The 143022-nt window shown below is 50.8% G+C and overlaps 1 protein-coding gene across 1 annotated transcript; it reads left to right on the top strand.

Annotated features, from left to right (window-relative positions):
* Positions 1 to 73775: 73775 nt before the first annotated feature.
* On the top strand, positions 73776 to 126871 carry LOC134433343 (olfactory receptor 14J1-like). Its single transcript, XM_063182200.1, has 3 exons — positions 73776 to 73832; positions 126096 to 126557; positions 126863 to 126871. Exons 1-3 carry the CDS (start codon positions 73776 to 73778, stop codon positions 126869 to 126871), a joined length of 528 nt encoding a protein of 175 aa, XP_063038270.1.
* The last annotated feature ends 16151 nt before the right edge of the window (positions 126872 to 143022 follow it).

The raw sequence follows: 143022 nt of genomic DNA, 5'->3' as shown, positions 1-143022 counted from the left end.
CAAAGGCACTGATCTGTCACAGGCACTCACGGGGGCTCCACGGTGACATCCCAGGAGTCCCCAGGCTGCCAAAGAGCCGAGATGTCCCAGACACTCACAGGGGTTCCTGTCATGGGCCAAGTGGGAGATTCAGGCAAAAGCTTTGTTTCTTCCTTGGAGAAACTCCTGCTGAGTCATGGGGTGGAGAAATGGCACACAGTAGCCACCATAGAACCCATAAAAACCTCCAGAACCCCATGACTTCTAAAATTCCATCTCAGAGAGGAGACTGGAATTGGCTGGATCCAATCCCAGCCCCAGACATTGACAAAGGTGCAAAAGATTGGACAGGGGGAATTGAACTTGTCCCACAGGTTTAATGATAGTATACCAGACAGATTTCTAGAAATTCTGATCATGCTTAGACAGAAAGATCTTGATCAGAGTTATTTCCTCCACAGCATCGGAGCTCTAACAATTAGAATATTCTTCCCTGGGAAGAAATTTTGAAGTCAACAGGGCCTTGCTGGAGTTGTGGGAGCCCATTTCAGGCAGAGCCTCCTGCTCCAGCAGGAACTGCCTTTCCTGTGCCATCAGCAGGGCAGGTCCCGCTGCAGGAAAAGCCCCAGGCCAGCCCCAGCACAGGGAAGGGCTTGGGCACAAGGGCAGAGCGCCGTGCTGGGAGCTGTGCCAGGGAGAGCCTGAGGCACCAAAGGCACCTTGGCAGCAGCAGCTGCTTGCAGGCCATGGCCAGAAGCCTCCCTTGGCAGCCCAGCCTGGTGGCCACCACTGCAGAGCTGCTGCCTCAGGGCTCATTCCTGGCTGGGCTCTGAAAAGCCACTTCTGCTCCAGGAGCCTAACTGGGAAGCCATTGGCCCCAGCACCTTGGGGACAAGATATTAATGCCAAAACTCTTCATGGCAGCAGAGCCAAGGCAGGGGCAGAGGAAAGGGGAGAGCCAGGCCCAGGGGACAGGGCTGCCATGGTGATGGCTGTGAGGTCACTGCCCCAGCAGCAGCCTGGCTGCCCTCAGCAGACATTCTGGCCAGAAGCCTTGTGAGGGCACCCAGCACATCAGAGAACCCACAATGCAGGAATTCTGTCACTGGAGATGAGAGGGTTTCAATGGGCAATGCTGCACAAAGCTCCTGCTCTTGGACAATTCCAGGGATGGGGAAGCCACTTCTCTGGAAAAACGGTTGCCATTTTGTGCCACTCTCATAATTATAAAATATTCCCTCTTTCTAACAAATGAAAATCTACCCTCATTCAATTTAGAGATATTGAGCCTGTCACTGCAAGATTTGGGAGAAAATGCCTTTGACCACATTTTTCCATTTTCACAGCCCTTGGAGAGGAACCAAAAATCTCCCAAGATGGGATTTGGAGGCCTCATCACATAATCAGCAGAGATGGGCTGATGGCTCTGGGGTTGTTCCAGATTGCAAGGCAAGATGTACTCTATTGCCATCTCTATGGCAGTTTTCTTGTCAAGTGGGCAGTTTTCCTTCTGTCTCTGACTGGACATCTGCTTATAATGGGCTATTGAATGTCACTGCATGACTGATAAGAACTACAGCATCCCATTGTGAGATGTGAGCCCAGAGGGAGGAGCCAAGCATTGCTACACAGATATAATCTGGAGATTCTGGAATACCAGAACAGCTTTCTCCACTGGATTCCCCAGAGGAACAGCAGCTGTCTCTTCTTCCACTGGATTTTCAGAGGAAGAATACATCCTTTTCTACAGGACCGCCTGCTCCAACAGAACCACACCTGACACTGCAGGAGGGCTGCAGCCACATTTCCAATTGGACTGCCGCCAACACCCTGACCCTCAGGGTGTCAGGTTGAGTTGTGACTCTGTCAATGTTTTTCCAGTGTACTGCATTGTTTATTTGTTTAATTTTCTTCCCTAATAAAGAACTGTTACTTCCTGCTCCCATATCTGTGCCTGAGAGCCCCCTTTATTTCAAAATTATAACAATGTGGAGGGAAGAGGGCTTACATTTTCCATTTCAGGGGAGGCTCCTGCCTTCATTAGCTGACACCTGTCTTTTCAAACATTAACAAGGGGAAAGTTTCAAAGCCTCAGTTATACAGCAAACAAAGTTTGGAGGAACAAATAAAATAGGAATTGGGGATGTTCTATTAGTTCCAGAAGCAGGATGAAATTTATTAGGACAGGATTTACAGGTGCATTTTGACATTCTCTGGAGTGCTCCTAGAGAAAGGGAAAATGGTAGTTTAGCTTCTCCAATTAAGGGAAGAAAACAAGGAGAAAATTCAAGAGATGATTTGGGCAAAACCAAAAAACTGAGGTAAATTGAACATGAAACCTATAGTAATAAAAATAGTTAATGTGAACCATCCAGTTCAGCTATGACAATATCCACTCTCCCTGGAGAGGAGATGGGGACTGCAGCCACTGATCCAGGACCTACCTGAGGATAGGATCTTTGAACCATGTATATCCCCCCATAATACACCCATATTACCAGTAAAGAAGTCAGATGGGACTTACAGGCTTGTCTAAGATTGGAGAGAAGTGAACAAAAGAACAGTGAATCGGTACCCAGTAGTGCCTAATCCCTATACACTCCTAAGTAACATCCCAGTGGTTTAGCGTGATAGACCTAAAAGATGCTTTTTGGGCATACCCACTGGCAGAGAAAAGTGGGTTATATTTGCTTTTGAATGGGAGGACCCTGATTCTGGGAGAAAGCAACAGCTTCAGTGGACTGGGTTACTCCAAGGGTTTTCTCAATCCCCAAACTGTTGTTATCTTCCTGCATTTCATATTTCTAAAGTTCCATATTGTCACAAACATATTTCTAAAGTCTTGTACCTTCTTGGTGATATTTCTTGGGGGCAGTTCTTCACATCACAGACTCCACCTCCTTCTTGTTGCTGCTTCTTAGTCAGGGCTCCTTCCAGGCTCTCCCTGACTGGCCAAGCCCAGCCCCTTTTATCCCAGTTTTCTTCACTAGCTACAGCTGCAGCCCAATTAAGGACATCACAGCTGCAGCCCATCAAGAACAACCGGGGCTTATCGGGGCAAGGCCTATATACAGATATTCAAATAAAATACAGATATTTTACTAGGCCTCCTACTATACCAAACCTCTTTGGTCAAGCCCTAGGAGAAGTAACACAACTCTTCTCCATTAAACCTGAGATAAAGCTCATCCAATATGTAAATTATTTGCTTCTCTCAGGATGGGAAGAAAAAGAAGCTTGGGAATCCACCATAGTGTTGTTAAATTTTCTGGGGCACCAAGGACTTCAGGTATCAAAAGGGAAACTTGAATTTATAGAAAGGGAAGTGAAATATCCAGGACATATGATTTGTCAAGGGAGCTGGGGGCTGAACCCTGAGAGAATTACAGGAATAGTCTCACTCCCACGGCCAAAAACTAAGAAAGAACTCAGAAGGTTTTAGGTCTGTTGGGATATTGTAGGCTATGGATTGGAGGATACACGCAGGCCATCCGGTTCTTGTGTGAAAAGTTAATTGGAGAGATTAGGTGGGAAAAAGACAATGAACAAACGTTTGAAGCTGTGAAGCAAAAATTAGTCAGTGCACCAGCCCTGAGTCTTCCTGCCTTAGACAAACCCTTCTATCTGTCTGTGGATATAGAAAAAGAGGTAACACATGAAGTGTTAGCCTAGGACTGAGGAGGATCCAGGAAACCAGAGGCCTATTTATCAAAATTACTAGAGCCTGTCAGCCAGGGGTGGCCAACCTGCATTCAGGTGCGGCAGTGACTTCCCTACTCATAGCAGAAAGCAAAAAATTAACCATTTAATTGAAAATTGAAGATATATGTCCCAGACTCAGTAACGAGTATCCTGAGAATTGGCTCACTGATTCCCAAATGCTAAAGTATGAAGCCATCTTAATAGATAATGTTTTAGAGCTAATCGTCAGTAACCAACTCAACCCTGCCCCGTTTTTGTATGGAGAACCAGATGAGGCACTAATACATAATTGCCTAGAGGTTATAAACTGTCAAACTAGAGTAAGAGAGGATGTAACAGATCAACCACTCCAAAGTGAAAAACAATTGTACATCGATGGATCTTCACAGGTAATAAAGGAGCACAGGGTATTGGGGTACGCTATAGTGCATGAAGGGTTGATAGCCATAGAAAAGATAAAGTTACTTTCCAACTGGTCAGCCCAGGCATTGAGTTGTATGCCCTAAAACAAGCTCTGGATATATTAGCACAGAAAAGGGGAACAATATATACAGACTGAAAATACACTTTTGGAATAGTGCATATATTTGGAAAAAATTGGGAAGAGAGGGGGCTATTAAACTCAAAGGGAAAGGGATTGATTCACAAAAAGTTTCTTTTAGAAGAGTTAGAAACCTTACAATTACCAGAGTAAGTAGCAGTGGTGTATGTTAAAGGACATAAAAAAGGGGCAACTCAGAAGGAGTGAGGGAACAATTAGGCTGATCTAGAGGCTAAAAATGCAATTGAATCAGAGACAAAAACACTAATAATAGTATTAACACCCATGAGAGAAATGCAAAAAGTCCCTGTATTCAGTGGGACAGAAGAGGAAGAACTCCTTAAAAGAGGAGCCAAGAAAGATAAAGAGAAGTGGAGATTAGCAGATGGAAGGCAAATGTTGAATAAACTCCTGGCCAGGAAAATGCTAGAAGGCATACATGGAACAACACTTTCGGGTACATAAGCGCTAAGTGATCAATTTCTAAGGGATTTGGGATGCAAAGGAATTTTCAGAATAGCTAAGCAAGTAACTGGAGGGTGTGTGATATGCCAACAAGTGAATAAGAAAATCATGAGGAAAACACCCAGAAGAGGGTGACAACTAGCCTTAGAGCCCTTCCAAAACATCCAAGTAGACTTTACTGAGCTTCCCCGGGTACAATGGTGGAAATTTTTGCCACTGATAGTAGATCACGTGACTCATTGGGTAGAGGTGGTACCCACTGTGAAAGCCAATGCCAATGTTGTGAGTAAAACACTTCTAGAATCAATCATTCCCTGATATGGGATGGCAAACAGGATTGATTCAGACTGGGAAACTCATTTCATATTAAAGATATTGCAGAAAGTTGTTCAGAGCCTGGGAGTAAAATGGGAATTACACACTCCATGGCATCCACAGAGTTCTGGTCAGGTTGAGAGAATGAATCAAACTCTTAAAAGAGTTCTATTTAAGCTAATGACTGAAACCCAAGTGTCATGGATAAAATGTCTCCCTTTGGCCTTATTAAGAATTATTAAGAATTATTAAGAATTATTAAGAATTAGAACCCAACCCCAGTCAGATCTGGGGGTATCACCCTATGAAATGATGTTTGGGTTTCCCTTCCGGACCTCACCCCAGAAGGTTGCCACCTATGAGGAAGGGGAAACCAATGCCAAGAAATTTGTTATGTCCATAGCACAAACCTTAGAAGGGCTAAGACATAAAGGGGCAATTACTTAATCTACCAGCCTGGATTGCAGAATCCATAATATTAATTCTGGGGACTGGGTGATGATCAAGCCACAGGGAGATCAGCCTCTAACTCCCCAGTGGGAAGGTCCCTTTCAGGAACTGCTCACCACCGAATCGGCCGTGTAAACTGCAGAGCAGGGATAGATTCATGGCAACAGAGTCAAAGGCCCAGTAGAAGAGCCCAAAGAGTGGACTGTAACATCCAGGCCAGGTGAAACAAGATTGACTCTCAAGCAGAGACTGAAAGACAACCAGAAAAACATCAAGACACCCAAAAAGTGGAGTCAAGCGTCCACCAACCAGCTTGAGAACTCTTCCTGTTTTAATGGATGAGAAATACCAGCATTTGTTGAGGAGAAGTACACAAGGGACTGTAAAAGGTAATGGGACAGCTTCTTTAAGAAAATAAGACAAAAGAAGGGAAGCAAGACTGGGTTGGCCCCTTTGTTTGCTACCAAGAAGGCTCCATACCCCTGCTGTGGGTAACAACCCCGTAGGCATGGTAAGGTAGGGACAAAAGGCCATACCAGACCTCTATAATTCCTCAGTTGTCTTTTAATTCAACAGGGACTGGAGGGCAGGACTGAGTTGGCCTCTGTACTGACCCCTAAAATACACTGACTATGGATAGCAGCCACATAGGCACAGTAGGTGGGAGTCAAAGCCATACTGGACCTCTGGGATGCCATTTTGTGCATTCCAAATAAATGTGTCTAAGGAAAACCTGAGATTTTTTTCTCCTGTTCCCACTGTCCTTGGCCACATCAACAGATGCTGGTGTGACTCATTCAAGAGAGACAGAAATTTTTTTACTTAAATTTTTCGTGCAAAATGACTTCTACAAAAAGAAAAGGAGGTTTGTTATAAATGAGTAATTCTATGGTTGACTCTCACAGTTAAGGGGTGAATATTAAATATATGTTAAGAGAAGTTTTGTAGATGTATAGTTATCTTTCCCCTCCCCCTTGCATTGTTATCACAGGATGGCCTCAGTACTTGGGGCATTTGGGAGGGTTGGCTTGTTACTATGGTAGCACCTGACCTCCAATCAAGGTGTAAGACAGTGATCTCCACCACTAGACAGAGAAAAAGGAGTCGATTGACAAGACTTTGGGAGGGGCTAGAGGTGTAAAAGACAGAGTATCCATTTTGTAGATGAGCACATGGTGACTGAATTCTTTGCTTCCGGCACTGTATTCTTTTCTTTATTCAGTCTTCTGTTGTATTTGAAAAGATATGAAATCAAGAACCTTCTGTTGTATTTTGATGAGGACTTAATAAACCATTGAAAATATTGAAAGTGAAAATCATGTCTCACATGGGGTTGGGGAATCTGAGGCATGGCTGTCCACAATGGACTCGTGTTCCAATGTATAACTCTTCTGACATGGCCAGACCTCCTTCGGAGCAGCACTACATCAATATCAGGAATGGAATGCTGCAATCACCTCTTCTCAAAAGAGAAAAGTAATAAAATACAGTCTTTAAAATAGGATTACAAATTTCTTAGAAGCTCATTGAAACATTTCTCTGTAACTATAAAGGGAAATCTTCCTGATGAACTGCTCCAGACCAGAGGGAAATCAAGGCAGAGCCATGGTTTGGCAGGACTTGCCTGATCCTAATGAGTTCTGAGGTGCATTTGAAGCTGAGCCCTTGAACCTTAGGGCATGAGAGGAGATTGCACAAACCTTTCCAGGAGTCAAAGTCAGAGGAAAGACCCAAAGTGTCTCAAAGCATGAATGGGTCCCACTGAGGTCCCTCTCCAACACAGGATCCTCATGGACTCCTTGCAGGACAGAATTGGAGACCAGGATGGCACAAAAACCTCTCAGAGATGGAGAGTGGAGAAAGAAAAATCCAAAGTACCTTAAAACCTTCAGTACCTCAAAGCATTAATGAGCCCCACTGAATGTCAGTACAAAGCTCTCAAGGGACTCATTAAAATAGATAACTGGGGCCATGATTGCACAAACCTCTCACAGAGTCTGTATCCAAAGGGCAACACCAAGTACCTTAAAATAACTGAAGTAACTTGAAGCATTAATGAGCCCCACTGAGTGTTGTTACTGACAGAGCCTCTCCAGGAACTTAAGTAGATAATTGGAGGCCATGAGTGCACAAACCTCTCAGAGACTCCAAGGCAAAAGCCAAACCCAAAGTCCTTTGAAAAACCTGCAGTACCTGCAGGGAGCATTAAGGCACCCCCAGGGCCATTCCTGGCCAAGGCTCCCCCGGGACTCCTTCCAGCAGATCCTTGAAGCCACTGGGATGTGGGCTAGGGGGGGATGCTGAGGGCAGGACAAGGGGCTGACAGTGCCCAGCCTGGCTGGAGCTGTGCCAGAAGGCTCCAGGGCCTCAGGACAAGGTGTCTCCTCCCAGCCCTTGGTGGCACGGACCCTGCTGTGCCCCAGGGCACCAAGACTTGTCTTCTCTTTGTCCCCACCTGTCATCCAGTTCTCTGCTCTGCCTGGGGTCTGGGGACACTTTCTCAGTCATGTCCCTCTCTGGGACCCATTAAAAGTCTAAGAAACTTTGGAGTTGGATTCTGACTTGGAATTCGGCAGAGGTTTCTTCAGCTCCCTCTCAGGGACTGATGTTCAGGGCGTGAGCACAAAGCCCCGGAGGCTCATTAAAGTCCTGGTGCTGTGTCTGTGCTGCTGAGTTGGGCTGGGCTCCTGGCACAGACGCAGCTCCTGGTAACCAAGAAGAGCTTCAAAAGCACATTTCTCTTGATGAGCAGCTCTTCTGACAGCCCAGCAGGGCTGGGACACTGCCTGCAGCCACCCCAAGCACACCACAGAGGCACAGAGAGCTTCAATCAGTCAGGGCTGGGAAGGGGCTGAGAAGTGCCTGGGGCAGAATCACTGCCAGCCCTTGGCACAGGAACCTCTGGCTGCAGGACAATGCAGCTGCAGCTCCTGGAATGATCTCCTCAAGCTGGAACATCCCAATGCCTACAGACCCTGTGAGTACTTTCTCTGATTGTCTCTTGTGCAGAGCAGCCAGGGGTGCCCAGGGCTGTCCTGCAGAGCAGGGTCCTGCAGCCCAGGGCGCTGTGCTGGGGCAGGGACTCTGCTGCCTGCCAGGGACAGCTCTCAGCCAGCCCTGGCAGCTGCTGCCAGCACTGGGGGACAAGATCTGGGTGAGAGGAGACAGCTGGTAAGGCTTGGAAGTGTTCTCCTTGTGTGGTGAGGATGCTGCATTGTTCAGGGCTGCTCTTAGCATGGCATTTAACTGCAGCACATTTCCAAGTATATTATCCAGGGAGCATAGCAACGCAGGGGCTGCATAAAAGCGAAAATCCTGCTTTTTTAATATACTGCTCTGGGTCGCCTGGATGGAGCCTATAGATTTTCATCTCTCAGTTCAGAATGGAATAATAAAAACATTTTGTCTCAGATCTGAATAAAGCAGGCAGTGACAAATATCTGCACAGGGCCCCTTTGAGGCAGCATCAGTGTCGCTTTTCCAGCCTCCTCAGGGTTGCTCTGACATTCCTATCAGAGCCTGCAGAGCCAGAGCATCCCCTGGGCAGTGCCAGAGCTGGGAGGGGTCTTCAGGGCAGAGCTGAGCCCCCAGGGCTGGGCTGGGCTCTGGCAGCACTGGCAGGGCCCAGCCCTGGGCACAGGGAAGCAGCTGCTGGCAGGGACAGCTCCAGGCAGCAGAGCCCTGGGCAGGCAGTGGGGGGAAAGTGCCCCCAAGATGTGCTGGGGTATTTAAAGTCCTCTCCAAACCCAACTATTCCTTGATTACTTTTCTTACAGATCCCCATGCCAAGACAGCTCAAATGTCCAACAGCAGCTCCATCAGCCACTTCCTCCTGCTAGCATTGGCAAACACGCGGCAGCTGCAGCTCCTGCACTTCTGCCTCTTGCTGGGCATCTCCCTGGCTGCCCTCCTGGGCAACGGCCTCATCATCAGCGCCGTAACCTGCGGCCACCACCTGCACACACCCATGTTCTTCTTCCTGCTCAACCTGGCCCTCAGTGACCTGGGCTCCATCTGCACCACTGTCCCCAAAGCCATGCACAATTCCCTTTGGGACACCAGGAACATCTCCTACAAAGGATGTGCTACACAGCACTTTTTCTTTCTCTTCTTTATTGTGGCAGAGTTTTATCTCCTGACCATCATGTGCTACAACCGCTACGTGTCCATCTGCAAACCCCTGCACTACGGGACCTCCTGGGCACCAGAGCTTGTGCCCACATGGCAGCAGCTGCCTGGGCCAGTGCCTTTCTCTATTCGCTGCTGCACACAGCCAATACATTTTCCCTGCCCCTGTGCCATGGCAATGTCCTGGGCCAGTTCTTCTGTGAAATCCCACAGATCCTCAAGCTCTCCTGCTCAAATTCCTCACTCAGGGAACTGGGGCTCATTGCTATTAGTGCATCTTTGGGATTTGCTTGTTTTGTGTTCATTGTTTTCTCCTATGTGCAGATCTTCAGGGTCGTGCTGAGGATCCCCTCTGAGCAGGGATGGCACAAAGCCTTTTCCACCTGCCTCCCTCACCTGGCTGTGGTCTCCCTGTTCCTCAGCACTGGTACATTTGCCTACCTGAAGCCCCCGTCCATCTCCTCCCCATCCCTGGATCTGGCTGTGTCAGTTCTGTACTCAGTGGTGCCTCCAGCCCTGAACCCCCTCATCTACAGCCTGAGGAACCAGGAGCTCAAGGCTGCTGTGAGGAGACTGATGACTGGATGCTTTCAGGAACATTAAACTGCTGGTCAATTTCTGCAAATCACTTGTAATAAAACTAGTTTTTGATACTTCTTGTTGGTTTCATTTTGGAGATTTTATTCCTTTGTTTTAGTTTTTCCATTCTGTCCACAAAGAAACATCATTGCTTGTGCCATTTCTCATTTTGTTTCTCTCCACCTTCCCTGTGGCCACAGACTGTGTCAATGGGGGACTGCACTCTTGGTGTATTTAAAGGAAGTAAAGGATCTCCCAGCAGAGTTTTCTGCAGAGATGCCCTTTTGTTGCCTTCTCTGGAGCTGCAGCAGCAATGTCTGTGTGCAGAGCTGGGGGCAGATCAGTGCTGGCACATCAGCCCCGCTCCTGCTGGCCACACCATTCCTGAGCCAGGCCAGGAGCCACTGGCCTTCTTGGCCACCTGGTCACACTGATGGCTCATGTCCAGCCTGCTGTCCATCAGTCCCTGCAGGTCCCTTTCTGCCTGGCTGCTGTTCAGCCTCTCCATCCCCAGCCTATAGCACTGGGGCCAAATTGCAGGGCCTGGTACTTGGATTTTTTAAACCTGAAATTGCTGGATTCAGCCCCTCAATCCAGCCTGTCCAGGTCTCTCTGCAAAGCCCTTCTATGCTCCCACAGATCAACACTCACATCCAGCTTGGTGTCATCTGCAAAGATGTCCTAGGTTCCAGGGGGCTTCTCAGTGTCACAATGGCCTCTTGGTTACACAAGGCCCTGCACTGTCACACTGTTCTCCTTGGGTCCATGAGACCATGCAGAGCAACAATGGTCTCCTTGGTTCCGTGGGGCCCCAAAATGTGACAATGGACTCCTTGGTTCCATGGGGCTTCACATGTTCTTGTTTGTGCTGCAGTTTCACAGTGGCCCCTTGGTTCCATGAGGCCCAGAGTGTCACAATGGCCCCATGGGTACATGAGGTCCCACACTGTCACCATGGTCTCTGGAGTTCCACAGTTCCCCTCAGTGTCACAATGGACTCCTTGTTTCTATGAGGCCACACAGTGTCACAACGTTCTTCCAGATCCCCTGAGGCCCCCTTGTGTCACAGTGGCCACTTGGTGAGACACAGGATCCTGCACTGTCACAATGAGGCCCCGCAGTGTCAGAATGGCCCCTTGGTTCCACTGGGCCCTGGAGTCTCCCAATGGTCTCCTTGGCGTTCTAGTGTCAAAATGGTGAACCCCCTTGGTTACATAGGGCCCTGCAGTGTCACAATGGCCTCTGTGGTTCCACAAGGACCCAGAGTGTCATGGTGCACTGCCTGGTTCCATCTGGCCCCAGTGGACCCCTGGTTCTGTGGGGCTGCATGGTGTCACCATGGTCCTCTTAGTTCCATGAGGCCTTGCAGTGTCACAATGGCCCCAGAGTGTCCCAATTATGACAGAATGACAGAATCAAATAGGCTGGAAAAGACCTTTGGGATCATCAAGTCCAACAAATGCCCTAATACTGCCTTGTTACACCGACCATGGCGCTAAGTGCCACTGAAGAGGGACAGGGACTCTGCCACCTCCCCCTGGCCAGCCATTCCAATTCTCACTCACCATTTCTGTGAAGAACTCCTTCCTATTTTCCAGCCTGAACCTCCCCTGGTGCCGCTTAAGGCTGTGTCTTCTTGTCCTGCCCTCCAGCAGATCCACACTCACACCCAGCTTGGTGCCATCTGTAATTTGTGAATGGTGAACTCGATCCCCTCACCCAGATCACCAGTGAAGATATTAAACAGGACTGGGCCCAACACAGATCCCTGGGGGACACCACCATTGCCTGGACACCAGCTGGGTGCAGCACCATCCCCACCACTCTCTGAGCCCAGCCTCCAGCCAGCTCTTAAATCTCCCAGCGAGGAGAGAACCTGCCCAAGCAATGGGCTGCAGCTTTTCCAGGGACTGCTGTCAGAGACAGTGTCAAAGGCTTTGCTGAATTCCAGGCACACAACATCCACAGTCTTTCCTGCATCCACAGGTGGGTCACCTGGTCATAAAAGGAGATCAGATCACTCAGGCAGGACCTGCCACTCCTAAATCCACGCTAGCTGGCTCTGACCCCTTGGCCATCCTGTGGGTGCCCTGTGATGGCACTCAGGGTGATCTGTTCCATAACCTCACTGGGCACCCAGGTCAGGCTGACAGGCCTGGAGGTCCCCAGATCCTCCTTCCAGCCCTTTTTGGGGATGGGCTCACACTGGCACCTCCAGTCCTCTGGGAGCTCCCTGCTGAGCCAGCACTGATGGTAAATGATGGAGCGCAGCCTGGGGAGCTCAGCCACAGCTCCCTCATTTCCCTAGGATGGATCCTGTCTGATCCCATACACTTGTGAGCATCTGAGTGGCTCAGCAGGTCACCCACTGCTTCCTCCTGGATTCCAGGGGCTGTTCTGCCTGTGCCCATCTACCAGCTCAGGAGAACACTTGTCCTGAGGGCAACCTGTCTTAATATTGAAAATTGAGACAAACAAGGTGTTAAGTAGCTCTGCCTTTTCCTTATCTTTTGTTACTATATTCTCCACTGCATCCAATAAGAGTAGAGGTTCACCTTATCCCATGTTTTGCTATTAGTTTATTTATAGAAACATTTCCTTTTATTTTTCACAGAAGTGGTCAGGTTAAGTTCTAATTGAGCTTTCACATCTCAGCTTTTCATTCTGCATGACCTAACAACACCCTGAAACACTTCGTAAGTTGCCTGAGCTTCTATCCAATGCTGATGCTTCCCGCTTAACATTACTTTCTTGAAATGTGTCCATCCTTCCTGGGCCCCATTTGTTTTTAAGGGCTGTTTCCCTTAAAACAATCAGTACCTGATTTGGTATTCCCCAAATCTGCTTCCTAAACAGGCCAAAGTCTGCCCTTCCTAATTCCAGTGTAGAAGATTTGTTACTGCCCCTCCTTCTTTCATAGAATATTGAAAACTTGATTATTTCATGGTCACTCTGCCCCAGGCAACCTCTGAGCCCCACATCTGCCACCAGCCCTTCTCTGTTTGTGAACAGCAGCAGACAGAGCTTTCCTTGGCAGTGGGAGTGCTACCAAAAATTCAGTAAAACAGAAAACTCCTTAGCACCAGTGTAGCATTAAGAAGCAGCATTCTTTATTCAGCTGGATGCACAGGGGATAGCTCCTCCCAAGGCTGTGCATGCTGAGTACAGGAGAGTTTCTCTTTATTTTCTGTATTTTGCATACATATTCATTGATTGTCCTGGACTAAAAACACATGTGACAATCCTTTCCCAAATATCATTAACATACTTCCCCTCCCCTTCACCCATGTCCTGGGGGCTCCCTGGTGGTCCCTGGTGGTTGTGGACCCCAATGTTCCCGTGGGCCTGGCTGAGCTGGCAGGACACTGAGGCTGCTGAACTTCCAGTTCCCCTTCTCACACAATGAGCGTTGTGTAGTTTCCATAGGCCTGGGGTTGTGGAGAACAAGCTCCAGGTGTCAGCTCAGATGGTGGAGACAATTGATCATCTGGTACCATGTGGTCACAGAGTGGGTTGTGACATAACAGAGTGGATTATGTGAGGTCATTTAGAGCTATGACATCATACACTGCCTCTGTGACATCACAGAGCCAGCTGTGACATCACAGGGCAGAGGTCTGACATCACAGTGCAGACTATGGCATCACAGACTCTGGTGTGACATCAGAGACCAGCTGTGTGACATTGGAGAATGGTCTGTGACATCCCAGAGCAGGCTGTGACATCCCAGAGGGGCTGTGTGACATCCCAGCAGGGCTGTGTCAGGTCACTGGGTTGGTCACTCAGCCCCAGCTCCCCCTCACAGTTTCTCCCAACAACTCCAATGCTGTCCATGCCCAGCAGGGTCCCTGTCCCCCGGGATCCCCCCGGCCCACCTGGAGCCACAGCCTCCACCAAAGGATGTTCCACAGGATCCACCCCAGAGCCTGACAGGGGACAAGGGGCGAGGGCTGTGTGACCAGGACATCAAGGACAGGGATTATCCAGGTCACTCTGGCCTGGGTCAGGTTGGCCAGGGCAGGAAAGATGTCTGGCAGCTGGAGCAGGGTCTGGGAAGGGCCTCCAAGGTGGGGCTGGAGCCCTTGGGCTGTGAGCAGAGGCTGAAGGAGCTGCGCTGGTCCAGCCTGGAGCAGGGAAGGCTGAGGGGCTCCTCACGCCAGCCTGGCAGTGCCAGCCAGGAGGGGATGGAGAACACAGAGCCAGGCTCTTCACAGGGGGCTGGGGGGAAAATAAAAAGCCAATGGGTGGAAGGGGAAAGAGGGGAGATCAGCCAGGGCATGAGCAGATGAAATGAGTCAGGCTGGTTTCAGTATTTCCTCAACACCAAGAGCAGCCTGACCTCCCTTCTCCATCCACCACTGATAGATTTGCAAATCAGGAAATGTCTGTGCTGTTCTGTCCTCAGTCCAGGACAAGAGTCCTGATACAAGAACTCAATTGTGTTTATATCTATCACAGAACCACATTAGTCAAAAATTAATTTTAGTATGCAAATCAGTTGTGAACGGTGGACTCATCAGACATGCTGGGACATTGCACATAGCTCAGGGGAGAGTTTGTAATTGTGTGATTGTTATTTTAATGGTGTAATTTTTATTAAGTTATATCCTGTTCAACTGTGGTCTGTTGGCTAGGTCCAGTGTGGGCTGGAGGGAGCTCAGATTTGCACAAGGCTGCTCTGAGTGCCAGCCTTGGATAGGGAAAATGATGGGGTGGGGGTAGGGACAGAGTCTGATTGATTCTCAGCCATGAAAGGTCCTGATTTTCATACCCAGTCAAACTGCATGAGGAGGTACTTGGATTCAGTGTCAACTGGAAATTGCACATATCAATTTATGAACAGGGAAAAAAAATTAAACAGGACCTAAAAAATGTTTCCTCACTGTCTTTTTAAATAGAACATATTCAGTTGAATGCACTTCTGAAATCTCTCTTATTAACCACACAAGATTTGCAAACTGAAATCAAATATCCCCAGAGATTTGGCTTGTTAAAGTGTTCTGAATGTTAATGAGCCCTGGGAGACTGAATTCCTGCACTGAAGAGCTGAAGGCTGAACAAGCCTCTGGAGCAGGAAAATTCAGCAGCAGCCTCCAAGTTGCTGAGGATCTCAGCAGCCCCCACTGAGGCCATCCCTGCCCAGAGACCATGGGGGAATGGGCAGACAAGGAGAGCGTCCCTGGGGCTGGGGCAGCACAACTCAGAGGCAGCAGCGGCTCCAGCTGGGAAATGGAGTGTGGAATGTGGCTGGGAAAGCCCTGCCTGGGCTGGGCCAAGCAGGACACACAAGCCCTGACTTCCATCCAGTAGAAAACTCTGTCAAGGAGATATTTAAAAGGAATTACAATTGTTTCTGTATTCTGAATTGGACTTCCTGGAGAAATACCAACAAGAGATACTCAGGAGCTCAAAACAACAAAACAGTCTTTACTGGGAACTTTAGAAAATCAGAGAATCTTTGGCAAAAGATTTAATATGACATTCAATCAAAAAGAAACACTTCTCATTACATTGACTTGGCCCATTCAACTTCACAAACTCTAAGCCTATTCAATTTTTTGTTAATCGAAATTTGCAAGAAGAGGAAATTAGAAGAAGACACAGAAAGAGAGAAAGAAACAAAAAAATATTAGAGATGCACACACACAGCTGCCAGTCCCTGGATTCCAGCACTGTTTAGATGGAAATTCCAAGAGGAGGTAGGGTCAAGATGTGTGCTTGCCTTGTGGTCAGCCTTCAATACCCTTTGGTCTTCCTGGGCCCTTCCCCCAGGTGGGACTGTGGGTCATTTGGTCCCTCAGGAGCTGGGCTGGGGCTGCAGAGGTGGCTGTGGAGCATTGCCTGTGCTGTGCCAGGGACTGGCAGCCACTGCTGGGCTGGGATAGAGGCTCTGGGGGGATTGGGGTTCCAGGGCAGGGCAGGGCTGGGGTTCCAGGGCAGGGGAGGGCTGGACCTGCCCCTTCCTCCCCTATTGGAATAAGATCCCAATATTACCAGGTAGATAGTGCCTGGGCTCCTCTGACCCCTGCTCCTGGACCAAAGGTGGCAACTGTGGTGTTTCACCTCAGAGACACTTTGGGCTGGCTGAATGGTGCAGCTGAGCGCCAAAACAAGTCCAGGCTTGTGGAAACTCAGTTTGCCTCAGGTGGGAAGGCTTCAGGCTAAGGTGCGGAGGAAAAGGAGACAGATTCTGCCGGAGGGTTAATATCAAGAGTTTATTCCATGGTCAGAGACGTCTGAATCTTAGGTAACATCTCCAACAGAATCCCGACCTCATGGCCTGAGTGACTTTTTAAGCTCCGGGGGGAGGGGGAGGGAAGGGACAGGTGAGCCACCAACCAGGTGGGAGGGGCAGGGTCTCAGGCAACGATGACACCCAGACAGACCAATGACCTCTGGGCACAGGGGCATCTTTTGAACCTCACCAACCAGACATGGCCTTGCTGGAATGTTAAGACTGATTGACAGCCCCGCAGGGGGCGAGGGGGAAGGGGAAGAGAGATATTGCCATACCTGGGAAGGGGCTGGGAAGTTTAAAACAGGAAATCGCAACACACTGCAACACTCCCCACACAGGAAATGTCTTGAGCCAAGAAACTCCTCCACTCTGTCACAATAGGGAATACTGGAGGTGAAATCCCAATTCTGGCCATGGGCACCGAGATAAGAAGGACAGTTCTTTTCCTTAGGAATGAAAGCCCCAGTTTTCAGTAAATTTCTGGTTTGATTGTTTGGATTCTGTTTGGTTTTGTTGTTGCTTTGTTTCCTTGTTGTGCCTGAAGTGTCCAGTCAGGAGCAGAGTGACTCTTGCCAAGGAACTCTGTGCTGCTGTCCCTTAATATTCAGTCTGGTTTTTGCTGCTCCCTTGCTGGGGATATTTTCAGCGCTCTCAAGGCCTCGTTGGTAACAGGGTGAAGGAGCCCTGGCCCAGGCTCTGGCCCTGGGGGACACAGGGACGCTGCCGGGGGGTCCCTGTCCCTCTATTCCACCCCCAGGGCCCCGGCCCCCTGGCCCTGTGTCAGGCCCTGGGGTCGATCTTGTGGAACATCCTCTGGGGGAGGCTGCGGGGCTGGGGGCAGGGGGAGCCGGGGGCACAGGGGACCCCGCTGTGCACGAGCAGGGTTGGACTGCTCTGGGGGGAGCTGTGAGGGGGGCCAGAGCAGAGTGACCTCCCCAGTGACCTCACACAGTCCCTGGGATGTCACACAGCCCCTGGGATGTCACACTACCCCCGTGATGTCACACTGCCCCTGTGATGTCACACAGCCACATGTGATGTCACACTGCCCCCGTGATGTCACACTGCCCCTGTGATGTCACACAGCCCCTGTGATGTCACACTGCCCCTGTGATATCCCAGAGCCAACTCTGAGACGCCACGCTATGATGTGATACAGCTGCTCTGTGATGTCACAGAAGTCTCTGTGATGTAAGAAAGTCACTTGATGATTTCACAATCTCTACTGTGATATCACAGCCTGCTCTATGATGTTACACAGCCACCCAGTGTTGTCACAGCCCACTCCCTGATGTCATAGAGCCACCTTCTATGATGGCAGGATCTGCTCTATGGCCTCACACTCTACTCTATTATGTCACAGCCAGCTCTGTGATGTAACAACCCCCCTCAGTGATGTCACAAAACCCTCTCTGTGATGTCATACTGACACTCTGTAAGGTCACAGCACATACTTTGACCTCACTGCCAGCTCTATGACATCATGCAGCCATGCCATGATCTCACAGCCTGTTCTGTGATGTCACAAAGTCCCCTCTATGACGCTGTAGCTGCTCAGTGACCTCACACAACAAACTCTGTGATGTCATAGCCCAATCTGTGACCTCACACAGCCCACTCTGGCCTGTCACACAGCCCCTTGCTGACATCCCAGCTGCTCTGAGCCTCTGTGACACAGCCACAGAAGCGCTGCTGTGACACAGCCCCCTCGGGGCCAACCCACAGCCCCTGCCAGTGCTGAGCCCCTGTGAGCTCTGTCTGTGCCCTGCTGGTGTCCCTGAGGGGCCCTGGCAGTGCCCCAGCCCTGCTGGGCTGTGCACAGGAGCTGCTCCTGGCCAGAGCTGTCTCTCTGCAGCGCTGCCCTTGCCAGGAGCTGCCTCTGTGCCAGGAGCCTGGCCCAGTTCAGCAGCACAGACACAGCACAGGGACTTTAATTAGCCTCTGGGGCTTTGGTGCTCTTTGCATCAGACTCAGTCCCTCAAAGTGTGCTCCAAAAACCTTCTCAGGGACTCAAAAAGAGGGTGAAACACTGAAGTTTCTCATACTTTAAATAGATCCATCTGAGAGACAGGACTGAGAAAATGTCCCCAGGTTCCAGGTAGAGAAGAACACTGGTGGCAGTGATGACTGCAGGGGACAAGCAAGGGAAAGGTGTCTCTGCTGCTGAGCAAACCTTCGCCTCTGTCCCTGCAGGCTGTCGGTATCCCCGGCTGCCCCACCTGGCTGGGCCCTTCCTTTGCTGACAGCTCTGCCTCCTGCCTGCCTCTGCCTGCCCATGCAGAGCCTGGGGCTGCTCCAGGCTCCTGCTGGGGACGTGCTGCACCACAGCCCTGCTCTGACAGGGAAATTCCTTTCTGCTGGTGGTCAGTCTGGACCTCCCAAGCTGCACTTGGTGCTATTAGGTCTTCTTCAGTCTTATTCCTACTATGAAGAAAAGCTCCAGCCTCTCTGAAACCACCCATCCATACCTCCCAGGCTATTCCCTTTCAGTCCTCAGTCTCTACACCACTGACCACAGAGGCCGCAGACTCTCCCTGCTGGTTTTGTGATGAGGCCTCCAAACCCCATTCTGGGAGATTTTTGAGTCCTCTCCAAGGTCTGTGAAAAGGTAAAAATAGCATTCGAAGTTATTTTCTCCTAAATCCTACCGTGACAGGAAATGGGTCAGTATCTTTAAACTGAATGGGGACAAAATAACATTTGTTAGAAGGAGGAAATATTTTACAATTAATAAAGTGGCAGGAAACTGCAGCTGTTTTTCCAGAGAAGTGGATTCCCCATCCCTGGAATTGTCCAAGAGCAGGAGCTTTGTGCAACCTCTCCCATTGAAACCCGCTCATCCCCAGTGACAGAATTCCTGCATTGTGGGTTCTCTGATGTGCTGGCTGCCCGCAAAACGCTTCTGGCCAGAATGTCTGCTGAGGGCAGCCAGGCTGCTGCAGGGGCAGTGACCTCACAGCCATCACCATGGCAGCCCTGTCCCCTGGGCCTGGCTCTCCCCTTTTCTCTGCCCTTGCCTTGGTTCTGCTGCCATGAAGAGTTTTGTCATTAATATCTTGTCCCCAAGGTGCTGGGGCCAATGGCTTCCCAGTCAGGCTCCTGGGGCAGAAGTGGCTTTTCAGAGCCCAGCCAGGAATGAGCCCTGAGGCAGCAGCTCTGCAGTGGTGGACACCAGGTCGGGCTGCCAAGGGAGGCTTCTGGCCATGGCCTGCAAGCAGCTGCTGCTGCCAAGGTGCCTTTGGTGCCTCAGGCTCTCCCTGGCACAGCTCCCAGCACGGCACTCTGCCCTTGTGCCCGAGCCCTTCCCTGTGCTGGGGCTGGCCTGGGGCTTTTCCTGCAGCGGGACCTGCCCTGCTGATGGCACAGGAAAGGCAGTTCCTGCTGGAGCAGGAGGCTCTGCCTGCAATTGGCTCCAACAACTCCAACAAGGTCCTGTTTGCAAAGCCCCCAGTAAGCAATGAAGGAGGGGAGTCACACTGCTTTGGGGGTGAATAATGCTGAAACCAGCCTGACTCCTCCATCTCAAAGTTCAACATCCTCAGAGGGAGCTGAAGCTGTGGCAGAGCTGGAAAAATCCCCAGAGAAAGGAACAACCAAGTGACACCACTGAGAGCTTCTGCAGAGCTGCTGAGCTGGTCCAGGCTTGGCACATCTGACTGACAGGGCAGCACCTCAGACGAGAAAAGCCCCATCCCAAATTTTAATGGCAGCATCTCCTGACATTTCCCTTCTTGAGGGGTGTGGGGATTCCTCCCAGTGGTGGGGACACCCTGAAGGTCACTGCTCCAGGCTGAGCCAAAGGGAATTGCCCATGGTCATTGGTCTGGGGGAGTGACATAAATCTCTGCTTAATTACAGATTTTCCTTAATACAGTTGCTTTGAAATAATTTCCTAGTGCTCTGTATAATATATTTTACGTCTCTTGCATCCTGGCATGAATATTTCTGATTAAGGAAATTTTGTCTAATCATTACCATAATAGAGAAAATATATATATTTATATAAATATATCTGCCCATGACAGGAACCCTGTGAGTGTCTGGGACATCCCGGCTCTTTGGCAGCCTGGGGACTCCTGGGATGTCACCGTGGAGCCCCCATGAGTGCCTGTGACAGATCGGTGCCTTTGCAGCCCAAGGTCCCTTGGGATGTCACCATGGAATGGCTGAGACTGCCTCTGACCACAGGGCTCTTTACCATCCCCAGAAAGCCCTGGGAAGTCTCCATGGAGCCCCTGTCTGTGCCTGTGACATTCCAGCTCTGGAACAGCCTGGAGACTCTTGGAAGGTCCCAAAGGAACCCCTCTGAGGGCCTGTGACAAATCTGATCCTAAGCAGGAAACGATCACCAGCCCCCTGTTGCTATGGGCAGTTTTCGTGGCAACCATCACCAGCCCCCTGTTACTATGGTCAGTTTCCATGGCAACCATCACCAGACCCCTGTTGCTATGGTCAGTTTCCATGGCAACCATCACCAGACCCCTGTTGGTATGGGATGTTTCCGTGGCAACCATCACCAGCCCCCTGTTGCTATGGTCAGTTTCCATGGCAACCATTCCCAGCCCTCTGTTTCTATGGTCAGTTTCCATGGCAATCATCCCCAGACCCCTGTTGCTATGGTCAGTTTCCATGGCAACCATCACCAGACCCCTGTTGCTATGGGATGTTTCCATGGCAACAATCACCAGACCCCTGTTGCTATGGGATGTTTCTGTGGCAACCATCACCAGCCCCCTGTTGCTATGTGCAGTTTCCATGGCAACCATCACCAGCCCTCTGTTGCTATGTTCAGTTTCCATGGCAACCATCACCAGACCCCTGTTGCTATGCGCAGTCCCTTGGCAGCTCCATGGAGACCCCATGCCAGGGGGGGTTGCCATGGGCACCAGCTCAGGCCACAGCCACAGCCCATTGCCATGGCAACCACTGGCAGCCCCATCCCCAGGCTCATGGGATCCCAGAACCACAGAATTGGCTGAGCTGGGAGGGACCCATCAGGATCCTCCAGTCCAACTGCTGGCCCTGCACAGGACACCCCAACAATGCCAGCCTGGGCCTGGCAGCGCTGTCCAAATGCTGCTGCAGCTCAGAGAGCCCTGGAGCTGGGACCCTTCCCTGGGGAGCCTGGGCAGGGCCCCAGCAGCCTCTGGGCAAAAACCTTTTCCTGACATCCAACTGGAGCCTGCCCCCAATTCAGCTGCAGCCGTTCCCTCCACTCCTGTCCCTGGGCACCAGAGGGAAGAGGTTCCCACAGCCCCAGCCAGGGACCCGCTCCCAAGGCTGTTGCCATGGCCACCAGGGCTGGCACCAGCTGGGATGCTCGGTTTCCAGGGGCTGGGGTCCAGAATGGGATTCCCCAATTTCCTGCCCCTGCTAAAACCGCGCTGCCCTCACTGCCCTCCCGCCTCCCATGGAAAGCACAAAAGGCAAAGATCCCGGGCTGGGATAAGAACAATTTATTAGGAACAGGAACAAGTTAAGGGACAAACAGAACTGAAACAATATTGATTACAGAGGGGATAAATGAAACAGTTTCCTGGGAAAACTAAAACACAACTCACTGGGTCTTCATGGCCACAATTTCCCCTGTTTGGAAAGGACACCCTTCTTCTCAGGGAGAGAGAGTGTCCCTGTTCTGCACCTGGAAATTCTCTGAGGTGGGAGTGAATGTAATAACACAGCCATGGCAAGACCCTCATGTTTTTCAATGCCACATCATGACACTGGTAGGGGCAGGGAAAAGGACTGGTGTCTTCCCAGCATGGATCATGGGGAACATGGATCACCAGGGCTCTTCCCAATGTGGGTTCTCCCATGGGGGATGAAGCTGGAGTGGTGGATGAAGCTGTTCCTGCATTTGTGGCATTTGCAGGGATCCCTTACTGGTGGCTCCGTTGGTGACTGGTCAAGTGAGAGCTGGTGGTGAAGCTCTTCCCACACTGGGGACACTCGTAGGGCCTCTCCCCTGTGTGGATGCGCTGGTGGATGATGAGGGTGAAGTTGTGCTTGAAGCCCTTCCCGCACTCAGGGCAGTGGAAGGGCCTCTCATCTGTGTGAATCCGCTGGTGCTGGAGGAGATTGGAGCTGGTCTTAAACCTCTTCCCACATGTGGCGCACTGGTATGGCCTCTCCCCAGTGTGGATGCACCGGTGCTTGATGAGGTCGGAGTTGTGCTTGATGCCCTTCCCGCACTCAGGGCAGTGGAAGGGCCTCTCATCTGTGTGAATCCGCTGGTGCTGGAGGAGACCGGAGCTGCTCGGAAACCTCTTCTGACACTGGGGACACTCGTAGGGCTTCTCCCCAGTGTGGATGCATTGGTGGGTCACAAGGTTGGATCTGTAGCTGAAGCCCTTCCCACACTCCCCACACTTGTAGGGCCATTCCCTGGTGTGGATCCTCTGGTGCCTGATCAGGTGGGAGCTCCACCTAAAGCTCTTCCCACACTCCAAGCACTTGTGGGGCTTCTCCCCATCATGAAGCTGCTCATGGACCACCAGCTCTGAGCTCTGGCTGAAGCTCTGCCCACCTTCCTGGGTCAGGGTGGCTCTTTCTTCTTCAGAGCACCCTGGGCTGGGTTTGGAGCCCCTCCTCATGGGGGATGTCTGAGGTTTCTCTTCCCTGTTGGATTCCTGTGCGTTAAAATCACTCAAAACGGCCTCTTTCACGAGGTTCTGCCATGCAGATTTTTCCTCCCTGGTCTCCATCCTCAGTTCCTTCCCTGGGGAAGGAAGGACAAGGACAGGATGGGATTTGCCTCCATGCCAGAGGGAAGGGGAAGGAGATTCCCCCAGTGCATCCCCGGCAGGATGGCTTTGGCAGCAGGGTTGTTCTGCAGCCAGGGGCTGTGCTGGGCTGGGAGATGGAGCAGGAGAGAGGGGGAAATAGGAACTGACTTCCTCCTCACCTATCTGGGTGTCCTGGGGATCCTTCCTCTTCCGCACAGCCTCCTTCTCCATCCAATCAAGGTTTGGGAATGGGAAATCCTGTTCTGGGAAGAAAACAAAGGGTGCGCACATTGTCTTTTGTACTGGTTTGAAGGCAAACCTGGGGAGGGTCTAAACCAGAATTACAATTTAAAAGAAAATGAAGATCAAGGCAATGATACAGAAACACTGCCTTAAACTGACAGAGTCAGGATATAACCTGACACCCTGTTGTTCAGGGTGGTGGCAGCAGTCCCAGTAAATGGTGGTTGCAGTCCTGTTGGAGAGATGAACACTATTCTGTCAAAGCAGTGATCCTGTAGAAGGGTCTGGTCTTCCTCTGGAGGTCCAATGGTGGTTATGGAGCTCTTGTCCTCTGGCAATCCAGTAGGCACACTGCTCCTGGTGTAGCAAAGTGTCAGCTTATATCCAGGTAGGAATGCTTGGATCCTCCCCCTGGGCGGAGCATCCCACAATGGGATGATGGAATTTTATCAGTTCTGCAGTGACACTCAATGGCCCATTCACAGGAGATATCTCCCCTGGAGGGCGTTATCAGGGCTGAGTCATGGAAGAGATAAAGAACACTGCCCCACCTGTTTATAACAGTTGATGAAGATGGTGATTGAAAACATGCATTTGGTTACATCTTGCATGGCAACCTGAAACAGTGGGGTAATCCCTGCTCAGGGGGTGAACACCACCCCCCTTACCCAAACTGGCTCAGCTGCAAAACCCCCACCCTGGGAATGCCACGCATACAGGGGACAATGTCACACTTGCCCTGCCCCAGGGGAGGGCTCTTTTTCCTGTCATTCCCTTCCTGTCCCCCCTTTTCTATCCCATTTACTTCTCAATAAAATTCATTTTTGGTTTGGTCTCATTATCACCTTAGTTGGGGCAGAGGAATCTCTCTAACACTTTTCTTAACCAGACTCACCAGACTGTGAAATTATTTTGGCACAGTGAGTTTAGGCACTGTTCTCTGACCCCAAGTTCCTTTGACAACAGCATGGTTCCCTCCTCTGAGGAGGTTGTGGTTCTCTCTTGAGGAACTCTTTGAAACTGGGCTGCAGCTTCCTCTGAGTGACTTATGGGAGAACCGATGAGGTATATCGCCTTTGTGGGCCCAGAGTGTAAAGAAAATATTTTGTTGTCCTTCTATTACAGCGACCTGATGAAGGTCTTCAGGGTGAGAGAAGTGGACGAGAATCTTGGTTCATGATCAGAAGGCTGGATTTATTGATATATGATATATAATACATTATAACTATACTAAAAGGAATAAAGAGAAAAGTTGCAGAGGCTTGCTAAGCTAAGAATAGAAAGAAAAGAATGAATAACAAAGTTCTGTGTCCAGCAGAAAGCAAGGACCAACTCTCCCGTGAGTGGTCAGCAAATCCAAACACTCACAGAAGACCAATCACAGATGCTCCTGTTACACTCCACATCAGCAGATAATTATTGTTTGCATTTTTCTTCTGGGGCCCCAGCTTCCCAGAAAGGACAAATCCTAAAAGAGAGGATTTTATGAAAAAAATGTCTGCGACATCCTTCCTTGAAATGTTTTTTTAAATCACAGGAGGAAAGGGAGCAAATGATACTAGCGATACTGACAAGGTTCATTCACCCCATGGTGAGGAACACAAGGCTGCTAAAAGTCCTACAAGAAGCTCAGCACAAGTAGCTAAATTCCCAAATAACTCCTGAATTCCCAGGCTTGAGTGCTTTGCGAAATGTGAGAATCATTTTTCTCTTCATCCCTGTCGCCTTTGTGACAGCTACAAAGAGTTTACTTTCCTTTTAATGATATCTGTATTGGGCTGAATTTACACTTTTATCAGAACGTGCTAGCAGCTGAGCTGGAGCTGTGCAGGAACCAGTGGAACTTGGAATTGCCACAAAATTGCTTGTACTGTCAGTTTATTAATGTTTGGGATTTGTTTACATTTTCATCACATCTGACTTGTGGGAAAATCAAATATTCATCAAAGTGATTTATGCAGAGTCAAGTTTGATTTCTGCCAAATTATTTTGTCCAGTGCTCAGGGGATGCTTGAGGGGTCTCTGTGCCCCTCGCCCTGGGGGATGCTTGGCAGGGGTTTGGGGGGTTGTCCCTGTCCCTGTCACCCCAGGCCATTCCCCAGGGGGTCTCCATCATTCTCACCCTGAGGGATGCCTGGAGGGTCTCCCTCCCTCTCACCCCTGTGCCAGGGGGTACTCAGGGCAGTCTCTGTCCCTCTCAGCCCAGGGGATGCTCGGGGGTGTCTGTCCCCTCACCCTGGGGGATGCTCGGAGGGGTCTCCATCCCTCTGGCCTCAGGCAATGCCTGTGCAGGGCTGGGGACCAGGGGCTCTGTGTCCCTCTCACCACTGAGGGTGCTCGGGCCTGGGGGGGCTCTCCGACCTTCTCAAACCTGGGGAGGCCGGTGGGGTCTCTGTCCCTCTCAGCCTTGCTGTGACCCCACCCAAACATCATCGGGGTCAGAGGGACAGAGACACCCCTAAACCCCCAGAAGGGCTGAACCTGGGATTTGGTTTGGGGCTGAGGATTTAGGAAGGGGCTGGAATTGGGGCTGGGATTGGAGTTGGGGCTGAGATTTGGATTAGAGCTGGGATTGGGGTTAAGGCTAGACATGGGATTGGCTTTAGGGCTGGGGTTGGGATTGGGTCTTGGGATAGACGAGTCTGGCACTGGGATGAGATTAAATACAGAACTGTGAGTGTGTTCAAACATGGAGTGAGATTGAGACCAGGATCAGGGTCAGGTTTGGGACTGAGCTCACCCAGGGCAGGACAGGGGGGATGTCACTGCAGGATGTCCCTGGCGTTGTCCCAGCCCTCCTCAGGCACCTCCAAATATGGGGAGCAGCTGAGTGCCCCAAGATCCAGGTGCTCCTGTTGGAAAAGAAATGAAATTTAGCAAAATATTTAATTATAGTGAGTTGTGTGTGAACAGGTTTGTTAAAAAGTAGTTTTGTAGCCGTTGAAAGTGTGTGTTGGGTTTTGTGTGTTACTTAGCAGGTAGTCTTAGATATTTAATAAATAATTAAACTAGTGCAAGAAAGTAAGAATGCTAACCTGTCTGGAGGCAGCATACAATGCTCTTAGAATAAGATAAGCAGAGGATTAATGATCTTGTTTGTGAACCAAGGAATGTATCACAAGGGGTCTGTGACCAGGCAAGGGGAACGGAGGACTGTTTCTTGGAGGCTAGGCAAGGGGAATGGGGAAACTGTTTCTTGGAGACTTTGTTGTGAATCTCATGTATAAGAGGGAAGCACCCATACGTGAAGTTGGGGGCTCGGACTTTGGGACATGAGTCCCCCAGTTCCCCGGGCCCTTAATAAAGCACCCACAAAACTTATCCGAGTTTTGTGTCATTTATCAATCGGGCAACAGTTTTCTGGCGACCGCAGCAGGACTCCGAGGGCTGCTGGGGCGGTTTGCGTCCCGATCCACTCCAAGCCGGCACCGAGCACTTCTTGGGGAGTCATCGGTCGTGCCCGACCCCCCGCGCCTGTCAGACAAACTGCATTAAGGTAAGCCCGAAGGTGCTTTATATTGGAAAAAAGGTGATAATTGGATTTGGATTTGGTGGTTGGTAAAAACAAAGCCTAGGCTCCGGCCATAAGACGTCTAAGGACGCAGGACCGGAACTCGCCTCCTGTTTGTTTTAGGGAAGGACGGCGAGAAGGTATATTGGTTTAAGGTATATTGGTTTATTGGGATTAATAGTGGAATATGATGTCTTTTAAAACTTTTAAAATCTTAGTGCAAGCCAATGGTAAAATACCTGGAAATACGCCATTAGGTTGTATATTGAAACGGTGGAAAAGTGAAGGGTATTATCAAGAATTAGATAAAAGTAAAATGATAGATTATTGTAAACATTGGTGGCCTGAATATGAGATTGGGGAAGCGGGATGGCCGGTGAATGGTACACTGGAATTGGGGATAATGGAATCTTTGATGCAATTTTTAAGGAGGAATGAGAAATGGGATGAAATACCATATTTGGATTTGTTTTTCGTTTTATATCAGAAAGAGGAATGGCAAAAGGAATGTGGTATTTTGGTTTTAGAAGTGAATGATGAAAGGGAGTGTGTGGGATGTAAAGAAAGAAAGGAGCGTAATTTGTATCCTTCAATCGAGGAAGATTTGTCTTATTGTATAGCACCTCCAAGGGTTCCGGTTGCTCCTAATGTGCCCCCTGCTCCCCCTGCGGATATAGCTATAAAAAACGGGATCTAGTGAGAGTGATAGTGATGGTGGTGATGGTGAAAAGAATGAGAGTGTTAAAAGAACTCCGTTAGCAGGGCGGACTCGCAAGGGAAGGAAGGGGCAGAAGGAGCTACATTTAATTGCGCCATTGAGGGAAGCTGTGGGACCACAGGGAGAAAGGATACTTATAAAGGTGCCTTTCTCCCCCGGGGATTTGGTAATATGGAAGCAATCAGCGGGGAGTTATCGGGAGGATCCTGAAAGGGTGGCAAGGGTGGTTAAAATGGTAATAAAGACTAAGAATCCAGACTGGAATGATTTACAGGTATTATTAGATACTATAATGGATTCCACGGAAAAGGAAATGGTTATTAGAGCCACTAGAGAAAAGGCTCGTGAGGAAATTCGGTTGAGACAACTAAATGAGACAGTTGATGAATTGGTACCAAGTGAGGAACCTAAGTGGGACCCAAACTCTACGGGAGGAATAAGGGCTGTAAAACGATATCAGGAATTGTTGGTGGAAGGAATTAGGACAGGAATACCTAAGACTATGAACTGGTCTAAGTTGTATTCGGTCAAGCAGGACAAGAATGAGTCTCCGTCTGCCTTTTTAGAACGATTAAAAGACATTGCTCGGAAGTTTACTAATTTAGATGTAGAGGATCAATCAGGAAAACTTCAATTGGCATTGTTGTTTATGGGGCAATCACAAGAGGATATTAGGAAAAAGTTACAAAAGCTGGAAGGAGAGGATACTAGGAGTTTGGATAAAATGCTGGAGGTAGCGTGGAAGGTATACAACAACAGGGAAAAAGAAACTGCAAAAAGACAACAAGCTAGTATTCTGGCTGTAATGCAACAGGCAGGGGCAGGAGGAAGACCCATTAGGGGTCGAGGTCGGGGAGGAGCTAATCACGGACAGAGGGGGTTGCCAAGAGGTCGGGGAGGATTTGGGTTTGCACCTAACATGGGGAGGTTGGATCCAAACCAGTGTGCGTTTTGCCGACAATTGGGACACTGGAAAAATGAATGCCCGGTTAGAGGAGGTATGGGCATGGGAAACATGGGATTAAGGACAGCCCCAATGGGAAATGCCCCTGTGGGAGGATTCACAGGAGGACCAGCAGAAGTCGCTCAAGCACTAGTTTTGGGAAAGTATCAGAATCAAAGCTGACTAGAAAAGGATTTAAGGGTAGTTTTAGAAATAGATGGAAAGGATCAAGAATTTATGGTAGACACTGGAGCTACTTATTCTGTACTCAATAGACGATTGGGACCTTTGAGTGACACAACGGTACAGGTGGTGGGGGCAACAGGGAAGCTAGAGGAACAACCATTTTTACAACCTTTAAATCTTAGGTTTGGGGGGAAGGAATTAGATCACCAATTTTTGTATATGCCAAACTGCCCCACACCCCTTCTTGGCAGAGATCTGTTGTCCCGACTTAATGTGAAAATAATATTTGAAGGGGGAAGGGTGAAATTGGAAATACCTGAGAAACAAATAGCAGGCATTTTTGTAATCAAGGAAGTGGATGCCTCTCCTATTCCAGAAGAAATTGAGCAGGCTGTAGTACCCTGGGTATGGGAGTCAGGAGTCCCCGGAAAATCTAAAGCTGCGCAGCCAGTAAAGGTGGAACTAAAGGAAGGGGCCCGACCAGTGAGGATAAAGCAATACCCCTTGAAGCTTGAGGCAAGGAGGGGAGTAGCCCCGTTAATTAAACAATTTTTGGCTCAAGGAATATTACAGGAATGTGAATCGGAGTATAATACTCCAATTTTTCCAGTAAAGAAACCTAATGGTAAGTACCGTTTGGTACAGGACTTAAGGGCTATTAATGAAATAGTGAAAGACATACATCCAGTTGTTGCTAATCCTTATACCTTGTTAACATCTGTATCGGAGGAGTTTAAATGGTTCTCAGTGATTGACCTTAAAGATGCCTTCTTCTGCATCCCACTGGCAGTAGAGAGTAGGAAATATTTTGCCTTCGAGTGGGAGAGTCCTGATTTTGGGAGAAAGAAGCAGCTTATGTGGACGAGACTCCCACAGGGATTTAAATGCTCCCCTACTATTTTTGGAAACCAACTGGCCAAGGAGCTGGAGGAATAGAAGATAACCCAGGTAACAATATCCCCATCCTTGTATGTAGTCCTGCAGTACGTGGACGACATTTTTCTGGCTACTAAGGAAAGGGAAATGTGCGTGGAATTAACAATTAAATTAGTCAACATGCTTGGCCAAGCAGGCTATCAGGTTTCTAAGGAAAAAGCTCAATTGGTCAAAAATAGCGTTATTTACCTCGGTTGTGAGATCACACAAGGGCAGAGACGTTTGGGAGTAAACCGAATAGAGGCAATATGTGCTATTCCTTTGCCTCGTAACCATCAGGAATTGAGATCTTTTCTAGGAATGGTGGGATGGTGTCGACTGTGGATCATGAATTTCGATCTCCTAGCCAAGCCACTATATGAGGCCTTGAAGCAGCATCGGTTGGAGTGGACGACACAGCAAAAGAAGGCCTTCCAGGAATTGAAGCAGGCACTAAAGGAGGCCCCAGCCCTAGGACTCCCTGACGTGACCACGGAATTCCAGTTGTACGTGAATGAGAGGCAAAAACTGGCCTTGGGGGTCCTCACGCAGAAGGTGGGATCCTGGAAGAGGGCAGTGGGATACTTCTCTAAACAACTGGATTCGGTAAGTTCCGGGTGGCCCTCGTGTTTACAAGCCGTGGCAGCAACAATAATTCTTATTCAAGAGGCCCGGAAATTGACTTTGGGGGCAAAAATGAAAGTGTTTGTTCCCCATATGGTCATGGCCGTTTTGGAGCAAAAGGGGGGTCACTGGCTATCATCCAGTCGAATGTTGCAATACCAGGCCATCCTGAGAGAACAGGATGATATTGAAATAAGGACTACTAATCATGTTAATCCAGCAGAGTTTTTACGCAGTGACCAGGAAGCTGGGGGACTGGTGCATGATTGCGTAGAGGTAATTGAACAATATATGCCAGCAGACCCGACCTAAAGGATGAACCATTGGAAGAACCTGAATGGGAACTATACACTGATGGATCCAGTTTTGTCGAGAATGGGACTCGCTATGCCGGGTATGCAGTGGTAACATTGGATCGGGTAATAGAGGCAAAGGCTTTGTTACCTGGAACTTCGGCCCAGAAGGCAGAGGTGATTGGACTCACCAGAGCCCTGTATTTGAGCAAGGACAAAAGGGTTAATATCTGGACAGATTCTAAATATGCCTTTGGTGTGGTTCATGTACATGGGGCATTATGGAAGGAAAGGGGGCTTTTGAATTCACAGGGAACCAACATCAAGCACCGGGAAGAAGTGCTACAGCTACTGGATGCGGTACACAGTCCCAAAGCAGTTGCAGTAATGCATGTTAGAGGACATCAGACTGCAGAAGGAGACGTTTACAGAGGAAATCGATTTGCTGATGTTACAGCTCGGCAAGTGGCACGGGAAGTATGGACTCAAATGGCATTGGTACCGGTAAGAACAAATCCGGCTACCCGATACCTGAATCAGGAGCCCAAATATTCAATAGAAGATGGAAAACTAATAAACATGCTAGGGGCACAGAAGAATCAACTTGGGTGGTACGTTACACCAATGGGACAAATAGTGGTACCTACCCGCATAATGGAATTTATTTTGGAATCGGAACATAATAAATGTCATTGGGGGGCAGAAGTATTGGTAAAATTTTTGAAGAATGAGATAATCTCTTGTCGCAGACATTTCTCCACAGAAATCCTTTCTTTTGGATTTCTGCGTCTTTGGGAGGCCAGAGACCCCCGAAGAGAAGGTAAACAATTATTATCAGCTGCTGTGGAATGCAACAGGGACACCTTGATTGGTTCATTTCCTATGTTTATAATTAAGGGCCAATCACCAGTACAAGCTAGGGGACTGAGTCCCTGGACACAGCTTTGTTTGGGATTCTTTTCTATCTATTCTTAGCTTAGCTAGCAGCTCTGCAAACCTCTCTCTATGTTCTATTTAGTATAGTCATAATGTATTATATATCATATCTTAATAAATAAGCCTTCTGATCAAGATACAAGATTCACCGTCCCTCTATCACCAGCCGCGCCCACACAGGTCGCTGTAATAATCTCTAATCAGATGTTAACAATGGCAAAAAGAGTTAATGCAATGTGCCCAGTATGTTTGAAAAATAATCCAGTAGTTAGGAGACAAATACAAATGAGAAAGTTGCAAGTCGAGCCACAACCAGGAGATTACTGGCAAGTTGATTTTTCTGAATTGCCTAGGGCACAGGGATACAGATACTTGTTAGTGTACGTATGTACATTCTCAGGGTGGCCGGAAGCTTTTCCATGTAGAACTAATCAGGCTAAGGAGGTGGTAAAAGCCTTGTTAAAAGAAATAATACCAAGATTTGGAGTACCTTTAGGATTGTCATCAGATAGGGGTCCACATTTTATAGCCGGGGTAGTGCAGGAATTAGCACGAATGTTAGATATAACCTGGAATTTGCATACTCCCTGGAGACCTCAGTCTAGTGGGCAGGTGGAAAGGATGAATCAAACCCTGAAAGGACAAATCAAAAAGATTTGCCAGGAAGCTAAACTGCACTGGCCTCAAGCTTTGCCTTTGGCCCCACTCAGGATTTGAATTAAACCAAGGGAAAAGGTAGGCGTAAGTCCATATGAGATATTATATGGCAAACCATATCATGCAACTGTATTAAAAGGGGAGGTACATGTGAGTGGGGACCAGGCGATTGCAGAGTATGTTATGTCACTTAATAAGATCTTGAATTCTTTAAGAAATACGTTACAGTGGAATAGACCGCTCACGCTGGAGAATTCTGTCCACGACATCCAGCCTGGGGACAAGGTGTACGTCAAGAAGTGGATCACGGATCCGCTACGGGAATCATGGAGCGGATCCCACCAGGTGATGATGACGACCTACATGGCGGTGAAGGTCCAGGGGATGGATGCTTGGATCCATTACACCAGGGTAAAGAAGGCACCGTTCCAGTGGGAAACCCAGATAGTGTCTCCAACCCGGATGATCTTCCACGCAAAGCCGCCTTCTTAATTATATTACTGCTAGTGATCATGAGACTATTACCCGTTCAAGGGTCTACTCTTATACAGGTTGAAGAAACAAAGGTTACAGTCATGGAAGGGATGGATGTTCAATTAACTTGTGTTATCTTTGACAGCCAGAAAGTTGAGGCCGGTGAAGTTATTGCAATATGGCAACGGGGGGCTGAAAGAAGCCGAGGCAAGATAGGAGTCGGTTGGGATCAGGATAAACAACAAGGAAACACGGTACTGAATCTTACCAAGGTAACCACAAACGATACGGGAGAATATACATGTTTGGTCAAAATATGGGATAGTTTTGATTACAAAAGAGTGAGTATGAGGGTTTTGCCATGGACAGGGGATCGTGCTGAAAACACAAAGGTTAATCCAGTATCAATGGCAGTGGACATGTGGGATGGGCCACCTCTCAGAATAAATTGTTCCTTCCTAGTAAGATCAAGATATCAAAGGAACCTTTGGGTCAAATGGTGGAAGCAAAATAGGGAACTGACCTGGGACAGAATAGAGGACGGGACCAATTGGTGGGGAAAGGAAGGCAAAGGTTGTGGGTGGTCGAGTGTCACTAATCCTAGAATAGGAAATGCATGGTGGAGGCATGACAGAATGATGTTATCCTTACAGAGACACAGTAGGAGTAGACGGGAGGTTAATGATACAATAGAACGAAATACTGAGCAGGAAAATTTAGTGGTAGGATTAATCAGAGATTTTGGGATCATGCAGAATGTGACTAAAATAACAGCTTGCCTGCCATTGCCACAGGCTGCAGGTGAACCAATTCCCTGGGGAATAATACCAGTAACCAAAATGCCTGAAACATTCAAGAATGTTTCATGGTCCTGCCAGTCAGTTCCCAAACCAGTAGATGTATGGAGGGATTTGTGTATGACCATTCGGGCTATGACTAGAGAGGAATGTGAAAAGAAATCCAATCATTATGGTTGGATTCAAAATACCAGGAGGTGTTTAATTGCAACACCAATAGATGAGCCATGCAATACAGTACGAATAAGAACGAAATCCCAACAAAATGAGATGAGTTGTCAGAATGTCACACAGAATTTTGACACCTGGAATAGTTGGAAGACATTATGGGGACCTAGTGTTTTGGAACACTATAATTACCTTGGGGAAGTACAATGGTGCATCCAATGGTCAGGAGTAAAGAATCAGTCACATTATAGGGCCCTTATCATGTCTACATCTTCCCGAGAGTCCAGACCGCAAAAAGAAGATTAGAATTGTACTGAGGTTTTTACATGTGATACACCGGAAGACCGAATCGGATTGGTACCGGTGAAAATGGCATTAAATTGGGGATGCGAGTGTAGGGGGTATGATCACACGGTTAGCAGAGAGTCCATGGATGGGCCTATAGATTGCAGATATACTACTGTGCATAGCCCTGGAAATCTAGTCTGGGTGTTGGGACACGGACAGTGGACCACACATTTACCTCTAGATGGATCAGTAACACAAATCACCCTAGGGGTTCCCACATTGTGTCCATACTGGAAACAGAATAGATTGATCCAAAGGAAAGGACTCAGAAAGAGGGAAGAATCCCTAGAGGAGCAGTGGCATGAACCTGGCTCAGGAGTGCAATTTGGATGGATATTGGAGTCATTATTCCCTCCGGTAGCGACATATCGAAACAGGGAAATGCTCAACAATTTGTTAGGACAGACAGAAAGGTTGGCAGCAGCTACTAAGAAGGGATTTAAAGATCTAAATTTGCAATTGCAAGCTACATCAAGAATGACCCTACAAAACAGAATGGCATTGGATTTGCTACTGTTAAAGGAACATGGAGTTTGTGGTTACCTGAGTAGGAGAATAGATCATTGCTGTGTACACATTCCAAATGTTAGACTTGAAGTTGAGAAAGATATTTCTCAACTGGCAGAAGTGGAAACAAAAACCAAGGAAATTGAAAGGGAAGCACAGCATAATTGGATAGGAGCAGTATTTGATTCTTTGGGGCTTCACCTGTCTGGCTGGATTACGTCTGCTATACAGTATGTACTAATGTTTTTAGTATTTTTAGTGACTATATGGATTGTATATAGATGCCTCTTAGGTGTGATCGAAAAGGAAAAGAGGCGATCTCTCTGGTTGCTGAAGGCGATGACCCGCGGGCGGCAGAATGAGGAACACTCCCCACCTCGTTATGAAGAGGTTACTGTCAATACTGTTGATTGAGCATCCTTGCAGCAGGACTGAAGGATGCTCAAAAGGGGGGAAATGTTGGAAAAGAAATGAAATTTAGCAAAATATTTAATTATAGTGAGTCGTGTGAGAACTGGTTTGTTAAACAGTAGTTTTGTAGCCGTTGAAAGTGTGTGTTGGGTTTTGTGTGTTACCTAGCAGGTAGTCTTAGGGATTTAATAAATAATTAAACTAGTGCAGGAAAGTAAGAATGCTAACCTGTCTGGAGGCAGCATACAATGCTCTTAGAATAAGATAAGCAGAGGATTAATGATCTTGTTTGTGAACCAAGGAATGTATCACAAGGGGTCTGTGACTAGGCAAGGGGAACGGGAAACTGTTTCTTGGAGACTTTGTTGTGAATCACATGTATAAGAGGGAAGCACCCATACGTGAATTTGGGGGCTCGGACTTTAGGGACGTGAGTCCCCCAGTTCCCCGGGCCCTTAATAAAGCACCCAAAAAACTTATCCAAGTTTTGTGTCATTTATCAATCGGGCAACAATGTCAGTCCCTCCACTGCTGGAAATGCTGCAGCCCAGGCTCAGCCTGGTGGGCCACAGGTGGGAGCTGCCGGTGGTGTTCTGGGTATTCAGTCCAGAGCAGGTTTAAACAGCTCCAAAGAAAAAGAAAAACCACACTCCAGGGAACTTCTCTGCCTCAGAGAGTTAAAACTAACTAAAAACAAAGGAGAGCTCTGTCCTGCTGTCTGTCCAACTGCAGACAACTGATACCTTAGGTTTTAAGTTTTTCTGTTCTGTTTTGGTGTGCAGCTTTTAGCTTTATATTAAGTGTTATTGGGATCTTTTGACAAGGTGGTGAAGACAAAACAATCCTCTTCTAGCTGGAGATTCAAGGACAATCTCTTCAAATTTCAGGCCCAAAGCATAAACCACATGAAAAGAGGAGGGCGGGCAAGCAAGCAAGGAGGATTAAACTTCATAATTTGAAGCTATAAATTGGGCAGTGAACTCCTATATGCAAATAGACTAAAACTCATAATAATGTGAGATCTCATGACCAAGCCCTCTTTTGCTCTCATCTTGGAGCCATCCAGGCAGAGCCACAGCTGTGGCTCCGGTACTGCCAGGGTGTGGCCTTTGAAGGCATTTCAGTAAAAATCCACTTTATTCCTCTCAGCTCCATCTGGCCTCTGTTCCAGCTCCTTAAGGCATCACAACAGTCCAGGAGCCGGAATGTGGAGGAGTGAGTGCAGTGTATGAAAACAAACTGCTGCTTCTCCCTCCTCCCCTGCGCACTCAGAACCAACCTTAAAGGTGCAGAACTCATTTCTGGGCTAAACATACCGATGGGGTACGAGCATCATGAAGTCACCCCAGGACACGCCCCTGTCAGGGTCAGGGGGTCCCGTCCCCGCCTCATCTCCGGGCTGCCGGGGGTCCCCCAGCTCCGGTATCGCCCCTTCCCCTCTCCCCGCCCCGGGGGTCCCCCGTTCCACAGCCCCGGCTCTCACGGGGATCCCCAAAACCAATGTCCCGCCCCGTCGGTACCGGGCCATCCCCACGTGGACCCCCCGGACCCTCCCGAGGGGCGATCGCGGCTCCTCTCCCCCCGAAAAAGCTCCTCTTGGGGAGCCCGGGGATATCCGGGACTCGAGTCCGGGATCTGCCGGCTCCGAACACTCTCCAAAAAATCCTCCTGGAGACCCCTGGCTGGAGCCGGGGCGAGCTCGGCCTCCGCCCCCCCCTGCGGCTCGGGGCTGGGGGCGATGCTCCCGGGGCAGGGGGTGCTGCAGGCTCGGCGTGCGGGCGCTGCGAGCGCCGCGATTCTCCCGCTCCCGCTCCTCCTCTCCCTCCTCTTCCTCCCGCATTTCCTCCGCTGCCAGCCCGGACCCCCCTTTCCCACCGCTCTGCCCCGCGGCCCCGCAGCACCGGCTGCTGGCTGGGGGAGCCCCCGATCGGCCCCAGGGCTGGGCAGGGGCTCGGGGACCCCCCCGGGCGGATCCGTCCCCCCGGCCCGAGCCCCAAATTCCGCTCCGGGGCCGCCGGGCTCTGCGGGCCCGCCTGGCAACCGGTGAGTCATCGGCGAGAAAAGCTCTGGTTGGCTGGAAATTGTTCAGCGCGTCCTCTGATTGGCTGGAATTCTGAAAAGCGCTGCGCCCTGCGGCTGTCCCCGGGAGCTGCAGAGTCCGGGCTGGAACCTTTTATATTTTTTTCTCTCTGAGAACATTTCTGATTTCTTTCTCTCCCTCACTCCTTTCCATTTCTTGTTCAGTACAATCCAAGTTCGAGCAGATCCACAGGTTGCGTTCCCATGGTCTCATTTGCACCTTCACTCAGGTGTGAGAAGGTCGGAGAGCCCCTCAGGCCCGAGCACCCTCAGCAGTGAGAGGGACACAGAGCCCCTGGTCCCCAGCCCTGCACAGGCATTGCCTGAGGCCAGAGGGATGGAGACCCCCCGAGCATCCCCCAGGGTGAGGGGACAGAGACCCCCGAGCATCTCCTGGGCTGAGAGGGACAGAGACTGCCCTGAGCACCCCCTGGCACAGGGTGAGAGGGAGGGAGACCCCCCAGGCATTCCCTGGGGTGAGAATGATGGATACTCCCTGGGGAATGGCCTGAGGTGACAGGGACAGGAAAAACCCCCTCCAGCTCCTCCCAAGCATTCCCAGGGAATGAGGCACAGAGACCCCTTGAGCATCCGCTGAGCGCTCTGTTATAAATAAGAAGCTTGACTAGGCCAATATTCAAGCAGCAATCAATTTATTAATTAATATGGTAAAGCATGAGCAATACAGCACTGGGTACAGAGGTTGTTTTCCCTCCAACTGCACACCCATAGTTGAGGCTTACAGGTATTTATAGGGGTACTCATCAGATTTCTCAGCAGTTTCTATTCCAATTTTTACTCATCAGCAGTTTCTCTTCCCAATTTTTACGTCACAATTCTATACCTATTGTGATTTAGGTTTTCTCAGGATGTATCCCGAAAGCAGTATCCCAGAAGGTGGGGGTCCAGCTTCTGAAAGAAGGAAGAAGTCTCCCAGATGGTGAGGTCCAGATTCAAGATGTGGGTCCACCTTTTAAATGCAAGGACTATAAATCTCATAACAGTGATGTCCAGCTTCCATTGGTCGAAACTATAAATCCTTGAATTGATGTTCATCTTCCTTTCTCAAGCTGCTTTTCACTGTTTTGTTAAGGTGTGAGATAAGCATGTTTCCTTTTATGTATTCTAAAGCTTAGTTTCAAAGATCCTTACTACAAGCAATATTCCAAAATTATACTTCAAAAGGTTCTTATTGCAAAACTCTTTAAGGCTTAGCTACAAGCAGAAAGTTCCTGTCAAAAAGCAGCATCCTTAAAGCTTGTCCTGGTTTAGGGCAAATTTGTTAAAGAATCCGCAAAGGAGGGCCCCTCCAGAAAGCAAAACCCACACGGCCCCTCCCCCACAACCGGTTTGGGAAAAAATTCCTCGGAGAGAAGTGGAAAAAACCTGTTTATTTGACAGGCACAGCACTCCCCAGCACACAAAATGAACAATACCAGATGACACCGCTCTGAGAAAGATGGCAAAATCAGAAAGTCTGTTTCGGGGGTGGTTGCTCTGTTCTCAGTCCCTCCGGCGCTGGGGCAGCTGCTGCATCCAAACGGTGCAAACTCTCGGTGTTCCCCGGTCGCAGTCTGGAGCAGATTCGAGATGGTCACAGAAACAGGAGAGGAGAAACAGTCCAGGAAGGAATTTGGACTGTTTAGCTAAACTAGCTAATAAGCAGAAGCAAAAGCAAGAGCAGAGAGACAGCAAGCAAAGCAGAAAAGCAGCCCTATGTACTGCCCATCTCTGTGTCCCTGATAAGAGAAACCCAAACAAAACTTTCACTCCTCAGAGACAGTCTTAAAGGCACAGAACAGATGAATGGGGATACAAGCATCATAACATCACCCCAGGACATTTCACCCTTTATCCCCGTATCATCAACATACTACCACACATTATGCATTATTCATACAAAATTTCCATATGTTCCCCCAAAATTTACAAGCAATACCCATCATGCCTTCATCACATCCCCACACTGGACCACTGAATCCAGGCCCTATATTACATAGGTGCAGGATTCCCCCTTTTCACTTTAGTCACTTAAAGCTCCATCTATCACTTGCTCAGGCCTTCGACACTTAGACATTTCCTTCTCCATCTTCCACTTGCCCAGACCTTCAACTCTTACACATTTCCTTCTGTCTCATGTCTGTATGGTTTAATGTACAGACAATGGCAGTAGCATCCAATGAACAATGATATTGCACATCATTCTTACCCCACAATAGATCTCCCTGAGGTACACATCGTGTCGTTCCATCTCTTTGCATTATCCACCATGTGCAACCTGGTCCCTGAGCAAAGACAACCCCACAAATGGGTTTGTCTGTACTCGAGGCAGAATTGATCCACACAGTCTTCCCTAACAAACCTCTGATATGTACCACTGGGACTTTGTCTCCTTCTATTACATTCAGGGACTCAGACTGGGCAGGACCTGCTCGGTGGGTGGAACCTCAGGTGTTAACTAACCAGGTGGCCTTTCCTAAATGCTGCTCCGAATTTTTGAAAAATCCCCCACCGAAAGCTTTCAACTGAGTTTTTAGTAGTCCATTGTACCTCTCCACTTTTCCTGCAGCTGGTGCATGGTAGGGGAGATGGTACACCCACTCAATGCCATATTCCCTAGCCCAGGTGTTGATAAGGCTGTTCTTGAAATGAGTCCCGTTGTCTGACTCGATCCTCTCAGGGGTGCCATGTCTCCACAGAACTTGCTTTTCAAGGCCCAGGATGGTGTTCCAGGCTGTAGCATGAGACACAGGGTAGGTTTCCAACCATCCAGTGGTGGCTTCCACCATGGTCAGCACGTAGTGCTTGCCCTGGCGTGTCTGGGCAGTGTGATGTAGTCAATCTGCCAGGCCTCCCCATACTTGTACTTGGACCACCGCCCACCATACCAGAGGGGCTTCACTTGCTTGGCCTGCTTGATGGCAGCACACATCTCACAGTCATGGATAACCTGAGAAATACTGTCCATGGTTAGATCCACCCCTCGGTCTCGTGCCCACTGATAGGTGGCATCCCTGCCCTGATGGCCTGAGGCATCATGGGCCCATCGAGCTAGGAATAACTCTCCCTTGTGTTCCCAATCTAGGTCTATTTTGGACACCCCTATCTTTGCAGCTTGGTCTACCTGCTCGTTGTTTTGGTGTTCCTCATTAGCTCTACTCTTGGGTACATGGGCATCTACATGGTGGACTTTCACAGGTAGCCTCCCTACCCTGGTAGCAATGTCTTTCCACTCATCAGCAGCCCAAATTGGTTTTCCTCTATGCTGCCAGTTAGCCTTTTTCCACCTTTCCAGCCATCCCCACAGAGCATTGGCTACCATCCATGAATCAGTGTAGAGGTAGAGCTTTGGCCACTTCTCTCTCTCAACAATGTCCGGGGCCAGTTGAACAGCTTTGAGTTCAGCAAGTTGGCTTGATCCACCTTCTCCTTCAGTGGCCTCTGCGACCTGTCATGTGGGGCTCCATACGGCTGCTTTCCACTTTCAGTTCATTCCCACAATGCGGCACGAACCATCAGTAAAGAGAGAGTATCGGGTATCTTCTGCTGGCAGTTGGTTGTATGGTGGAGCTTCTTCAGCCCGTGTCACTTCTTGTTCCCCGTCATCAGAGAGACCAAAGTTTTCACCTTCCGGCCAGTTTGTAGATATTTCCAGAATCCCAGGGCGATTCAGTTTTCCAAAACGGGCGCGCTGTGTGATAACAGCAATGCATTTGCTTAATGTAGCACTGGTGGCATGGTGCGTAGAGGGAACCTTTGCTTTGAACATCCACCCCAATACTGGTAGTCGGGGTGCCAGGAGGAGTTGTGCTTCAGTGCCTATTACCTCCGAGGCAGCCTGGACTCCTTCATAGGCAGCCAAGATTTCTTTCTCTGTTGGAGTATAGTTGGCTTCAGACCCTCTGTAGCTACGACTCCAAAATCCTAGTGGTCGGCCTCTAGTCTCCCCAGGCACCTTCTGCCAAAGGCTCCAGGACAAGCCATGGATCCTGGCTGCAGAATAGAGCACGTTCTTCACCTCTGGTCCTGTCCTGACTGGGCCAAGGGCTACTGCATGAGCAATCTCCTGCTTGATCTGGACAAAGGCTTGTTGCTGCTCATGGCCCCAGTGGAAAGTGTTCTTCTTACAGGTGACCAGGTAAAGAGGGCTCATGATCTGACTGTATTCGGGAATATGCATCCTCCAAAAACCTATGGTGCCTAGGAAAGCTTGTGTCTCCTTCTTATTGGTGGGTGGAGACATTGCTGTGATCTTGTTGATGACATCAGTGGGAACTCTGACGCCGTCCATCTTGCCACTTCACTCCCAGAAACTGGATCTCTTGAGTAGGTCCCTTGACTTTGTTCTTCTTGATGGTGAAGGCAGCTTTTAGGAGATTCTGGATAATTTTCTCCCCTTTCTCGAACATCTCTGCTGCTGTCTTCCCCCACACAATGATGTCATCAATATATTGCAGATGTTCTGGAGCCTCACCCTTTTCCAGTGCAGCCTGGATCAGTCCATGGCAGATGGTGTGGCTATGCTTCCACCCCTGGGGCAGTCGGTTCCAGGTGTACTGCACGCCTCTCTAGGTGAAAGCAAACTGAGGCCTGCATTCTGCTGCCAGAGGAATGGAGAAAAATGCATTGGCAATGTCTATAGTGGCGTACCACCTTGCTGCCTTGGACTCCAGCTCGTACCGGAGTTCCAGCATGTCCGGCACAGCAGCGCTCAGGGGTGGAGTCACTTCATTGAATGCTCGATAGTCCACAGTCAATCTCCATTCTCCTTCAGATTTTCGCACAGGCCAAATAGAACTGTTGAAGGGTGAGTGGGTCATGCTGACCACCCCTTGGCTCTCCAGCTCACGGATCATTTTGTGCATGGGGGTCACAGCATCTCGATTCGTTCGGTACTGTCGGCGGTGCACTGTTGAGGTGGCAATTGGCACTCGTTGCTCTTCCACCTTCAGGAGACCTACTGCAGATGGGCTTTCTGACAGTCCAGGAAAGCTGTTCAACTGCTTGACACCCTCTGTCTCTACAGCAGCAATTCCAAATGCCCATCTGCGTCCCTTTGGGTCTTTGAAATACCCACTTCGAAGGTAGTCTATGCCCAAAATGCATGGGGCCTCTGGGCCAGTCACAATAGTGTGTTTCTTCCACTCATTTCCAGTCAGCCTCACCTCAGCTTCCACCAAAGTGAAATCCTGGGATCCCTCTGTCACACCAGCAATAGAAACAGACTCTGTCCCCACATGTCTCGATGGGATTAATGTGCATTGTGCACCAGTGTCAACCAAAGCTTTGTATTCTTGTGGTTCAGATGTGCCAGGCCAAGGAATACACACCGTCCAAAAAACACGGTTTTCCCTGGCCTCTACCTGGCTAGAGGCAGGGCCCCTCTAAGCCTGGTTATCCTTCTTTCCCTGGGCATAGGTCTTGGAGGTTCCTTCAAGGGGATCAAAAATATTGTCCTTATCATCATATGTGACAGTTCGGTTACTGGCCACTGGAGCTGCTTCCCTTTTGGAACTTCCTCTCTGAATCTTCAGTTGTCTCACCCATCGTGCCAGAGCAGCGGTAGGTTTTCTTTGCCATTTCCCCATGTCTTCTCCACAATCACGCAGGTAGAACCACAGCTCAGCTCATGGGATGTACCTTCTCTCGCCATCTGGGGAACATCTGCATTGGGTACCAGAACCCCTGATCTGTACTGCCGAGATTTGGAGAAAGCTCTCTTTAATCTCCTCCCTCAGTTTCTTGTGACCCTCCTCCATCTTGTCCTCTAATTTTTGAAGACATGTTTCCACCGCTGCGATTCTGGCATGTGTTGGGCCATTCACAGTGTCTGCATATGCTCGGAGCTTCTTTGCCGTATCCAGCACAGTCTCCTCACCATCATCCTGCTTCATCATTGCTAAAGCAGAAGCGTATTCTCGTGGCCCAAGTCGTACAAGTTTTCTCCACATCGCAGATGTGCATGGTACCAAGTCTGGATTTACAGTGTTTCCAACATCTGAGAAGACAATCTCAGCCACTGCCATTTTCCTCAAGCGTTGAATCCCTTGTTCTATGGTTTTCCACTGGGTTTGCTGCATATAGAGATCGTCTGCGCACAGGTATCTTTCTGCTACACTTCTTAGGACCCGTTCCCAGAGGCTGTGAGGGTTAGCCCCGCTCATCATTCCTTGGTCTATGACAGGATCCTGTGACAGGGATCCCAAATGCCTGGCTTCAGTGCCATCCAGAATTGTAGCCTCGCCTGCAGCATCCCAGAGACAGACCAGCCAACTAATTATGGATTCATCAGGTCGTCGGGTGTAATCCTTCCTTAGGCCACGAAGGTCCTTCAGGGAATAAGACTCACTATTTGCGTCTGATCTTGCACCTGCTGCTTTGACTCCTGATTTTATGTCAGGAGGCATTGAGGTTCCTTCTCCTGTATCACCATCATCATCATCATCATCCACTGGTCGATCAGTTTTTTCCGTGCGTTTCCCACTTCTAGTACTGGTAGCAACAGCCACTGGTTTAGATGCTGGCTTAGGCTCACTGTCTGGTCTGGCTGCTGGCTTCAAGCCTGGGCTGTTGGCTACAGCTTGAGTGACTGGGATAGCTGATTTATCTCCCTGCCCCCCTGCCTCTGTCTGCTGCCCTACACCATCTAATAAAGTGTGATAAACATAGGCCAGGGCCCAGCCTATTGCAATTAGCCTTTTCTCCTTAGAATCGTCATGACACTTCTCTTTCCGATATTTCCCCACCTCTGCTGCATTCTGAATTTGTTCCCGTGGAAAATCCCAGTCTACAGGATCAGAAAATTTCTTCAGGGTTTGGCCTATATTTTCCCATTCTCCACTCCACTCAGGATTTTTCACGCCTGCATCTGCTTCTGGGTCAGGGGTCTCACCAGCTCCTCTGGATATCTCAGCCCTCATTCTAGAGAAGCTGCAGACCATATAGAAGAAGCTTATCGGATTAAATACCAGAAAGATGGTCACTTTAACATTCAGGGGAAACTGAACATTCTCAAAAAGTGACATAACCGATCCAAAGGAGAAGAGGGAAAGGGAAGGCTGGAAAGTCTCATTCTTGGCTCCTCCTCTAAAAGACTGAGTGTAGTTACTAATAAATTCCCAAAACATACTACTGGAATTGGGATGCAGGGTAGGATGAAGAAACCATAAACCATACATGTCATAAACAGAGGCCAGTATCTTTGTGAACGCTTTATAAATCATTATCACCAAGACCAGCACAACAGCTATTCCAATCTGTACCCCTGTACCATAAAAATTCCTTGTTAAGGACAATAATCCTAGTGACCAGAAAGGTATTGAAACCTCAAAAAGGTCTAGAGCCCAGAGCCACACTAAGGCTTTCACAACCAGAGACATCAGGGGTCCAAGCAGCATGGCTACTAACTGCTTTAACAACAACAAACACACAATTAATAGAGCTTTTTTCCACCTTTTCCAGCCGCACGTTGGGTGCCAATTCAGGTATTTCTCTGGTGGGAAAAGCAGATCCAATCGGCCCCTCCCCCCAACTGGTCTGGGAGGGAAAAAATACCTCCTCGGAGAAAGGTGGAAAAAAACTGTTTATTAAACAGTAAACCCAAAACAATATCAAACAATGAGAGCCCTTGCCACTCTAAAAGAGATGACAAACTGAGAAAACCCCAGGTTGAAGCTCAGCTCACTCAGTCTCTGATCAGTCCCTCCAGTGCTGGAATTGTCGCAGGCCAGGCCCGGCCCAGTGGGCCACTGGTGCAGCTGCCAGGGCTCTCCTGGGTGTTCAGTCCCGAGCAGTTTCAAGAGGTCCAAAGAAAAAGGAAAAAAAAAAAGCCCAGGGAACTTCTCTGCCTCAGCTAGCTAGAACTAACTAAAAAAGCAAAAGAAGAGCTCTGTCCTGCTGTCTGTCCATCCGCAGACAACACAATCAGGAGCAGGAATGTGGAGGAGGAGTGCAGTGTCTGAAAACAAACTGTGCGCTTCTTCTCTCCTCCCCTTCACTCTCTGGAACACTCTTAAAGGTACAAAACTTATTATTCAACATAAACAGAATGAGACGATTGGGTATAGAAGCATCATATACTCAACCCAGGACACATGGCCACTCCCCCTGCAGGTTTAACTTACGCCAGACTTCCATACAATAGTGAATCATTTTTATTTTTTCTAAGCCTTTTGTGGCCTCCTGAGTGTCCCATTGATCTAGCATCTGTCCAAGAGGACTATCAGGGGGAATATTCTTATCTTTTTTCTCATCTTCCCCTCCAAATCTTCTTTTACTCAAACACTTTCCCATACTGACTCTAATTTGGTTCTTAACTGAAATCTTAAGGTGCCCCAATCCAAACGAAAACTACAGATGGGCAAAACAACACTTAATATTCTTTTACTGCTCAAGCAGTCATTCACTTTCACACTGGTAAGTATGGGGAATTTACTCACATACTCGGGAAAAGGAGGGAAACCTCACCCACACGCATGGGCTTGACCTTTCACTTCCCAGGGGTTAGGTCCCAACAGGGCTCCCTCTGGCCCCAACCTTGTACCCCTAGGCTAGGTCTGGGGTTAGGTCCCAATGCGGCTCCCTCTGGCCCCTCCCTTGCACCCCTCCTAACCAGGGGTTAAACTTTCCAGTTTCCAACACATCTGTATTTTTCAAACTGGTTTTAGCGTTCTGGAAAATATTTTCCCCTTATACAATAAAAAATAAAATTGCGTTTCAGTGGTAATCTTTATTCTAGGAAGAAGTAAGACCCCTTCAGCCAGCCAGCCTGCTGCAGAGGCTCTTTTCCCGCAGCAGCTTTGTACCTAGTCACAACCAACATACATAAAACCCTTTCCCAGATATTTCCTGGGATTTTTGACAAGCTCACGTCTTAGTCTTCTCAGACAAACTATGAGCACAGTGGGAATCTCTTCAAGTTACCGTCTTTGTTTGCTTCTGGTGGAACTCCCTCAGTTCTAGAGCAGGGCCTTCTCTCAGCTTCCTGCTGCCCCCGGGCTCTGCTCCCGGCCTGCTGGGCTTTGTTGGGTGGCACAGCCTGTGACGTTGCTCCCACATGTGACTGAGGGCACAGCTTAAGCAGAACCTATCCATCCTCTGCAAAAACATTTATCACTGAAAGACACCATTTTCTGAAATAATTTGGGGAAAAGCTTGGTCATGAAGCTTCTCCACCAAAGGTGGGCCTTTCCAGGTGATATCAGCACACCTTTCAGGGTGGGCAGGTGCCTGTGCAGAGAAGTGTCTCCCAACCCACTGGGCCTGAGGGGCATTTACTCTACCACAGTGCCAAGATTTCGGCTGCAGCAGGAGGAGGAGCTGTGCTGAGTGAGAAGCTGAATCAGAAGCTTCAGAGTGCTCAGAAAGTCCTCACAAATACGTACCTGTCAGTGGGGATGTGGATCATTCCTCTTGGGTTCAGGTGCAAACAGGGCATTTTGAGTAACATTTGCAGCCTGTACTGGCTCTCTCAGGCCTTACATAGCCCGAGGCAGCAAAGGAAACTTGGAAAAAAGCATTAATTCCATAAAAGTGGTGTTGGGAAAGCAGGAGATAGCAAAGCACTGCTGAAAGCACGCAGTGGATATGATGTAAAATTATTGTTTTATTGATATACTGCAACATATTTTTCGAATGGTAGGAGGAGAAAGAAATAATGATCAGTTATCTCATTATTAATGTTAATTTTCTCTTCCAGTATTGCCCGTGGGTTGAGTTATTTATTAAGCATGACAGTTGGGCTTTAATGTATCAGCTGTAGATTCCAGTCACAGCAGTCTAGTTTAATAATTGCATTTCTTTCTCCCTCATTTTGACTAATAGCATACTTACAGCAATTATCAAAATTCATCATAGCACAAAAATAAACCATTTGAAACCTCACCAAAAATGGCAGCACAAGAGAGCTCTGCTTAGCATTTAGTGGAGAATTCAGAACAGTTTCTTGGAGAACAAGGAACAGCTTCTCTGATAATTCAACAGCCACAATCTGAACATGGACACTCAGTGAAAGCCAAGAGTGCTTCAGGTGAGCCAAGGCAGTGTTGAATAGGCTGCTGTCACTAAAAAAGCGCATTCAGACTTCACGGGAAATTCCCTCTGAAAATGCACATTCATATGTGCTTCTTTAGCTATAGGTAGTTCAGCCAAGCCATGGCAGTTTACCAGCACTGGCAGAAAGTTGTTTTAACACTGCATCATCAAACTGTTCTGGAGACTTCACAGTCTGCCTTGGAATGGCTGTAGGTGCCAAGTGGACACAGCTTCTGCTGTGAGGAACTTAAAATCCTCCTTAGTGCTCTTCCAGACTCTTTAAAGACAAGGTTTACCTTCCAGCATGAGCACTGCTCTGCAGAAGCTCATTTACCCCAAAACCTATAGGCATCAAGGCACCCAGCAGAAATCCTGCACATTCCCACCATGCCAGAGAGAAATGGGACTTATTCAAGGACTGACAAATAGGCAAGACTTTGAGGGGTGAGAGTGGAATGAAAATAGAAAACTTGAGAAAAGCCTGGTGTTTATAGTTTTGGGAGAAAGGGCAGTAGGACTGTAAGCTGCGTGCTCACCATCTCCTCCTCCAGGTGCACACAGGGACGGAGCAGCCCCAGTGAGTGGTTTCAGGCATTGAAACCACTGTAAACTTGGAATCAATTCACAAGTGAAAATAAAGACAGAAGAATCACAGAATCCCAGACCGGTTTAGGCTGGAGGGACCTCAAAGCCCACCCAGTGCCACCCCTGCCATGGCAGGGACACCTCCCACCGTCCCAGGCTGCTCCAAGCCCCAGTGTCCAGCCTGGCCTTGGGCACCGCCAGGGATCCAGGGGCAGCCACAGCTGCTCTGGGCACCCTGTGCCAGGGCCTGCCCACCCTCACAGGGAGGAATTTCTTCTTAACATCTGACCAAGTACCTGGTTACACAGACACCAGGAACTGTCTCACTCTGCAGCAGGCTGTAGTCAATGTCTGCTGAAATATGATGCACAGAATCCACCACAGGTTCCTCCTGCACGCATTGCCTGCACTCCTCTCAGGACACAGCTCTCAAAACCAGTCCCAGAGTGCTCCTGCTGCCCAGGAGGAGATGGGAAAGGGCTGTGCCCTGGCTACAGCCTTGGCAAGAGCTCAGCAAGAGCCATCGGTGTCACCGCAGCCCGAGAGACAGAACAGGGAGAGAATTTCTATTTGCCCTTTGAAGCTGAGAAGGGACCAGTTTGTGTCTGAACAGCATTCCTTCACGCCTCCCCATATTATCTAAAAGTAGGAGACTCAGCAATTAAGCAACCCTCAGATGAATAATTGAGGAAAACTAAAGACTGAAAAGATACCAAAGGCTTCCCTCACAGGACTGCAGAGTGATGCATTGCTTTGGAACTGCAGATAAACCAGGCCACAACCAACCTCATCCTCTGGCCACTATTTAAGAGCCAGGAGGAAAAGACTGTAAGCAAGAAAACACCAGCTTACTACAAGTTTTGCCCTGAAACTCTATTGGCACAGGAGCCCCAGGCTTTCCTGCATGATGCTTCGTGACTCCACGATGCTGTTACAGCACGCTCAGCTGCTGCACAGCCCATGCATCGTTCATTTGAGCAGCCTGAGCCTGGGAACACCAGAGAGTATTATCAGAGCACAGGGAATGCTGCTCTAATTGTTTTTTTGCAATGTCATGTGGATAAATGATCATCCGAGGATAGAAACATGGTGTATGTACAGCTAATCTACTTAGATTTTGTTGTAAATTAATCATATTGAATATTAAGACTATGCCCTATTCTCACGTTAAAATGACTCCTCAGTATTTTCATCTGATCTTACCAGAAATGATGAAGCTGTACTTTGCTGTCCACCTCTCCCATTACCTCTTGCACTGCCAGGAAAGTGCTAAATAGAGGAATTGCCAGCTCCCTGCAGCAGAGAGCTGATCTTCTGGGCCCTGTGACACACAGATGAGGGAGTCAAACCACAGAGGTCTTTGGAGGCTAAAATCCTGTGTCTCTGTGGTGCTCACAGCAGCTGGTGCCAGGCAAGAGCTGAGCAGCTGCACAGGTGACCCGAGGTCTGTGGGGAGTTGGAAATCCCACATATTTTGTTCATGTGTCAAATCTGGGCTCTGTTTCCTGTGCTCACCCCATAAACTCCATAGGTGAACTCACTAAAAATGGCATCACAGAGATCCCTGCGGATCAGCTAAGTGCAGATATCAGGTCAAAGACTGGACTCACTTACCTTGGAGATTCTTTCCAGCTTTTGTGATGCCTGACTCTATAAATGAAGCTGGTCTTTTGCTCATTCTGCATTTTTGTCATAGCTTCTGAATCAATCCCTTCAGAACATCAGCTGAACAAGTATTGCTCTCCAGGCAGCTTCTCACACAGTAGAGGGATGGGCAATAGAAACCACACAATGTTTTTCACAAAGGTGTATTTGTTCTTTTCTAGGACAATTTTGGAATCAAGTGCTGTAGCACAAACATGTTTTTTAAGGTTTACAATAGCCTCTCACCTTTACTGGTTCTGCAAAGCCAATTGGGTGCTGAATACCACTCACACATGAATTAGTGGCCAATTGGCCAAAACTTCTCTTTCTTGTCTCCAGCCCAGCTTTAGCCAAGACTCTGCACACTCAGAAATCACAGGGCAATGGAAGATTTGTCCTCTTAACAGCAGTAATGCAAGATGACTGCAGATGAAATTTTACATTCTAATTAATACTTGGTCCCTAGTGATGCTCCTGAGTGTCCTGGCTGTTCAGAGGTGTCCCAGCTCCCCCAAACACAACTGCACCAGCCAGGACATCTCATTTCATGGCCCGTGGCAGCAGAAACACACTGCAACAAGGCTCTGAGACCAGTGGGCCGCACTACAGAGCAGATGATCTCCAGCAGGTGTTGGAGGAAGAGTTCTGCTTTGAGCTCACCTCAAGATGATCAATAGCTGCACCCACCAAATTTGTTTTGTTGTTGCCCATCAGAACTAAGGAGAAGAATTTCTCAGGAGCTCCTGCCAACCATTGCCGTGAGCTATTTGAACTCATGTCCTTGTCCCTTTCCCAGATCTGCTGTGTGAGGAGCAACCTCCACAGTGCTGCCAGACACTCTGGGGCCACCAGCCCCTCGCTGGAAGGGTTCCAGCCAGGTACTGCCAGCTCTGCGCGTGCTGGGGATGTCACCTCCTGCACACACACCTCATAAACGCCCCATAAACCCCCGGCACTGGAGTGGTGCGTGTGCATTACTATCAAGGTATGTCACTGCTTCCATAATAAAATTATTTCAGGGGGTTGTAAGTCACCTATAAAATTCTCTTTGGGCTAAAACTTGGCATGTCCACATATGCAAACACACTCACACAGCCTGATTTCTGGGAAGGGGAGAGACTGTGCATTACTCCTGAATTCTGCACAGGGGCAGAGGGTATTCTCACGGGGAGAAGCTGCAGAGCACCCACCAGGCCAGTGGGGGAAGGCAGAGACTGCTGGAAATGGGACGGCCACAAACCCACCCATCACTGCCATTCCAGCCTCCTTTCCCTCCCCCAGCTCCGGGAAAAGGGGGACGGCATCTTGTCTGCTCTTGGAGATGGGTAGTGGAGGGTCACATGTTTTCCCAGCTCTGTGAGAAACTCAAGAGGGTACAGGGACACTTCAGAGTCCCCCTGCATAGGCTGCTTCAAAGGAGGAGTCCTTGGAAGCTCACCGGCACTAAACCCATCCTTTAAACAAGCTTTGCTTTGCAAGAGTTTGGATGCTCCTTGACTGTTACTGCAAACTGCAGAAGGAAAACATGTTTGCAGTTCCAGGACTGTCCCGGGATGTTGTGTTGTTTCTGTAGAAGTTGGACTTTCTGTTCCCGCTATCATGTAATGGTTCTGCGCTGGTTATCTTCTCCTTCCCTTGTGCTGCCAGTTATCCCAACTCCTTCCCAGTTGCCTTGGACACTAATGTATCCTTTCTCAAATCCCTCCCCGGTGCCCTGTCCATCACTCGGCGCTCGCACCCTTCTCTCTAGAAACTTCCAGCCAGAGCGTTGAGTGATTGGTTCAGGGACCAGGGCCCCACCTTCTAGTTATCCCCATTGGGCTTCTCCCGAAGTCAATCTTTTGTATCCCGCTCCCCTCTGAAACTCTATTCGCCAGAGGGTCGACTCCTCCCCTGTCTCTCTCCCTCCTTAGAAGCTGTTGCAAGCGTCTCTCCCTTTCCCTGTCCGGCTGTCGATTCCCCTGGGACCCAGTGAACCTGGATTCCCCACAGCTGGACAGCGCTCTCTTTTTTCTGCTGGCTGCAGCCACAGCCATAAGCCGTGCCACGTCCCGCCGCAAGGTGTGGCTGCTGTCACAGCATGGGCGTTTGCCTCAGGCGCTCTCCCCAGCCACGGGGATCGGGACAGTGCTGCTCTGCTGCGAGCGCTGCTGGATAGCTGGCCGGGCCGTCCGAGAAGGACAGTCCTTGCCCAGCTTGACCGCTTCACTGGGACCTGGCTGCTGTTAAAGAGTGTAAATCCCACTGCTCACAGAGGTCCCTCCTGCAGGGCCCTGCGAGCTTGGCACTGTCATAGGAAGAAGAAATCTGCTGCAGGAAGCTGCATCCAACAGTGCCTGCACAGTTAGTGGGAAGAGGGGAGGGATTTTTAAGAAGCATAAAGAAAAGGGGAGCATAGAGAAAAAGGGAGCCTCCTGCTGTCTCTTGAAATCTCCCCCAGCCTCAACGAGCTCTCTTTGGGGCTAGAGACTCCCAGAAGCAGAATGGGGCAGTGCCTGCTGTAAACACAGCATCCTTCTGATGTCTGCAGCTGCAGGTATTTGTAGACTTGACCTTTTGTGATAAACAGTAAGGACATTTCCTACCTACTTACTTTGCAAGTCTTCTAGGAAACACACCAAACTCCAGGCAGTCATTTGCTGTGATGTTTTGTTCCCTGAATGACACAAAACTCCACCTTTATGTCAGTGTTGCTCTGGTTTGCTGGGTCAAAATCCATCTCTGGCCTGAGGGAGATGAGTCATTTGCCCGGGTGCTTCCACTCCTGCTGCAGCCCTGAGATGGTCCACATATAGAAAGAAGAGATGTAGGGAAAGAACTGTAACAACATATTATCAAGTAATCAGGTGGTAAAAAAGGGGGAGTGTAATTGAAAGTAAGGGTATTCTTCTTTAATTTCATGCAACTATATTTAGTGATATTAGTGGTTTGAGCATTGCTGTACATCCTCCCAACTAGAAATTACCTGGTTCCACCATGTGGACTCAGGAGAATGTAACAGCTCCATCTTTTCAGGGAGGAGGCAGCACTAGGACCACAGTGATTGTTTCACACAGTAGACCTGAGCACACAGTTTGCTCCAGCTCGGAGCATGGGCTCATCCCAGCCTAAGAACTCCTGCAGGCTAAACTATTAGAAATAGCATTACCACAGGATCTATGATGGCTATCATGAGATAATCATCGCACATCTGGATTTTTAAGACACAGAGCATAGTCCGATGCTTTCCAGTCCCTGGTGACATGACCTAATAGCAACAAGCGCCTGGAGCTGCACTAGTGCAGCACTCTGTGCTGGGGGAAGGAGGCACTGCTGGGCTGGGAGAGCACACAATTGGCAGCCCATGGCTGTGATTTTACACAAAGCTGTTTGTGTCTTGTAAATAGATTTCTTTTCCTTCAGTGGTAGGGAGCCAGGAGATGCATTGGTCAGCAGCAGAACAGAGAACATCTTGGTGCAGAGCCAGGAGCAGGGGAAGGACAAGCCTTCCAGCACAGGATACTCACATGGCTTTTGAAATGGAGAGCTGCAGCAAATGTGGAAGGGTAAATAAGGCCAGGAAATCTTTTGCTCTGTGAATGAACTCCCTGCTATTTATGATGCAGAGTTTCCAGGGATGTTGCTTTGGAGCTGGGCTCCTGCTGGGCAAATGATTCGTCCCAAACTGAGGTGGGTGCCATGTTATCATTCCCTGGCTCTACCTGTCCCTATCTGGCTGCTCCTCAAAGCTCTGGCTTCAGCCCAGTCTTCTGCCTTCTGAGCGGCACAATTTAAATGGTCCTTATCATTCAAAAGACTTGACTTCAAATTGAAATTTTAACAACTGTTAAATCAGCTCCCTCTGCTCTAACCGTGTTGGTGTCTGGGAACAATGCAACCAGGACTGGGATGCTCAGTACAGGCTGCAAAACCTGCTGGAAATGCATGACAGTATTTAGGTTGTTTATGACATTCACCTCCCATTTCCTCATGCTGTTCTTTCACCTGTACTGGGTGGGCGAGGCTGTGCATGCCCTTTGAGCAGGGATGAACTTTTGGGGTCAGCTGCCTAATGGCCAGGAGGTGCCAAACTGTTTGGGTCACTGGTGTCCTCTGCCTGCCCTGCAATTCATAGCCACCATTTCTCTCACCTCTTACTTCTTCTCCCTGGTACCTCTGCCACTACTTCAGCTTCTCAAACATTTTTTCTGTTTTTCCTTCCCTCTGAAAATTGTCGGATCTTCTCTTCCCAGGGAAGTGATGTGGGCTCATTTTCCTTCTCCAGTCTTCACACCTGGTTTGTTCCTTCCATGTGCTGGAAGATGCATTGCAACGTGGATGTGGAGAAAACATCAGAGAGTGAACCAAGTCATTTACACCAAGAGAGATTAGATTATGTTATCACTGGGTTGTTTAGAATCATGGAATGTAAGAATCCCTAAAGTTGGAAAAGACCTTCACAAAAATCAATTCCAACCATCAAGCACCACCATCACTATGTTCACACCTAAACCACATCCCAAGTCCCACATCAATATGTCTTTTGAGCTCTTCCGGGGATGTGATTCTACCAGTGCCCTGGGCAACGTGTTCCAATGCTTTACAACCTTTTCCAAGAAGAAATGTTCCCCAATTTCCAATATAAACTTCTCCTGGTGCAAGTTGAGACCTTTTCCTCTTGTCCTGTCCCTGTTCCCATGGGAGCAGAGCCCCACCTGGCTCCACCCTCCTGTGAGGGACTTGTGGAAAGCCACGAGGCTCCCCCTGAGCCTCCTTTTCTCCAGGCTGAAACCTGGAGAAACTCCAACCCACAGTTTGAGTTGATTCAGAGGAACCAACAAATCTCTTTTAGGTACTGATAAATTGTGCTGGCTGTTCTTAGTAGTAAAAACCAGAAAACAAACGAGATATGCCCAGCAGCTCAGTGTGGTGAGTTGTGCTAGGAAAGAGCCCACTCCAGACTCCAATGGCACAAGCATCAGCACCAGATTCTGCCTGGGATAACCTCTGTGAATTCCACCCTCAACTTAGGCAGCTGAAATAATAACTGATCCACATGAACCAAATGTTGACAGTGGGTACATTTTTTCCCTACTGTTTCCAAACAAAAATCAAACATAAACAGTGAGAAATTATTTCATCTCTCCTAATGAGTGGCAGCATGAGAACTCAGCAATATGTTAAGAGAAAATCTCCCTGGTACTCTGAATTACACTTCTCCTGGAGTGAAGCAAGAACACTTGTGATTGAAAAACTCCCTTTCCAGACTCAGAGATTGTTTTTATAAAGTATTAAAAAAAAAGTATAATGTTCCAAAACTCAGCCAGGAAAGCAGTGGTAATAATTCTTCCCTAATGCCTCTGAAATTAAGCTACACTTAGCCTGATTTTTTTCAATTTGGAGTGGATGTATACACAATATGGCTAACATATCCCTGCAGTAGGTGTGTGCAGTGTGTGCTGCAGTGCCCAGCTGCTGGCTCTGTCACCCCAGAAACAGCTGCTCCATCCTCACGGGCTGCAGGCCCCCATGGGCAGGGCTGGGGCGTGGGGGCTGCTCCCCTGCACGGCCTCCCCTTCACATCCCTGCCAGAGCCATGGGCAGCTGCCTGTGGCCCCCGAGCGCGCTCAGGAACTGACCACTGCTGCTGGAGGCCTTGGTGCTGAGCCCCTGAATCATCTCTCACTCGGACATGCTCACAAACAAAGGAGGAACAGGGCCTCAGTGGCCCGAAGAGCTGCCCACAGAACCAGGAGGACCTGGACGAGTGGGATTGCAGAAGCGGCGCGGGGAGAACATCCTGGCAGGCTGCCAGGGGCTGAGGCTGGGGCAATGGAAAATCTGCAGTGGGAAGGAAACAACACAGCATCTGGTATTTTGAAACACAGCTAGAGTTTTCCTGTGCATTCTGACTATGAGTCACCAATGGTAGGCTGTGAAATTCCTAATACCTGTCTGGCCCTTGGGGCTGAGCTGTGGGATGAAGCTCTGGGAATAGACCTGGGAGAGATCCTAGAGTGAGCCAGGGTTCCCCATGTCAGAGCAGAGCCAGGAACAGCGTGAAGGAATCCATGGCAGCCTCGCTCCCCCTCTGCCCTTTCCCCACCATGGGCCGAACAACATCCTGAAGCACATTGTGAGAACTGCTCAAAGGGAAGGGTGAGAGCATTTCCCTCAGCCTTGTCCTGGGGCTCAGCAGCCGAGGGCTCTGGCTGCACATCTGGACACACCATGCCCGGAACAGTGGGAAGGGATCCATGGCAGTTTCGATGCCCTGCTGCTGCTTCCATGCCCTGCAGGGCTGTTTCCCAGCCTGGCCTGGCTGCAGCTTCTCCCCAGCCTCTGCAGGAAGGCATTGGGCATCAGTTGCCACACAGCCCCAACTCACCAGGGATCCCCTGAATTTTCCCAGTCGCCAGTAACATCCTGAGGTGTGGCTGCCTCGAGGAGGGAGGGCCATAGCCAGCCCCAAAGGCCTGGGGGGATCAGGATTTTCCGGATCCTTATCCATGTTTTGGAGAAGTATTGCCTCCTGAAGAGGCCACCTCCTGGATGTGCAATGATTCCATCTGATCCAGCTGTGCCTCTTCCTTTCTCAAGGGATGGACAGAGGGGCTCTATGGAAGGTGGCATTTCCTGCAGGAAGGGAGGCGATGCCAGGCACAGCCAGAGGAGGTAATTGCTGTGCCTCTGGGCCTGAGCCCTGCTGAGGCTTGAGCTGCCCTCTCCGCTGCTTGGCACTGCGGGCACAGCCCAGACAAGATGGGCACAGCCCAGAGGAATTGTCCCGAGCAGGCTCAGGGCACTCGGGTACTGAGCTGTCCTGCTGGGCTCCCTCCGTGGGAGACACGTCCTGAAACCTGGGAGCGGCTGCACGTGGTGCCCATGGTGGGGAAAGGGCAGAGGGGGAGAGCAAGGCTCCAGTGTGTCCTGAGAGGGCCTGGCTATGTGCCCGTGGGCTGTGGGAGCTGTTCCATGGGCAGGTGGGCAAGCAGGAAGTGTGGAACGGAGGTGGGGAGCGACAGCTGTGGCACTGCAGATTTGCCCAAGCATTTAGTGAGGGTTTCCTGTGTGGGAGGGAGAGAGCCCCAGGGCCCTGGGCTGCTCCAGCTGCCCCTCCAGGCATGTTGCACAGCACCTGCAAAGAGCATGGAGAGTGACCTGGAGGCACAGCACAGGCTCCCACAGCCTTACCCTACCCCATTGCAGTGCCCAATTCCCCAAGGCAGAAGGGGATCCCAGCACACCATGGAAATGGTTCTGTTGCATCTGTGCTCCCTTCTCGACTGGGATCATGACTTGGATTAGTTGGAAATGCTGGTGAAAGGTGCTTTGAAGACTTTGTCAGATGTTGTAGGCATGTTTTGAATGTACCTTTCCTGACAGACTAATCCGTGTCAGTGTGGCAAGAGCTTACTCATGAGCCAGTTCCCTTAAGTTCCTCTGAAAGTTGATCAGTTCTGGAAACCTTGCCCAGCTCCCTTCTGGAGCCCTGAGGGATCCCACAGGATCGCTGTCAGTGGGAGAAAAGGGCATTTGGCTGTCCATTCTCCTCCTGTGTGCAATGGCACTGTGTCCTTCTGGGTGCTCTGTGCAGCCACAGAGAAGAGCAGAGAGGGAAGGGGCTGGGCCCAGGGCTGTGCCCCAGGGCTGAGCCTTTCTCAGCTCCTTTGCCACCCCCAGGGAGCCTGAGCTGCTTCTGTGGCCACTGCCAAGCCCTGGCCTTGCCTGGGGCTGGGTTTGGAGCTGCTGGCAGCTCCAGGGAGTCCTTTCTGCCCTGACTGCCCCGCATGGGGCTGCTTCCATCCCAGTGTGGGGCCACTGCAGGCAGGAGGTCCCCCTGGCCCTGCTCCTGAGTGGAAGGCAGAGCCCAGGGAATGCCTTGGAGGGCACCAATCACCCAGGTGCCCTCACTGCCACTCGGGCCTGAAGGAGAATCTTCAGCAGTGCCATTGGAGCTGTTGTGTCCTGCCTTTCTTTGCAGCTGAGCATGTTTCTAAAGGTGATCTGGCCTCCCAGCCCACGTTCAGGATTGAGCCTCTGGGAGATGGTGAGGGTAGGTCAAGGCCTTTCCCCTGGGACAGCTGCCAGCTGAGAGCCCAAAGCTCGACCGGGGGGCATCGTGGCAGGTGCCAGAACAGAGCCATGGCTGTGTGTGCCCTCGCCCTGCACAATCCACTCACAACTTCTGCTCAGCACTGGCAGCTTTTTGAAGGCAGCTGGGCCCTGGCCCAGCTGAAAAAGACCAGATGATTTGTTGATTACAACCGTTTTTGCATAAGCATGACGTCCTGAAAAAGGCATCAAAGTAATGGAGAAGAGTTCCGTCTTTTAGGTTGTGCTTTTTGTTTCTCAAGTGATGGGCCAAAAGGCAGGACAGAAGGAGGTGTTTCCCCAAAGAAGCAGAGGCCGATTGGCAGCCCCTGCTGCAGGATGGAAGGCCAAGCCAAACACAGGCATGGGCATGGGCACAGGCTCAGAAGGTAATTGCAGTGCCGGGCTCAGCAGGGCTCAGCCCTTGGCAGGGCTGCGTGGCTGCAGCTCTTCCACTGGGGCCTGCCCTTGCACGGCCCAGCAGCAGCCAAAGCTCGTTCACAGCCCCGGGGAAAGGGGACTCGTGCACCAACGTCCCTCCCGCTGAAGCTGCTCCGGAGCTGGCCCTGAGTGCCCAGAGGCCCAAGGCACAGGAGCAGCCCCGAGCGGGAGCCCTGCCGCGAGCCCAGGGCCCGAGCCAGCCTTGGCTCCTGACTGGGCAGGGGCTGCACTGGGTCCTGACAGGGCCTGACTCTGTGCCCTGGGGCTCGGGGAGCTGTCACGGGGCAGGGAGGGCCAGGGCTGGCAGTGGCTGCTCAGGGATGGCTTTGGCCCGTGTCCCTCCAAGCAGTGACTGCCCAAGAAGCTGCACTGCCCCCGGGCTCTCCTCCCAGGCTGCGGGGCTTTGTTGGGTGGCACAGCCTGTGCCAAGGGGCAGCAAGGTGCCTGCAGGCCCCAGCTCTGGGGGAAACGGAGAACGTCCTGCCCGCATCCACCGTGCTGCCAGCTCAGCAGTGCAGCACAGCACGGGCTGACATTCCCCATTGCTCCCACAGATGCAGCTGGAACCACAGCACATGTTCCTGATGCCCAGAAGGGCCTTGGAAAGGGTTTCTGTAAGGGAACAGGCTTCTGGTTAGGGTTACTGGCAGGCCTGCTTCTCTTGGAGCTGATCTTCATCTTGTGCTGTATCCAAATATGGACTTGCTGGAAGATAAATGGGTGAGTGTTTAGTTCATCTTTCCCTCAAACAGCTTCTTTTGAAAGTCTACTGTACATAGCAAACATTGCCACTGAGGCTGCAGTGTAGGTGTGGCCAGTCCTTGATTGTCCAAAGAACTCTGCTGAGGGTTCTGCCGCTGCCCAGAGCTTTCATTGGCCTCCTAATTGCTGGGCCTTGTTCTGGGGGGCCCACGGGGGCTGCAGCCAGTGCTGGCTCCCACTGAGGCTGCCTGGCCAAGAGCAGCCCCTGGGGCACAGGGCAGAGGCAAAGCATGGTGGGGAGGAGAAAGAGCAGGGACGAGATTGCCCTTGAAAGGCAGAGGCGCTCTGGGGCCCGCTCCTGGCCAGGGAGCCTGCCCAGAGCCGTGCCCTGCTGGCCGGGGCCTTGAGGGACAGCTGTGCAGCTGGGCCAAGCTGCGCCAGCAGCTCCAGCCATGCTGGGGAGCCTTGCCAGCTCTGGGCCCTGCTGTGCAGGAGGGTCCCTGTGTGCCACTGGCAGCTGGGGCCTCAGCCACCTCCTCTTTCCACAGTTCCACCTCTGGAGAAGAGTTGTAAGATGGTGGCTGCACCTCACACCCAAACAGCAGGAGCAGCTCCTCCAGCAGTTAGAAGGGCCTGCGCAGCCCTGTCCAGAGTTCTGAGAAGAAGACTGCAGAACAGCCATCGACAAGGAAATCTCCTATTCTCCTGGAGATCCCACTGACACCTCCTCTCTCCATGTATATCCCCAAGCTACTTCCATCTCCTTTTTAATCCTCTTCTGTCCCTTCCCGACTTCTTCTATAGACCCCAGGAGCAGCCCAGCACCCTACAGCCCCTTCTGAGACTAACATGTTGTTTCCTCTGCCCCTGAACCCGCTTGTCCTGCCCTCTAAAAAACACTGAAGTTATCCCCGCTCACTGCCAGTCTGGGTGATGGCCCTTTCTTTAGTTGCACTACAGGGAAGGTGCCGTCACCCCAGTGTTTGGGTGGCAGCAGCAGCAAAGCCCAGCTGGCAGCAGCACTGGCTGAGCTCCATGGCCAGGAGCAGCCGTGGATGCCCACAGTGTGGGCAGGCAGGAGCCAGGCAGGGGCTGCTGTGACCAGCGGCGGGGTCCCGAGGGCTGGGGGAGCCCAGGGGGCAGGCAGCAGCATGGGGCCCCCAAGAAAAAGAAACCCCATTTGCTTAGTTTTTCAGTTTTAGAAATTAGAAATTAGTAGAAATATTTCAAAATATATTTTCTGTAGAGAGACATCCCCAAATATATCTTCCCAATTACTATAGTGTTGAAAGATTTTTGTAAGTAGTTTTAGAATTGAGAGAACAAGTGACCACATTTTGTCTTCACTTTTCATTCTTAGAAATATTTAGAAATATCTTTTGTAGAGAGAAATCCCCAAATGTTTCGTTTATGTTTCCACAACACATCTCTATTTTTGAAACTAGTTTTAGAGTTCTGGAAAATATTTCCCCCTTTTACAATAAAAAATAAAATTGCATTTCAGTGGTAATCTTTATTCTAGGAAGAAGTAAGACCCCTTCAGCCAGCCAGCCTGCTGCAGAGGCTCTTTTCCCGCAGCAGCTTTGTACCTAGTCACAACCAACATACATAAAACCCTTTCCCAGATATTTCCTGGGATTTTTGACAAGCTCACATCTTAGTCTTCTCAGACAAACTGAGCACAGTGGGAATCCCTTCAAGTTACCGTCTTTGTTTGCTTCTGGTGGAACTCCCTCAGTTCTAGAGCAGGGCCTTCTCTCAGCTTCCTGCTGCCCCCGGGCTCTGCTCCCGGCCTGCTGGGCTTGGTTGGGTGGCACAGCCTGTGACGTTGCCCCCACATGTGACTGAGGGCACTGCTTAAGCAGAACCTATCCATCCTCTCTGCAAAAACATTTATCACTGAAAGACACCATTTTCTGAAATAATTTGGGGAAAAGCTTGGTCATGAAGCTTCTCCACCAAAGGTGGGCCTTTCCAGGTGATATCAGCACACCTTTCAGGGTGGGCAGGTGCCTTACTGCGCAGAGAACTGTCTCCCAACCCACTGGGCCTGAGGGGCATTTACTCTACCACAGTGCCAAGATTTCGGCTGCAGCAGGAGGAGGAGCTGTGCGGAGTGAGAAGCTGAATCAGAAGCTTCAGAGTGCTCGGAAAGTCCTCACAAATAGGTACCTGTCAGTGGGGATGTGGATCATTCCTCTTGGGTTCAGGTGCAAACAGGGCATTTTGAGTAACATTTGCAGCCTGTACTGGCTCTCTCAGGCCTTACACAGCCCGAGGCAGCAAAGGAAACTTGGAAAAAAGCATTAATTCCATAAAAGTGGTGTTGGGAAAGCAGGAGATAGCAAAGCACTGCTGAAAGCACGCAGTGGATATGATGTAAAATTATTGTTTTATTGATATACTGCAACATATTTTTCGAATGGTAGGAGGAGAAAGAAATAATGATCAGTTATCTCATTATTAATGTTAATTTTCTCTTCCAGTATTGCCCGTGGGTTGAGTTATTTATTAAGCATGACAGTTGGGCTTTAATGTATCAGCTGTAGATTCCAGTCACAGCAGTCTAGTTTAATAATTGCATTTCTTTCTCCCTCATTTTGACTAATAGCATACTTACAGCAATTATCAAAATTCATCATAGCACAAAAATAAACCATTTGAAACCTCACCAAAAATGGCAGCACAAGAGAGCTCTGCTTAGCATTTAGTGGAGAATTCAGAACAGTTTCTTGGAAAACAAGGAGCAGCTGCTCTGATCATTCAACAGCCACAATGTGAACATGGACACTCAGTGAAAGCCAAGAGTGCTTCAGGTGAGCCAAGGCAGTGTTGAATAGGCTGCTGTCACTAAAAATGCGCATTCAAACTTCACGGGGAAATTCCCTCTGAAAATGCAAATTCCCATGTGGTTCTTTAGCTATAGGTAGTTCAGCCAAGCCATGGCAGTTTACCAGCACTGGCAGAAAGTTGTTTTAACACTGCATCATCAAACTGTTCTGGAGACTTCACAGTCTGCCTTGGAATGGCTGTAGGTGCCAAGTGGACACAGCTTCTGCTGTGAGGAACTTAAAATCCTCCTTAGTGCTCTTCCAGACTCTTTAAAGACAAGGTTTACCTTCCAGCATGAGCACAGCTCTGCATAAGCTCATTGACCCCAAAACCTATAGGCATCAAGGCACCCAGCAGAAATCCTGCACATTCCCACCATGCCAAAGAGAAATGGGACTTATTCAAGGACTGACAAATAGGCAAGACTTTGAGGGGTGAGTGTGGAATGAAAACAGAAAACTTGAGAAAAGCCTGGTGTTTACAGTTTTGGGAGAAAGGGCAGAAGGACTGTAAGGTGCGTGCTCACCATCTCCTCCTCCAGGTGCACACAGGGACGGAGCAGCCCCAGTGAGTGGTTTCAGGCATTGAAACCACTGTAGACTTGGAATCAATTCACAAGTGAAAATAAAGACAGAAGAATCACAGAATCCCAGACTGGTTTGGGCTGGAGGGACCTCAAAGCCCACCCAGTGCCACCCCTGCCATGGCAGGGACACCTCCCACTGTCCCAGGCTGCTCCAAGCCCCAGTGTCCAGCCTGGCCTTGGGCACCGCCAGGGATCCAGGGGCAGCCACAGCTGCTCTGGGCACCCTGTGCCAGGGCCTGCCCACCCTCACAGGGAGGAATTTCTTCTCAACATCTGACCAAGTACCTGGTTACACAGACACCAGGAACTGTCTCACTCTGCAGCAGGCTGTAGTCAATGTCTGCTGAAATATGATGCACAGAATCCACCACAGGTTCCTCCTGCACGCATTGCCTGCACTCCTCTCAGGACACAGCTCTCACAACCAGTCCCAGAGTGCTCCTGCTGCCCAGGAGGAGATGGGAAAGGGCTGTGCCCTGGCTACAGCCTTGGCAAGAGCTCAGCAAGAGCCATCGGTGTCACCGCAGCCCGAGAGACAGAACAGGGAGAGAATTTCTATTTGCCCTTTGAAGCTGAGAAGGGACCAGTTTGTGTCTGAACAGCATTCCTTCACGCCTCCCCATATTATCTAAAAGTAGGAGACTCAGCAATTAAGCAACCCTCAGATGAATAATTGAGGAAAACTAAAGACTGGAAAGATACCAAAGGCTTCCCTCACAGGACTGCAGAGTGATGCATTGCTTTGGAACTGCAGATAAGCCAGGCCACAACCAACCTCAGCCTCTGGCCACTATTTAAGAGCCAGGAGGAAAAGACTGGAAGCAAGAAAACACCAGCTTACTACAAGTTTTGCCCTGAAACTCCATTGGCTCAGGAGCCCCAGGCTTTCCTGCATGATGCTTCGTGACTCCACGATGCTGTTACAGCCACGCTCAGCTGCTGCACAGCCCACACATCGTTCACTTGAGCAGCCTGAGCCTGGGAACACCAGAGAGTATTATCAGAGCACAGGGAATGCTGCTCTAATTATTGGTTTGCAATGTTATGTGGATAAATGATCATCCGGGGAAAAAAAAATGGTGTACGTACAGCTAATCTACTTAGAATTTGTTGTAAATTAATCATATTGAATATTAAGACTATTCCCTATTCTCACGTTAAAATGACTCCTCAGTATTTTCATCTGATCTTACCAGAAACGATGAAGCTGTACTTTGCTGTCCACCTCTCCCATTCTTACCTCTTGCACTGCCAGGAAAGTGCTAAATAGATGAATTGCCAGCTCCCTGCAGCAGAGAGCTGATCTTCTGGGCCCTGTGACACACAGACGAGGGAGTCAAACCACAGAGGTCTTTGGAGGCTAAAATCCTGTGTCTCTGTGGTGCTCACAGCAGCTGGTGCCAGGCAAGAGCTGAGCAGCTGCACAGGTGACCCGAGGTCTGTGGGGAGTTGGAAGTCCCACATATTTTGTTCATGTGTCAAATCTGGGCTCTGTTTCCTGTGCTCACCCCATAAACTCCATAGGTGAACTCACTAAAAATGGCATCACAGAGATCCCTGCGGATCAGCTAAGTGCAGATATCAGGTCAAAGACTGGACTCACTTGCCTTGGAGATTCTTTCCAGCTTTTGTGATGCCCGACTCTATAAACCGAAGCTGGTGTTTTGCTCATTCTGCATTTTTGTCATAGCTTCTGAATCAATCCCTTCAGAACATCAGCTGAACAAGTATTGCTCTCCAGGCAGCTTCTCACACAGTAGAGGGATGGGCAATAGAAACCACACAATGTTTTTTACAAAGGTGTATTTGTTCTTTTCTAGGACAATTTTGGAATCAAGTGCTGTAGCACAAACATGTTTTTTAAGGTTTACAATAGCCTCTCAGCTTTACTGGTTCTGCAAAGCCAATTGGGTGCTGAATACCACTGACACATGAATTAGTGGCCAATTGGCCAAAACTTCTCTTTCTTGTCTCCAGCCCAGCTTTAGCCATGACTCTGCACACTCAGAAATGACAGGGCAATGGAAGATTTGTCCTCTTAACAGCAGTAATGCAAGATGACTGCAGATGAAATTTTACATACTAATTAATACTTGGTCCCCAGTGATGCTCCTGGGTATCCTGGCTGTTCAGAGGTGTCCCAGCTCCCCCAAACACAACTGCACCAGCCAGGACATCTCATTTCATGGCCCGTGGCCGCAGAAACACACTGCAACAAGGCTCTGAGACCAGTGGGCCGCACTACAGAGCAGATGATCTCCAGCAGGGGTTGGAGGAAGAGTTCTGCTTTGAGCTCACCTGAAGATGATCAATAGCTGCACCACCAAATTTGTTTTGTTGTTGCCCATCAGAACTAAGGAGAAGAATTTCTCAGGAGCTCCTGCCAACCATTGCCGTGAGCTATTTGAACTCATGTCCTTGTCCCTTTCCCAGATCTGCTGTGTGAGGAGCCACCTCCACAGTGCTGCCAGACACCCTGGGGCCACCAGCCCCTCGCTGGAAGGGTTCCAGCCAGGTACTGCCAGCTCTGCGTGTGCTGGGGATGTCACCTCCTGCACACACACCTCGTAAATGCCCTATAAATCCCGGCACTGGAGTGGTGCGTGTGCATTACTATCAAGGTATGTCACTGCTTCCATAATAAAATTATTTCAGGGGGTTGTAAGTCAGCTATAAAACTCTCTTTGGGCTAAAACTTGGCATGTCCACATATGCAATCAGACTCACACAGCCTGATTTCTGGGAAGGGGAGAGACTGTGCATTACTCCTGAATTCTGCACAGGGGCAGAGGGTATTCTCACGGGGAGAAGCTGCAGAGCACCCGCGAGGCCAGTGGGGGAAGGCAGAGACTGCTGGAAATGGGACGGCCACAAACCCACCCATCACTGCCATTCCAGCCTCCTTTCCCTCCCCCAGCTCTGGGCAAGGGGGACGGCATCTTGTCTGCTCTTGGGGAGGGGGTAGCAGAGGGTTACATGTTTTCCCAGCTCTGTCTGAAACTCGGAGGGTACAGGGACACTTCAGAGTCCCCCTGCATAGGCTGCTTCAAAGGAGGAGTCCTTGGAAGCTCACCGGCACTAAACCCATCCTTTAAACAAGCTTTGCTTTGCAAGAGTTTGGATGCTCCTTGACTGTTACTGCAAACTGCAGAGGGAAAACATGTTTGCAGTGCCAGGACTGTCCCGGGATGTTGTGTTGTTTCTGTAGAAGTTGGACTTTCTGTTCCCGCTATCATGTAATGGTTCTGCGCTGGTTATCTTCTCCTTCCCTTGTGCTGCCAGTTATCCCAACTCCTTCCCAGTTGCCTTGGACACTAGTGTATCCTTTCTCAAATCCCTCCCCGGTGCCCTGTCCGTCACTCGGCGCTCGCACCCTTCTCTCTAGAAACTTCCAGCCAGAGCGTTGAGTGATTGGTTCAGGGACCAGGGCCCCACCCTCAAGTTATCTCCATTGGGGTTCTCCCGAAGTCAATCTTTTGTATCCCGCTCCCCTCTGAAACTCTATTCGCCAGAGGGTCGACTCCTCCCCTGTCTCTCTCCCTCCTTAGAAGCTGTTGCAAGCGTCTCTCCCTTTCCCTGTCCGGCTGTCGATTCCCCTGGGACCCAGTGAACCTGGATTCCCCACAGCTGGACAGCGCTCTCTTTTTTCTGCTGGCTGCAGCCACAGCCATAAGCCGTGCCACGTCCCGCCGCAAGGTGTGGCTGCTGTCACAGCACAGGGCGTTTGCCTCAGGCGCTCTCCCCAGCCACGGGGATCGGGACAGTGCTACCCTGCTGCGAGCGCTGCTGGATAGCTGGCCGGGCCGTCCGAGAAGGACAGTCCTTGCCCAGCTTGACCGCTTCACTGGGACCTGGCTGCTGTTAAAGAGTGTAAATCCCACTGCTCACAGAGGTCCCTCCTGCAGGGCCCTGCGAGCTTGGCACTGTCATAGGAAGAAGAAATCTGCTGCAGGAAGCTGCATCCAACAGTGCCTGCACAGTTAGTGGGAAGAGGGGAGGGATTTTTAAGAAGCATAAAGAAAAGGGGAGCATAGAGAAAAAGGGAGCCTCCTGCTGTCTCTTGAAATCTCCCCCAGCCTCAACGAGCTCTCTTTGGGGCTAGAGACTCCCAGAAGCAGAATGGGGCAGTGCCTGCTGTAAACACAGCATCCTTCTGATGTCTGCAGCTGCAGGTATTTGTAGACTTGACCTTTTGTGATAAACAGTAAGGATATTTCCTTCCTACTTACTTTGCAAGTCTTCTAGGAAACACACCAAACTCCAGGCAGTCATTTGCTGTGATGTTTTGTTCCCTGAATGACACAAAACTCCACCTTTATGTCAATGTTGCTCTGGTTTGCTGGGTCAAAATCCACATCTGGCCTGAGGGAGATGAGTCATTTGCCTGGGTGCTTCCACTCCTGCTGCAGCCCTGAGATGGTCCACATATAGAAAGAAGAGATGTAGGGAAAGAACTGTAACAACATATTATCATGTAATCAGGTGGTAAAAAAGGGGAGTGTAATTGAAAGTAAGGGTATTCTTTAATTTCATGCAACTATATTTAGTGATATTAGTGGTTTGAGCATTGCTGTACATCCTCCCAACTAGAAATTACCTGGTTCTACCATGTGGACTCAGGAGAATGTAACAGCTCCATCTTTTCAGGGAGGAGGCAGCACTAGGACCACAGTGATTGTTTCACACAGTAGACCTGAGCACACAGTTTGCTCCAGCTCGGAGCATGGGCTCATCCCAGCCTAAGAACTCCTGCAGGCTAAATGATTAGAAATAGCATTACCACAGGATCTATGATGGCTATCATGAGATAATCATCGCACATCTGGATTTTTAAGACACAGAGCATAGTCCGATGCTTTCCAGTCCCTGGTGACATGACCTAATAGCAACAAGCGCCTGGAGCTGCGCTAGTGCAGCACTCTGTGCTGGGGGAAGGAGGCACTGCTGGGCTGGGAGAGCACACAATTGGCAGCCCATGGCTGTGATTTACACAAAGCTGTTTGTGTCTTGTAAATAGATTTCTTTTCCTTCAGTGGTAGGGAGCCAGGAGATGCATTGGTCAGCAGCAGAACAGAGAACATCTTGGTGCAGAGCCAGGAGCAGGGGAAGGACAAGCCTTCCAGTCCAGAGTACTCACATGGCTTTTGAAATGGAGAGCTGCAGCAAATGTGGAAGGGTAAATAAGGCCAGGAAATCTTTTGCTGTATGAATGAGCTCCCTGCTATTTATGATGCAGAGTTTCCAGGCATGTTGCTGTGGAGCTGGGCTCCTGCTGGGCAAATGATTCTTCCCAAACTGAGGTGGATGCCATGTTATCATTCCCTGGCTCTACCTGTCCCTATCTGGCTGCTCCTCAAAGCTCTGGCTTCAGCCCAGTCTTCTGCCTTCTGAGAGGCACAATTTAAATGGTCCTTATCATTCAAATGACTTGACTTCAAATTGAAATTTTAACAACTGATTAAATCAGCTCCCTCTGATCTAATGGTTTTGGTGTCTGGGAACCCTGCAGACAAGACTGAGATGCTCAGTACAGGCTGCAAAACCTGCTGGAAATGCATGACAGTATTTAGGTTGTTCATGACACTCCCCTCCCATTTCCTCATGCTGTTCCTGCACCTGTACTGGGTGGGCGAGGCTGTGCATGCCCTTTGAGCAGGGATGAACTTTTGGGGTCAGCTGCCTAATGGCCAGGAGGTGCCAAACTGTTTGGGTCACTGGTGTCCTCTGCCTGCCCTGCAGTTCATAGCCACCATTTCTCTCACTTCTTATTTCTTCTCCCTGGTACCTCTGCCACTACTTCAGCATCTCAAACATTTTTTTCTGTTTCTCCTCCCCTCTGGAAGTTGTCGGATCTTCTCTTCTCTTCCCAGGGAAGTGATGTGGGCTCATTTTCCTTCTCCAGTCTTCACACCTGGTTTGTTCCTTCCATGTGCTGGAAGATGCATTGGCACATGGATGTGGAGAAAACATCAGAGAGTGAACCAAGTCATGTACACCAAGAGAGATTAGATTATGTTATCACTGGGTTGTTTAGAATCATGGAATCAGAGAATCCTTAAAGTTGGGAAAGACCTTCAAAAAAATCAATTCCAACCATCAGCCACCACCATCACTATGTTCACCACTAAACCACATCCCAAGTCCCGCATCAACATGTCTTTTGAGCTCTTCCAGGGATGGTGATTCTACCAGTGCCCTGGGCAACGTGTTCCAATGCTCTACAACCTTTTCCAAGAAGAAATGTTCCCTAATTTCCATTCTAAACCTCTCCTGGTGCAAATTGAGACAATTTCCTCTTGTCCTGTCCCTGTTCCCATGGGAGCAGAGCCCCACCTGGTTCCACCCTCCTGTCAGGGACTGAGCTGTCCTGCTGGGCTCCCTCTGTGGGAGACACGTCCCGAAACCTGGGAGCGGCTGCCAGTGGTGCCCGTGGTGGGGAAAGGGCAGAGGGGGAGAGCAAGGCTCCAGTGTGTCCTGAGAGGGCCTGGCTATGTGCCCGTGGGCTGTGGGAGCTGTTCCATGGGCAGGTGGGCAAGCAGGAGGGAGGGACGGAGGTTGGGAGTGACAGCTGTGGCACTGCAGATTTGCCCAAGCATTTAGTGAGGGTTTCCTGTGTGGGAGGGAGAGAGCCCCAGGGCCCTGGGCTGCTCCAGCTGCCCCTCCAGGCATGTTGCACAGCACCTGCAAAGAGCATGGAGAGTGACCAGGAGCCACAGGCTCCCACAGCCTTACCCCACCCCCTTGCAGTGCCCAATTCCCCAAGGCAGAAGGTGATCCCAGCACACCATGGAAATGGTTCTGTTGCATCTGTGCTCCCTTCTCGACTGGGATCATGACTTGGATTAGTTGGAAATGCTGGTGAATGGTACTTTGAAGACCTTGCCAGATGTTGGAGGCATGTTTTGAATGTACCTTTCCTTACAGAATAATCCGTGTCGGTGTGGCAAGAGCTTACTCATGAGCCAGTTCCCTTAAGTTCCTCTGAAGGTTGATCAGTTCTGGAAACCTTGCTCTGCTCCCTTCTGGAGCCCTGAGGGATCCCACAGGATCGCTTTCAGTGGGAGGAAGGGGCATTTGGCTGTCCATCCTCCTCCCTTGTGCAATGGCACTGTGTCCTTCTGTGTGCTCTGTGCAGCCACAGAGAAGAGCAGAGAGGGAAGGGGCTGGGCCCAGGGCTGTGCCTGGGGGCTGAGCCTTTCTCAGCTCCTTTGCTGCCCCTAGGGAGCCTGAGCTGCTCCTGCTGCCACTGCCAAGCCCTGGCCTTGCCTGGGGCTGGGTTTGGAGCTGCTGGCAGCTCCAGGGAATCCTTTCTGCCCCGACTGCCCTGCAAGGGGCTCCTTCCATCCCAGTGTGGGGCCACTGCAGGCAGGAGGTCCCCCTGGCCCTGCTCCTGAGTGGAAGGCAGAGACAAGGGAATGCCTTGGAGGGCACCAATCATCCAGGTGCCCTCACTGCCACTCGGGCCTGAAGGAGAATCTTCAGCAGTGCCATTGGAGCTGTTGTGTCCTGCCTTTCTTTGCAGCTGAGCCTGTTGCTAAAGGTGATCTGGCTTCCCAGCCCACATTCAGGATTGAGCCTCTGGGAGATGGTGAGGGTATGTCAAGGCCTTTTTCCTGGGAGAGCTGCCAGCTCAGATCCCAAAGCTTGGCCAGGGGGGCATCGCTGCAGGTTCCAGGACAGAGCCATGCACGTGTGTGCCCTCGCCCTGCACGATCCACTCACAACTTCTGCTCAGCACTGGCAGCTGTTTGGAGGAGGGTGGGCACTGGCCCAGCTGAAAAAGACCAGATGATTTTTTGATTACACCCGATTTTGCATAAGCATGATGTCCTGAACATGCCATCAAAGTAATGAAGAATTTTTCCATCTGTTAAGGTGTACTTTTTGTTTCTCAAGTGATGGGCCAAAAGGCAGGACAGAAGGAGGTGTTTTCCCAACGAAGCAGAGGCCGATTGGCAGCCCCTGCTGCAGGACAGAAGGCCAAGCCAAACACAGGCATGGGCACGGGCACAGGCTCAGAAGGTAATTGCAGTGCCGGGCTCAGCAGGGCTCAGCCCTTGGCGGGGCTGTGTGGCTGCAGCTTTTCCTCCAGGGCCTGCCCTTGCACGGCCCGGCAGCAGCCAAAGCTGGAGGCGCCTCTAGAGACCTTGAAAGCAGCACAGGGCGCGGGCACCGTGCCGGGCAGCTGTGGCTCCGAGAGGGCAGAGAGCTGGGAGGCAGCTCAGCCAGGCAGCGCTGGCCATCAGGCTCACCTCCGCAAGGAACGCCAGGGCGGGCAGCTCCCAGCGTGGCTCCTGTGTGCTGAGCAGCCGGAGCAGGTAGCGAGCGATCCGGGAACACAAGGGGATGGAGACACAGCACATCTCCCTGGCAGGAGATAAAGGAGCCAAGACTCGGGCGCACGGGAGCCTGGAGAAGAGCCCGCGCGGCCTCTGCGTGCAGCACCGGGCCCGCACACTGAGCACCGGCCCCGGGGGGCTTCTCCGGGCTGAGGCTGGAGCTCGCAGGGTGTTCTTACCAGACACTCGCTGAACTTCCACAGATTCTGCCTCTTCACAGCAGCAATGGCAGCACAGGGGGCGCTGGCCCGGCCCAGCCGGGGCTCCCGGCCAGGAGCAGCAGCGGCGCCGGCCCCTTCCCCCCTGCCCCTGCCTTGGCTCCCAAGGGCTTTTTCCAGCTTAATTCTGGAGCAGAGCAACCAGCACCCACACACAGCCCTGACTGCTCAGGGTCCACCTGTGCTGCCCTGAGCCAGCTCTCAGAGGAAGACAGGATCAGGTTCCAGTGCGGTTTTCAGCGCTCTTTTACTCACCCTGAGCTGACAGCAGGAGGCTGCTGGTGCCTTTGCCTTGGGAATTGGAGATCACGGCTGCTCTTGGCCCTCTTGTGCTTGCCACCTGAATTTTATCAGTACAACTGCACTTCCCTCTTTCAATCACTGCTGCCCACTGTGCTTTTGTGATGGTGAACTCAGTGTTTTTCTCACAGGCATCATGATTAGCAGAGACTGAAATGCTCACAAGTCCTTGAGTATTAAGTCGAGGGGAATGAAAGCCTCACAGATCACATTTGCAGCACTCAAACACCACCCTGCTGCTGGTGCTGTTGAAATAGGATCTACCTACACAGACCATCACAGAAATTGCCTCTGGAGTGGCAAATCAAATGGAAAAATCCACCAGGAGAATGAAAAAACAGAACTTGACTGCCTTCATTGCTTCCTTGGAGCAGCAGAAATTGGAGATGCCCAGAGGTATTTTGCACTGCTGCTGATCCCACTTGGAGCCCAGCCCTCTGCAGAGTCCCAGTGGGAACCCGAGCCCAGCCCAGGGAGCTCCCAGAGTGTCCTGGAGATTCTCTCTGCATTCGATCAGGCTTGCATTCCCCAGCAAGTCCCCAACAAAACCTCCTGTTGTTTTGAGTTAGAACAGGCACAATGAAAAACTCAGCAATGGCACAACTGCCCAGCCCACAAGGAAAAAGTAAGAACAAGTTGCCAAGGAATCCAAACATTAGTCTTGCTTTGCTGCAGAAGTCGTGCTTCACTCACAGTGTGGAAAGCCAAGAGAAGCTGCAGTTGGGGTCACATCTTGTGACCTTGTTCTCCAGGAAAGGTTCTTGAAAAGGGCAGACAGGACTGTGGAGAAGATTCCTGGGGAATTGAAACAGCTTTCCAGAGGTGAAATGAAAATGGAAAGGAACAATCTGAGATGTTTTCCTCTATTTATTCCTATGCTCCCCCTTTCCATGTTGCACTGCTTCTCCATGCCATGAACTCCAAATGCATCTCACCTCTCAGATTGGTGACTTAGCGAGTTTTAGACACTGCAAAATACCATGAGCTACACCCAGTTTGCCTTGCCCTGGTTTTGTTGGAAAGCAATGCTGGAGCCATCAGTGCAGTGCTCGGGTCGGGCACGAATCCTGCAGGCAGGGAATGTGCCCCGGCAGTGTCTGAGCCTCAGCAGGGACAGTGCACAGCAGCGAGCGGGGGATTTGCTGTGCCCTGTGCAGGAGTCAGGACTCTGGATCTGGGGTCAGCACGGCGAAGTTGCCGTGTTTGGACAGACTCAGGGGCTGCCCCGAGGGCAGCGAACGGGAGAGTTCCTGGCTGGGAGAGGCCCCAGCAAAGGAGGGGATCTTGTCCCTCCTCGAGGCCCTTTAAGGGTCTCCAGGCCCCTTTGAAGTGGAGGTTTTATCTTTTGCGGGTTTTTCGGGGGGGATCCCAACACTCCAAGGGTGTTTTTTCCTTTCCATTTTAGGGTGTTTGTGGGGCCGCAGCCACACAAGCCCCTTTCAAGGGGGGATCATGACAGCTTTAATTGGCATTTTTATGGGGCCCCCACTCCAAGCCCCTGTAGGGGATGTTTTGCCTCCCAGGGTGGATTTTTGGGGTTCTCTCTACCATCGCCGCTTTAAGGGCCCCACTATGGTCGGGTCCCACTATAAGTCTCCTAGAAAGGACAACACTGCTCCCATTGATTCCGACAGTGGAGCCTGGGAGGGGGAGTTGGAGATCCTGGGAATGTTGGGGGTCCCAAGGGGGTTTGGGGGTCCCGGGAGGGTTTGAGAGTCCCTGGGTGATGGCAATGGGGACTCAGTGCTGGGTATAAACTGTTGTGAGGGGTTCCTGGGGAGGTTTTGTGTATACCGGGGATTTTGGGGGGTCATGGTGGATTTTTGGGGGTTCCCAAGGAGGGGGTTTTGGGCATCCAAAGGGGGGATTAGGCGATGCCAGGGGGAACCCAAGGCTGTTTTGGGGTACCTGCCAGTGACAGAGATGGGGATCCCGTGCCAGGTATGAACCTTCTCAGGGGGATCTGGAGGGATGTTGGGGGACCTCCTGTGGGAATTTTGATGTCCTGGGAGGGTTTGGGGGGATCTGTATGGGGTTTTGTGGTGTTGGGGAGCTTTTGGAGAGCCCAGGGATGATTTTGGGGTGTTCCAGGGGGTTTGGGGGTCCCAGGAGGTTTTGGGGTACCTAGGCAATGCTGGTGACAGAGCTGGGACCCCGTGCTGGGAATGAACCCCCTCACTGAGCACAGGCAGCATCAGCGTGTTCAGGGGGATCCTGGGGGCCCGGGGGGTCACCCCAACCCCCAGGGGACCCCAAATGCAGAGGGACCCCCAAACTCCCCTCGGCGCTGGATCTGCTGCAGGCAATGGGCACCAGCACTCAGCCCCCAGCCCCACCATCACAGTGGGGCTGTGGAAGAAATCTGGGGGGCACGGACAGGTCGGGGGGGACCCCCCAAAATCCTGGGAATGGGGGACCACAGGGGAACTCCCAGGAATCCCCATGTGCGGCTTATGGGGGACCCAGGAGGAGTTTGGGGGGGGCTGGGTGGGACATGGGGGACCCCCAGAAGTCTTGGGAGGGTGAACCCCAGGAAGGGTTTGGGGGGAAGCGGATTGGAGCCTCCAGACGCCGAATCCGATGAGGAGAACAACGCCGATGGCAGCGCGGACAGACCCAGGGAGCACCAGGGTGAGATTCCCGCTGGATTCCGGCTCTGGGAAGCACGGCATGGTGAGGCGGGGAGGGGAACCCCCATCGCGCTGCTCCACATTCCCAAAGGGAGGAATAGGGGTCAGGGGGTCTCTGGGTGAAGGAAAATGGGGCTCCGGGGGCTGGGAGAGGGGGGATGGCCGGGAAGGGGGTGCGGGTTGTTGGTGCTGGATAAGGGGGCGCAGGGTGGAACCCATGCCCGGGAATGGGGGTGCGGGGGGATGGCGGCGCCAAGGACTGGGCGTTCAGGGGCCCCTTGGTGCTCCGGAACGGGCGATCACAGAGTCCCGGTGCCGGGGTCTCCCTCAGCTCTCGCCGCCCCCCGGGGCCCAGGAGCGCCCCCAGCCCCAGCGCTGGAGCCATCGCGCTGCTCTGCTGCGGCCCCGCCCCCTGAGCCGCCTCCGGCCCCGCCATTGGCGCCGCTCTTTGCTGCCCGCCAATGGCGGCCCGAGTCTTTGGTGGCGTCACCGGTCGCCGGGCAAAGGGAGGCCTGGGGGTGAGGGGTCCCCGGCTGGCCGGGAATGGGGTCCGGGGGTCCCCGGGCTCACGGAAACGGGGGATCCAGGGGCTGCCAGAGGAGGATACCCGGGAAAGCGGGTGCAGGGGGTGTGGGGGCAGGATAAGGGAGTGCAGGGGGTCCTGCAGCTGTGGAAGGAGATGCGGGGGGTCCCAGTGCCCAGGAATGGGCATTCAAGGGGGTCCCCGGGGGGCTCTCCAAAGCCCCTCCCGGGGGGCAGCAGGAGCTGGCTCAGGAGCTCTGGGTATAGAAAAGGGGGTGACCCCGGCTTGGGAGAACATTGGGGACTCACACACGCCCCCGGGGGTCGTGTCCCCCCCCCCCACCTTGTCCCGCAGGGGAGGCCCAGCCCCAGCCCGGGCAGACGAAGCCCCCGAGCCCCGGCAGCATCTTGGGGAGCGTCCGGGGCCGGGAGGGGCAGGATCCGGGAAACGGCGGCGGCTGCGGGGCCGCGGGTGCCTTGGAACCGCGAACGCGGCGGCGGCGTCTGCAACAGCGGCGCGGCCTCAGCTGCCCGAGAACGCGGCCCTGGCTGGGTGTGCGCAGCCTGGGCTCCTGCAGGCGGCTTCCCTGGGCGATTCGCCAAGGGAAGTGTTCGCGGAGCATTGGCTTGCGCAGAGAATTCCTAAAGGTGCAGAGCATTGGTCTCTGCAAAGTTCTTACACCTGCAGAGCATTGGCCTCTTTGAAGATTTCATCAACGTGCAGAGCATTGGCCTCTGCCAAAGGTTCCTGAATTTCCTTTGAAGGTAAAGATTGACTCAAGTTGAGCTTTTTGGTTTTGTGTCATCTGCACTCTGAGAGAGAATGGCAAAGGGAAATATAGGATGGGATAGGGCCCGTCTTCTGGTGCAGCAGTTCAGTGGTTTGCCCAGCTGAGTGGATGAACAATATATGCTCTACTGATTGTGCTTTTTTTTTGCAATGAAGAAATGCAACATTTTCTAAATGTACTGGTCTATACATTTTTTTTTTCCTATAGTGATTGCTTAACTGCTTAAATGTGAACGAGTTCTGTTCAAGTTTCAGTGGGTTGTTATCATCTGGTTATTAAAATTATTAGGGACACGCCTCTGAATTGCTGCAGCAGCCTGGCTGCCCTCAGCTGACATTCTGACCAGAAGCCTTGTGAGTTCACCCAGCACATCAGAGAACCCACACAACAGGAATTCCATCCTTGGGTAGGGGATGGGATTTCACTATGTCAGGTTGCACAAAGCTCCTGCTCCTGGACAATTCCTGGGATGGCACATCCACTTCTCTGGAGAAACAGTTTCAGTTTTGTTCCACTCTCATCATTGCAAATTATTTCCTCCTTCTAACAAATGTAAATCCCGCCTCATTCACATTAGAGATATTGACCGTGTTCTGCCACTGCAAGATTTGCCTGAAAATAGCTTTGACCTCTATTTTCCCATTTTCACAGACCTTGGAGGGGACCCAAAAACCTCCCAAGATGGGGTTTTGAGGCCTCATTAATAACCAGCAGGTGCAGGCTGCAGGCTCTGGGCTCAGAGGGGTGGAGACTGAGGACAGAACAGGAGCAGCCTGGCAGGGGCTGAAGGGTGGTTTCAGAGAGGCTGGAGCTTTTCTTCCTGGAGGATATAAGCATGAGAAGGAAATAATGGCAGCAAGGGCAGCTGGGGAGGTCCAGCCTGGGCAGCAGCAGAAAGGAATTTCCCTGCCAGAGCCTGGAGCAGCCCCAGGCTCTGTGTGGGCAGGCAGAGGCAGGCAGGAGGCAGAGCTGTCAGCAAAGGAAGGGCCCAGCCAGGTGGGGCAGCCGGGGGATGCCGACAGCCTGCAGGGACAGAGGCGCAGGGCAGGGACACCGTGGGACAGCCTGGGCTGCACAGGGCACAGGGATGGGCAGCAGCTGCAAGACAGCCCTGCCAGAGCCAACTTGGGCAGCACTTTGGCCATGGCTGCTGGGCCTGGGCCTGGGCCTGAGGCAGGAGCAGGAGACAAGTGACCCTTGCAGGGCTGGGGCCTCATTGCCTCCTTGTCCCTGCTCAGCAGTCTGGCAGGGGCCGCCCCATGCTCCTGCCCTTGGCACTGCACATCCCCACATGCCAGTGCCCATCCCGGGAAGAGCCCTGAGCCTTCCCAGAGGGAGGGAGGGACAGGATCTGCCTGGCCAGGGGCTGGGGCCCAGGCCTTGGCCCTTTGCATTCCTCAAACACATCAAGCTTTGCTTAGCACCAGAGACACCTTTGCCTTGCTTGTCCCCAGCTGTCATCACTGCCTCCAGTGTTCTGCTCTAGCTGGAACTTGGGGACACTTTCTCACTTGTGTCCCTGACAGGGATCTCTTCAAAGTCCAAGAGACTTCAGGGTTTCAATATAACTGAGTTCTTGAGTGTTCTATGAGATCACAGAGCTGCATGTGTCATCACATAGTAGGATGTGAGACCATAGAGCAGACTCTGCCATCATAGAGTGTGGCTCTGTGGCATCAGAGAGTGGGTTGTGACTTCACTGGGTGGCTGTGTAACATCATGGACCAGGCTGTGACATCACAGAACAGACTGTGACATCACAGTCTTTTATGACATCACAGCACTGCTGTATGACGTTACAGGGTAACTGAGTTAGCTGTGTGACATCACAGGAGCTGTGTGACATCACAGGTGATGTATGACATCACAGGAGCTGTGTGACATCACAAGGGGGCTATGTGACATTAAAGGAGCTGTGTGAAGTCACTGAGGACGTCAATCCTGCCCAGCCCCCCCTCACAGTTTACTCCAGAGAAATCCAACCCTGTTCATGCACAGTGGGGTCTCCTGTCCCCCCGGGTCCCCCTCCGCCAGTGTCACAATGATCCCTACATTCCATGGAGCCACACACCTCTATTCCATGTGTGCAATGCCAGCTCTGTGGCCCCATGGAATGGAGGGATCATTGTGACACTGAGAGGCCCCATGAAATCAAGGCTCCATTGTGACATTGCAGGGCCTCCTGTCATCAGTGGTCCATTGTGACGATTGGGAACCAAACAAGACCATTGTGACACTGCAAACCCCCTGTGCCCAAAGGTCCATTGTGACATTGCAGGGCTCATGGAATAGAAGAGTCACATGACACTGTGGGGCCTGGGGAACCACGGAGACCATTGTGATACTGCAAGGGCTGATGGAATCCTTGGCACCATTGTGACACTGCAAGGCCTCATGGAATCCTTGGCACCATTGTGACACTGCAAGGCCTCATGGAATCCTTGGCACCATTGTGACACTGCAAGGGCTGATGGAATCCTTGGCACCATTGTGACACTGCAAGGCCTCATGGAGTCCTTGGCACCATTGTGACTCTGCAAGGCCTCATGGAATCCTTGGCACCATTGTGACACTGCAAGGCCTAATGGAATCCTTGGCACCATTGTGACACTGCAAGGGCTCATGGAATGCAGTGCCCCTTGGTACCAAGATCATCAAGAATTCAGTTGTCTCTTCTGCTAATAAAACACTGGGGCTCCGTGCTTTCCTTCCTATAGAAAAAGAACTCTTCCTTCTTCTCCAAGCATCCATGGCCAAAACTGGGATTTTACCTCCAAATTTCCTTATGTCCAGGTATTGTTCCAATAGGAATGTTGCCAGGACAAGTCTGGCTGGCAGTGGTTTCACAAGGGTCAGCTCTCATCTGTCCCCAAAACAGTGGGGAAGGCTCCGTACTCTCTTTCCTATGGGAAAAAAATGTCCTGATTCTCCAGGTGCCCATGGCTGAGATCGAGCTTCCACCTCCAAAATTCCCTAAATCCAAAGACTGCTCCCAGACAAAATCTGCCATTCCAGTCTGATTGGCCTTGGCCTAGTGAGGCTCTCACCTGCCTTCTAAACACTGGGGCTCTGTGCTTTCCTTCCTATGGAAAAGAACTGTCCTTCTCCGCCAGGTGCCCATGGCTAGAATTGGGATTTCACTTCCAGCATTCCCTGTTGTGACAGACTGGAGGAGATTGTTGGCTGGAAACATTTTGTGTGTGGGGAGGAAGGGGCAGGTCCAGCCTTGTCCTGCCCTGGAACCCCAATCCCACCAGAGCCTCTACCCCAGCCCAGCAATGGCTGCCAGTCCCTGGCACAGCACAGGCAATGCTCCACAGCCACCTCTGGAGCCCCCAGCCCAGCTCCTGAGGGACCAAATGAGCCCAAGGCCCACCTGGGGGAAGGGCCAGGAAGACCAAGGGTATTGAAGGCTGACCACAAGGCAGGCACACATCTTGACTCTACCTCTTCTTGGAATTTCCATCTGAACATAGCTGGACTCCAGGGACTGGCAGCTGTGTGTGTGCTTCTCTAATATTTTTTTGTTTCTTTCTCTCTTTCTGTGTCTTCTTCTAATTTCCTCTTCTTGCAAATTTTGATTAACTTAAAATTGAATAGGCTTAGAGTTCATGAAGTTGAATGGGCCAAGTCAATGTAATGAGAAGTGTTTCTTTTTCATTGAATGTCATATTAAAGATTTTGCCAAAGTTTCTGTGATTTTCTAAAGTTCCCAGTAAAGACTGTTTTGTTGTTTTGAGCTCCTGAGTATCTCTTGTTGGGATTTCTCCAGGAAGTCCAATTCAGAATACAGAAACAATTGTAATTCCTTTTAAATATCTCCTTGACAGAGTTTTCTACTGGATGGAAGTCAGGGCTTGTGTGTCCTGCTTGGCATAGCCCAGGCAGGGCTTTCCCAGCCACATTCCACACTCCATTTCCCAGCTGGAGCCGCTGGTGCCTCTGAGTTGTGCTGCCCCAGCCCCAGGGACGCTCTCCTTGTCTGCCCATTCCCCCACGGTCTCTGGGCAGGGATGGCCTCAGTGGGGGCTGCTGACATCCTCAGCACCTTGGAGTCTGCTGCTGAATTTTCCTGCTCCAGAGGCTTGTTCAGCCTTCAGCTCTTCAGTGCAGGAATCCAGTGTCCCAGGGCTCATTGACATTCAGAACAGCTAAACAAGCCAAGCCTCTGGGAATAATTTGATTTAATTAATAATTTGTTCAAATCAAACGAGTGGTTAATTAGTCAGATTTCAGAAGCCAATTCAATGTGAATACCCTGAATTTAAAAAAACAGCAAGAAAATATATTTTTAGGTCCTGTAATTTTTTTTTACTAGTAATTCATTGAAATGTGCAATCTCCAATTGATATTGAATCCAAGTACCTCCTCGTGCAGTTTGAATGGATATGAAAATCAAAACCTTTCATGGCTGACAATGAATCAGACTCTGTCCCTACCCCCACCCCACCATTTTCCCCATCCAAGGCTGGCACTCAGAGCAGCCTTGTGCAAATCTGAGCTCCCTCCAACCCACACGTGACCTAGCCAACAGACCACAGTTGAACAGGATATAACTCAGTAAAAATTACACCATTAAAATAACAATTACACAATTACAAACTCTTCTCTGAGCTATGTGCAATGTCCCAGCATGTCTGATGAGTCCACTGTTCACAACTGATTGGCATACTAAAATTAATTTTTGACTAATGTGGTTCTGTGATAGATATAAACACAATTGAGTTCTTTTATCAGGATTCTTGTCCTGGACTGAGGACAGAACAGCTCAAACAATTCCTGATTTGCAAATCTATCAGTGGTGGATGGAGAAGCGGGTCAGGCTGCTCTTGGTGTTGAGGAAATGCTGAAAGCAGCCTGACTCATTTCATCTGCTCATGCCCTGGCTGATCTCCCCTCTTTCCCCTTCCACCCATTGGCTTTTGTCTCCCCCCAGCCCCCTGTGAAGAGCCTGGCTCTGTGTTCTCCATCCCCTCCTTGCTGGCACTGCCAGGCTGGCATGAGGAGCCCCTCAGCCTTCCCTGCTATGGGCTGGACCAGCCCAGCTCCCTCAGCCTCTGCTCACAGCCCAGGGGCTCCAGCCCCATCTTGGAGGCCCTTCCCAGACCCTGCTCCAGCTTCCAGACATCTTTCCTGCCCTGGGCAACCCAAACCAGGCCACAGTGACCTGGATAATCCCAGTCCTTGCTGTCCTGGTCACACAGCCCTGGCCCCTTGTCCCCATGTCAGGCTCTGGGGTGGATCCTGTGGAACATCCTTTGGTGGAGGCTGTGGCTCCAGGTGGGCCGGGGGGATCCCGGGGGACAGGGACCCTGCTGGGCATGGACAGCGTTGGAGTTGTTGGGAAAAACTGTGAGGGGGAGCTGGGGCAGAATGACCAACCCAGTGACCTGACACAGTCCTGCTGGGATGTCACACAGCCCCTCTGTGATGTCACAGCCTGCTCTGGGATGTCACAGCCCATTCTCCAATGTCACACAGCTGGTCTCTGTTGTCACAAAGGCAGACTATGATGCCATGGCTGTTCGATGACCTCACCTAACCCACTCTGTGATGTCATAGCCCACTCTGTGACCACACGGTACCAGATGATAAATTGTCTTCACCAGGTGAGCTCACACCTGGAGCTTGTTCTCCACAACCCCAGGCCTGTGGAAGCCACACAATGCCCATTGTGTGAGAAGGGGAACTGGAAGTTCAGCAGCCTCAGTGTCCTGCCAGCTCAGCCAGGCCCACGGGAACATTGGGGTCCACGACCACCAGGGACCACCAGGGAGACCCCCAGGACAGGAGAATGCATGGGTAAAGGGGAGGGGAAATATATTAATGATTTTGGGGAAATGATTATCATATGTATTTTTAGTCCAGGACAATCAATGAATATGTATGCAAAATACAGAATATAAACAGAAACTTTCCTGTACTCAGCATGCACAGCGTTGGGAGGAGCTCTCCCCCATGCATCCAGCTGAATAAAGAATGCTGCTTCTTAATGCTACATTGGGGTTAAGGAATTTTCTGTTTTACTAAATTTTTCGTAGCACTCCCACTGCCAAGGAAAGCTCTGTCTGCTGCTGTTCACAAACAGAGAAGGGCTGGTGGCAGATGTGGGGCTCGGAGGCTGCCTGGGGCAAAGTGACCATGAAATAATGAAGTGTTCAATGTTCTGTGAAAGAGGGAGGGGCAGTAACAAAACTTCTGCACTGGAAATAGGAAGGGCAGACTTTGGCCTGTTTAGGCTGCAGATTTGGGGAATACCTAATCAGGTACTGATTGCTTTAAGGGAAACAGCCCTTAACAACAAAGGGATCCAGGAAGGATGGACACATTTTAAGAAAGTAATCATAAGGGGGAAGAAGCAGCCTGTCCCAGTGCGGCAGAAGATGAGCTAGTGAGGAAAATGACTGGCCTGGCTGCCCATGGAGCTTTTCTGGAGACTCAGGGTTGGAAAAAGGACCAGCAACTCAGGAAGTCTTTCAGGATGTTGCTGGGTCATACAGAAAGAAAAGCTGAGAGTTGAAAACTCTATTAAAACTTGACCTGGAGGGTTCTGCAAAAAGAATAAAAATGTTTTTATAAAAAAGTAATAGCAAAAAGGAGGAGTAGGAGAACCTCTACTCTTTATTGGTTGCAGAGGAGAATATAGTAACACAAGATAAGGAAAAGGCTGAGCTACTTTACCCCTAGTTTGTTTCAATTTTCAGTATTAGGGGAGGATATCCTCAGGAAAAGTGTTCTCCTGAGCTGGTAGATGGGCACTGGGAGCAGAACAGCCCCTGGAATCCAGGAGGAAGCAGTGGGTGACCTGCTGAGCCACTCAGATGCTCACAGGTGAATGGGATCAGACAGGATCCATCCAAGGGCAATGTGGGAGCTGTGGATGATCTCCCCAAGCTGCTCTCCATCATTTACCATCAGTGCTGGCTCAGCAGGGAGCTCCCAGAGGACTGGAGGTGCCAGTGTGAGCCCATCCCCAAGAAGGGCTGGAAGGAGGATCTGGGGACCTCCAGGCCTGTCAGCCTGAGCTGGGTGCCCAGCAAGGTTATGGAACAGATCACCCTGAGTGCCATCACAGGGCACCCACAGGATGGCACTCGCAGGGCACTCCCAGCTGATGGGAACAAACTTTCAGGCTGCCTGCAGAGGCCAGGACAAACCTGGGTGGTTTCCCTGCCATCCCCCAGCCCTTGCTGGCCCCAGGGGCTGATGGCATTTGTGCTCCCTCAGGTTCATGTCCCCACACCAACAGCATGGAGGTGCTCCCCCTGCTGTGTGCAATGCAAACAGGGGCTGCTGAGCCAGTGCTGCCACGTCTGTGCCTGCAAGGATGGGGCACCTGTGTGAGCTGGGGGAGAGGCCAGGGCTGCAGAGGGGGGATGTTGTTGGCAGCTCCATGAGGACGCTCTGGGACGCTGCCCTGGGCTGTGCAGCATACTGGGGATGGATCAGCCCCTGCTCTGCTGTTCCTTCCCATCTGCCCCAGGGCCCTTGCAGAGCACCAGCCATGCTGCCCTCAGCTGCCATGGCAACCCTGGGACACAGCGCTTCCAGGGCTGTTCCAGGTACAATGGCAGTGACACTCGTTGGTGCCACCAGGTGCCATGGCAATGGCCACAGGGACCCGTTCCTTGGTTTGGTGCCATGGCAACCAGTGCCCGGCCTCGTTGTGATGGTTGGTGGCCATGGAAAGCTGCCCTGGGCCCTTGCTCAGGGCTGGTGTCAGTGCCCAGAGCCAGAGGGGATCCCTTGCTGGGGACTGTGCCATGGCCACCTGCCCTGTGCCGCGCTGGCCGCTCAGGCACCAGGAACCAGCAGCCACCGGCACTGCCAGGGCCAAAGGCCAGGTCAGCCAGACAGAAAGGGGCAGGGCTGGGCACTGTTTCCATGGCAACCGGCACTGGGGGGACACCTGGGTCACCTGGCCTGGCAGTTGCCATGGAAACCCCTGTCAGGGACTGAGGGCACAGCCCCTGGCACTGAGACACTGCTGGGCCGGGTGCTGAGCACAGGGCTGAGCACGCAGAGATGGTTTTGTTCTTGCTGAGCTGCAGCACAGCCAAGGCCTGTCCTGCCCCTCATCCAGCCACGCTGGGGAGGGGCTGGGGCGGCGGGGGAGCTGGGCAGGGGACACAGCCAGGACAGGGGACCCCAACTGAGCCCGGGCATACCCCAGACCAGAGCACATCATGCTCAGGGTGTGAAGGGGGGAACAGGGAGGAAGGGGGGAATTTTGGAGGGAGGGTTTTTTCCTTTCCGGGTAACACTTAGGCAAGAGGGGGCCCTGTTTCACCAGTGAGCAGGGTCACTACCAAAGACACAGACACCAGCTGAAGGAATTGTGTCATTTATATCATGCACAGCTGCAAAGAATTACAAAAGGATAAGCTCAGCAAAACACATCAACATTAACAAAGAATTACAAAAGAAACTCAGCAATCCATCATAACCCATCATTACATTTTGATGACCAATCCCTTGGTGAAACACTGGAGGTGTTTGTGGCAGACAAAGATTCTGGCTGACTATCAAGGTACACCTTACAAACATCAGGAGTACTTTAGTGACACCGTTCTTCATTCTTTTTTCTCAATCTCATTCCAATTAGGAACAAGAATTCTGTTGTCCACGGAGCCTGCACCTTTTTAATTCCAGAATAATGCCCCCAGGCCCTTTGCTGTTCAGCTTTCCCATGCTGTCTGTGGCTAACAAGGCTTGGGGGGCCCTTTCCCCTCTGGCTGGAAGGGGCCGGGTCCCAGGCCCTGAGGGGCACCCAGGCTCCTGGATGGAATTCCTGTGCAAGTCCCTCAGTGTCACAGCAGCCTTTCCATGGAGCCCCGTGGATCAGAGCATTTTCCAAAGGGGCCCTTGGGGCAAACAGGGAGATCTTGTCTGGCAGGATGTGTAAAACCATATCCTGTCAGATCTACTTGTTCTCACACAGAATCCTTGGCTGCAGGGACACATTCCCATTGTTCCTGCCCAGGGTTCAGGACTCAGAGTTGTCTTTCCTAGGAGCTGCTCCTTCAGCTGCCTTGGGAGGGCCTTTTGGCCTCTGGACCCACACTCCGGCTCCATTATTAGGGCTGCTGCATCCAAACCCTTTATCTCCACAAACGGTGGTGACTGGAGCTGGATCTCCTGTTTTCACAATCGTTCTTAATATTGCAAGATCAATAATTGTGCTACTCTGTCACGGAGTTGAATAATCCAATCCTGGTCACTATTCTTTAACAGAATTATTGTAATTTCTCCTGGATATTCTGCATCACTTCCTCCTGCCATGACAGGAACACTTTGCAAGGCCAAGCTCCAAGGGAGCAGTTACCAAAGCAAAGTGTCCTGGAGGAATCTGAATTCCTGTTTCAGTATTGATAGCTCTCATTTGCTTTGAATTTCTCCTCATTAATTCCAATGCATGAAGGCCCAGCCCTGCAGCCTCTGGGCTGGCCCTGCCAGGGGCCATCACAGCCAGAACAATTTCCCAGGCAGCCCAAGTCTCACTGCCCATGGCTGGATTTGCAAATTGGGGGCAGCCCTGCACAGCCAGGGGGTTTCATTTCCCCAGTGGGCCATTGTGAAGGGCATGGAGCACATCTGGGAGATGGGTTCTCCATGGGCAAAGATTCCATCTCCTCATTTTTTACACTGCTCTTTTAACAACCCGTTCAACCAGTCCTGCAGCTTGTGCATAATCTGGTACCTGAAAAACCCTGCAGGCTTAATCACTGTATTTTTCACAGGAACAGACAAAGCACTCTGCATCACAGACTCAGCATACCCTGTAAAAATAGCCAATTTCCTCCCTTCCTCCTTTTTCCATTGTACACAATCTCACAAAGTTGGCCACTAACATTAAGGTCCTGGCCAATCCTGTTCTGTAGGGTATTTAGTGTTACATCCTTGAGCAGCCAAAGATACCAAATTAGTATTGTCAGCACTATTTCACATTATTCTTATTTTATATGTACATATTGCTATAGAAATATAGATATAGATATGTAGATATAGACACATATATATATAAATCTATAAATATTAACATGAAGGTCTTATTATCCTATAAATATGTATATACTTATTTATTATATTATTATTTCACTTGCACATGTGCATATGAGCTCAAGATTAAAACCTTCTTCTGTTGCTCCATGTGGGAGCATTCCAACAATAATTGTTCCTTCTGAAGGTGCTGTTTCCTATGTACTCTTAACAAATTCATCTTTGTCTGCCTAAACCCACAAGGTCTTTTCCTTTTCCATTTGCAATTTTTGAATGCATTTGAAGCCATCCAGGGGTTCAGCCTCTTTTACTCAACTGCCCCACTGCTCCCACGGGACTCCGACCTCAGCCCACTCCAGAGCCAGGGAACTCCAGGGAAGGGCTTCCCAGCTGGGAATTTCTGATGGCACTGATTCCTCACATTTACATTGAACAAGTGACATTTTGTTGGCATCTGGCCAGACTGTGCCAGTTTAGTTTTACCAGTGGGCAGGGTCAGCACCAAAGACACAGACACCAGCTGAAGGAATCAGTGTCATTTCCTGCAGTTCAGGGAAGCAAAGAATCACAAAAGGAGCAGCTCAGCAATGCACCCAACCATCCCCACCACAGATTGCCTGCAGTGATTAAGAAAGATCCAGCAGCATTTACCCTCAGCCTTTACCATCCCCCAGACCCACACAGCAGCTGGGGGAAGCTGTCACAGCCAAGGGCTGCAGAGCCACTCCTGGGCACTGGGAATTCCTGCAGGCGCCTCCAGCCCCAGGTGAGGCTCCAACCCCGCTGGGAGAGGGCCCAGCTCTGACAGTGCTGAATGAACAAACTGACAGCACTGCTAGTGTGGCAACATCTGCTTTCATCCTCCTCTTGGGTCCCTCCCAAAGCCTGGCCAGGGCTCAAGGGGGAACCAAGGGAGCTGACTTTGACCATTCAGCCCCAAACAAGGCCAGATGTCAGATTTCATGGCCTTGTCTGGCTTCTAAATACACAAAGGTCAATACATGTCTCACTAATGAGTGGCTACATCTATCACAGTGCTAATAACCATGCATATTTCATTAGGGAGCAGATACAAAGACAACCTTTGGTTGGAAGGTTCATCCAGAGGCCACCTTTGGCTCAGGGCCTGCTGTCCAGGCCTCACTCAGGGCTGGTGTCCAGGCCTTGGCACTTCAGGGACGCGGTTTAGTGCTGGGCTTGGCACTGCTGGGTGACCGGCTGCACTGGGTGAGCTCAGAGGGCTTTTCCAACAGAAAGGATTCTGTGATTCCATGATTATATCCACTGCATTCAGCTGGGGCTATTTTAGCAGCATTCCTTTGCTCCAAAAGTTCCCTCTTGCCCAGCTCCTGTGGCCTGAGGCTTCAGCTCCTTCAGCTCCTGGTGCTGAGCTGCTCATGCTGAACGAGACGGCTCGGAGAGAAGAACACAGTCCATGCAATTCCTTCTGGAACATGAAGAGGGGAGGCTGTGCAAACAGGAGCATTGTTTGCTGTGGCCTCCTCTCTGCCCTTCACGCCTTTCACTGCTTTGAACCAGCCAAGAGCTTTCTCCAAGAGCGCAATGGAGCAGCTGCTCCTGCTCCCAGGCCTGGCTCTCTCCAGTCTCTGCCCTTGCCTGGTTCTGTCCCTCTTGCTGTGCCCTCTGTTGCCCCAGGGCTCGCTGGCTGCTGCCCAGGACTGTGGCACTGGCACAGATCCAGTGCTCCAGAGCCTCCTTTCTGTGCCCTTGCAGCTGCCTGGGCACAGCAGCCTTTTCCATCTGGAAGCTCCCCATGCACAGGGAGTGCCCAGCTCCGTTCCTTGCACAGCCTCCAGGAGCCCAGGGCTGCCATCTCCAGTCCCTGCTGGCACTGGGGGCTCCCAGGTGCCTCAGGCTGCTGTGACACCGCTGCACACGGGAGGCAAGAGGGGCAGGGGCTGTGCTCAAAGTCAGCTCCATCTGCTGCTGCTGCTGCTGCTGTGGGGTCATTTGTGCAGCCCTGGCCCAGAGTCAGGGATCAGATCCTGCCAGTCTCTTCCAGCCCTGGCTGCTCAGAGTTTGGGCCTTGGAGCCTCAAGTGGCCAAAGGCAGCTGATGCTGGTGCCTCTGTGTGCCCGTGTTCAGCAGTGCTGCTCCATCAGTCTGTGCCCAGCAACGGGGAAAAGCCTCAGCCCTGCAGGGCCAGGAGCTGCCGGGCTCTGCCTGAGCAGCTCAGCCAGCAGGAAGGGAGCTGCTCCACACGGGAACCAGGAGCAAAGGACATTCCTTTTATAGGACATGTTTTTTATTGAAAGGAAAAAAAAGGAAGAAGGAAAAAAATAGGTTAATTGTAAAAGATAAGAATGAAATCCAAGTTTTAGTGAAAAAATATAACATAATGTTAGTGAAAAAACCAAAACATAAGTGCAAAGTTACATTCTTTGCATTAAGAAGTAAATGATCTTTTGAAAAAGAGAACTCAGTTATTTCCATTGTAAATGTGCTGATAGCATGGATCCATCTTACTGACCTCAGCAACCTCTTAAAAGATTTTGGGCTTTGTTTCCAACATTGGTATTTGAAACTGTGGTCGAAGCAAGAGGAAATTGCTTTGTGCCCTTCCAGCTCCAAGCAGGACTGGGAATGGAAACTCTGTCAAAGCCCAAATCCCTTAGAATATGACCTTCCTTCTCAGCCTGGGAATGAGCTGCACATTCCTTTTGAAACTGTCAGGGATTTCAAAGAGAAACTAAGTCCCACTTACGGCTTTTTGCTCTGGTTTGGCAGTGCAGATGGGCAATTCTCCATCCACCAGCTCCAGACTGCACTGCCTCAGGAGCACGGCCCACTCGCCAGCTTTGGCCCACTCGTGGCACTGCTAGAGGAGGAACAAAGTGCAGTTGCACAATTCCAGCCAGTCAAGAAGGAAGAATGGGACAGACAAAACATCCTGGGGAGATCCAGGTGTTCAGCCGGGACTGTGGAGAGTTTGGGTCCTTGCCAATTGGATGTGTGTCCCCAGCTGCAATCTCTGGGCCTGCAGCAGGGTCTCACTCACCTGCCAAAGCACAAAGCTCAGGCACTGTGCTCACAATGGGCTCATCTGATGCAGAGCTGTCAGAGCAATGTGAGTGCAGAGCCAGCCCAGCTGGGCCCAGGGCTGAGCCCAGCAGAGCCCTGGCAGAGCCCAGAGCAGCCTCAGCACCCGCAGAGCCCGGCTGCAAGGAGAGAAACCAGAAAGTGCCCGTCAGCTGAGGGCTCCTGTGCCCTTGTGCCAAGGCCTGCGGTGCCCAGGCCATGCTGATTGTGCCCAGAGCTGTGCCCAGAGCTGCCCATCCCTGCTGCCTTTGGCAAAGAGCAGGAGAGCAGCACATGTGCCCAGCCTGCAGCCAGCCACGGCACATCCAGCCCTCAGCAGCTGCCCAGAGCAGGATGCTCCTGTGCTCGCTGCCAGCTCCCAAAAGCTCTGATCCCACCCTGTCAAGCACACAGGGACCCACCTCACACCAGCCACATCTGCAAGAAAAGTTGCTCCCAAACCATGGCCCCAGCCTTCTCCAAGGGCACGGCCCATCCACGCCACAGCTGCTCCCCAGCACTTCCCCATCCACACTGGACCACCTGGAACGCTTCCTCTGGAAAAACAAACAACACATTATTGAAAAGAGATTAGATGCAAAAAGGGAAAACAAGGAAAAATGGAAAAACTCTTATCTCTGTCAGGGCCTTGAGGAAGGCCCAACTCCTACATGGTAGGGAAAAACCCAGCCATGGCTGAGGAAAGCCCACATTTTCTCTCTTCCCCCCTGCACTGCCCCCCAAAATCACGGTGATCCCAAAGCAAACAAGGGCTGCTTGTGGCCTCTGACAGCCCATTGCTCAGGGCTTGCCAGCGCCCCAGCCCCTCAGGGGCTGCCCCAGCCCAGCCAAGCTGCCCGGCAGCAGCGCCGCAGCCCCACAGCAGCTCCAGAGCTGCCCCATCCAGAGGCACCTGGGAGCCCTCAGCAAGGCAGCCAGCAGCACACGGGCAGGAGGATACAGAGGGTGGTTCCTTCCTGGCACAGGGCTTGTGGCCATCTCCGGGCACCGCTCTGGCAGGGATCCCCGCAGCCCCGGGCCCTGCCCACCCGCTCTGGCGGCAGCACAAAGGCTTCAGCAGAACCACCAAAGGCCAAGGGGCTTCTGGCCATTTTCCCTTGACCACTGCACGCCTGGGCAGCTGGCTGAGCGCAAGCACCCTTTCCCCTCTTCGGGGCCTCACCACCCCTCAGCCGGCTGTGCTGCTGAGCACAAGCTCCCTTTTCACCCTTTCCTGCCTCTTGCCCTGCAGACCCTGGGCAGCAAAGAAAAGCTCCTGGCAGTCTGTGTATCATAACACATTCTAGAATTGAGTTATTTACAATAATCTATAATATATACAAATATATATATAATGACATATACTCTATATTATTTATTTACAATCTAGATAAAAAATGGAAAAGAAGAAAAGAAAAATCTTCAAGAAAAGGAAAATTACCCCTGGCTCAGGTTGCCCCAGCAAAGACAGCCTCCCAGATCAGCTCTCCTCCTCAGTCATCTGGCAGTGCAGCAGCCGAGCCCCGACAGGCGAGGCCGACTCCGCCATGCCCTGCGCAGCTGATTGTGCAGCCTCCAGATGGTGGAATATCGCCCACGCTGTATTGCCCGGAGGACATGCAGTGTTTCAAGTGCCAGCTGTGACACAGCATTGCTCGTGTCCTCCGTCAGGGGTTCCAGGGCTGCAAGAGAGAGGAACAGAGGCACGGTCAGAGCCGGATCTGCGGGGAGCCCAGGAGAGCACCCTGCAAGGGCCATCCCAGCCGGCTCTTGCCATGGCCAGGAGGGAGCAGGGAGCAAGGGGATCAGCCCGAAGCTGCTGGCCACCAATGGCCCACGTGCCCTGAAAGCTCCGCGTGCTCTGCCCATGGGAGCAGAGCCCTCCGCAGCCAGAGCAGGGCTTGCAGCTCCCCTCGGCAGCCCCCGCTGTCAGCCCGCTGCCCTCACTCACCAGTGCAGATCAGCTGCAGCTCTTGCTGCTGCCCCCTCAGGCGCCGCCCGGCCATGCCTGTGAACACAGAGCCTGTCACGGCCCCAGCGGCACAGCTCCCTGCCAGCGGCGCTGCCGGCACTGTGGCCACATGGGCTACTGGCCCGGCAGGGCTCAGCCCGGCCCTTGCCGCACGCTGCCGCCCCAGGGCACGGCTGCCAGAGGGCGGCAGCAGCAATGCCCAGGCCAGGCGGGGCTCCACGCCGCCCCAGGGCATGGCTGGCGCTGCCGGGGCAGCAGGCGGGGCTGGGGCCGAGCTGCGGTGGGCCGGGGAGGGGAGGGGCAGCCCGGGCACGTGGCTCACCCATGAACCTGATGGCCGCCTCTCGCAGGGACTCCTGTGGGCTCTCCAGGTAGCGCAGTGCCCGGCGCAGGTGCTCGGCCGCTGGGCTCCTGTCCTCTGCCAGCTGCAGAGAGCGGCAGGAGGGAAGGGTTGGCGCGGGCTCAGCCCCTGGGCCGGGCGCTGCCTGCGCCCAGCCCCGGCCCCCCCTGCCCGCACAGCCCTGAGGCGCGGCCAGCAGCCGCTGGCCAAGGGCTCCCGAGAGGAGGGGGCAGCGGGCCGGCTGCTGCCCGGGGAGCCACGGTGCCGCCCTGCAGCCCCGCTGGGCCGGGGCTCCATGGGCACCCGGCTCGGGCCCACGGGAGCCTGGAGAAGAGCCCGCGCGGCCTCTGGGTGCAGCACCGGGCCGGGGCACAGCTGCCAGCCCCGCACACTGAGCACCGCGCTCGGGGGGCTTCTCCGGCTGAGGCTGGGGCTTGCAGGCCATCCTTACCAGGAGCTCAGCGAACTTGGAGAGTTTCTCTTTCTTCACAGTTTTTTCAAGATCTTTCCTTTTCAGGAACTTGACCTCACAAAGCAGCGTTTCCCGAGAAGTCTGGAGAACAGCAGAGATGCGGAGATGGCCCCAGAGCCCAGGGCACAGGAGCTGCAGCCTGGAGGAGGCTGCAGTCCAACAGGCGCAGGGCAGGAGGCAGCCGAGCCCCCTGCCAGGGGGACAGCAGCAGCCCACGAGTCCTCACCTCTGCCACACGCAGATTCTCATTATGGCAATGGAAGAGCAGTGGCAGCAGGCTCTCACACACTTGTGTCATCAGGAGTGTTTTTCCTTCTTCTTCTACAGCAGACATCAAGTTTTGAAAGACGGTCATGGAGAGCTGCTGCACCTGGCTGTCACCCTGTAGAACAGGAAGGCAGCAAGAGCTCTGCAGCAGCTGATTCTGGACCACATTGGCACAGGCCTGCATCTGCACAGGGCACCAAGTGTCCGGGCAGCAGCCAGTGGCCGTGGCTGGGGGCACAGAGCCTTACGTTGTCAAAGAGTGGCAGGAACACCTTAGCCACCTGCAAGGCCATGGGGCTGGGTATTGGGGCACCGTTATCCAGGAACAGATAGTCCAGTAGCATGGTGGTCACCCTGACCTGCGGGAGCTCCACGAGCCCTTCAGTCAGGCCCCGCATTCTTTCGGCCTGCGTGGAAGGCAAGTTTGTGAAAGGCCACCCTGCTGCCGCAGGGCCCAGAGGCCAAAGGCCTGTCCTGAAGCACTGGGGCAGCTGAAGCGGGAGGCAGGAGAGCTGGGGGCAGCTGCCCCAGCGCACAAAGCCCAGGCAGGGCCAAGCGACTGCGTTGCCCAGCCCCACGCTGCCTGCACGGCTTCTGCCACTGCCCCCTTCTCACCAGTGGGGAATGGTCCCTGCGCGGGAGGAGGACCCTGAGCAGCTGGCTGCCAATGTCTGCACGCTCCCTCCGCAGCTGCCATGACAAGACATCCATGATGCTGTCCCTGCATTCCCTCAAGTCCAGGCACTCGAGGACCTGCAAGGCACAGGGCAGTGACGGGGGAGCTGGCCGGCAGGAGCCCGGAGCTGCACAGGGCTGGGCCCAGGCAGCAGCGCAGGGCACGGGCACCGTCCCAGGCATCTGAGAGGGCAGAGAGCTGGGAGGCAGCTCAGCCAGGTCATGCTGGCCTTCAGGCTCACCTCCGCAAGGAATGCCAGGGCAGGGAAATCCCAGTATGGCATCTCTTCACTGAGCACGTCAAGGAGGCAGCATAAGATGCTTTTACACAAGGGCCTGGATGCATGGCGCATCTCCCTGCAAGGCAGAAAATGGCATTAAGATCCTGAGCCAGGGGGCAGGGGGGGGAAGCCTCTCCCAGCACTGACTCACACGGTTCTTGTCTTTCCCCACCACCCACTGCCAGGGGACCTGGGCCCTTTGAGGTGTGGCCGCTCCTGGGCACCCCCTTTCCCAGCCTTTTCCAGTCTGCTTGGCTGTCGCTCGTCCCTTTGGCCCCAGCCACGGGGACTGTGTGGGACAGCCCGGGCACAGGGCACAAATGCCAGGAGCAATGGGGAGAAGGGGGGTCTCACCCGGCCAGCAGAGCCACGGCAGAGTGGTGGGTATCGACGCAGAGCAGCGTGTCCCAGCCACACTTGCCTTCCATGGACACCACCACCTGCTCACACTGGAGAAGGCAGAGCAGGGACTGCAGGGTCTGCACTGCAAACCTGTGGGCAGAGAGCAAAGCCCAGGTCACACTGGCAGCACTGGCTCCTTTGCAGGCCACATGGCAGGGACAGGAGGAGTGGCATGGAGCACCTGTTGGGGCTGGTGGCAAGGCCGTGCTCTTCCTGGCATTTCTTCCAGAAGGTATCCACCTCCTCTGGCATCTCTTCTGTGCTGAAGAACACTTGGAAGAGCAGATGCACAAACAGGTGGGGGAAATACAGCGTCACTACACGTGGGACACGGGGCTCCTGGAGGATCTTCCACATCACCACGGTTGCCTGCAATGGACAAAGCCCCACGAGACAGCGCTCAGTGCCGAGGTGTGCGTGTGGCAGAGCCTGAGCAGGGCAGGGAGAGACCCCGAGAGACCTTGGCAGGGGGAGCACGGGGCCTGGTGGGCCTGAAGCTGCCACTGGGGCAGGTTTCAGGCCAGCGCCTGAGGCAGGGAGATGCAGTGGGGGAAGGAGGAAGGAGAGCTGCTGGAGAGGCAGCCTTGGGGCCAGCAAAGGCCAGTGTCAGAAACTCACAGCCAGGCCAAAGACACCCGTTTCGTCCCCATTGGAGGTGCACGTGCTGCACTCTGGCCAGCTCCCCAGCACATCCAGGAGTATCAGCTGCACTGGCTCTGCAGTCCTGGGCGAGCACAGGATGGTCTTCCACATGGTGATGGCAGCTCTGCAGGGTTAGAGCTCTGTCTCAGGGCGGGTCTCAGACACAGCACCGTGGCCTGGGCATCCCCAGGGGCCCGGGCTGACCACCGGCTCTGCCTCTGCCCACTGGCCCTTGCCAGCAGCAGCCAGGCAGCCCAGCCCTGTGGGGACAGAGCCCTGAGGGGCGTGAAAGGCAGCATGGCAGCAGGCTTGGGGGCTGACATGCCAGGGCTGGGAAAGGCAGCAGCCAGAGGGCCCTGGAACTCTCTGTTGGTCACACACCTGGGCCAGGCGGTACAGGGTGATGGGCTGGGGAGGCCTGAGCCCTCTGGGCAGGTGGGCCCCATACCTGTCACAGGACGGGGCCACACGCAGGAGCGTCACCACTGCGTCATCCGGGTGTGCTCTGGTGAGATTCAGCAGGGCCTTGTCCAGCCTGTGCTCGGCAGAATCATTGGCCACAAGCCACTGGTGGATGTACCTCACCATGGCAGGCACCTGGAGAAGGCAGGGGACACTTGGAAAGCTGCCAGAGGGAGTCATGTCCCCAGCTGCCCCAGAAAAGTACTTCCCTTGCCTCCACACTGCCATGGCCTCAAGGCTTACAGTAAGCAGCAGGCGTGGCTTGGGAGGCCAAGCAATTGTTGGGAGGATGGAAGTCAGGCCACAGGCTGCTTACTTGCTTTGCACTGGAAGGACCCTCCTCCACAAGCATATCCAGCAGGGCAGCACTGGTGTTGGTTTTGAAGATGGGAGGGTATGCTCTGAGCTCAGTGCCCATGACGCTGGTCTCTTCCTCCCGAATCCTCTTCATGAATTTGCCAACAATCTGTAGCAGAAGGGCAAGAAGCCGGGGATGTTGCATGGAGTGCTGCACACACGGTGCTGGGCTGAGCAGGGACAAGAAGCCCAGCCCAGGTGGGGGTGGCTGCAGGTACCTGCGCTGTGCTGCGGAAGAGGCCACGGGTGCGTTCCTGCTCCCGTGTGCGCTCCAGGGCTGCATCTGGCAAAGAGCGAGCGCAGCCAGAACTGAGGGGCTGCAGGAGAGGCCAGAGAATACAGCCCAGCACTGTGCTACCCCGGCAGGGAGAGCTCCGGGATGCTCCAGGGCGATGGAGCACGGCCCCTGCAGGGTGTATGCCCGGCCCCTCTTCTGTCCTGTCCGTGGGCATTTGCCCAGGGGATGGGATCGGATGGGATGGGGTGGGGTGGGATGGGATTGGATGGGGCCAAGTTGGCTGCAGGCTCCAGCCCTGCAGCCCAGCTCTGCCACTCACCCTCCTGCGGTGGAATGAACGGCACCACCTCTTCAATCTCCTGCGCTGGGGTAGCTCCAGGGCCTTCTTCCTCCTCCTCCACCCAGGCCAGCTTGGGCGCTCTCGGGGCTCTCTGCTCCATGGCTGTGCCTGGAGCGCGCCCCAGCAGCGAGCCCAGCCGGTGCCGCTCCTGCAGGGCCTCCTGCGCCGTCCCTGCGGGCGGGACGCGGCGGTCAGCGCCCGGCCCGGGGCCAGCAACGGCCCCCGAGCGCCCCTCACCCGCCCCGGGCCGGCCATGCCCCGGCGTTCCATCTCCGGAACGCGGCACGGGAGGCTCGGGGCCGGCGGCCGCGCTGCCGAGCGGCGGAGCTCGGGCCGGGGAAGCCGCAGCGAAGGCGGCGGGAGCGGCCGCGCCGCCTGTGTCCTCCGCGGGCCCCGGGAGGAGCCGGGGCCGGGACCGGGGCCGGGACTGGAGCCTGCCTCGGGGCCGGAGCCGGGCTCGGGCCAGGCGGAGCCGAAGGGCGGCGGTGCTGCCCCGGCCCCCGGCACCGATGCCCGCCCGGCAGCGCCACCGCCCGCACGGCCAGAGCCGGGCGGAGGCGAGACCGCGGCGGGACGGCCGGGGCCGGGCACGGGGCAGCCCCGCCCGGGGCCGGGGGCGGGCCGGGGGCATGGCCCAGCCCGGCAGGGGAGAGGGAGGCGGGGAGAGGGGAGGGACGTCGGCCAAGGGACCCCGAGGGAAGGGTGCCCGACAGAGGGAAAGGGAGAGAGAGAGAAAGAAAGAGAATAAGAGAAAGAAAGAGAGAAAACGAATCTGTTTTTGCTGCTTCTTCCGCTGCTGCTGCCGCCGCTGCTGCCACCGCTGCTGCTGCCGCTGCTGCAACTGAAGCACCGGGGCCGTTCGTCCCCGTGTCCGTTCCCCGCTCGCCCCACGAGCCCCACGTTCGAGCCCCGCGCGCCCCGGGGACAGCCCCTCCGTCTGCCCAAACACGGGAACTTTGCAGCGCTGAGCCCGGATGCAGAGCCCTGACTCCTGCACACTGGCACAGCGATCCCCTCGCTTGCTGCTGGGCATTGTCCTTGCTGAGGGTCAAACACTGTCAGGGCACCTTCCCTTGGGGTAGGATTCCTACCTGACCCCAGCACTGCACTTACACCTCCAGTGTTGCTTTCCAGTAAAAACAGGGGAAGGAAAACTGTGTGTGGCTCATGGTATTTTAGAGCGTCTAAAAATCACTAAGTCACCGATCTTAGAGGTGCTATGCATCTGGAATTACTGGGATGGAGAAGTAGTGCAACATGGAAAAGGGGAGCATAGAAATTAATAGAGGAAAACATCTTGGATTGTTTGTTTCATTTTCATTTCCCTTCTGGAAAGCTGTTTCAGTTTTCCAGGAATCTTCTCCTGTCTGCTCTTCCTAAGAATCTCTCATGGAGAGCAAGGTCGAGCTTCGGTCACAAGACTTTCCATCAGGAAATTATGCCACTGGTGAAATTTTCATTGTGACTGTTTGTGCTGGTTTAGGGCAAATTTTGGGAGGAAACCTCCAAAAGGGGTCCGTCTAGAAAGCAAGTTCAAGCGGCCTCTCCCCCTACTAGTTCAGGAAAAGACTTCCCTGGAGAAAAGTGAAAAAACCCCAGTTTATTTAACAAGTAAAGTATTCACAAGCATGAAAAATGAATAATATTAAATAAAACCTCTGACAGTGCTGAAGAGATGGCAAATTCAGAAAGTCCTTTTTGTGGGTTGTAGTTGGCTCACTCGGTCTCTCCTGAGTCCCTCTGGTGCTGGAATGCAGCGTCCCAGAGCTCGGTGGGCCACAGGTGTGAGCTGCTGCCGGTGTTTGTCTGGGTTTTCAGTCCAGAGCAGGTTTAAACAATTCCAAGAGAAAGGAAAGCCACAGTCCAAAGGAACTTCTCTGCCTAAGCTAGCTAAAACCAAATTGCTAGACCTGGGCTGTGAAGGCATCGGGAAATTTCCAAATCTGAGCACTGGTGGTCCCAGCAAACACCAGAGCTGGATGGTGCTGGAGCCAGAACCTGCAAATTTCAAAATTATGGCTTTCTGTGCCAGCAAATCACTGGACTTGGGCTGTGCTGGCACCAGGTATTTTCCAAATCTGGGTACTGGGGCAGCAAACACAAGATGTGGTCGGTGCCAGAGCCAGTAGCAGAAAGTTGGCGGGTTTTGGCTTTCTGTGCCAGCAAATTGCTGCACTTGGGCAATTTCCCAGCACTGGGAAATTTCCAGATCTGGGCACTTGCACAGAAAACACCAGATCTGGGTGGTGCTGGTGGCAGCACGGGGAAGCTGCTGGGTTCTGGCTTTCTTTGCCAGAAAATTGCTGCATTTGGGTTGTGCTGGCACTGAGAAATTGCCAAATATTAACTTACTGTTCCAGGAAATTGCTGGAATTATGTTGTGCAGCCATCTGAAAAATTCCGGATCTGGTCACTGACGGTGTCAGCAAACACAAGATTGGAATAGTGTAGGCACCAGGTATTTGCCTGGTTTTGCTTTCTTTGCCAGCAAATTGCTGCACTTGGGCTGTGGCAGCACAGGGAAATATCCAGATCTGGGCATGGGCGGTGCCATCAAACACCAGGTCTGGGTGGTGACAGTCTTGGCACCAGGAAATTGCTGCCTTTTGTCTTCTTTTTCCAAAAAATTGCTGCACTTGGGCTGTGTTGGAATAAGAAATGTCCAGACTGGGGTACGGGCAGTGGCAGCAAACACCAGATCTTGGCATTGCCAGTGCCGGCAGCAGAAATTGCCAGATTTTGGCTTTCTTTACCAGAATATTGCTGGACTTGGCTCTGCCAGAACAAGGGAATTTCCAGATCTGGGCACTGGTTGTGGCAGCAAACACCAGAGCTGGGCGGTGCCAGGCCCAGTAATGTTGGAAATGAATTTGTAGAGAATTTTTAAGGTTTGATAGAAGTTTTTTATAGTATGTATACAAGTGTCACGATCCATCCTTACAAACGGGTTTTGTGGTAGTTTGTGGGTTGATCTCAGAGTGCAAAAACCACCGACACGGTACAGGGAGTTGCTGCTATAACCAAAACAAATGTACCTGTATTGAATAGCCACAGCAAAATGCATTGAGGAGGAACTGGGGGAAAAGGGAAAAATAAGGAAAAAGAGGGAGGAAGAGAAAGGAAGGTATAGAGCTACCAACTGTTTTACTAGGCCAGGACTAGACCCAGAGCTAAGCAAACTCATTCAGCCAGGTGACATTCTGTAACATCAGAAGCTGGCAACCATGAGGACTTGGCTGCCAAAAGGTTACAGTTTGTACTGGGCCCAGAAGTGTTTTTCCCTAAGGCAAAGCAAATTGAAATGTGAAGTTTAAAAGCTTCAAATGACTATGAAAGGAAACTGCAGAATAATTTCTGGAAGGGCATCATTGTCAATGATCATGCAGCCCACCAAGAGCTGGAGCTGAATCCAGAATTGCTTCTTCCAGCTGTGCAGGAATTCATTCCACTGGCAAGCACTGGTCCATGGGAACAAATGATCCCCTAGCTCTGGGCTGAATGGTGCCCAGGCTGCAGTGCAGATTGGAGGAACCCTTGTCACTTGTTATTGGCCTCCCAGTGCACTCATCCTTCTGCAAACAAGGTGCAAACAACGCAGCTGCACTGCTGTCCTGGATAAATATACATACAGGTGACTTTGCCAAAGCAGTGCATCATTTCCCAGTGAAATCCATGACCTCTTCTTACCTATGGAATTGTGATTGAAGACACCTGTGAGCCAGATCTGTGGGAGATTGCAAAGGAGCAAAGCTTTGGGATTTGGGCACACTGCTCTTGGTTTCTTTGCTCAGGCCTTTGGTGAGCACAGAACACACCTAGGTAGAAAACCTTTGACTAGATAGGATCTTTTGGATCCATTGTCCCCCAAACATGTCAATGTGTGGCCCTGTTACAATGACAAGTTGAAAACAGCAGCACAAATGACACAAAGAAACCATGGCCAAAGAGGAAGAGGAGAGGCCCAATGAGGAAAGGATGTGGTGAGACACTGGCACACGGAGTGAGCTGCACTCCCATAATCTCTAGGCTAGCAGGTCATGGTCTCACATTCTCCTCCTGGTTTATTTAAATGTTATTTATTTATTTTTGTTTTTCATCATCAAAATAAGATATATACCATTAAAAGTATGTCATCGAAACTTAAAGACAGAATCAAAAGACATTAATTCAAAACTACATCCAAAGATCAGAACATATGTATAGCTGTAACTATCAAGCCTAACACATCAATCCTATTCTTCAAACACTCTTCACACAGGCGGCAGCTTCTTCCTGAGCTTGGAGGAAAGAGAGCTCTTCTGGATGGGAGGCGAGGACTTTGTGGGTGAGGGAACATGGGAAGTGTCCGGAGAAAACTTCTCAGTAGGACTTTAACCAGCCAGATCTGCAAAATGGAGACACAAAGTTTAACAGAGAGGCAAAGTTTTACAGAGGCCACCATGTAACCCTAAAGCATCTGAAGCTCCATAATTCCTGGGACACATTTCCTGGAAATGTCCAAACAGCTGCACAGGGAAACATGCTCCTGCTGGCAGACACTGAGGCAGGCCAGGGCAAACCCTGAGCCACTTGCCCAGAGCTGGCACAGGCCCAGCCTGGCCTCTGGGCTGCCCTGGGACAGCAGGGAGCCCAGAGCCCTGTGCTCCCCAGGAATGGCTCAGCTGCACATGCACCCTCCTGCTCCTCTACCTGCCCCACAGCTCAGCAGCCCCACAGCTCCAGGGGCACTGGCAGCAGCACAGCTCATTGCAGGGGCACATGCAGGGCACAGCTGTTCCCTGGCAATGTGCGCAGCCTCTCTGGGCTGCCACAAGACCCTTCCTCCCAGCAGAGATTGGCCCAGCTCCCCCCTCACCTCTGTGTGAGGCTGAGCCATGACTGCCCTTCATCTTGTCCTCAACCTGGAGCTGCTTCAGGCCCCCCATGCCATGACTAGGAAATGTGATGGAGAGAGTGGGGGCAGATGCACAACCTTCCTTAGGATTTTGTCATTTTTGGCACAGCTCAAAAGGCAAATCCAGAGGTGTCCAACTCAGTGCTTCCTCAGCCTTCTGGAGAACATCTCGCCTTCACCAGCTCAGCATTCTGGAGAGGTTTTCCCGCACGTGTGGAGGCTTGCTGGCAGCACATTCCTTCAGCTGGGTGCCCATCACCTTGCAGAGGGCAGAGGCCAGCTTGGTGGCCACGGTGCGGACGTTGGCGCTCCGCACAGGCAGCGCCTTGTTCCCCAGGCAGGGCCAGAGCACGGGCAGGGCGTCGCGCTGGGCGACTTCAGGGCTCCTGGCATGAACCCCCTGCACAAGCACTGCTGGGACAGAGACACAGCTCCTTACCCACCAGCCTCACTGCAAACAAGGATCTACCTCTGCTTCTGCTTCTTGCCAGCCTCTCTGGCCAAGAGCAGCAAAACAGCACCCAGAGCCCCTTGGTCCAGAAACGGGCAAAGCAGCTGATCATCCTGGAAACAGAACCACCCACCCCTCAGCACTAATTGCTCCAACCAGAGCCTTGGCCCTGTGGCAGACTTCCTACCTTTACTAAATTATTTCACAATCTCTGCATGAACAATGAATGAAATGTCCAATTGCCTTTGATTTCCATTAAGAAGTTGTCTAAACCCACACTGAAGATTTGGAAATGTACCATAGAGAGGAAATGGAGAGATTTCTAATAAAAGGGATGATTCCATTTTTGTAACTTTGATGTCAAGTGCCAGATGCCTAATCTGGCTCTTCCCTTTGCTCAGTGGGACACAGCAAAGGGCAGGATTAGAACACACCTCAAAACTCCAGCCCACCAGAGATGGCTGCTGCCTGACAGCTGGATGAGAAACATCAGTGACCAGCTGGGGTCTTTGGCAGAATGCTTTTGGGGCTTCCAACAAAGAGCTGTTTCAAACCTCAGGGCATCTCTAGAGAATTACCCAGACCCCATTGCCTTGGCATTTGTGCATCTCCACATTTTAATGCCACTTGCCCTCCCAATGGTAATGGCACTTTTTCTTATATGTCCACTGAAATAGGGGCATGGAGAAAGAAAAATGCTACACAGGGGACTGAAATGTAACCAAAACACGAGTGTTTTCTCATATTGTCTCTGAAATCTCTCTGCCCATTTTCTGAACTGAACTGTATCAAACATGGACAAATGTTTACTAGCAACAGGCTCCTTGCAACAGGCAGATTTGGCTAAGAGATGAAAACCTGAAATGCTCTGGAGACCATTCTTATTTTCTGATCGGACAAAATGTTATTCAGCAGCAATTTAATATTCTGCGGCGGAAGAGACTTGATTTTCTCTATGCTGTTAATCCATCAGCAGACATCAACATTGAAAGAGCTCCTGCAAGTACCCAAAACCAATTCTGCTAAGCAAGAAAGGGTTATGGTACCCATTTTAAAATGGGAATTCATTTGAATTTAAATGCAATTAAAGACATCAGTGACTACTGAATGTGAGGAACAGCTGTCCGGTCCTGCTAAATCTCAGAGAGAACATCTGCTTTTTCTAAAGTAGTCCTAATTTATGGTTAATTCCTTTATTTGAAAAAGAGATCAAAAGAAGTGCTAAACTAAATGCCCTATTGCTGGATATCTATATTTTTCAAATGCTCTTTAAAGGGCCTTTGACATTCCCAATCGCTGAACATGCCCTTTTGAGATTCCTAATGAAGATACAAAGTGTATTAAACCTTGCATTTAAAGATGTTGGCATAATTAGCAGTGGATTTAGCCCCAGCTGAAGCATGGCTATCAGTCATCTTCTCTGCTATATATTGAGATTATCCTTTTTCCATTCCTTGGCTCTTGCTGACACAGCAAGCTCCTCTGAGGAATCAATTATCAGCTGCATTTGTAGCATTTCAGACAGCGCTGACACGGGCAGACACTGTTTGCACACCCTGAAAGGCTCAGTCCAAGGCCACTGTGACAGCACAGGCAGGGAGCCTCAGCACTCTGCTTCTGTCCCTGTGCCCCAGAGGCTGCCTTGCACTAAACCCGTGCCTCTGATACCTCTGTTGAGTTCTGACCTAAGCTGTGACCCCCAGGCTCTGCACGGTTCAGCCTCAAAACATTCCAAGAGAAAAACAAGAATTCTGCGAGGACAAAACAAACTGATGCCCTGAAACAGCATTTGCCACCATTTCCCCTTAAAGATCACAGATGTCCCTGAGCTCCCCAGAGAGGAGCCAGCTGGGGCATTTTTAGCCCTCCCTTTGCTGGAGGTGGTTCTGAGATGCCCCAGTGAGAGCTCAGCCCCAGGCCGAGCGCCGCCCCCATCTCAGGTGCTGCCCAGCTCTGCAGCAGCCAGGGAAAACCTGCCAAACCCACCTGCCTTGGCTATGGGGCAGCAGGGACACGCTCAGCACCTCCTGGTTTGGGGGAGCTGCTCTGCTGTCTGCTCACAGGCATTCCCTGTAAATGTTCCCTGGGAAGAGCTCTGGGCTCAGAAGGGGAGGCCATGCCTGTGATACGCTCGGTGACATCCAGCAGGGCTTGGCCACTCAGGTGATTCCATTGGTAGCTGAACTCTTTCAGCAGGGACACTTTATCTACAAGGGAAACACACGTTTCTGCTCACTTTTCTCAGGTCATAGGAGAAAGGGCAGGGCCAACCCCATTTTATAAAATCAAGCACATTTCTGCAGATGTTTGAATCCTATTCTTCTTTCCTTCCAGCATACTTGGCAGGGTTTTAAATTCCAAAAGGAAAGCTCTCCTTTCACATTTGTAAATCCAAACTTGCCTGCTGTAGCAGGAGCTGTGTTAAAACATTTCACATCAGGGACCTCAGGAGTTCAGTCACATGGAAGCAGTGAAAGGTTTTGCATCCCAGAGCACAAAGGAAGAGCCCCATACTTGGGTCACAGAAAGGCACTGAGTCAGACAGTTCCTGAGATCACAAAGCAGCTGGGGAGGAGAAAGTGGAAACTCCTCTTGAAGACCTGCCTCTTCAACACACCTTTTTTCAGGCATATTCCCCCAGTATGGAATTTTCAGAGCTGACATAAATGTGTGTGGCAAAGGAATTTAGAGCAGCCCTTGCCTATGTAGTTAATTGCTGTGGCCATCTTGCCCCATGCAAAACAACAGGTGGAACAAGGCATCATTGACAGCTGGGTTTATACCTGTTTGATATAAAGAAATGAACTTGGTGAATCACAAGTTCCCCTTTGAAAATAGAAGACAAAGAAGAAAAGTGGAAAATAGGCAGCTAATGCCTCTAATGTAGAGCCTCCCAGGTGGCTGCTCTGCAGAAGCTCTGATGGGTCAGTGTCCCTTCATGCCAACAGCAAAGCTGTTCATTTGGGAAGTCAGACGGGGCCCAAGCAAACTCCAAACCCCCTTTGCCTCTGAACTGTAGCAGAGCTGTAGCCCAGGACTTGTTCTGCAGACAAGCAGCACAGAGCCAAGGGCTCCTGGGACTGTTGGGAAATGCTGATCCCATTCCAGCCTGTTGGGGATGGTGCATAAGGACTGCACCTGCACAGCCTCTGGTGGGTGTCAGCTGGAGTGTTCCACAGACAAGAGCAGCTGTCGAGGCACTCAGCGCTCTCTTGTGCAGGAGAGACAGAGACGAAGCTGAGGAGAGTCCCTGCCAGGGCTCAGCCTTACCCAAATGAGCAATGGATTCTCCCAGTGCTTTCACAGCTGCCCCAAAAACTCTGGGATCCTTTGAGTTCAGGTTCTTTGTTATTCCCTCCACCAAACCAATGATCACCGGGTTCAAGGCATCTTTCAGGGCTCGTGTGATTTCAGCCAGCATGTCCAGTGCCCTCTGCTTCACTTTCTTGTGGCTGTCAGATATTCTCAGGACAAAATATTCAAAAATCTGTGAAGAGAACAAGCAACGTGAAGGCTGGATTCAAATGTCCTTGTTTGAAGAGTGGATGTAGCAGTCAGCAATGTCAAAGATGAAAGTGATTCTTTCTGCCAGGTCAGCACTCGCTTGTACAATTTCACTGTTTTCCTGGGGGCAACTCACTGGAATGGTGGCACAACCTCATGCTGGTTGAAAGATTTCTTCTGTTTTTAAGAGGTTTGGCTGGGGACAGAATAGTTCCTATGGTATTTCTCTCCATCTATAAATCATTAAATTAATTCCATTTATTAATGCTAAAGAGTACCTTTGCTTTGAATGGAAGCAGATGTTTACAATGCCCGGTTTTCTATACAGTTGCCTCAAGTACTGAGGGCAATTATGATTTTGCCAAAACTATGGCTGGAGGAGATCTAAGTTTTTTTTGTTTCTGAGCCAGGGTCTGGAGAAGTGCAGGGCTATGATCAACTCTTCCAGGATACGGAGCTGCACAGTGCTGTCAGATGAACACAAGAGGCAAGAGGAGAATGTGGGGCCACAGAAAAATACCATTTCACTCTGAAACTGGGGTGTGCTTCTGTGGCTTCAAAGGATCCCAGGGAACAAGCAAAACACATCTACTTTGTTGTCAAAGCCTATTAGCAGTGTCTTGCTGCCATTGCACAGTAATTTGCCTTTCTTTAACAGGCAGGGAAGCCAGGACAAAACACCTCATGCATCCTATTGATTATTCTATATTATGTGTATGCACAGGGACAGCTATTTGCTCTGCTAGTTACTCTTGGCAGCTATTAATTTGAATTTCATCACCAAAGGAAGGGGATTTTTGTGGTTTGGGTTGCTTCTGCTACTAGGAAACCACAGTTTTCTTCAAGAAGAAATGTGGAACTCACTGAGCCACAGATAAGAGCATTTTAGAAATCTGCAGAACAGGTTTAGAAAGACTGAATATGTTGGCTAAAGACCCCTGAAATATTTTTAGGCAAGTCTGAAGTGAATGAGAAATGGATGTTTGGGATCCTTCAGTGATGAACATCAGCCAACACTTTGTCTTTTTCTTGTGCATCTAAGGCCAAACAAAAGTGTTGGACTGGCTGATCTGAGATCTTTTGATCTCAGTAAAGAATCCTTCAAGCCACAGCAAAAAGGTGGCAATGCTCCTTTTTGCTGGCCAACCCAAGGTTTCCCAGTACAGCCATTTGCCCAGGCAGCCCAGAGCAGTGATCACAGTGCCAAGGCTGACAGAGCTCAAGAAGAGTTTGGACAATGCTCTCGAGCACATGGAGTGACTCTTGGGGTCACTGCACATGGCCAGGAGATGGACTCGATGACCCTGATGGGCCCCTTCCAACTCAGCATATTCCATGATTCTATGACCCTTGTTCACACCGTGAGGTAACTTCATATTCCCTTTAGTTTCCACTCTTGTGTGGTTTCACCTTTATAGCCAGACACAAAGCGGTTTTCCTGTTCTGGGAGGTGAAATGAAGATCATTACCTTGTGTCCTTGTGGCAGTCCTGAGCAAGCTTCCCTGCCACGTGTGGCAGCCTCTCAGCCCTGGGGGTGCCTGCGAGCTGGGTGACTCCAATTCTCTCCACCAGGGACAGGAGGAGTTGGGCCGCACACTCGCGCACCGGGGCGGGGCGGCTGCTGGGGAGGAGAGAGCAAACCCTGGGCACAGGGACAAGGAGCAGCGGCAGCGCCGGCCTTGGCCAGAGCTGCTCCCTGCCCTTGCTGGGGGAAGGAGCCTGGGCTCTCCCTGCACCTTCAGACACCTGCACAAGGCTCTGGCCTCAGCTAAACACAAAGGCAGCATTGCACACTAGGCCTGCCTGCATGGAAGAGGGAGGAATTCAGTCTCCCTGCACTGTCTGATACTCAATTTCTTTCACAGTATTTACTCTGAGAAAGATTAAAGAAATAGATGACATATGAATAATTTAGAAATTAGGAACAATTGATGCTGACCCATCAGAGGGCACCCACTACACAGAGCTGCAGCAGGATTGAGGCTCGTTCCACCCATTTATCCCGAAATCTGCAGAACTTTGGAAAATAACAAATGCAGGGAAAACACGTGGTGGGCCGTGAAGTTGCAGAATATCCAGCAATGCAGCCTGTTTCTTCTGTGAGGCTTGGCAATGGATCCATCTGAATGTTTTATCCTATTGCAAAGCTGAGGAAAGGGTGGCAGGCAGTTTAGCCAGGCTGTCCTGTTCTAGAGAGTGTCTCTTGGGAACTATCAGGCCCAGCACCAACATTTAAGGCAGCATTTGCTTCAACTGTCCCATGGCAGTCAGCCTGTGAAGGTGCCTGTAAAGTGATTCATCATCTCAAGGCTAACATGAAACATCAGTTTGAATAGAAAGTAGAGCTCTAAGGCCAGGACAGTCATACCAGACTCCTTTGGCAGGAGCTGCACCTGCTGTGCAGGCTGTGCCACACCCAGCAGATTGTCCCCCTTGTGCTCCACGCCCCAGCAAGGACCCTCCTCATTTCTCAAGTTAATGGCATCATGAGGAGACATGGTTTTCCCAGGGCCTCTATGGTTAGAGCTGTGAAATACCAAACACTTCTCACAGCTGCAATTGCAATTGTCCCTCTGCCCACAAAAGCACAAGGCTCTATCCTTGGCCTTTGCAGGCACTTTCCCTTCCCCATCAGTCACCACATCTAGGAAAATCTGACAGGCTGGGAGAACTCCAGGAAGCAGCAGGAAGCTGAATCAGAGGAGCTTTAGTTTGGACATCAGGAAAAAGGGTTTTTCACCCAGAGGGTGGTTGGGCACTGGAACAGGCTCCCCAGCACAGTGGTCACAGCACCAAGCCTGACAGGGCTGAAGGAGCATTTGGACAGCAATCTCAGGCACTTGCTGTGACCCTTGGGCTGTTCTGGGCAAGGCCAGGAGCTGGACTCGATGGTCCTGATGGGCCCCTTCCAACTCCCCATATTCTACACTTCTGTGATTCTGAGAACTAATGGGCTGCAGGAGGGCAGAAATAGGTGACAAGAGGAAAGAAGTGAGGTTGGTTGGAGAATCAAGTCACTGAGTTCACAGAAGATGCAGGATACAGGACCCTTCCCTCCAACCATTCCCATTCTCTCTCTCATCCCTTCTCCCTCCCACACACACGAAGGTGAAGAACATCACTAAAAGAAGAAGAACCTACTTGACTCCCATGTCCATGAGAGCAGTCATTGCTCATGCAGGAGTCACATTCTCCACCATGATCCCCAGGCTCTGACTGGCTGCTTTCTGAACAAATTCTGGGCAGCTGGACACCATCTGGAGAAGGACCCGAGCAACCTCATCCACCTCAGAGTCCATGTCCTTCTGCAAGGTCACAGAGAGCTCTCCCAGAGTGACAATGGCAGAGCAGGACACCTTGGAACGGAGGTTGGTCACCTGGGGAAGTCAAGAGGGGAAACATAAGAATCACCTTGAAAAGAAAACCAGTTGCCTTCAACAGAAGTCCCAGGAAATGACAACACTTCCCACTGTGTCCACAGGAACATAAAATTACAAGAAGAGCAGAAGAGCACAAGCACAGAAAGGCACTTACTCTGGCACCAATTTCTGGCCTCAGACCTTCTCACTGCAGGCCTAAATAAAAATTTCATTAAGTGTTCTACTTAACCCTACTAAAATGTCCACAGCTTTGATTTTAGGCCCTTTTACTAGAAAATTAAAGCAAGGGCTGCTTTCAAATCATAAATGCACAAGTGATAAAGATAAAAGAGTCAGGTGCTCCTGTTCAAAAAAGCAACACGAGCAGTTGAAGCACTCAGCCAGGAAACAGAAAACACAGGCTCAGGTCTACAGAATAATTTGCAGTGTTGAATTACAGCTTGGGCAGAAACTGGGACTCTGGCAAATACCATGATCAGTGTCTCAGTTTCTGCATTTGCACATTGCATTATAAAGGCTCCACAGTCAAAGATGAGTGTCAGATACCCGACCTGCCAGTAAATACAGCTGCATGTGCCCACAGATCCTACAGATAGCTGACAGACATTGGAAATCTCAGGCAGAAATGAAGGCAGACCCTGAGCACACATGGGGATGAACAAGCACATACCTACTCTACACACAGTGTATGAAGTATGGGGGACAATTCAGAACAATGTTCTCACCTCGCTGGTAACTGCCAAGCAAACCTCACCAAGTCTACAAAGCAGGACCTCTGAATGGGACCCAGCCAGGTGTTTGATGGTGAAGAGTCCCTTCTCCTTCAGCTCCCTGAAAGGCAGAAGATTGATTTTTCTCTCCACCAAGGCAGCACCCTCTGGAATGACCAGGCTGGCAGCTCAGTTGAACAATGGGAGGAGCTTTTCAAGGAGTGCTTAATGAAATTGTGGAACGCATTGCTCCAGGATGCGGTGGCTGTCAAAAGCACACACAAACCCAAGAGGCAAAGAGAGGGGTTTCAGAGTGGCCATTTAAGAAGACAGCCTTTCTGAAATCTCTGGCACATGAGGCCCCTCTGTCACTGCTTCCTAGAAACTGTGAGACCGGGCCATGCTGCTGTTTGTTGTCACCTCCCTGTACCTGTCCCTGAGACACAGTGCCACCGGGCTGTTATTGGGGCATTTTCCTTCTTTGCCAGCCCCAGCAGGCATTCAGCAGGGAGAGTCTGCACTGCCACTCTGGAGCTGAGTTTCCACTCTGTGATCTTGGCCTCTCTGTCACCCCCTCCACTCCCCCTCACACATTCCCCAAAAAAGCAGCAGGATGTCTGCTGGGACCCCCTCAGCCTGCAGGAAGGCCAAGTGGGTCCTGGCCTCTCCTGACCCACAGCACAGCTTTCTTTCATCCCAGCATGGAAATATAAAAACTGTATTATCACATCACACAGAAGGCCAGGAGCTTTTTATTTTGGCTGCAAGTGTCCACAGGGCATTGGGGAAGAGGAGAAAAAGAGTGTTTTGCAGTAAGCAACCCGGCTACTCACGCAGGGTGGTAGGAAAAGTGTCTGGAAGCTGCTTTTTAGGACTTTGGTTGTTCTGCTGAAGCTTCTGACAGAGCTTATGGGCAGATCCCAGAGCTGTGGAGAGTTCCTGGGAAATTTGTCCTTGGATATGTCTACGAATGCTCTCCCAGCCATGAACTGCCATCTGTGTCCTGTCCATATGTTACTGCCTTGACTGTTGAGTGTCTGAGGTGCCTCTTGGTGCTGCTATGGACCTCCTTCACCAAGGAATGGATTGTGATACAACATCCCTTCCTGCTCATGTTTGGGCACCGACAGAGCCTGGACCAAGCTCTGGCCAAGCAAGACTGCGAATGAGAGCAGCTCATGGTCCTCAGCTCTTCCCTCCTGCTGGGACAGACAGACATGGCCATGGGGACAGAATGGAGCTGCCCCATCTGCCAGGTCACTAAGAAGGATGTGAATTTTTCTCTGCCCTGTCACCACCAGTTCTGCCTGGGTTGCATCCTGCAGTGGGCAAAGAGAAATCCAGTGTGCCCACTCTGCAGAAGAATGATAGAAGCTGTCAGGTTTTCTGAGTAGGATGAACAGGACTACATAAAATTTGCCATCAGCTCCCCCAAACAATTGCTGGAGTCCAGCAGGGAGAGAGCCTGGCCACCTTGCTGAAAGCAGCCCCCCAGACCCTGTGATGGCTGCTCCATCTTCCCCACAGGGAACACTGTCCCCAGCTGAGCAGGGGCTGCAGGACCACAGCCTGTGGGTGGCCTCCTGCCCAAGGAGTGGGCCGAATTTTTCAAATAACAATGTCATCTACTGGACCAAAGGTGGCCCTGGCTGCACCAGAAGCTGGAGGGAATATGTCAGCACCAGAGATGGCTGGTTAAGGAATTCATAGAGCAGCATCCTGCACGCCCTCTGTGCCTATGGTCAAGTTGCCCAAATCTTGGTGCCAGTACTGCAGCTTCTCCTCTGTAGCAGTCTGAATTGCTGCTAGCACAGTCCAGGGTAAAGAAGCAAAAAGGACCTTTGCATGATCTCCACAGATGTTTCATTCAGCTGTGCAGGGAAATGTTCAGGTCCCAGCACCCACACACAGAGGGTCTCACTTTGTCTCCACGGGGGCCTGGGGGCTGACCCTGATCTCGGGGCAGTACAAAGATAAGGGGGCCAATCAGGGAATAGGGAAGGTGTGGCTCAGGAACACAGGAACAGACACAGGAACAGGGGAAGGAGCCAATGGGGTCTAACAGCTTTTTGAGGGAAGCTTCTGGTGTCTCCCTAGACCAGGGAATGCCCCCCCAGGGTCTCCACAATTCCCTGTGTTTTATATTATTAGGAAAGCTTCTCTGAAGGGTCAACTGAATCAACACAAAATGACAAAAACAATCAAAAGCACTCATAAGACAATTGTTCAAAATGCAAACAATTCTGAGTTCCCAATGTGCCAGCAGATTTCTTGGAGTGTCTTAGATCTGGCAGGAGGGATGCAGGGTTTTCTCAGCACAGTTTATCAGGAAACTGAGTCACACATAGTGAACCTCTGGTCCATGGCCTCCTCACTGCCATCGTGCAGCAAGGAGGCCCAGAGGCTGCTGTGCTCTGGGCCTGTCAGGGATGAACACAGCGGCTCTGTGGCCAGTGCCAGCTCCAGCAGCTCACAAGAGGAGACTCCTTCCAGAAGCTCTGCTGGCTCCAGTGTGGCAGACCAGCAGAGCCCACTGGAAGCCCCCCTCCATTGCAGCCACCCCCAGCTGCGCCCATCATCGCTGCAGAGCAGGAGCTGCCCCAGAGGAGCCGCGGCAGGAGCTCATGGCAGTGGCAGGTCCCTGTGCCCGGGCAGAGCCACAGAACCTCTGCTCCTGGCTGGGACAGGGGCTGCTCACCCTGGTGTCCCACCGAGAGGAGGGATCCTGGGCCCCAAACTCTGCCCAGCCCTGCAAAAGACCACCCCGCCAGCAGTGCTAGCAAGGTTCCTGCAGCCATTCAGTCAAATCAGAGGAAACAAATGTCTCTGTAGCTGACACAGTCTCTGCACACAGCTTTCTCCCCCTTCTCCTGGTGCCTTTCCCTGGCTCCAGCAAGAGCTGCAGGAAATGCTGTGTGAGCCATGATGATGGAAGAGTTACTGATAAAAACACTGGGGTGATGCTTTCAGAGGAGTCATGAATGGAAGATTGACCAACCTTCCAGCCAATGGTATGCCAAAAGTTTCCATTCTTTAAATAATTGACTGCAAAAAATTAGTAAAAAGAAAGATATGGAAAAAAAAATCTCCCACAGCTGCTGGCTTTCCTCAGGCTCCATGGTCTATGTATTGCTAGACTCACTTCATTTAGGCAGAATATGAACTGTCCTGACTTGCTGGAGACTGACCACAAGGTCTCATCTGTGGTGGGCAGTCACTAAAATTAGCTCAGCAGAGGCATCTTCAGCTGTCCTAGTGTAGCAGAAATACATATTCTCTGCTTCATGGCTGTGTGGCAGCAGCTGCTGGTGTGGGTTTGTCAGCGTTGCTTCATGGGTTACTCCTGGGAAGGAATTGTGTGCACAGGCACAGTATGATGGCTTCGATCTCCTCTAATTACTCCAATCGGATGATGGCCAGAACTTGTAGGCAAAATGCATCATGACAGAATAATTTACAATATTCTCCAAACTACTCCTGTGGTTTTGATTTTCTTACTGATTAGGTTCAGTGTCTGGCCTCAAGAAATCAGTCCAGAGAGAACAGGCAAACCTCAGCTTGCAAGTTGGAGTGCAAGTCTTTAATCTGCCGTTTTTGCAGCATGTACAAACATCTTTTCAACATATTTGCAAAAAACTCTCTTAGTTCTTGCTATACCTATCCAGAACCTGACTCTCTCCTCATTTTATTTTGATTTGAGATCCAAGCATGATTTATTTCTGGACAGGGAAGTAAGAACGAGCTGAAAATACAGACTACAAGTGTGAATCTATACTGCAGGAACTGAGCTGTAGCTTGTAATTAAAGGCAAGAAGTGATGCCATGGTAAATGTGAACGTTTAGTGCTGACATAGGAGCCTTCTGCAATGCTCCACCAACCCATGATTCACATTGCTACAAACTCTCATTCTGATGTTACAAAGAGTGTTGAAGAGCTGACTGTAAGTAAAAAAAATAGCCAGAATGATAATTTTTCTTCATATGGCAGACAATGGCTATCTAATAATTCAGAGCTCATAGAAGTGAGTATTCAGATTTCCACTTAGTATGTGCTGGCAGTTTTAATTTGAAATCAACAAGTTTATCCAAATCAAGTTATCCACAGGAATTAATTGGCTCTATGATCTGACTGAAAATGCCTCATTGTCTGATAAGTTTAGTAGAAATTTGCAAAGTCAATAGTCCACAGGTTTTCATTTCTTGTTTAGTGGCTATTCTGCCGGAAAGCTTTTACAGACTAATCAGTTTGGATGTAATTAAAATGCCAGTACATTTCATCCAGCCATTTTGGTATTAGAACAAAACCATATGACTGCACAGCGTTTTAAAAATATTTTAAAATAAACTTTCAAAACAGTCTGAGTAGGACTCAGAATAAAAACTCTACCAAACTTCAACTCCATTGGAAGATTCCCTTGTCACCCTGTGAATCAACTCTACATTCAGAAGATTAACACTCCCAATGATGGTGGTTTTGGTATGGTTAGGAATTAGGGAAGGATCTTCCTTCTCAGCTCCATGCTGCAGTGCCTTTGGGATGTGGCCTGCTGGCCGTTGTTTGTGCAGCCCTGGTGTTTCTCCATGAGGCAGAAAGTGCAATTGCATTTCCAGCCCAAAGCCCGTGAGGAGTGGGGCGTGCAGAGCTGTGCCAGACCCAGGCCAGCAGCTGTGCCGCCAGAGGGTTTTGGTTCCTGCCCAGTGCAGCTGGTGCATCTCTGCCGTGAGTGCCTCCCCTTCCAGGTGCCCATGGACAGCAGGTGCAGGGTTCTGCAAGGGGCATGGAACAGGGTGGGGATGTCTGCTGGCAACAGAGTGCAGCGGAGAGCAAACAGTCCAGGATGGTCCTGCAGTGTGTGACAGAGAACTCCTGACACAGCTGGGGACTGAGCCAGTGAGGGAAGGCACTGCTGGGCCTGCTGTTTGTGAGGAGAGAAGGGCTGCTGGGTGACAGCAGGGTTGGAGGCGGCCTTGGGCTCAGGGATCACAAAATGCATGTGTTTGATTCCCAGAGAAGGAACGAGATATGTTGGGGAAGTGTTGACCTGCAACAAATTGTGAATTTGTTAAGCTTTAACAGGCAATGCTTAGTCGTACCTTCCCTCACAGCAGTGGTTACTGTGTGCAAGTGGCTGTCTTAGCCTTGAGAATAAAGACAGTGGGCCTGCTGAGGAGGTAGCTGCAATGCATTCAAGCAGAAGAAGGCTCTTAACCATGGAAGGAGAATTTGAGGAACGGGATGTTCACCACATGACCACCAGAGACCCGCAAGAGACCCCTACTCTAAATGTCAGTAATTTTGGGGAAGTGATTTAAACATGTCAAACACTTTGTGAGAATATTTAGCCTGTGAGTTTGAGCAAAGTAATGAATAAAAGCAATGAAAGTAATGTCTTAGTTCCATGGATACTAACACGTGGGTGTGCATGTTTCAGGGAAGTGATTCCTCACGCACCCAGCACTGAAATAAAGTAATGCCTCTTTTCTCACACTGAGCTGGCAGTGTGGATTTGGCCCTGCTCGGTAACCTTCATTTTGGTCATTTCTATTGAAGCATAAGGAATGGTTGAAATGAAATCTTTTCCAGCTGTTTCCCTTTGGTTTACCTGTTTGAGGGTTAAAATTGTGTGCTGCAGGTGTGCTGGGTGTGTGCAGAACAGTGCAGCCCCAGAAACCCCTTGGCTTGCCCACAGGTTGTCATGCCTTGTTGCCAGGTGTGCCCAGCTGTGGCAGGAGAAGGAGCCCGCAGCGCAGTGGGCACCGTGCCCTGCCCAGCCGGGGCTCTCTGGCACAGAGCAGCAGCAGCGCCAGCACCGTTCAACCCGCTCCTGCCTTGGCTCCCCCTGGCACACAGAAGCCTCTGGAAATCAGCACCGCCAGTGGCGTTCCCAGCTGGGAGCAGCTGCTGCTGGCGGGCAGATGCTGCCAGTTTGACTGCTGCCAAAGGGAAAGAAAGGCAGAGATGTACACGCACCGGAGCCCTGGGCATGTCCAATAAAGGTGCAAATATGTGGGGAGATTTGTTAGGAAGGATTTCAGCTGTGATGCCAACAATGGCTTCTCTCCTGGTTCAGTGTGTTCTAGACGAGTAAGGCAATGGTTGGCTCTGACAATTAAGAAGCAGATGTTATGTGGATGTTCAAATGAGTAGTGATTATATTGTAATATATCCTCCCATAGTCCTCTTTCCCATCCCCCTTGTAACAGCCTGGGTAGTCAGGGCATTTGGGGAGGGCTGGCTTGTGACCAGCAGGCAGGGTGTAACAACGCCTGACCTCCAGTCGGGATGCAGGAAAGTAATCTCCACCAATGGACAGCAGAGAAAGAGTTGACTGGCAAAACTTTTAGAGGAGCTAAGGGTATGAAAGGCAGAGCATCAGTTTTGTAGATGAGCACATGGCTGCTAGTCACAGAGACTCCCAATGCTGCAATTTTTCCTTATTCAGTCCTTTGTTAAGGTTTACTAAACCTTTAAAATTTTAAAAGTGAGAGTCATTTCTCACATGTGCAATGCTGTGGGCCATTATCTTGTTCTGGTTTCCTTTGCTTGGGTCCCATCTGAGTGCTCAGCTGGGGTACAGGCTGTAGGTGCTTGGGGCACTCCTGGAGTTCCTCTTGGATCCCTGAACAGGGTTTGGCTCATGAGGGGGATTTGCGCTGCTTTGTGACACAGAAAAACTTCCCAGGCTCTTTTGTGTTTCCTGTAGGCAAGGTTGGTTATTGCTTTGCATAAACTCACAGACCAACATGGAGTGTTTGCTTTGTGATGTCAGGGCATGGTTGCCACCTTGTCGTCGTGACATCAGAAGGTTGCCTTGGTGCACGGAAGGCGTGAGTGTCAGAGCAGCCCTAGGCCTTGCTCAGTTGAGGAGAACTTTTCTGGTTGGGGTATTTGTCAGTGGGTAGCTGCCCACTGACAAGAGCCTTGTTTCTTCTATTTACCTAACTTTCAAAAATGACAATATTTCACCATCTGGCCACAGCAGCTTTTGCTGCTTATGGCATTTCTTTTTCCGCGAATTACGTTACACACATTGCACGTAAGTACAGTTTTCCATTCTACTTAGGTTAGGATGTATCCTTACCTGGCTTTTGTATGTTTTCCTGCTCTTTCTTGGGGGCTGAGTTTCTGATTTTGAAAGAGAAAGAGCATTAGGATGCCAGTGGTTTGGTAAAGCTCCTGTCAAGAGGTTCAGCTAAAAAGGGGGTGTCTGTAGCCACAGGGGCAGCATTTGCAGGGGAACCTGCAGGGCTTCCGTTCCCTGCACGGGAGTCTGTGGCAGCAGAGTCTGTCATTTCCTCAGTTTGCTGGGACAAGCAAGACACCTTTGAAAACGTAGACTGGCAGACCTTCTTTTAGGCTTTCCAAAAACTCTGCAGTTATTCCCAGAATTCAGAGAAAGCTTCTTTCTTTTTAAATTTTGTCCTGAAAGGATTTGAGTAACTTGACCTTTTACTGAGTGCCAAAATAGTTGTTCCCTTTGAAAGGAAGTGCTGCTGTGCTTTGCCACAATAGAACTGCGCCACCTCTGGGGGATTTTGGGGAAGCTTTTCTGGGCAACTGTTTCCTGCAAGTTAATCAGAATTAGTGCATGACACTGAGTGAAAAAAAAAAGAGTACCTGAAGGAGATTTCAGAAGCTGTCTTATGTGTTTGGTAGCACAGGAGCATTGAGTGTTAAAGGAAAACACTTTGCATTTTCTTGATCATATTTGTATTCAATTACTGGCTAAACAGGTCGAAGTGTAGGCACAAGCAAAAAGATTGTCCTGATCTCTTGCTGGCTGTGTGAATGAGATGTGTCTGCTGGAAGGATGTTGTGAAACGGGAAATCATCTCTGTTTGGGTTGACTTGTTCTGTGGGATTCAGCAGCCCAGGCAGTTTTCTGACAGCATCTGGTTCATTTTCCCTTCCCACTACAGGTCACCTGAAGCGTGTATTCAGCAGTGCTGAAGATCCTGAGGTGAGTGAGAAAGGAACATTTCATGTTCCTGCTGTTTAAGACTTGTAGAGCAAGCTGAGAGCTTGGCCAGTAGCAGTAGACTGTACAGGGCCAGCTAGGAAGGCCGAAAGAAAATCCATATTCATGCCTGTAACAAAAATAATAACGGCAGAGATAGATACTTTTAAATTTCCTTCTCAGAGTTTGAAGAACTAAAAACCTAGTTTTGAAAAGAGAACGATGCTTGCAGACAGCAGATAGGGAAAATTTAATTAAGAGCAATTTCCTGTAGAGTTGAATTGGATCATTTTAATTTAAACAGAGGGACTTAGACTCCTATTCCTATCCAACTTTATGATATCTACTTGGAACATGAGGTGGTAGAACAGGAAGGCCATCTTGCAATGGTGCCTGCTGTATCTGAAGTGCAATGGACGCCTTTGTGGCTGGGGAGCTGCGTGGGCCCAAAGGACGCAGGGCTGGCGGCCGTGAGCAGCTGAAGATGAGGCAGCATGGGGCCAGGGGGCCCAGAAGGCCAAGGGCACGGTGGCTGTGCCAGCAGCAGTGGGGCAGCAGGAGCAGGGCAGGGAGCGTGGCCTGTGCTGGGCAGCGCTGCGGCCACAGCTGGAGTGCTGTGTGCAGCTGTGGGCCCTGGGAAGCAGAAAGTCATGGAGGGGCTGCAGCGTGGGCACAGAGAGACAGGGGAGCTGGGCAAGGGGTGCAGCACAAGGCCAGGGAGGAGGGGCTGAGGGAGCTTTAGCGTGCACAATGGGAGTCTCCTGAGAATCTCCTCAGTACATTCAAATATTTAGCCACTTTTGGACTTTACTTTCCCTCTCTTTTTTTTATTGTTATTTTTGCTTTACTTGGAGGAGGAGGGTTATTAATTTTCTTTTTCTCCCAGCTAAGATTCTTTTTGCAATTATTTCCTGCCCTTATACAGCACTGGGACTGGTTCTGCTCCAAGTTTCTATTCCAAGGTGTCACTTCTGGGGAATGCAGTATTTTTGCATGAGAACTCATCATTTGGTGCAGGGATATTTATGCGGAAGGAGCTTTTGTGGTTCTAGGCCAGCCCCTATGGCCTTACAGATCATCTCGAGCTTAACAATGCCAGTGAGTTTCTGCAGCCCAGGCAATCAGTGTGTGTTGTGTTCAGGAATTGAGCAGGAAATCAATGCCCTTGCATTCCAGCTGGTGCTCAGAGATTAGAGGAGCTGGGAGGGGCTGGGCTGCATTTCTGATTCCAGCCACTTCAGCACCATCAGTGTGGTCGAGTCCAAGCGAAGAACTTGCCAGAGCACAGATGCACAAAGAGTGCAGTTCCCAGTGCAATGCTCTGGGTGTCTGATTGCATTCCATAAGGACCTACATGCTCCAGATTCCCCAAGAGTGTGGGTTACTGAAGCAACAGGAGAGCAAGTTCAGGATTGTAGCTGAGTGGGGCACTGCCTACCAAGTTCTGATGTGTGTAGCAACAGAGAGGACAGTAAAGAGAGATTTCAGTAATGAGATCTGTCTGTCTATCTATGTATCTATGTATCTATCTATGTATCTATGTATCTATGTATGTATGTATGTATCTATCTATCTATCTATCTATGTAACATTTACATAATTGAATCTTCCTGGCTCTGGTCCAAGGCAGTTGGAGGTGCAAAGGTCACCTAAAGCATCCCTTTCAGGAGAGGATTAGAGACATGCTTCCTCGACCAATTCTGAGCAGGCAGAGATGTTTTCCCCTCCAGATCTGGTGGGCTTTTTTCCTCTCAGAGTTGTTTTCCTCCTCCGGCCTCTTCTGCCCTCAAGTCCCCAGTTAATTCTATAAATTTCTGCCTGTCCTAGAGAGGTGCAACAATTCCATGTTTAGGTGGTGTTTGGTGACTCTGGTCACAGATGCAATATGTGACACATGGTTTCCTTCACTGGCATCCCCAGGGCTGTGTAAGTGCATTCGTTCATGGGGCCTTAGGGGAGTCTTCTCTTTCCCGCAGCAGCAGCAGCAGCAGCAGCAGCAGCAGCAGGTGGCAGGGTCAGGACGAGGAGGAGATGCCTGCCCTGGCCCTTTGCTCCCAGGCCCCAGGCCAGGAGGGCTCTGGCTGCAGCAGGGCGCTCTTCGGGCAGCCCCTGGCAGCCTCTGCACGGAGCACAGCACGCTGCCCCGTCCTGCTGGCACCACTTTTCTTCAGGAATACCCTAGCTCCTCTTCACAAGGAAAAAACTCCAGCAATGTAAAAAGAGGTCATTCAAGTACAGTTCTACCTGCCTTTGCATTGTAGTTCAGGGCATGTATTTTTTGGTCTATAATTTCATGATTTTTATGAAAACATGCATTCATATCTTCACTTTTTTGTGGTTTTAATTATTCATATATTTAAACACTCCATTTTAAACTCTTGATTTATTGCAGTTGGTAATTTTGAGGTAGTATATTTTAAAATGTCACAAAACAACACCTTTTGGGTAGTTTTTCTCACTCTTAAAAAAAAACCCCATACGCCATTATAGTCTCTGTCTCTCCAAGTTGGTTCGTATTGGCCCATTTTTAATCAGGGCTACAATACTTTTATAGGATTGAGAGAGGTCCAATGAAAGGCACACCAGTGATTCCTCTTGTGGAATATCATGGCCCCACCGTAAAGCCTCTATTTACTTTTTTTTTTTCTCTCATTAGCTCAACTGCAAACACACGTTTAGTTGCAAACTTACACAGGATGAGCAAAATCAAAATGATGTGAGGGACCTTTGGGAGCTCCTTGCTGATCTTTCTGCTTCTTTCAGCTAAGTAAGGCTCTGATCCAGGTAAAGAGATTGCACTTAGTACTACACAACCATTTGCTGGAACTCTGCTGATTTCTAGGAACAGCTGGAGGCCTCTCTCCCCCCAGGATGCTTTGGCTGAGCCAAGCTTTGCTAGGTTTTGGCTGCAAATACCATTGCCCTTGCTCTCCTATATCCACAATACCATGGCTGGGAAAAAACTGCCACGTGGACCATCTTCCAAAGGCACTTTGGTCTGGAGTTTGTCAATGAACGAGAGCCTCATCCACTTCCAAACCACATGAAAAAAATTATGAAAGAGAACTTCCCATCCTTAACAAACAACTGACAATTCACAAATGGATCTAGAGCTTCTTTACGGAATGAAAAGGAAGGCAATCTTCCAATGGAGTTGTGCTTTCAGGAGTTTTTTTCTGACTCCCACTCCCAGCTGGCACTGGAAAAAGTCACGTCTCTGCAAGTGTCAGCGTCTTCTGTCTGCCATCAGTTGTTTTGCTGCAACAATCAGAACAGGCATCAGACTGGAGAGAGGCTCAGCTGATGCTAGGAACAGGAGCTGCCCCGAGGAGAAAAAAGACATGAACTTTTACCTCCCAAACCCATCTCCCCAGAGGCTCAAGCAGGATTCCTCTGGTTCCCAGAAATACAAAGAAATAGGGCTGAGAAGACCCTTTGCAGCTATGTGTTCATGCCCAAGACTTTGCTGAAGGCATTTGGGTTTTGCCTTTTTTTCTTTCCTATCTTTTCTGTATTCCTTGCACATCAATTTAGAGCTCTGTGGGCTACTCAATTTGGGACTACTTTTCCCAGTCCTTTTCCATGGCCTTTGCCTAAGCAGAAAGACAAACTTCCAGAGCTCCAAGCGCCAGGGGGTAGAAGGCCCCAGTGTTATCTTGGTTCTTCCTGGGACAGACTCCTCCAGGGAGATGGTGGACTCACCATCCCTGCAAGCCTTTGAAAGAAGATTGGATGTGGCACTCGGTGTCGTGCTTTAGTTGAGGTATTAGGCCATAGGTTGGACTCGATCATTTTTAAAGTGTCTGTCTTCCAAGCCAGTGATTCTGTGATTCTGTGACTGAGGCAGCTTTTCCTGCAGCCCTGGAAAGGGCTGCGGGGGCCCTTGGCCAAGGATGGGGATCAGGGCCCATGGAAAAGAAGCAAAGGGCAGAAGGTGAAGGCTGACAGGGCAGAGCTGCCTCAGCGCGGCGCAGAGCGAGCCTCATCTCCTCCTCCTCGCTCTGTGCCCTCTGCGCTGCCCTTTGCGCTCCTCTCGCTGCAGGGCTCCAGGGCGTGCTGGGGGCCAGGCCCATCATCTTCGGGAAGCGCCGGTGCCTCGGAGGCGAGCGGCTGCTGCTGTGGCCGGCAGGGGAGAGCTGCGGCTGCGGCCCTGGGCACTGTGAGCTGCCGCTATGGCTGGCTCCTGCCACGGCTCCTGCCTCTGCTCCTGCCCTGTGCGCACAGACACGGCCGAGGGGTGGCCGGCAGCTCCCTGCCGCTCCGCAGCGGGCCCGGCCGGGCTGCTGCTCCCTGCGGCCTCTGTCCGCCCCGCCGCTGCCGGCCCCGCCGCTGCCGGCCCCGCCACTGCCGGCCCCGCCGCGCTCCCGCCTGCCTCTGCCGCGGCCGGGCCCACACGGGAGGCAGCACATTGCGGCCGGCTCGGAAAAGCCCTGCCCGCAAAGCGCCCGCCACGGCCTCGGCCTCAGGGCACAGGCTGCCGGCGTCCTCGCAGCTGCGAGCCGGCCCGGGCCGCCTGCCGGCCTCAGCCACAGCTCCCGCCTGTGTCTCCATGACCGCGGCTGCTCGGCACAGCGGGCTGAGCACAGCCAGCGCCAGCAGCAGCTCCTCACGGGCCCAGGCTCCGGGCGCTCCGAGCCCGCCCAACCCCGAATTCCAGCCGTGCGGGACTTGGCATCCCAATGCATCTCCTGGGGACAGCAGAGTCGGCCGCTGAGCTCAGCCCATGGTGACACCACCAAGTGACCAATGGAAAATTCACCAAATCCTCATCAGAGACAAGAGAAAACTCCCATGGTACCTGACAGCTTAATCAACTGCCAATTCCAGATAATTCCATCCATGTCGGAAAAGAGGCTTTTGCATTAAAGCAGAAAAGAGTTATCTAAAAGGAGGGCAGGAACAAACAACGAAGTTATTTGGACTCATGCTTCTTGTGTCTGTTAAAAAGGCCAAGAAAATGCACTCCTTGCTCTCCTGACACAGCTCTCTCTGTTCATGATGTGGGACACTGAGTCCTGATGATGTGCAGGAGCTGATGCAAGGGACAGGGACAAGGATGCAGCAGGCACAGTGCCAAGCTGACAGAGGGATGATCTCTGGCAGTGGCACTGAAGGAGGAAAGTTTGCAGTCAGGACAGAAAATGGCTCTGTTATGAACAAGAAGCTTGACTAGGCCAATGTTCAAGCAGCAATCAATTTATTATTTAATATGGTAAAGTATGAGCAATACAGCGCTGGGTACAGTGGGGGAAGTTTTCTCTCCAACTGCACACTAATAATTGAGAGTCACGGGTATTTATCGGGGTACTCATCAGCTTTTTCAGCAGTTTCTATTTCCAATTTTTTTACTCATCAGCAATTTTTATTCCATATTATGACATCATGATTCTATACACTATTGTGATCTTAGTTTCTCAGGATGTATCTCAAAGGAGTATCCCCAGATGGTGATGGTCCAGTTTCTGAAAGAAGAAAGACGAAACCCATCTGGTAGGGTCCAGCTCCCCAGATGTGTGTCTACCTTTTAATTGCAGAGACTATAAATCTCATAACAGTGATATCCAGCTTCCCTTTGGTCGAAACCATAAACCCTTGAGGTGATGTTCATCTTCCTTTCTCAAGCTGTTTTTCTCTGCTTCAATAAGGTGTGAGATAAGCATATTTCCTTTATATATATTCCAAAGCTATAGTTTCAAGGATACAAGTAATATTCTAAAATTATCCTTCAAAAGGTTATTATTGCAGAGCTTGTTATGGATTAAATGCAAGGAAAAAGCAACATCTTTAACACCTTAATTCCAATGCTCCTAAATCAACCAGGGTTAATTGCAAACAAAAGATAGGTTCAAAGGCCTTTTTCCATGCTTTATTTTCCTCAGTTATTATTAGAATTCACAGCTCTCCCATTATCGAGGTCCACAAATTTTGCATTCACAAATACACACGTCACTTGTTTGTACCTGACACGAAACACAGCTTTGCATCTCACACCAGGGACCCCACCAGGCCCCATCGGCTGCTGGGCAGGGCAGGGGAGGCTGTGGGGCCGAGGCCGGGCCGGGCCATGTCTGCAGTTGGCAACATCTGGGCACTGCTGAGCCCTGCCCTGCTGCCAGCCCAGCCCCAGCCAGGATCTGCCGGGCCCCAGAAGCAGCCCCGGGCCAGGCCGGCTTGGCCAAGATTCTGCCACTGTTGGGGTTCACTGGCAAGCCCCGGGCAGGGGGAGGAGAAGCCATCGGCCCTGGCCATGCTGCTGCTGTGCTCTGGCCTGGCTGCTGAGATCCTGGCCCTCCCCTCAGCGCGGCCCACCCTGACACAGCCCCAGCGCAGCCGCTGCAGAAACCTCCATCGTAAAACAGCTCCAGCTGCAAGCACTGAGCCTGGCCGGGATCACGGAACCAGCTACAGGCCCTGGGTGAGGTACGAACTCTTTCAGTGCTTCCATCCTCCCTCGAGTGAGAGAAAAGGACTAAGTGCAGGCTCATAGAGGAGCAATATGAAGACACCAAGGTCATTGAAGACGAAGTTGCATCCCAGATGGGAGGGAAGAGGAGATGTCCTGATCTTGGGGCTGAAATCCTCTTGTAAAGCTATGGAGAAGGATGTAATTGATACATCCGACTCTCTTTTCCCCTATAACGCACTAAAAGGTATGAGGAAATGACTTGTTCAGCAAAGCCTTCTATGGCAGCAGCTCTCTGGCCACAGAGAGAAACACAACTTTCCAGGCATTATTTTGGAAAAGCCTTTGGAGAAGATAAGAAAAAAAGAAAAAATTCTTAGCTTAACTTGCTGCACTTGGTATTTTAAACAAGTTGAATGTGTTATGGAGATTTGTTTACCAAAGGGTGGGTTCTTATTTAGCCAATGGTGATGATGTTTGGATTGGAGGACCATTTAAGTCCACATGTATCAAACTGGGGTATAAAAGTATGGGTTTCTTAATAAAGATTATTGATCAGCCTTCTGTGAATCATTGAGTCAATGTCTATTATTACCTGGCCGGGAGGCCTTAATGTGACAGGCCTCTATGCTAAAGTAAGCAAATGTTGAAGTAGCTGTGATCGCATGAGAAGTTTGAACAGAGAAAGAGAAAAGAGTGTTGAGACCCTGTGCCCTCATGAAGAGAAGAAGATCTCTGTATTCAGAGATGAAGATGATTTCAGAAATACATGAAGAGGACCTTTGCTCTTCAACAGCTCATCTTTAAACTAATACCCCATAAGCAGACATGGCCCATGAACACAGCTGTGGGAAAAGTTGTGGAAAAAATGAGAGGGACTTCACAATTGCAGATTTGCCGGGCAGCTGCTATTCACTGAAATTGAGAGCAATGAGAGAATTATTTTCTTATGGAGAAGTCTCCATAGAAGGAAAGACTCCTCTACCCAAGAGAACTGAAGAAAGGCTCTTATAGAAGTGGTAAACTGACTGAAACCTTTAGGTTTTGTCTCATTACATTGTCAGTAACAAAGAAAAGGTTTTAGAGAGAGGAGAAGTATTCTAAAAGTTTTGTTCTGATTCTTATTTCTCTTTCTTTGAGTTACTATTAATAATCTTTTCTTTATACCCTTTTAAAGTTTTGAGCCCACTTTGCCTTTCTCATAATTCTATCTCACAGCAGAAAATCAGTAAGAATATTCTAGTGAGTGCACAGGTAATTAGCCAACACTGAATCCACCAGACTAATTGATACATTGGCTAAGAAATCTCATATTGGTGAACTAAAACCACTACAGAGAACTTCCTGATGAACTGCATGAGAGCAGAGGGAAATCAAGGAAAAGCCACGGTCTGTCAGGACTTGTTTGATCCTAATGAGCCCTGTGGTGCATTTGGATCCAGGTGAGCCCTGGAACCTCAGGGCATGAGAGGAGATTGCACAAACCTTTCCAGATGTCAAAGTCAGAGGAAACACTCAAAGTGTCTCAAAGCATGAATGGGTCCCACTGAGGTCCATCCCCAATGCAGGCTCCTCCTGGACTCCTTGGAGGAGTGAATTGGAGGCCAGGATGGCACTAAATGCTCTCAGAGATTCAGTGTGGAAAGGAAATTCCAAAGTACCTTAAAAACCTTGAGTATTTCAAATCATTGATGAGGCCCACAGAATGTCAGTACAGAGTTCTCAAGGGACTCATTAAAGCAGAAAACTGGGGCCATGATTGCAGAAACTTCTCATTGAGTTTGTATTAAGAGTGAAACACCAAGTACCTTAAAATACCTGAAGTACCTTGAGGCAATAATGAGCCCACTGAGTGTTGTTACTGACAAAGGCTCTCAGGGGACTCATTAAAGCAGATAATTGGAGGCCATGTTTACAATAAACCTCTCAGAGACTCCAAGGCAAAAGCCAAATCTTAAGTCCTTTGAAAAACTCTGTGACCATTAAGGAGCCCCTAGGGCCATTTCTGACCAAGACTCCCCAGGGAATCCTTCCAGCAGATCCTTGAGGCCACTGGGATGTGGGCTAGGGGGGGATGCTGATGGCAGGACAAGTGGCTGACAGTGCCTAGCCTGGCTGGGGCTGTGCCAGGAGGCCCCAGAGCCTCAGGACAAGGTGTCTCCTCACAGCCCTTGGTGGCACAGACCCTGCTGCTGTGCCCCAGGGCACCAAGACTTGGCTTCTCTTTGTCCCCACCTGTCATCACTGCCTCCAGTTCTCTGCTCTGCCTGGGGCCTGGAGACACATTCTCGGTCGTCTCACTCAGTGAGACCCATTAAAACTTCAAGAAACTTTGGAGTTGGATTCTGACTTGGAGTTGTGGAGAGGTTTATTCTGCTCCTTCTCAGGGACTGATATTCAGGGCCTGAGCACAAAGCCCCAGAGGCTCCTTAAAGTCCTTGTGCTGTGTTTGTGCTGCTGAGCTGGGCTAGGCTCCTGGCACAGAGGCAGCTCCTGTAGAGCTGCAGAACCAAGCAGAGCTTCAAAAGCACATTTCTCTTGATGAGCAGCTCTTCTGCCAGCCCAGCAGGGCTGGGGCACTGCCTGCAGCCACCCTGGGCACAGCACAGAGGCACAGAGAGCTTCAATCAGTCAGGGCTGGGAAGGTGCTGAGAAGTGCCTGGAGCAGAATCATTGCCAGCTCTTGGCACAGGAACCTCTGGCTGCAGGACAATGCAGCTGCAGCTCCTGGAGCCATCTCCTGCAGCTGGAACATCCCAATGCCTACAGGCTCTGTGAGTACAACTCTTGAGTATTTCTGGTGCAGGGGAGGTGAAATGCTCATGAAGCTCTGACATGCTTAGGGGTTCAGATCAGTCATAGAATATTTCCAAGTCAAGGATTTTGATAAAAATGAGGAAACTTTCTAAGACTATGTAGACAGTTTCCTACTATTGCTGAATGAAAGGTAATGGTTGATTCTGAGGTATTTAATATGAATTTTGACAAGTGCCTGAGACATCTAAACTGTTACTTTTTGTGATCAATAGGTTCACAGGAGATCCCTAATGTGCTTTCAGCCACTGTGCCCAAGGACAGCAGCAGCATCACCTTTGCTCTTAACCTTCAGGCTCAGTCTGAGCTGTCCTTTCTCCAAGCTGCAAACAGAACCTGCCCCCCGCCAGTGCCCTGCAAACAGGCAGGGTTCTGTCAGGCCAAGGAGTGGGCACAGAGATTTGGGGTCTGTGGGCAGGGGGAGATCAGGAACAGGGAAACACCTCCAGCAGGGAAATCTCCAGGAAGCAGAGAAAAGATTGGGCAATGAGAGGAAACAAAACCCAGCAATGCTGTGGCAGGCAGAGTTTAGAGATGCCCACAGGATCCCCTCAAGTGCAGCCCCTCCCTCTGAACAAGCCCCCTCCCTCCTGTGCCCCAGCCAAGCCTCTGCCCTCAGGGCCGGGGCTCCAAGGCATGCAGCCCCTCCTGTGAAGGCAGAGCTGCAGCAGAGCCGTGGGGCAGCTCTGCAGCCCCGGGCCCAGTTCCCTCTGCAGAGCACAGGGCTGGGAGCAGCTGCCCGGCCCTGGGGGCTCTGGCAGGGGGCACAGCTGTCTCAGGGTGCCGCTGTCCCCAGTGCCCGGCTCTGGGCAATGCTGTCAGTGCAGCCAGGGAAGGAGCTGCATCTCCCTCAATCCAATGCCATCATAAGGACACTTGGAAGTGTCCCTGAGATTTAAGTCCAAGCTGGGAGCTTCAATCCAGAGTGCAAACCTGTCCTAAAGTATCTCTGAGTTATAAGATTGATGGGGAAAGGCAGAGGTGTTGTGACACTGAAAATGCTGCTGGGTTAATGAAATGAGCAACATGAGTCCTTGGCTACAAATGTGGAGCTGGGCTGTGGTGGATCCATCTCTTCTCAGCAGTACCTGGTGACATTTTAGGGAAAACATGGGAAGATGATCACTCTCCACCTGAGAAAGGTTTAAGCCCAGAGAAACTCTGTTTAGGTCAGAATGAGAGACCATCTTCCCTCACTCTCCTCTCATTACTTTGTCTCACAGAACTTACTCTGTTCTCCCTGAGTTCAGAAACAATGTAGAGGGTTTCTGATTTCCAAGAATAACAGGAGACAAATGGGGGGAGCTCAATCAGAAAACCTCAGAACTCTTAAACACAGAAGCCTGTTAATTAATAATTAAAATAATCCATGTGTGTTACAGAGGAGGGTGTACGGGAAAAGGCTTTGATTTTGGTTACAAATATCTCCTCTAACACTTCACTGTCCTTTTCTCCATGAAGAGATCCCCATGTGTAGCCACGGCAAATGTCCAACAGCAGCTCCATCAGGCACTTCCTCCTGCTGGCATTGGCAGACACACCGCAGCTGCAGCTCCTGAACTTCTGCCTCTTGCTGGGCATCTCCCTGGCTGCCCTCCTGGGCAACGGCCTCATCATCAGCGCCGTAGCCTGTGGCCACCACCGGCACACGCCCATGTTCTTCTTCCTGCTCAACTTGGCCCTCGGCGACCTGGGCATGATTTGCACCACTGTCCCCAAAGCCATGCACAATTCCCTCTGGGACACCAGGACCATCTCCTACTCAGGATGTGCTGCACAGCTCTTTTTTTGTGTGTTTTTCATGTCATTAGAGGTTTCCCTGCTCACTGTCATATGCTATGACCGCTACGTGTCCATCTGCAAACCCCTGCACTACGGGACCCTCCTGGGCAGCAGAGCTTGTGCCCACATGGCAGCAGCTGCCTGGGCCAGTCCCTTTCTCTATTCACTGCTGCACACAGCCAATACATTTTCCCTGCCCCTGTGCCATGGCAATGCCCTGGGCCAGTTCTTCTGTGAAATCCCACAGATCCTCAAGGTCTCCTGCTACAAATCCTACCTCAGGGAACTTGGGCTTCTTGCTGTTAGTGTCTGTGTAGCCTCAAGCTGCTTTGTGTTCATTGTTTTCTCCTATGTGCAGATCTTCAGGGCTGTGCTGAGGATCCCCTCTGAGCAGGGACGGCACAAAGCCTTTTCCACCTGCCTCCCTCACCTGGCTGTGGTCTCCCTGTTTATCAGCACTGCTGCATTTGCCTATCTGAAGCCCTCCTCCATCTCCTCCCCGTCCCTAGATCTGGCAGTGTCAGTCCTCTACTCGGTGGTGCCTCCAGCCCTGAATCCCCTCATCTACAGCCTGAGGAACCAGGAGCTCAAGGCTGCAGTGTGGAGACTGATGACTGGATGGTTTCAGAAGCATTAAACTGCTGACCGTTTTCTGCAAGTCATTGTAATAAAAGTGAACTTTGATAGTTCTTGTTGAATTTGGAGGTTGGTAATTCCTTTCATTCCTTTATTTTTTAAATAGGGTTCACAGAGAAATGCCATTGTTTTTGCCATATTTCGTTTTGTTTCTTTCCACCTTTGCTGTGGCTCCAGACTGTGTCAATGAGGAGCTCTGCCCCTTGGTGGCTTCAGGTGAACTAAAGGGTCTCCCAGAAGAGATCCTCTCATCAGAGACTTTTCACCACAGATCCCCCTTCTGTTACCTTCTCTGGAGCTGCAGCAGCAATGTCTGTGTGCAGAGCTGGGGGCAGATCAGGGCTGGCCCAGCAGCTGTGCCCAGCAGCAGCAGCACTTGGTGTTGCCAGTGCTGCTGCTGTGGCCCTGCCCCTCTGCCCTGGTGGCCCTGGTGTTGCTGTAGGGCCTGAGTGCTCTCGGGGCCGGGCACAGCCCTGGGGATGGCAGTGCCGGGGCTGCAGCAGGGACAGGCCATGGGTACTGCTGGGGCAGCGCTGACACCTCAGGCCAGGCCCTGGGGGCTCCAGGCTCCTTGCCCGGGCTCTCTCAAGAACACGCCCAGGCCAATGCTCAGCACAGAAAACCCCCGTGAGCAGCCCCAGGCTGGCTGTGGGCAGGCTGGGGGCAAACAGCATGGCTGGGGCTCTGCAAGGGCCCTGGGGGCAGATGGGAAGGAGCAGCAGAGCAGGGGCTGATCCATCACCAGTGCGCTGCACAGCCCAGGGCAGCATCCCAGAGCGTCCTTATGGAGCTGCCAACAACATCTCCCCTCTGCAGCCCTGGCCTCTCCCCCAATTCACACAGGTGCCCCATCCTTGCAGGCACAGACATGGCAGCACTGGCTCAGCAGCCCCTGTTTGCATTGCACACAGCAGGGGGAGCACCCCCATGCTGTTGGTGTGGGGACATGAACCTGAGGGAGCACAAATGCCATCAGCCTCTGGGGCCAGCAAGGGCTGGGGGACACCAGGGAAATCACTCAGGTTTATTGTGACAATAAATGGGGGGAGTTGAGCAATTCTAACCTGCACCCTAACACCACCTTGTCTCACCTGAGCCTCCTCTAGATTATACAACCACAGCTCCCTCATGTCTTTTCAACCAGACTTCTGTTCCAGACCCCTCCCCAGCCTTGTTGCCCTTCTCTGGACATGCTCCAGCCCCTCCATGGCCTTCCTAATTTGGGGGCCCAGAACTGGACACAGCCCTTGATGTGTGGCCTCGCCACTGCCAAGAGCAGAGGAACAATCCCTGCCCTGGCCCTGCTGGCCACACCATTCCTGATCCAGCCAGGAGCCATTGGCCTTCTTGCCCACCTGGACACACTGCTGGCTCATGTCCAGCCTGCTGTCCATCAGTCCCTGCAGGTCCCTTTCTGCCTGGCTGCTGTCCAGCCACTCTGTCCCCAGCCTGTAGTGCTGCAGGGCTTGTTGTGGCCAAAGTGCAGGACCCGGCACTTGGACTTGTCAAACCTCACCTTGTTGGATTTGGGCCCTGGATCCAGCCTGTCCAGGGCCCTCTGCAGAGCCCTCCTACCCTCCAGCAGATCCACGCTCACACCCAGCTTGGTGTCATCTGCAAATTTGCTGATGCTGGACTCAGTCCCCTCATGCAGATCATCAGTGCAGACATTGAAATCCACGCTGGCTGGCTCTGATCCCTCGGCCATCCTGTGGGCACCCTGTGATGGCACTCAGGGTGATCTGTTCCATAACCTCACTGGGCACCCAGGTCAGGCTGACAGGCCTGGAGTTCCCCAGCTCCTCCTTCCAGCCCTTCTTGGGGATGGGCTCACATTGGCACCTCCAGTCCTCTGGGACCTCCCTGCTGAGCCAGGACTGATGGTGAATGATGGAGAGCAGCTTGGAGAGCTCATTCACAGCTCCCTCATCCCCCTGGGATGGATCCCATCTGCTCCCAGAGACACCTGTGAGCATCTGAGTGGCTCAGCAGGTCCCCAGCTGCTTCCTCCTGGATTACAGGGGGCTGTTCTGCTCCCTGTGCCCATCTACCAGCTCAGGAGAACACTTGTCCTGAGGAAAACTTCACTTATTGTTGAAAATTGAGGGTAAGAAGGGATTAAATACTTCAGTCTTTCCCTCTTCTTTAGTTACTCTATTCCCCAATGTTACTCTATTCCAACAATGAATAGAGGTTCTTCTTACACTTCCTTTCGCTATAATTTATTTATACAAATATTTTTTATTATTTTTCACCCAAGTGGTCAGGTTAACCTCTAATTGAGGTTTCACATCTCTGTTTTTCTTTCTGCATGGCCTAACAACATTCTTAAACAAACTCTGATTTGCCAGACCTTCTCTCCAAAGGTGATGCACCCTCTTTTTTCTGCTGAGTTCTCATGAAAGCTCCATGCACAGCCAGGACAGTAATTTTCCTCACTTGCTCATCTTTTGGCACCAAGGGACAGGCTGCTCCTTCCCCCTAATAATTAGTTTCTTTAAGTGTGTCCATCTTTTCCTGGACCCCTTTGTTTTTGAGTGCTGTTTCCCTTAAATAATCAGTCCCTGATTCAGTACTCTCCAAATCTGCATCCTGAATAGGCCAAGGTCTGCCCTCTCTAATTCCAGTGTAGACATTTTGTTGATACCCCTCCTTCTTTCACAGGATATTGAAAACTCCAGTATTTTATGGTCACTGTATCCCAGGCAGCCTCCAACCAGCACATCTCCACCAGCCCTTCTCTCTTTGTGAACAGCAGCAGACAGAGCTTTTCTTGGGAGTGGGATTGTTACCAAATATTTGGCAAAATAATACAACTCCATAACCCCAATGTAGCACTAAGAAGCAGCATTCTTTATTTGGCTGCATGCACAGGGGGATAGCTCCTCCCAAAGCTCTGCATGCTGAGTACAGGAAAGTTTCTGTTTATATTCTGTATTTTGCACACATATGCATTGATTGTCCTGGACTAAACATACTTATGATAATCATTTCCCCAAAATAATTAACATATTTCCCCTCCCCTTTACCCATGCATTCCCCTGTCCTGGGGGTTCTCTCTGGTGGTCCCTGGTGGTCGTGGACCCCAATGTTCCCATGGGCCTGGCTGAGCTGGCAGGACACTGAGGCTGCTGAACTTCCAGTTCCCCTTCTCACACAATGGGCACTGTGTGGTTTCCATAGGCCTGAGGTTCTGGAGAACCAGCATTGTGTGTGCTCACCTGGTGCAGCCAATTTATCATCTGGTAACATGAGGTCACAGAGTGGGCTATGACATCACAGAGTAGGTTATGGGAGGTCATCGAGCAGCTGCGACATCATAGACAGTCTCTGGGACATCACAGAGACAGGTGTGACATCACAGGACAGAGGACTGACATCACAGAGCAGACTATGACATCACAGAATTGGCTGTGACATCAGAGACGAGCCATGTGACATTAGATAATGGGTTGTGACATCACAGAGAAGGCTGTGACATCGGGGGGGTGGCTGTGTGACATCACAGGAGGGAATGTGTGACTTCACAGAGTGTGTTGTGGCATCAAAGACCAGCTTAGCAATATCTGAGAATAAACTATGACATCACAGAGCAGGCTGTGACATCATAAAGCCATCTGTGACATCACAGGAGGGCCGTGTGACATCACAAGAGGGCTGTGTGAGGTCACTGGGTTGGTCTCTCTTCCCCAGCCCCCCCTCACAGTTTTCCCCCAGAAGTCCAAAGCTGTTCATGCCCAGCAGGGTCCCTGTCCCCTGGTATCTCCCTGGCCCACCTGGAGCTGCAGCCTCCACCAAGGATGTTCCACAAGATCAACCCCAAAACCTGACACAGGGACGAGGGGCTGGGCTGTGTGACCAGTACATCAAGGACAGGGATTATCCAGGTCACTGTGGCCTGGGTGGGGTTCCCCAGGGCAGGAAAGATGTCTGGCAGCTGGAGCAGGGTCTGGGAAGGGCCTCCAAGGTGGGGCTGGAGCCCTTGGGCTGTGGGCAGAAGCTGAGGGAGTTGGGCTTGTCCAGCCCGGAGCAGGGAAGGCTGAGGGGCTCCTCATGCCAGCCTGGCAGTGCCAGCGAGGAGGGGATGGAGAACACAGAGCCAGGCTCTTCACCAGGGGGCCTGGTGGGAGACAAACGCCAGTGGATGGAAGGGGAAAGAGGGGAGATCAGCCAGGACAGGAGATGAAATGAGTCAGGCTGCTTTCAGCATTTCCTCAGCACCAAAATCAGCCCAATCTCTCTTCTTCATCCACCACTGACAGCTTTGCAAATCAGGAATTATTTGAGCTGTTTTGCACCCACTCCAGGATGAGCATTCTGATACAAGAACTTAATGCTGTTTATATCTATCACAGAACAATGAATGTCCAAATTAATTTTAGTATGGAAATCATTTGTGGGTGGTGGACTCATCAGACACTGCTGGGACATTGCACATGGCTCAGAGAAGAGCGTGACTGTTATTAAATTGTGTCCTGTTCAACTACGGTCTCTTGGCCATGGAGAGAAACTTTCTGTGCCTCTGAGTCTCACCAGTTTCTGACCCCGAAAGGGCATAAACCTGATGAGTTGTGGTTCCCATTCCAGTGGTGGCACTTGGACCTCCCTCCATCCCCAGAGCAGAGCTCCCTTGTCCCAGAAAGTCCCTGGCAGTGCAGGGATGAAGGAAACAGGACAGGCTGTGGGGATCAGGGCCAGGGTACAGCCAGGGCTTTGGGGTGGTTCTTAGCCCAGGGCAGGATGTGGCCCTTGGCCTTGATGAGCCTCATCCCATTGTCCTGGGCCCATGGCTTCAGCCTGTCTAGATCCCTCTGCAGAGCTTCCTGCCCTCCAGCACAGCCACATTCCCACCCAGACTGGGCTCACCTGAGAACTGACTGAGGGTGCCCTTGATGGCCTCATCCAGATCAGCAATAAAGCGATTTCACTGATCTCGCCCCAATCCTGAGCCCTGGAGACACCCCTGGATGTGACTGCATTCCTCAGCTGCTCTGAGTGCCAGGAGTTGGGTGGGGGAAATGGTGGGGAAGGGGTAGGGACAAAGTCTGAGTGATTGTCAGCCAAGAAAGGTCTTGATTTTTAATACCTAATCAGACTGCATTGGAAAGTGCTGGGGGTCAATATAAATTGGATATTGCAGATGTCCATCTATAATGAGGAGAAGAAAACTTACCTTGACCAAACAATTCTCTCTTCATTGTTTTCAATACAGTATATTCACTTTCAATTCACTTCTGAAATTTGTCTAATTAACCACAGAAGAATTAAAAGTTGGAATGATTCCCCAGGGCTTGTCTTGTTCAAGTGTTTTGAACAAATGTTTATGAGCCTTTTCGAGTGAATTCCTGAACTGAGGAGCTCAAGAAAAAAGAGGCCTCTGGAGTAGGAAAATTCATCAGCAACCTCCAAGTGCGAGGAGATCTATCCCCATCAGAGCAGCAATGAACAGAAATGAGCACAGCTTTGTGGCTGCCCCAGCTTTGGCCTGGGCCCTGGGCCTGGAGCAGGAGCAGCTCTTGAGGGCCCCATGTCCGCGGCTCTTGTGCTGCCCTGGGCAGATGCGATGGCAGCAGGGGCTGCAGAGCTCTCAGAATATCAGGCAGAGCAGAGCAGGGCAGCCAGGGAGCCTCCTTTGGCCTTGGCCAAGCACCTTCCCCCATGGCTGGGGCTGAGTCCTGTGGCAGCTGCAGCTGCTGCTGTGCCCTCTGGGCTGAGGCCGTGGGGCAGTGCCCAGAGCAGCCTGGCCTGAGCAGAGCTGTGGGGCCAGAGCCGGCTGGGCTGGGCTGGGGAGAGGCCCTTGGTGCTGCCCAGAGCTCAGGGCAGCTGGCAGAGCTTGCAGGGAGCTGGGCTGGGCTCAGAGAGCCTGGCCCAGAAACCATCAGTGTCCATCTCAGCCTGGCTGAGCGTGCAGGGGCAAGACTCAGGCCAGGCCTTGTGGGGCAGGGCCAGTGCCTGTGCAAGGCATTGCAAACAGGCAAGTGGCCCAGAGAGGAGGCTGCTCTGTGCCCTTGGTGGCATGGACAGAGCAGGGAGGGGGCCCAGGACATTTGTCAGTGCCAGCCTCTGTGCCCAGCCCTTGGCAGCCCTGGCTGCTGATTCCAGCTTTGGCCTGGGCTGAGTTTGGCTGTGGCCGAGCTCCATCCTCCTGCGGGGCTCAGGGCCTGTTCCCAGCCATGGCCAGCCCTGTCCAGCCTCTCTGCTGGCCCAGAGGCCGGCAGAGCCTGGGGCAGGGCTGTCTGTGCAGCCCCACAGGTGCCAGGGGCTCTGCAGGAGCTGGCAGAGGCTGCCCAGCAGGGAGGCCATGGGGCACAGAGCCCCAAGGCTGCTGTGGGCACCACGGCACAGGGGCCGTTCCCAGCCGCAATGCTCCTGGCCTGGGCTGGGCCTGCACAGGGGCTGGGCCACCATGGCTGGGACAGCACAGGGCCACAAAGGGGTCACGCAGCCGCTGCCGGGGCTGACAGCAAGGCCAGGCACACACAAGCAATTGCTGAGCATGGCCTGTGCTGGCCAGGCCTGACTGTGCCAGAGGCAGAGCTCAGCTTCCCTTGGGGGCTGCAGGAACAGTCCAGAGCCCAAAGAGCCAAGGAGACCAAGGCTGCAGGAGGGAAATGCAGGGCTGCTCTGGGGTGAGGAGGGCATTGAATTCCAGCACACACCTCAACTCTCTGATGATCCCGGCACCATGCTGGGCCCTGTTTCACACTGGAGCAGAGCAGATGTTGATGGGACAGCAGCCCTGTGAGACTGTCAGGAGGGATGGGACAGGATGGGATGGGACAGAGCCCTGCGGGGCTGTTTTTGTTTTGTTACAGTTTAGATCCCATCTACTGCATCTGAAAGGTGAAATCTTAAGTTTAAAAGCAAAGTTTTAAAATTGATATATATGTGAGGATTTTGCCAAAAATTATCTCATGAAAAAGATAGAGCAAAATCAAATTCTATGCTGGTGTTGGTGGGTTTTAATTGCTTCTTGTCATGCAGATTTGTCTATCGAACAACCAAAACCAAATGTTTGGTTGACCTTAGCTAAGGCAGCAGGCTTGGATACCATATGTTTGTCTCATTCGGAACCAGAAAAGCCTTTCTCAACCTGTCTGGTTGGTGTGCCTGTAAAAGATTTGCCTTTGATCATAAAGCAATCCAATGGTGAACCTGGTGAAATTGACAATGGGAACAATCCTGTATTGAATTGGAATGTTTGGGCCAAAGAAACTTCCAAAGCAGTATCTGAACCCCAAGAATTAGAAATCCTTGTTTTTTAACAATAGATTTTTTGTCTTACATTTATAGCTAATGGTTAGCAAGAACGTGATCCTCCAAAGTACAAAGTTATTCTCCATTATTTTGCACACAGAAACTTAAGTTTTTTGGTGTAATTTTTCAAACAGTTGGGATGTGTTTTCTGAGGCTGGCCAATATCCACAACAATTGCCCAAGGGATATTGTTCATTTGTGGAGATTTGGCTTGGCAAGGCAATCCATCACACCTTGAAGGTGGCCCATGTAGCATTGGAATACTCCCTGTGATAGCACCTAGTGCCAAGGCAGTCATTAAGAGGAAACTAAGGGGAACAAGATCTGCTCGTCATTATGATGAAAACTGTAAGAGTGATTTCATGCCTTGGAAGGCTGCAAAAAGAGTTTCAGCAGGTTTGTTTTTACCCCAACTGGCTTCAGCAATGGCATTGAAACAATAAGATCCGGTTGGATGTTGGCTGAGTAAACAAACGAATGCCACATCCACTGTAATCAGTGATATGTTGACTGATGTTAATAGTGTTAGACCTGCTACCCTTCAAAATAGAGCAGCAATTGATTTTCTTTTACTGGTACAATGTCATGGTTGTGAGGAATTTGAAGGACTGTGCTGTATGAACCTGTCAGATCATTCTGAATCTATCCACAAAAGCATACAAAAGCTGAAAGATTTTACAGCTCCAGTTAAAGAAGATGGTGAGTCACGGTTAGATGATTTGTTCCAAGAATGAAGCTTTGCACATTGGCTAAGGGAACTATGTAGAATAGGTCTCTATATGTATTGGGGGTTTTGGTAGTGATACTAGTAGTAATACCCTGCATACTTTGGTTTGTGCGACAAATGATAGACAAAACTATCAAAGAAGATTTTATCACACAAGAGAGAGAGAGGTAGGAAATGGATTCACAGAGAGTTCTCGAAATCTCACAGAGATGGTGGGTGAAGGTGTAGACATGGAGGAAGGTTTTGAATTAAGACCTTGGAATCGACAAGACTTTTTCAAACAATGACTTGTAACTATTGTCAGGCATAATTTATGCCCTTTGAACTGAGTGGACTTCCAATGCATTAAAATTGCTGTGTTGTAATATAGCAATGCTTAGTGCAAGCAAGAAAAAGCTTTAAATAGGTAATAAGCAGAAATATTATAGTAAGGCTATGAAACACAAGTAATAAATGACATAATTGTGAAGGTTTCTTTTTAGGTGAAGAGAGAGGGGGAATTGTGGAAATCCACAAAATTAGAGAGTTTTGGGGAAAGCATCAAAAGGAAGGCCCCAGAGGCAGTAGAACTGTGATTAGAGCTAAGCAGCAGTCATGAGATAGGTCAGCAGAAAAATTATTTAAACTGTAGAAAATCAAGGACAAATAGAACACTGATCTGTGTATTAATGCTTGTCTAGAATAACACTCTAAAAAGCAAGGGTAGAAACTCTTTCCCTCCCTGATGGGCTGCGGGCTGGCAACTGCTTCTCTGAAGATGTGCAGCTGCTCCTCTCTGGAGAGGCCATGGAAGGGCTGTGATGGTCTACGGGAACCAGAGGAACATTGAGCTCAGGCTGGCATTTGAGCTCCACGGGAACAAGCAGAATGAAGAGCTCACAGTGGAGATTAAATTTGCCTGTGCCTGGCTCCTCCGATGAAACCCCAAGAAGTCCAGATGATGCAAACAACTTCTCCCAAAAAGCTAGGAAAACTTTGGAGTCCTGAGCACCTGCACTTAGCCTGGAAGGGCCTGGAGGCAGCTCTAAGTCCTCAGGTGAGGCAGCACTGAGGTCCTGGTATGACAGGTCCTGGTATGAGGGAAGGAAAAGGGAAGAAAAGGGAAGGCTGGGTCACTATTGGTCTTTGGGTGTGCTTCGCTTGGCAGCAACTGTACCATCAGGCAAAACAAAAGCTCCCTGAATTGTTAAAACTGAAAATCACGGACAAAGCCTCTCTAACTAGTCAAAGTTAGAAAGTGGTATGTTCATTACGCCGGCGGGCAGCACAGGGGAGGGTCATTCCCAAAATGCGTGACCGCTGACCGGGCTCGGCTCGGCTTGGCACAGCACAGCAGGATCCAGCAGGACAGGGAAGGGAAAGGCAGGCAGGGAAGGGCAGGGCAGGGCACTGGGAGCAGTGACAGGCTCTGTCCCCATGCTGCATCCCGTGCCTGGGTAGCCATCAGGGACAGAGAGGAAGGACATTGCTCTGTCTTGGCTGAGGAAAGGATGGAAAGGGAGAGATAGAAAACATTCATTTGGACTCCTTTTCAGCAGACCAGCTGTTTTTATCTCACTATGTCTGCCTGTCTTTGGGAGAGTTGGCACATTTCTCATGATTTGGAGTCAGCTACAGCAGCAGGAAGGGGCAGCAATTTTGTCAGCATTGATATCAGTGCCCCATGGACAGATGTTGCTTTCTTCAAGAAATTTCTGGCCTAGAGTTGTAGGAAAGTCACACTGGTGTCTTCCCAAACGGTATTGCCGTTTTATTTTCACAGGAATCACCTCTTCTTTTTCTTCCCCCCAATCTGGGGAGAGCTCCAATGCAAATGCCTCCTGCAGCCAACTCTTGTCACTGTGAACTGACAAAGGAGATCTTGCAGTGGGGAGACACTCCCTAGAGCTGCTGTGGGGAGCTGAAGGCGGAAGTTTTGTCCCTTGGTCTCGAAGTCTTGTTGGGGAGCTGCTTGTGCTCTGGGGGACAGACACCAGTGGTGTTTATCCAAGCCTTGCAGGATCATTCCTTAACTTCCTGACACACCACAGGGACTTTGGGATTGTCATATTGGCAAACAAATTTCAGTCTGGGCACTTTTTGAAATGCTTCAATTATTCCTTTTTTGCTTTTCTGCAGAAATATTTTCATCATCTACTCCTTCCAGAGAATCTTTTCCTACTTTTTTGGGAATTCCTTTTGCTGCCCTCCCAGATCAGGCCAATTCCCAGGGCTCCTTCCCAAAGTGAGGTGCAGCCCATGGCCTCCACTCTCCAGCTGGAACAGAAGGAAGCACAGAGTTTGCTGTTGTGGGAGAGGAGCTTCTCTCTCCTGCCTGCTTTCCCTTTGGGACAGGTTGGTGTGTGCTCATTTGGTAAAGGCAAGTTTAAACTCTGAAGCAGTTGTGTTTCAAACTGCTCCCTTCTCCAGCTCTTCTGTGGGTATCCTTGGACAAAAGGCCTCTTGGTGGGAGCTCTCTGTGGCAGGTTAAGGAAGGAGGTTTATATTTCAGGGCTGTGACTGCCGAATGCAGCTGTTTTCCAGAGGTGTCCAGAGCTGGGAGTGGCTCCTTTTCTCACCTGCCTGCAGAAAAGGAAGTTGCAAAGTGGGAATTTCATTTGTGCAGATGGCCATCAGGGGTATTTGCCAAGAGATGGGCTGGCAGAGAGGCAGGTCTCATGCTAAACTGGCTGTGTGTTTGTTTTGATGGTGGAGAGGGTCAGAGATGCAGACACAGATACCAGCTGAGGGAACAGTGTAATTTACTGTAATGCAAAAGTGCAAAAAAGAGTCAGGAAAGGATAAGCTAAGCAATGCACCTCAGCTTTATTGCAAAAGGGTGCCTCTGGTGATTAAGGAAGATCCATCACCAGGTACCCCAATGGTTTCCCCTTCATGCAGAGCTGCACATCAGCTGGGGGAAGCTGTCCCAGCCAAGCCCTGCAGAGCCACGGCCGGGAACCGGGAAATCCTGCGGTGCCTCCACCTTTGGCGGCCACGAGGCTCCCGAGTGCGCTGTGAGAGTAGCCCGGCTCCGACAGTGCTGGACGAGCAATGTGCCCGAGCTTCTGCTGGGGGACAGCTGGTGTCATTCTCCTCTTGGTTTTCTCCCCGAGCCTGCCCAGGGCTCAAGGAGGAACCAAGGCCAGGTGTGGCCTTGTCCATTTTCCTCATGCAGAAAGGTGAAGACGTGTTTCACCAGTGAATGGATGCAACAATCCATTTGATAATAACACTTGGTTAAGGAGCAGGTACATAGAACATTGGGTTGGGAAGGTGATCTAGAGGGCAACTTTGGCTCAGATCCTGTTGTTGAGGCTTCAGTCAGGATCTGTTGTTCAGGCCTTAGCCCTTCAGTATTTTGTGGTGCAAATTACACCTGCGCAGAGCTGGAAACAAACAAGTCTGTCTTTAGCACATCTGAGACAGGGAACAGCATTAGCCCTGCAAGGCCAGGCTGGGGCCAAGAGCAGAAGGCCAGCACCCTGCTTTTGCCCACAGGCAGCCCTGCAGAGCAAGCAGCCCCTCCTGCCCAGGGGCTGAGGTGCCCGAAGCTGCCTCCCCGCTGTGCAGCTCTGCAGAGCCCGCGGGGCGCAGGGTCCTGGGCAGCCAGGGCAGCCCAGCTGCCTTGGAGCACAAGGAGTGCCCCAGAGAGAAGCTGCTGCCCTTTGCTTTGGAACTGTTCCTCAGAGTATTGTCAATAATCCCCAGTGTCTGATGTGTTTTCCTTTCGTCTCCCAAATTTAACACAGCTTTCTGAGAAAACTGACTGATGTAGCTGCTGCTGCTGGTGGTAGTGCTTTTGTCTGCAGGTGAGGGCAGATGATTTGGACCAAGGACCGAGTCCATTGTTAACACCCCAGATTTGCCAAGTCAAGAAAACCATTCACAACTGGGCTACCACTGCTGAGCAGTTTTCCTAGGTTTTGGAAAGCTACCACCTTAAGAAACCCAACAGATTTTCCTCCAGGAGGACACCAACAGTAGCATGATGCCAATGTTTTCCACCCCTTTTCTGTGTCTTTTTTAGAGTTCCTCATTGCCCAGCAGGAAGGAAAGTACCTGTGATATTGTGATTTGAGATCTCTGTGTTGTTCGTTGCCACATGAGTGTTCATGACAAGCTGGACACCCCACTCGTGGCTCTGTTGAGTTAAATTCATCCCAATTCTGTGCAAACAGCAGCCCCAAGATGCTGAGAAAAGCAAGCACAGTGGGTGGGTGTGCATGCACACATCCGGGGTCTGACTGCTAAGTAAGCAGAAGGTTTTGCACTGTTGTAAATCTTCATACTCCCAAGCTGGAGGAATTTATCAAATCTATATGAATTGAAAAGATATAAATCAATATGAAATAAAAAAAAATTCAAAACGTATGAAATAATTCATAATTATTTCTCATATACGCCATTTAACACCTATATACTAGTGCCGGCCAGGGGTCTCTGTACAAATCACGAACAGGACGGGGCTGCTGAGGAACTGCCTCAAGCTGTTTTGTTTTCCAGCATCAGTCTCATTGCATGGTTATGACAAAGGGAAGATGCCAGCAGCTCACATCCCTGGCAGCAGATAAAGAATTTAATGTTATAACCTACTTTAAGTAAGTTTTTTGACCAATCACACAAAGCAGAAGCATATTGACAGTAGTTCTATCCAACCACTATAAGCTCTTGTACCTTTGGGTAAAACAATGCTTGATTATTTTGAATACAATATCTGCTTGTAAACCTTAAAAGGCAATGCACAGAGCTCCATTATTAAGCTTAGAAGTTCTAATATCTTGCTAGAGATACTTTTTGGTAGCTTAGGGAGTTATTCTAGCCAAGCATTAATACACAGACCATTGTTCTATTTGCCCTTACTTTTCTACTTCTTATATAACTTTTCTGCTGACAAATCTTATGGCTGCTGCTTAGCTCTAATTGCAGTTCTGCTCTCTCTGGGGCCTGCCTTTTGCAGCTTTCCCAAACCCCTTTGATTTGAAGGATTCCCACAATTCCCCCTCTTGGTAGAAGTAAAAAGAAACCTTTGTAACCGTGTTGTTTATTAACTACCTTGCATTTCATAGCTTTACTAGAGTATACCTGCTTATTACTTGCTTAAAGCATCCTTTTTGCTCGCATTAAGCCTTGCTATATTCCAAGACAGCAATTTTAATGCTGTGGAAGTCCAGTCAGTGCAAAGCGCATAAGTCATGTCTGACAGCAATCACAAGTCATTGTTCCAAAAAAGTCTTGTCTGTTCCAAGGTCTTAATTCAAAACATTCCTCCATGTCTATACCTTCATCCACCATCTGTGTGAGATTTCAAGAACACTCTGTGAATCCATTTCCTACCTCTCTCTCTTGTGTGATTAAAACTTCTTTGATAGTTTTGTCCATCATTTATCACACAGACCGACGTATGCAAGGTATTACTACTAGTATCATTACCAAAACACCCAATACATATAGAGACCCATTCTACAAAGTTCCTATAGCCGAGGTTCAAAGCTTGATTCTTGGAACAAATCATCTAACCATGACCCACCATCTTCTTTAATTGGAGCTGTCAAATCTTTCAGCTTTTTTACGCCTTTGTGAATGGATTCAGCATGATCTGACAGGTTCATGCAACACAATCCTTCAAATTCCTCACAACAATGCCCATGTGCCTGTAAAAGAAAATCATTTGCTTCTCTGTTCTGTAAGGTTGCATGTCTGACAGAACTAACATCAGTCATCATGTCACTAATTGCAATGGAAGTAGCACAATCTTTCTTAAGCCAACACCCCAATCGGTATAATGGTTTCAATGCTCTGAACAAGTGCTAAAAGATTTGCTTCAGAACTGAAATAGATGGGGAAGCTTTTGCCAAAAAGAAACTGAACAGGAACATGGAGCTCGATCAAATTATATACTGGCACTTGTTGGTTTTGCTTGCTTGCTTTTGCATGCATATATGCATGTAGATCAACCAAAAATGAATGTTTGCCTTGCTTTAGCCAAGACAGCAGTCTCAGACACCATATGTTTGACCAATTTGAGCCCAGACAAATCCTTTGCCACCCGTTTGGTCAGTGTGCCTGTGCCAGCCAAGGAGTAACCAATACCCAATCATGACATATATTGGTGTGAGGCTGCCAACAAGACCAGTTCCATAACCAGCTGACATCACTGGGCCCCTGATCTTCTTAAAGAACCTTGTGATCCTCAAGAATTGGAATTCTTGGTTCATTGGTGATGGAATTTTGTGCTGAGTTTCAGTACCAGGGAGATCCACAGTTGAATGTTACTCCCCATCATCCTGAGGACAGATACTCAAGTTTGTGGTGCAATTATACTACCCCAGTTCCCCCTAAGGGTGAAACTGCTGATAATGGACGTCACGCTTTTGCTGAAAGAGCTCTATGATACAAACCATTTTCACAGTCCAAAAATCAACATCAAACTCAAGATTTGTGGTTTCACAGGTTGAACAGGGAACGTCTGGCACGAACCGTAGCTTCTCCATGCGGTTCAGGTCTGCGTGCTCATTTCCCTGCTGGTGGAATTGTCAGTGTGCTCTTGTATATGAGACAGTTTCACATCCTTCACGGGGACCCACTTAAGTCCAACACCTGTGCAAATACAAGCATACCCTTTGCCTCAAGTGATTAGTGGAAATGGTCATTCAATTTGTCCTAACTCAAAATTCCTAATCAAAATGGAAGGATTTTCTTTCAATTTTTCCTGTGTGCTGTTTGAAAAGTGCCTAAAAATTGGAGGATTAGGTCCTGCAAATGAGCTGTTCAAAACATAAAGACATATAAAGCTTTGCTCAACCTCATCTGGGGTGTTGCTTGGGCCACTCCCCCTTTTGTTGATCTAGAATGGCTTTTAGAGTGTGGTGCATCCTTTCAACAATTGCCTGACCTGTGTGGGAATAGGGAATTCCAAAATGTGGTGAACACCCCAGTCCATCAAAAATGTGACCAATTTTTGATCTGTGTATGTGGGGCCATTTGTCAGTTTTTAGCTCGTGGTGGATCAGTTTGGCGAGCTCTGGGCCCAGTGACACTGACAAGGACAAAAGCAAAAGACGAGAGGCGCTCTCTCTTCCCAGGACCAAAGTCCCACAGCTTTAATGAAGAACAGCTCCAGGAGAGAAAGGGAGTGTCCAGGAGAGGAAAGAGGATGTCCAGGGGAGGAAAGAGAGTGTCCACCTCGTGGCAGGAGATTTTAAACCCTGGGGGAAGGGGGCAGTAGAAAGGAACTACCATAGTTTAACATAATAAATCACCACACTGTAGTTTTCTGCATAAATTGCTGCACATGTTGCAAACAAAATCCTAAAATCTCCCCAAACACAACTGTGCAGTCCCAAATGACTACAATGTGGGAGAAAACCACTCAACCCCCCTGTATACCCAAGCACCAGATGCACCAGGGAGTACCAAACCCTGCAATTACAAAGTCCACACACAAGCTCACCGGGAAAGGAATATCGCTTTATGAGGGGACAGAGTGCTCACTTTTCTCAACACAACACACACCATCCACCACATCATCTTCCTCAAACATTCACACACTGAAAACACAGCCACAATTACAACACACAGGAAAAATAGCAGCAATAAAACAGGATTTGCTCAATTCACCCCCAGAATTCCTAGCAGGTCCTTATTGACACAGCAAATCCTTTCTGCCAGCAGCCAGACCCAAACCCAAACTGCACAGGCGTACGTTGTGCACAGGACATCTCTGTGTGACTTGTGAACAGCCCTTCCCCTGCATACGCCTTACGGGTTACTTTATACAGAGTTAAACATTCCTTTCTCCACAGTCCCAGCAGTCTTGTCTGTCCCCCACGAGGAGCAGCTGAGAGCGGAGGTGCCTCCAGGAAAGGAATGTCCTGGCAGCGCCCAGAGATTTCCAGAGCCCGGATGTTCTTGCTGGAGCAGAGAAGTGTTCCTGCCGCGGTCAGCAAATGAGGTGTGGAATAGAACTCCCCACAGTTAAAGGTAGAAGGTGGTGTGTTTATTACAGCGCCAGGCACATGAGGAGTTGTCTCCTGAAGACATGTGTGAAGAAGCACTGTCTCTCTACTGATCTAAAAAAATCTTACATATTCATATAATTCCCAAAACAACTAATACATATTCATTAGGTAACCCCACCTATCCCCTTTGTATTCAAATGTATTATAACTGAGTCCAAAGTTCCTTCACATTTGCGGATTCTTTCACATCATATGGGTGGGTGGGTTTTAAAGTGGGGAATGGTCTCCTTCTGATGAAGGCCAAGATGTCTTGCTCAATTTGATCTCTTTACTTATGATCTATTGGCAGGCTTTCGCACCCCTTGTCTATAGCTGAAGTTTTGGGGCCCAGGTGCAGGCTACGGTCCTCTTCTTTGTCCCAAAGAAATCCGCATCCCATCCTGCTTCTTTAA

Source organism: Melospiza melodia, unplaced genomic scaffold, assembly GCF_035770615.1.
Source record: "Melospiza melodia melodia isolate bMelMel2 unplaced genomic scaffold, bMelMel2.pri scaffold_18, whole genome shotgun sequence".
NCBI classification, from domain to species: Eukaryota; Metazoa; Chordata; class Aves; order Passeriformes; family Passerellidae; genus Melospiza; species Melospiza melodia.
Note: the sequence above shows the minus strand (reverse complement) of the source record. Positions and strands in the feature narration are given on the sequence as shown.

Excerpts from the sequence above, each read along its gene's own strand:
- LOC134433343 (XM_063182200.1), top strand. The coding sequence starts at position 73,776 with ATGGCGGCCCGAGTCTTTGGTGGCGTCACCGGTCGCCGGGCAAAGGGA. Across the intron at positions 73,833-126,095 it reads GGGCAAAGGGAGGCCTGGGG|CTGCACTACGGGACCCTCCT; the intron begins GTGAGGGGTCCC and ends ATCTGCAAACCC.